This window comes from Aquila chrysaetos, chromosome 8 (assembly GCF_900496995.4).
Source record: "Aquila chrysaetos chrysaetos chromosome 8, bAquChr1.4, whole genome shotgun sequence".
Classification (NCBI taxonomy): domain Eukaryota; kingdom Metazoa; phylum Chordata; class Aves; order Accipitriformes; family Accipitridae; genus Aquila; species Aquila chrysaetos.
This window is the reverse complement of record NC_044011.1, coordinates 45,971,263-46,115,441: the sequence shown is the minus strand read 5'-3', so window position 1 is coordinate 46,115,441 and position 144,179 is coordinate 45,971,263.

The following is a 144,179-nucleotide window of genomic DNA, read 5'->3' as shown; positions in this document are numbered from 1 at the left end:
GCCCGGCTCTCCCAGCTCTTGGCCAGAGACCATCCCCGAGGGGCTGCTTTTGGGACCCTAGTGCTTTGGGTTGGATTAAAGCCTCCCAAAAGGCAACCAGTTTTTATCCATAAACATCAAGAGGTGGAGCATTTCCTATTTGGCTTGATAATTTATTTGCAGGGTTAATCATCCTCCCTATTAGAAATATCTGATAGGAATTTGTCTGGCACTAACATCCTGCAGCAGCAGTTTGCTTCCTTTTCCCTGCCCAGTATTTTCTCCCTCTGAAGCTGCTTATATGTTGTTACAGCTTCCTTTTTTCTGGCTCCTCAAGTGATTTTCCTCCAGCATCTGCAATTTTACAAGGCTCTTCCTTGTCCTCCCAGATCCCCATCACGAGACCGGTCAGAGCCACATCACACCTTAGGATATATCTCAAAGCACCTAAATGGTATGCCCAAACCCCAGGGCCCTTCTGCAGGATTCTTTTGCCACTCCGAGGTGGAAAAATGCTTTCCAGTTCCCTGCGTAAAATAAACACAAGTTGCTGCTCTGTCCTCAAGCAACGGTTTGGGATGCTTACAGCCCCAGCGCTTCTGCCTCCCTCCCTCACCCATCTTCGCTTTCCATGACACGGTGACAGACCCGGCGTATGAAGAGATTAGCCCGGTGTCCGTGCCTCGGAGGAACGGCGCTTTCTTTTTATCTCTGGGAAGCAGGCGGGCTGGACGTGAGCCCTGCAGGGATTTATCGGGGTGCCCTGGTTCTGCCTCTTCCTCTTGCACCAGCTCCTTTGCACCCACAGAGCATCAGACCCAGCGAGAGGGGTGTAAAAGAGGGGTGTAAAGGGCATTTTTGTTTTGCAAAGGGCAATCCCATGGCAATTTTGCAGTGAAATATCTTGGAGACAGCACCAACCACGTCGTCTCCTTTGTCCTCTCCTGGTCGCTGCTTTGGAAATCTGTAGCCATGCTTTGCCTTTTCAGAAAGGCGCAGAAACCCTCTGGCCTTTGCAGCTCACGCCGCTACGATTGCGGGGCTGTTTGCAGCCGCAGCGCAGCTCAAAGCAAAGCAAAATCCCTGGGAGTGGTGCAGAAGGAAAGGAATGTTTGGAAAGGGATGGGGATGTGAAAATGCAAATGGTCCCTATGAGATGTTGGCCTGGGAGATGTTGCGCAAGGCTACTGAACCTTGGTATGATGATAAGGAGATGATTAAGACCCTTAAATGCTCTCAGTGGTGTTTTGACTCTTCCTTTGCCTCCCTGGCTGCCAGGGACGTATGATATATATAGGTATGGTATAGTTATGGTATATATACCAATACCATACATAACCCTCTTTACCTGATGGATGAACTTGCAGGTCATCTGCAACATCCAATTTCTTATCCTCTGCCCTGGGACATGAGATGCCTTTTTGGTGAGCCCCCCCTGGGGCTTTCTCCCGCTTTTTGGTATTCCCAGCACCTGTAGGCACTGGGGTTCTTCTCCTTCTCTCTGCTATTGCATTGGGATGAAATGGGGAAGGATGGTCCATTTTTATGCGTTCTTGCCATTTCTGCAGGCTGGTGCAGATAGCACAGCAGCTGCGGGGTCTGGGAATGTGTCCAGGGGAGCCGGGTTATCCCCATTTTAAATACAGGAAAACTGAGAAAGGCAGAGATTAAGACAGTGCAAAGCTTGTATTTGTAGATGTTTGACTGCATCTCAAGGTCTGTTTTCCAGCAAGAACAGGTGGCTCTGAGCGCTCAGTAAATCAGGGCCTGTAAATGTTCTCAGAGAGGCACTTAAAAATCGCTTGGTGCTTTTAAAGATCATGTCCACTGCTGCATGGCTGCAACCACCTTGAAACGATGCTGTGTTGCCCAACATCCCACGCAGCGACCTGATGTGGGAGCCCGGTCCTTCCCCAGGAGGTCCCAATGCTCTTCACAAAGGAGAGCAGAACAATTAACTCCAGTTTGCAAATGGGGAAACCGAGGCACGGTGTACATTAGCCCTGAATTCACATCAGTTGGCCTTGTTTCCCTCCGGCTTGGGCTTTGGTTGGAGATGCAGTCCAAATGGTGGGCTGTCTCCAGATACTTGCAGGTGTTGAGCCATGACTTGGCTTGGCAAGGCTGTAATGTGCCAGTCCTGTGGCTAATGTGAAGGGACATGTATTTTCTGGCTGCTTTGGGGGTCTTCGGGGAAAAAAATGACTTTTTCCCTAAGTTTTCATAGACTCATAGAATTGTTTAGGTTGGAAAAGACCTTTAAGATCGAGTCCAACCAACAACCCAACACTACCATGCCCACTAAACCCACTAAACCATGTCCTGAAGAGCCACATGTATGTGTTTTTTGAACACCTCCAGGGATGGTGACTCCACCACTTCCCTGGGCAGCCTGTTCCAATGCCTGGCAACCCTTTCAGTAAAGAAATTTTTTCAAATATCCAGTCTAAACCTCCCCTGGTGCAACTTGAGGCCATTTCTTCTTGTTCCATTTTCATGAGCATCCCTCCCGTCCAGGGAGGATGGAGTGGTGCAGGCTCCCCAGACAAGCAGTCCTGCACATGAATATCAATAGCGCTTCCCATTTTTTTTTCATTCCCTGCCTCTTACTTCCCCATCTCCACATTTAGGAGAAGCTCCCACCTCCTTGGCAGGGAAAGAAGATGCTGAACGTTTGCAGGGTGCAACACAGGTACAGTATTTCACAGCCGGTTGCTTTGTAATGGGATTCTTTTATTGAAAGTTGTTTCCCTGGATCCGGCTCTGATTAGCAGATGCAAATCCTGCCCTGCATGCTGATGGATCCCCTCTGCTCCCAGAGCAAAGCCACCGAGACGACAGCGGTCGAGCAATTCAGCACCCACTTGGACACCTCGACCCATGCTCTGTACGACCCCGGGGCTGATCCAGCCCATCAGTCCTGAAAAAGTCCTGTTCAGAGAGAGCAGGATGCGGCCATGGGTGCTTAGGCAAAGGATGAGGGGCTGGCAGGTTGAATTAATGCTGGGAGAGCAGATGCACACTTAAACAAACCATCCGCTTGCAAGAAGAAAACAATGACTTAGTACTTTCTAATTACCATCCCAAAGTCAAGCAATTACTCCTTATTCACACGTGATTACTAAGAATAGCTTAAAATGAATAAACATTTTAAAAAAAAGCTACTTAGTAAATTTTCATTAGCCAACACAGTGAGTAAGATATTTATACTCCCGCACAGCCCCCATAAATAAAGACAAGACATTACTCAGTAAATGAGTGAATTAGTATTGTGCTTAATTGCTAGAAATTATTATCAGGTTACTACAATTACTATAAATTACCAGCAGGATCAACCCTTTTTATTATTAAAAAAAAAAAAAAAAGAGAAATCTTATCAATATGCCTTATGCAGTTAGAAATAATTTGGGGGGCAAGGGGCTGTTCCTCAGTGGAATTAATTTATGAGACAAGGAGAGGAGAAGGGAAAGGTTAAATCGTGCTGGGCAGCCCGTGCTTTACTTCTGATGCCGTGGCCGTGCGGCTGGGTGCAGTGGCCAGCGGACACCTGGGGCAGGGCTGGGGAGTTTTGGGGTGGCAATTGGCAGGGATGGAAGGGACGGAAGTGCAAAAACGCATGAAAGCACTGCAGCGGCACCGAGGATTCAAGAACGTGATTTCAGCATTCTGCATCTCCCTTGTGCACACTCTTCATCATCCACGGCCACCCAAGGACACGAGGTGATGGGTGTCACCTCCAGCAGTGCTGATCCTGGCCAGCATCTGATTCCATGAGCTCGCACTCTCCCGTGCTCTGCTGTCATTACCACCCTCACCATTTTCCTATGGCGTTCATTGCCTGTGGCTCCGGTACCCAAACTGAATTCTCCCTCTGTTACCTGCCCTTCAGCATCGTTTTCTGCAAGGTGGGTTTCCATAGCAAGGGAAAACGGGTTGGGATACAGGGGAAAATGGCAAAAGACACAGGACGGAGATTTTTCGCTGTGCCAGAGACCAAAAAGAAGACGGATTTAAGCAGGATTTTGGACTTTGTCAGTGTTGGAGCTTGGAGGCTTTTCAAGGTGGCCGTGCTGCTGGTGTTAGTTCATCTCCTGCACCTCTGGGGTTTAGGACACTGGAAATAAGCTGGGGAAGGTGTTGCATGAGTTCTGGAGCTGCCTGCAGACAACCTGAGACCCAAAGACGGGTCTGCGCACCTAAAACCTGTCTGCTTCTTCCAGCTAGATCAGTTGGTCTAATAAAAGATTTTATCTGTCCCTATAAAGTCTTTCCTCTCCCAGCCTTAGACCCAGCACAGCTGTGGCTTTCCTAGAGCAGACACGGCTGGGTATTTCACTTTGGGCAACACTTCTACAAAATTGGGTGCTGTAAATCCTTCTCGTTTCCCCTTGTGTGCAACGGGGGATAATGAGCAGGACGTGTGAAGTCTTGATCAGCTGCTGCTGGTGCAGCACACCAGTGTTTTCAGATGAAAAGCGATGAGGGGAAAAAAAAGTGGTTATTAGAGCAGAAGCGCATTAGAAAAAAAAGTCTGAATTTCCGTTACGCCCCTGGAGCTCGACACTGCTGCAAGCCGTGGTATTTCCATTATTGCTCTGCTTATTATTACATGTTTTGATTTCAGATACCCCACCTACGAGAGGCTCAGATCCCAGGGTGCTAATCTGGGGGCTGGGCGGAGATGTGGATCACTTGCCCGATGACACTAATTCGGGTCTCGGGGGCATCTCACCCCACACTAGTCTGAGCGGTGTCTGCGGGCAGGTGTCAGGAGCCGATGACTTTGTACAACTCTGCTGTCAGCTCCCCATCACTCAGGAAAAGAGACTTTTGCATCGGATCAGAGACACCCTGCAGGTGTTTATGGGTTTATATTAATAAGGAGTAGATAGAGCGATGCTGCAAAGTTTTTTGGGGGGGAGAATAGGGACCTGTTTTTTTAGCCTTTTGGGCTCATGTGCACACCCAGAAACAGGCAGATCATCTGCAAACATCTGCAGATGTGTCAGCTCATGGTGATGCAGCTCGATATGGACCCTGCTGCCCCCTCGAAGGACAGGCACGGGGCTGGCAATGTCGTGGGAAATCGGGTCTAAGCAGACAAAGTTGACAGTCTGCTTTTGAAAATAATAAGGGAGATTTAAAAGCAAAAAGAAATGCAGAAATACCCGGTGATTTGGCTTCTGCCCTTTGCAAGCTCAGCGGCTTTGCAGCATCCCGGTGTCAGCCTTGCATGCTCATCCTCGCCACCGTGCAATGGAGAAACTTATTGCCCTACGGGAAGGGGTCTACACCTCCTCCTTCTTGTGCTTCTCCCACCTTCTTCCTGCCCTTGTCCCTCACCTTTCTGTAAAAACACAGGCCAGGGTCCTGCTCCTTCAATCCCATAAGCGTGCAGGATCCGCTGTTAAATGGAAATAGCACGAGACCCCACAGCCTGAAGCTCTCTGCCTTCTTGGATCTCAGCACTGGGTGCAGACTTGATGCTTATGCACCTAAAACAAGCTGAAATGATGCAGAGCTGGGAAATGACCAGGGAAGGTAAAATGGGAAGGTAAAATGGGAACATTGCAGGTGAGAAAGGGGAGGAACGGGATTTGAAGAGCTGCTCCCCCAAAATCCACCTGGTGTATCGAGGCTTAAATCCATGCTGCCCCGTTGCTAAATCCTCCGCCGCGCTGGCATTGCGCTGACCCTGCCTTGTTGGAAGAGCAGCTGGTGGCTTGGCAGGGAAAATACTATATCTGGGCTGTAGATCCTGGCCCCACTGACACCGCTTCATCCGTGTAGTCTACTTGGCCTATATAGGGATTATATATGCATCCCCGGGATGAGACATTGCTAAAGAGGAGAGGAAGATGGATAGGGTGAAGGAGCAGGCTCTCTCCCCCAATTCCTAAACATGAGTCAGCAGGATCCCTGTTTTCAAAGCTGGCTGCTCTCAGAAAGGCATTTGCATTTCAGAGAGATCCTGCTTTGCTCTCCCACTGACAGTGTTTAGCTTTTGTTTAAAAGCAGGGCTCCTCCACAGCGCTGCAAAAGGGGCCGAGCAGAGGAGACAAGAGGCAGGAGCCTCTGGGTTTGATCATTTCTTCCTTTGACTCTGCCAGCCTCTTTCAAAACCCAAGGCTCATAAAAAAACCCCCAAAACCAAAGGCTAAGCAGGGGGAGGCGGCTAGGACTTGCACACACGCGTGCACACACCAACGTGTTCAAAGGCAAATTTGAGAGAATCCATCCACCTGGGTTTAGGCACTTCCATCAGCCTGGGGTTGGGGTTAATCACCCCAAAAGGCTCATCCTAATGTCTCTGCTGGAGGAGACCTCAGAGAGAGAGCACCTGCGGAGAGGTGCCTTATAAATCCCTTGTGCTTTTGAGCAGGAGGACGCTCCGCAGCTCTGTGCTAAAATCCATTGCCTTCCCATGCTATGCTGCGCTCCCCTTGCCTTGCACCCCAAAACTCCCCGGTCCCCCCGGCACGGCTGTGGCCATGGCAGTGGCTGCATAACATCCCCACTCACATTGCAGCTCTTGCGTTTCTATTCCCTCTTCTTGCACATTTACCTTGGCCGACAGAAAGTGCCTGGTGCTGCCATCAACTTATTTTTTCCTTATAAACTATTCCAACTCCATTGGCTCCATTTCCAACCAGCGGCGAATATTGCCCAGATGACTCACGTAATGTGGAGCTCCTCATGAATCACCCCGTCTGTGCAACTCGGGTGTTTTGTACATTTGCAGCCAACAAATTTCAGCCTCCCGGGTGTTTGCAAATTGCTCATTTGCTCCAGCGTGCCCAGCTTGGTGCGTGGTCTCCCGAAACATCGTGTGCTTCATGCTTGGAGACTCATATGCTGAAGCTGTAACGCAGCTGGAACACGTGGCCACGATGGAGAAGACACGATGGCCCGAGAGATATCCCTGCCATATCCCCTTTAATCCACCATCTCCAATAAGAAACCATTGCTTTTTCCGCAGAAGAATGAAAAATAGGTGAATCAAGGCACGAAGAACAAAGTTTGAGGTTTCCATTTGGAATATTGCAGATGAGTAATGATTGAATTGTGTAATGATACAGAAACTGGGGAAAATCTGGGGAGTTTTGAGATCTTGGGGATCCAAATAAACCTCTGTAGGAAATAACATCGCTGTAAGAGGAGCAGCAAAGCCAGTGCCCTGCGCTGGTTCGTGAGCATTGTTTTGCCTTGCTCATGACAGTAGGATTTTGCCTTTTTCTTTCCTTTCCTAAAGGTCACAGAATAGCAAGTCATAATATATTTTCATGAAGACAAGATTTAAGGCTGCAGGAAAGTTTCCAAATCGGAGCAATCTGAGGACACTGCGTAGGTCTGGGATGAGGTTTGCTATTGCAGAGAGGTTGCTGTTGGGAATTTTGGTTTATATACTGGGAGGTCTAACCTGGGAGCTCAGGATGGGAAGTTTGAAATCTAGAGACCCCAACAGAAGTTTTTCAAGTAGATCTGGTTCCCAGAAAATGCTCTATATGTGTTCTGGAAAGCAAACTAGCCCCCCAAAATAGCAGTTTAGGCTTGTTTGCAACTTCTCACTATATAAAATGAACAACTTCCGAATTGAATGTTTGTGTTTTCCTTTGGTTTGTATTTCTTTTCAGATAAAAACTCAGCTCTCTGATGTTTTCTTCCCTTACTCCATTGCTTCTTAAAGAAAAAGCATGAAAAATAAAAATATAAGAGAAAAGATGCCCCCACCACCTTGAAGAAAATCTGTAAAACACTAAAACTGGATTATTTTTCCCCAAGACATTGTCGCAAAAAGTCTCTTGGACAGCGAGATGCTTTTTTTTTCCTCACTCCTTATCCCAGTTTCACCGAAACAATTCCCAGCCCTTCATTTTCAGATGACCACGGCCTGAAGTTGCTCCTGGCATTAACATTCACTGCAAAGCCAGCCCTGAAATCAAACACTGCTGCTCTGCTCCGTTATCTTTTTTCTCCTCTCTGCATTCATCGCGTTGCTGTAAATCAATCCTATCAGCTCCTGAGTAAATAGAATCGCTTCAAAACATTCAAATAACCCTACAAGCACCTTGTTTTTTTTCTTCCAAAAAGAAATAAAATCAGAACCAATAAGGGAATGAATAAGTAAATACAAAAAAAGTATGTAGTCTGGGGATTTTTTTTCATGCTTGCTGGCTTTCTCCTCATCCAGGTGTTGGGTGGCTTAACAGATTTCCCACATTTTGCTGGCCCACAGACAGGGTTTGCTGGGCGTTTGCTTCCAGTGGGTGGAAATAGCGGGTGGAAATACGAGCGGGTGGAATATGCGACCCAAAGGTCCGGTGGGACCCATTGCATCTGCACAGTGCCATCAGGGAAGGTTTGCTCCCCAAGAGTTTTGGGGTAAAATGCTCATTTGCAAATCCGCATTTATATTTGCAAATCTCACGGCATCTCGCAGCTCAGCTCGTGTTGCCCCTGGGCTGCAGTGGTGAGACAAAACCTCAAACCCATCCCGGGGTCTTTGGCTTTAAACCCAGCCTTGCTGGAAAAGATGCTGAAGTTCAAGGACCCTTTGAAGTTGACCGCGTCGAGCCTCTTCTTTGCAAAAGGAGCTTGCAGCCCCCCAATGCCAACCCCGGGGTATCCCCATCCTCTTTCCATGCAGCAAGTTAATGGGGTTTTAGCACCAGCGGTGCAAGCCCTGAGATTCGGGGTGATGGTGGAAGAAGCATCACAGCACGAGGAGTCAGGAAATAAATAGATTACAAAAATCTAAAGCCTTATAGCTGAGTACTGCTAATAACACTATATTGTGGCAACAGCAGAGGCACAGGAAAGGCTCGGTGTATTTATAGAAGTAACTAACCCTCGGATCCAGGTGCCACGTTTTGACTCCGTACCACCTTCTCCGCTGGATTTTGTTTCTGCCTGAGGATTATTTTGGAAAGAGTTATTATTATCCCTGATTTATCGCTCTGCACTAGGGGGAACTCTTACTTTCCGCCGAGACAATTACCGAACCCTCACGGAGAGCCACTTCAAGGAATCGCAGCCTCTGCTCCGCTGCTGATTGCAGACAGACGGGGTGATGTTGCTTTACCAAGAGGATGGTTGATTAGGTATCAAGCTTCATCTCCCCGTTACCTGCAGATGGTAATTTTGTCTGTACTAAATGGGCAATTTAAAGCCTCTTAATTATTTAAACAGTAGCTTGTGATTTGTTTTGGTGGAGTTTTCTTTTTTTTTATCCCTTTCTGGGAAGTTTGAACTTCCTTTTCCTTCTGTTTGCTGTTATGAAAAGAAGTCATACATGCACACGTGTGCGTGTGTCTTGCTGCTCCTCTCTGTTTTGCTCTCCTCTAGCTCTCTCTGTATCCTTTACATCACTCATTGCCTCCTCCTACCCCACCTTCCCAGGCTGATACAGGCGTATCGAGAATATAATCAGAATAAAGTCAATTAAGGACAGGATTAGACTGAGAGGAGGTTAATAGGACTGTGACAGCAAGACATTTATTCACAAGTCTTTCCCTTCCACCCTTCACTGTCCAAGCCTATTTTCCCCAGGCCCATCAAAAACGAGCTGCATGCTAATGTTTCACCAAGCGTGCTGTGATCTGTGCAAGGAAAGCCTTTCTGAAAAATTAAAAAAACATCCCCAGAAAGGGGTATCTGGACCCAACAGTCCCTCGTGACAAAATTGCCCCCATCCTGCTACGTGCTAGTTGGTAACCCCCTGGGAAATAAGGGTTTGTGCTCTGTGAAAACATGAGTTTCAGCTCTTTGCTCTTCATTTTGCATTGCCTTCTGCCCTTCCTCTCTGAAAAAGTTTCAGAAGAAGCCAAAAAAATCATCATTTCGAGGTCCAGCACACATGGCAAACCCTCCAGGGTGAGCAGCAGCTGCCCCATTTTTGAGTGGTGGATGGCATGGCACCAGGAGCACGCTTGCACCTCGAATGAGCGGGGCTGGAAATGTTAACCCCCTGCCGCAAGCCGAGCGGAGGGTTTTATTTCTGAGTGATTTTGCCACACGGTTGCTTAGAGATGACCATTCGATGGCCAGAAGTGCTCTCGCAAGCTTTGCATCCCCGCCATGATTGTGCCATGAGGACCTCTCCTCCACGAGTGGCTTCTCCATGCTCTTCAACCACTTCTGGGGCAGCCAAGCAGGACACATTTGTGGCTGCCGAAAGCACACGTTGTTTCCTCTCCCTGGAAGAAGACTGAAACGCCAGCAAAAAAACAAGGAGTATTTGGAGGTCGAGAGCAGCTGAGGGTTTGCGGAGTTATTGTTGCAGTTGTTTGCACGGATAATGAGCCCACCTGAAAGTATGAATAAACCCTGATTTATACAAAAGCTGAGAATAGTTGGAAGCGGAGTGGAGGGGAGTGTCTGCGCAAATTCCAGTCTATTTTTATTGTTTCTACGGCAATTTTCCCAGCTTGCTGTGGTGGCAACTGAATTGAGAGTCAATGGTATCGGCTATCTCCTCCAGCTGGGCACATCTGTAAATCCCATGGGGGATGGGCTGCTTTTTTTGCCTGGCCAGGCAGGTGTCCCAGCGCTCAGTGCCATCGTGATGGGCGTGGGACAAGCCATGAAAATAAAAGGGTGGTGCCAAAATCCCAAAGATTGCAAAGAAGCGATATAGCCAGTGTGCAGCCTGGGAGATGTCCCAACCCTACCAGGAATTATCTATTTTTTGGGGAGAGGGATATTTGGACAACAACACTCTTAACAGTCCTGAACAATTTTGGATCATCTGGCTCCTGCTTTTGGCATCTCTGGGTTTAATCATCCACGTTTTTTTTTTGGATCCTTGGGCTCTTGATATATATTCCTCTGTGGGTCTGTCGGAGGGACCAGATCTGGCCTTAGGGATCACAAGCAATGGCAGAAAAATTGGAGAATGTACATACAAAACTATTCTGAATAAAGTACTCCTATGAATACTCCTAAAAAAATAATCCTCCTGCCATGATTGCATCTGCACCTATGCATTTAATACTGGAATGGATCATTTCCCCCAGTTTTGTCTAATCTTTTGCTTTCACCCCATCTATAATTTGGATTTCCACAAAATCCTTTGGAAATGAGTTCCACAGTTGAACCAATTATTTTCTTTAAACCTGCTCCTTGCTGTTTTTATCCAGTGCCACTTCAATCTTAAGTCACTTGCAGAAACGAGGATTTCCATTTTGCCCTCTCTGCGCCATCCACGTTTTGTAAACCTCCATCAAATCCTCCTTTGGCCGCCTCTTTTCCAAGGTAAGAAACCCGAGTTATTTAATCTCCTCTGGTATGAAAGCCTTTGTACCTTTTCTAGTTGTACCCATGAGGAATGGATTTCATTAAGCAATAAAAGCTCATTTGTCTGGTTTAGCTTAATTCGCTTTCTGAGACACAAGAAGGCAAGTACCCTGGTGGGGTGAGAGCCACAATAACTCCTCCTTAGTTGCCCTGAATTCCCTCATTTTATACAAAAAGTCTGTTTTATAGGGTTGGTATCCCAAGCACCTGGGACTGTGTGCCTAATTTTTGTGGAGGAGCAACAAATTCCGAAGATTTGATGATCCCACACGTTTTTTGGGTGGACTTTGCTGCACGTCCCATGTCGACCGGGATGGGAAGCAAGACCTAAAGCAATCTCTGGTTCTGGATGTGGGGATGTTAACTGAACTCAGAAAAGCTTGGCTGAAAGGAGATAAGAATTAAAGCAATCATTCCGGGAGGTGCAGAGGCTGGGGGAACCACTCTACAAACACACACATTATTTTCGGTGCAGCGACTGAAGAGCATTTCATCTCATTTCTGTGCTCATGTTCATGGTTGGGAGAAAGATGCCCACAGAGAGCAAACGCTGCAAAAAACCCGCAGCCACTTTTCTGAAAGCTTTTGAGGACTTATTTTTTGGAAAAAATAATCCCATTATTTTCACATTTCTTTCGTCCTTCGTGTAGGTGTGCTCAAAACAACCTCAAAATGATGATGACCTTTGCTGGGTTTCAGGGATGGACTCCTACCACCTCCACGCTGGGAAAAGAGCAACAAAATCCATCAAATCTCCCTTCAAAACTTCACAAAGTCTCAATTCATTTGTCCCCCTCATCTTCCCAGGAGCCGACTAATCCTCCTGCAGCCAAGAGCTCGCTGCTGGCTTCACCTCTCGGGGGAGAGACTCACTCTCTCCCAGACCTTTTGTGAGAAGTGGCACCGTTATCCAATTTCCTCCTAATTGCACTAACAAGGATGAATTAGGACTTTCATCAACAGGGGCGAGCGATCGGTTTGGAGTCAGCCATGGGCGACGGAGCCAGAGATTAAACAAAACTATCATGTTAATGTCTAATAATACAACAGCAAGTGGAAATTAAGCACAAGACAAATATGCTGTGCCGGCGACATTGGAGAGTTTGTTCTTTAAACACAACGTTATTTTAAAGGCAATGCTATTATTAGGGCCATCTAACTTAATTTCGTAGGCATAATAGAAAAGTAAATGTGCCGCAGTTGCACTTTATGTGCAATTTCAAAAACAAACCCAAACTGGGGGAGAATGCCGCATGTTACTGAAATAGCCACTCCAGCTAAATTCCTCTCTGATATACGTTAATTATCTCCAGCAGGGAACGGACGATTTCATTTGGAGCCGCGGCAGTCGGCTGGATGCTCCCCGCGATGGGAGCGAACCCCACGACGTGCCGAAAAAACGTGAAAGCGGCCGCGGGTTCCCCACCATCGCACTGCAAAATCCAGAGGGCTATTTTAACCTCTGGTTTGCCATCGCCTTGATATGAGGTGAGTGGATTTGTTCCTTGGTATAGACCCACATTTATCATATGGATGCTCATTAAATGCATCACTGATAATTTTCTTACAGTAGCAGGTTTATTGGGTGGGTCTGGCATATTTTTTCCTGCTTTGTCCAACGGGAAAATATTTCCATTTGGGGTGATGGGGTTTGTCCCCCCAAAAATGCCCAAGCAAAGCTTTCCTTGAGTGTGTTAGCATAAGCAGTGGGAGACAGCCCTGATAACCGCCCCTTTGCTTGTGCAATGCTATCTCGGGATTGATCTGAGCGTAAAGCGATGCAATCCAATTCCGCTGCATGCATTTTGTTTTTTCCAGCGGTGATATCATTTTTCCCTTTTATTAAGTTGCATAAAAACTGTGTCTTAGTGCTCGAACATCTTGTCCTGCACTTAAGGGAACGTTTTAGATGAGCAGCAGCGTTGAAAGCCCTCTTTATTAATATCCAGCTCTTCTCTGGGACATTACCCTCTATTTTATGACAAACGGGGAGGTAGAGCAGGTTGTAATGGTCATGCGGTGGTACTCAGATCTCACGCTTTTTGGTTTATCTCCTTTTTGGCGCATGTCACCTCCCCTGGACCCCAAGGACAGGGTCACAGTGGTGTAAGTCTGGCATCAAGGTGGGCTTTTGGCTGGCGATGCTCAAGAAGGTGCCGATTTGTGCCTCCATGAGCATCAGGAGAGCAGGACATCGCACTGCGGCTCATGAGTGCTTCTAAAAAATCACACCAGGAGCCACCTCCTCCCTGGCCCCTTCCTGAGCCAGCTCACGAGGGTCTCACAAAGCCTAAAATAGCAAAGGAGGAAGGTTGCAAAGCGCTTCCCGTCCCATTCTTTATGTCTCATCGACGCTGAAGTGCTTTCTCCCCAGGCCAGTGCATTCAGCGCATATTAAACACAATATGAAATTCCGTCTCAGAAAACCCCAGAGATGGCTCTATCGACTGTCCTTTAAATAGAATTAAAATTGACCCGAGACAGATCTGCAAGCCTATTGAATTACACAGTCCACCACTGAGCTCAGGCTGGCCTGGCAGGAAGAAATAAAGCAGCCTGGAGCAGAAATGAGGTGGACATGATGACATTACATTGGGAACCCCTCAAGATGGACTTGCACAAATATGTGGCGTCAACCAGGCAGGGAATAAAATATTGACCCCTGCGGTGTGGGTTGCATGAATTTTTGGGTGCAATGAGTGAAGGGCAAGACGAGGCACGATGCATCATGGCAAGGTGATGACATGAAGAAACATGCAGAGCCTGTTCATCCCCCTGTTCCTCCTCCCCAGCATCATACTTTGAGCTCCGCTCTAAAATAATTAATGTGGCATGAAGAGAAAAAAACCAGGAGCTAATCTGCTGTGGTTTTCAGAAACCTGTCCCCCCCGCCCTCGGCCTTGTTGTAGGAGATGGGGAATGCATGGGATTGCTTAGTAATGCTTTTCAACTTTTGACTGGCATATATGCATATTGTGTCTGTGCATCCAGCTGCCTATCTATAGGCCATCTAATGGGCTCCGGTGGGAGCCTGGCCCACGGTCCGCAAATCAGCAAACCTGGAAACTCATCAGCTCTTCAGGCAACAGTGGCATTTTAAAAGACCTTTATCATGAGTGGAATTAACAGGAAACATCCCTCTGGAACCTGTTAGCTATTTTATTCAGACCCCCATGGACAAAAAAAAAAAAATAATATGCATTTATTTTGTTTGAAAAAAAATTGTCTTTAGGGCATTTGTACTATTCAAGGCTGTGCGATGCCAGGGGACAACGGAAGGCGTTTTAGCAACTTTTCTTGCTGGTTGAGGCCGAAGATATATAGGTCGCTTGGTAGGGTAAAAATGAATCACTCTCCTTGCTGGGGTATCCCTGCCTTGGGAAGCAATATCGCATCTGCAAGAAGGTTCCGGTGATCCAGGTGGTTTGGGGCTGGATGCCCTGGCAGGGAAGCACAAGGGGAGCACTGGGATATATATAAGATATCACATCTTGGCAACCCAGCTGGAATATTTTCTTACCCTTCTCTCTTTGGTGCAAACCTTTGCACGCGACGTTATCTCCTTGGTCTCCAAATGGGAGAAAATGACGGTATGGCTTGAGAGCGCACCCCTGATTTATACCTGTGTGCGAGCCCAGCTCAACCCAGCCCCAGCCGCGGCTATTATTAGCTGACAGATTTTAAAGAAAAACTATATAAATCTCCCCTTGTGCCATAAATACATTTCTGCCTTGGGAGACCACGAAGAAGCTCATTATACCACATCCTGAGAGAGAGGCATGTGTCATCTGCAGTGACAAGCCATGCATCCTCAAGTTACCTCGCCGGCCGGGCCTGGGGAGCATTTGCTGAAGTTAAAGGGAGTTTGATGCTTGCTCAGGGCAGAGGAAGAGAAGATACTCTATTTTGGCAAGGCAGGAGCCCAGGAAACAGAATTCCTGGGTTTCATTCCCTCTGCCTGGCCCCAGCAGGGAAATATAAATTATAAATTAGAGGAAAAAGAAGTGTGGGAGGTTGGATTTGAGGGCTGCTGCCAGCTGTTTTGTTAGGTGGGTCATTTTTCTGCAGGTCGGTTTGTTCCCAGGGCTTTTCTGCAGGTGAATGCAATGCTCATACCAGAAAAAGAAAAGGAGAAAATAAAAAGAGGGGGAGGTTTATCCCTGAATGTGGGTCCAGCACAGTGTCTGATGATGCTCCACGGACCTGGGACCAGAAGCCAACCCTGAGGAATTTCATACATCTCTGGTGCAATTGCCTTTTTCTTTTTCTCATGGATGGCAACAGCTGGATGAAAAGGAGTTATTCAGCCCAATCATTCCAGCTAGACCACCGTTCCTGATGCAGGTCTTCCATTTCAAACCAACCCCAAACCTCCACAAAGTTTTCCAGTGTGCTTTTTCACTACCAAAGGCTTTAAAACCTCCCCTTCCCCTATAGATACAAGGTGCAGCTATAGATCTCTATTAGCATGCAACAGAGAGCAGCACTCTCTGTAGTACAAACCAGTTCTCCAGATTGAGAATTTGCCAAGTGTTGGATAAGCTGTAATAAAGTCTCTTGTTGTAAGAGCACCCCACTGACACAGGCTCTGATCTAAAAGGAGTGGGAGCAGAATTAAATTCCCTCGGCTGAAGCCTGTCCATTATTCTTGGGCATTGGATTGCAGGAGCTGAAAAAAGCCACTCTGGAAGCAATAAAGTGCTCGCTACGCAGAGCCCTGAAGTGTCGCGTGTGTTTGGCGTTGGGAGAAATCACAGAAGGCAGCTTCAAAATCACAGCAGCTGCAGCTACGCGGCGCTTGCAAGAGGGTTTTTTTCTGGGGGGAAAGACACAATCCTGGGAAAAAGGATGGGAGCTGGAGAGCAGGGAGGGAGCGCTGAGCTTGGCTGCACGTTGCCTAAAGCCCACCCAATGCGGAGATCTGCTGAGCAGCATCAGTCCCGCAGTGCCTGGGCTCAGGCAAGTCACTTCAGGCCACGTTTTTAATATAGTTTGAAGCCAAAAGGTTCAGCCAGGTGCCTTGTGGGATTTGCAATAACGTCTAAGTGCTGCAAGTCCTTGAAATCCTGCAAAATGGGTGAGGAATGAGCTGAAGTCGAGGGAGCAGAGTGGCATACACCTGGTGCACACAGAGCTCGGGTGTTGCATTGCTTACCCAGGGGAGAACCAAAACAGATTTGCTCCAAAATACCCTGGAGTTTCTAGCTTTTCATACCAAAAAGCCTGAAAAGATGCTTTTCAGCCTGAAAAGCATTTCATTTCATCCTCCAAATCTTGTCCATCCACCTATCAGCCCCATCTCCCATCCCTGCTGCCAAGGGAAGAGTCTTACTTCTTCGGCACTGGCCGAATGGCTTTATTAAGATGCATCTTCTATCGATGCCCTTTCCTTTTCGTCCTGTGCCATTCCCCTGATCTTTGTGTCAGCTGCAAACTTTATCAGGGGTGACGTGATGTTTTCTTCCAGGTCATTGATAAAAATGTCAAATAGCAGCAAGCCAGCCCTTGCAGGCAGCGGGGAGCTGAGAAGACCCCGTTGCTTCCCACTTCAAGAGGTGCCTTTTGAAACTTGTCAACCAGCCAGTTTTTAATCCATCTAATTTCTGCCACGGTGATTTCCTACCTTCCCAGTTTCTTAATCAAGATGTCACACAGGACCCAACCTTGCGGGAGCCCAAGTACATTATGCTGACAACGTCACCTTTATCAGCCCAAATTTATAACCTCATCAAAAAAAGATATCAACTTAGTTGGGCAAGATTTATTTTCCATAAATCCTTGTTGATTGGCATCCTTTATGTTATTCCCTTTAATTCCTTATTAAACAAGTCCCGTACCAGACATCCCATTATTTTGCCCAAAATCAATGTCAAGCCGACAAGGCTGTAATTACACAGGTCATCTTGTTTATCCTTCCTACATATTGGCACAACGTTTGTTTTCTTTCGGCTTTCTGGATCTCTCCCAGTGCTCAAGGGTTTATTGGAGATCAGTATCGCAGGCTGACCTATATCTGACTGGGTGGCACACGCAGGGATTGGATTATTATGCATCCCATATGGAGATCTCATTATTAATCAAAATTCAAAGATATTTCAACTCTACCCTTATGGGGTTTGAACCAATTTCTTACAAGCAGTGGAGAAAATGGGCAGAAAACAGCTAAAACCAAAAAACACGCTCATCACCTATGCACAAACACCCCAAAAGCCACTGGTGCTCTGAAATCCCAAGGGGTTTGACATAAAGTCGTGTATGTGTATATGGATGCGCACAGTGAGGAATTTCTATAAATGTTTTTATTTTCACTGCAACCCTGGTTTTCTGGCCCAGGAATATTTAGCTCGTGCCTGGGCGAGCGCTTGCTACTTATGCTGACGGGGCTTTCATGTTGCAATCTTTATTTCTCATTTGGGTTATAGACACTTTCCAGCATCCACTGCCTTTGAACCTATAAATTAAAACTTCCACGTACCCTATCATCGCTCCCAGTTCAGCAGAGGACAGAATATCTATCTGGGCATGTTTTTTCTTGCCGCTACCTCAGGTGAAAGCTGTGCTATCAGCTCAACACCTAACGCTGTTTGGACAGGAGTGTCAAAGGCAAAGGAAGGCATTTTTCATCAAAGCTGCTAGATTTCTCGGCCAATTTTAAGCGGATGGCGGCTCAGCCAGTGCATCCTGTTTCGGCCCTGCTCCTTTGCCCTGGGGATTTTCAAAGGAGCCTCCAGCTCTGATCTACACGCCGAGCATCCCTGCCCTTTCGGAGAAGCTCCTTCTGCTGCGCTCAACAACAGAAAGCGGCTCAGCCCGTGCAGAGAAAAGCGATACAGGGAAAGGGGGAGGTATGAAAGGCTTAAAAAAAAAATTCCCAGGGAGCAAGGATTGGAGCCGAGCTGGTGCTGCACACGTGTGACTGCAAAATAATTAGGAAGGAGGATTGCATTTTTATATTTTTTGTTATTAGGATGTTTTTCACCCAGGGCCCCATTGCACCTGCCTGATGCCGGGAGGTTTTTTCCTCTTTTTTTGTGCTGATGTTGGGATTTACCTCTCTTTTCTCCTCCTGAAATTCAGCTTCCCCCACTCTGTTACCCCAGGATGTAGGAATGATTTTTACTCGGGGTGGGAGGGAAACTGAGGCAAAGAGGGTGAGCCACGGTGAATGCAGCAGAGAGGGAGCACTTTTTGGCTGTATTGCAACCTACTGCTGCTCCCCTGGGGCTGAGCAACCTGAGGTTCAGGGTTACTTCTCTTCCCAAACCTGCCCCAAATTGCTAAAACCCTCCAAGACTGACGAGGTTAACAACTCCATGGGTTCTTGGGGAATCTACTGAATTTTGAGCCACTCGTTGGCCAAGGCCAACGTCCTCTCCTGCCACCAAACCAGCTGGAATCATGACCTGGTTGCTCACCCATCCCTGGCAGCCCCAGGGAAGCCGCAGTTGAGGCTGGCCAGGTATAAAAAGGCTCCCCGGTGTCACCAGCCTTGCAGGATATGGCTTTTCCCAATCCCTCCACCTTGTTTGAGGAGTTTCACGTCTGCAAGCGTCATGCTGGATGCTTGTGTCTCCAGCTCCAGGCCTTCACGAGGATATGACAAGCCAGAACACATTGCAGAAGGAGTTCAAAATTATCTATCGCCAACATCCACTTAATCCATCGTGAGGAGAAGCGAAAAGCTCTCCAGGCCTGCAGGAGCTCTGAACAAGCCGGCGTTTCTTATGCTGAGCCTGTGTTCCCACTTGTCAGTTTGATTTCTCAATGCTTTACAATCTCTGGTATTCTCAGTGAGGATACGGCGTCACGTCCATCACCCGTTATCACTAGGTCCCCGTGTTTCCCTTTCTTCTCTCTCAGCCTCTTTGCAATCTTGAACCAATGAAAAAAAAAAGGAAAAAAAAAAAAAAAAAAAAGAAAAAGGAAAAGAAGAAGAAGCAGCAGCAGCTTTTCAGTTCCTTATCCGCTGCAGCCTGGATTACATCCAGGCCTCTTGCTATGATCCTTCAAGTTCCTGCTAAACATGCCCTGCATCTCCCGATAACATTAAATCTGCATCTCTGTTGGGTTTATCAGCGCTTCTGAGGACAAGCGGGGCTGGTGCGTGAGGAAGGAGCAGCATTGCAACAGGTTATGGTGTGCGAGGAGACAGGGTGGACGAGCACAGGTACCCTCCTGGCTCTGAGTTTCTCCCAGTTGAGTCTAGGTATGGGTGAGACTAAATGAAGCAGGACCACCACAGGACACCCGCACTCTGGGTTGAGTTACCCAGAAGGTGATGAATTTGCAGGGCCAGCGAGGCCCCCAGGCTGCACAAGGCTGAAGCAGTGCAGGTCAGAGTTTCTAGGGGTAAATAATTTGATTTTTCTATCCCATTACTCAGGATGCGATTAAGAAACCAGTATCCCATTGTAGCACTGCAGCCGCTGGTAAGTGAGGATTGTTGGTGCAATGAAATGAAAGTCCACAGTCATGCAGGAAGTTAATGAAGAGAAAGAGAGTCTTATTTTGGACTCATTGCAGTCAACAATGATGTCCAATTAAGAGAAATCCACTGCATATCCCCAGCAGTGATTTAAGAATAACAGATGTAGGTTTCAAGTCATCTTGGGCTCAAAAGGAAGTGGAGTTTTAACTCTTTTAGTGCACATTCTGCTTCATGAGGGCAAGGCATGACTTGAAATCAGCTTCCATGAGTACTGACAAAGAGTGTCCCCAGGCCATGTTGGCAAACCCTGGCCTGTTGGCCGCTGGGGCTGTTGGCCATCGGGGCTGTTGGCCATCGGTGCTTTTGGCTTTTGGGGTTGTTGACCATTGGGGCTGATGACCATGGGGGCCGTTGGCGTAGACTGTTGGCCATAGGCATCTTTGCCCTAACCTGGTTTCTACGGGACCAGTGGAACTGTGGCTAAAACCCATTAGGGTTCAGAGTCCTTTATGAGCCTCATAACTGATGTAAAGAAAGGCTGAGTTTCCCTTTTCTTATTTCGTGAAGTCACCATGGAGGTGTGGGGGAATTAAGATGCCTGGACTTTAACACGGATGATTTCTAAGGCGCATCTGAATTGAGCATTCACAAGACTTATGGCTTGTTTTGGTCATAACCCCAGTCCAGCCGGTCTTGTGCACTGATGTTATTGATACAGCCAGTAATTACATTTTCACATAGGCATTTTTTCTGTGTGTCTACACTGTGTTTATTACAGACTTTCAATTATTCATTTTTTTTCCCGTTTCTTGTCATCTCTTCTTCTTTGCCTATTTTTTTTTCCTCCTTGTCTTATTTTTCATCTGTCCTTTGGCTTTTTCTCCACCTCTAATTCCTGTGTTTCCAGGCCATGTCTCTGACCTCGACAAGGAGCCTGAAGACCAGACCTTGTCCCCATCCCCAGGTGACTTTGACTGGGAGTGGGATATCTCCTCCCCGTTCAATTTTCTCCCACCCTTTGCCCCAGCTGATTTTTCTGCACCGCTGAGCTCCTGCCACAAACCTCCCTGGTGCCTTTTCTGTTACAGAATGAGAAATAAAAATGTGGTGCCGTTGTTGCTGCTCATCTATCTGCCGTGCCTAGGTGAATAATGCAAGGAAACATGTATGTATTTATACAGCAAATGGGAAAATACATTTCTTAAGATGAATGAGGTTGTTTTCAGCCTTGATGCACCCAATAAAATAACCTGGTATCAAGAGGGAGGTTTATTTTGAAGTCTGGACGTGTCATAATATCAGCTCCCAACCAGGACTTCAAATTACATAAATCAGAGAAAGGAAGAGAGGGGAAAGGCCGGGAGAGCAGCGAGCGCAGGGGGAACATGGGCATATAAAAAGCCTGGCACGAGGAAGCAGGTGTTGGATGTGCAAACACAAGGACACACCAGTGGGACCTGCTGGATGGATACGTGAGCTAAGCTGAGCTTTGACACCAGCTTTTGTGCCTCCTCTGTCTTTTGGCTCGTGCATTTTCCTCTCTGCGCTTGGCTCCGGAGCAAATTCCCTGGGAAAATCTTTGGGGGTCTGGGAAACCGCAGTATTGGGCAGCCTTGATGCTGCCTAGGGGGGACACACCAACCATGAGCTTGTCCCCAAGCCCCTGCGGACAGCAAGCCCTACCTCAGGGGACCCTGCTGTCCCCATCTAGATCAACTTCAAATCCACTTTCAAAATCCCATGAATTTCCATGCTTCCTCTACAAAAAACATTGGCTTTATAATACCTCTCCCCCAATAAAAGAGAGCTGCCAAGTTTTCGTGAGTTGGTGTGGAGATTTCTGCTTTCCTGGTGGAAATTTGGGGGTGTGTTTGGCATGGCACATGCTCTTCCCAGCTGAAAACTCAGTTTCTTGCCAAAGCAAAGTGGGGGAGATGTGGGAAAAAAAGCATGTAACAAGCTGTAGGCTTTATGTCACAGCTTTGCCTGGCACGAAGGAAAAAAAATAATCCCATGCTGCCTTCCTACAGCCTGGGGAGAGCTTCCTTGCTCGCAGTGAAACACAGAAGTGTAAAGCATGTTGTGATCTCAATTTAGGATTACCGCTGTTATTTATCTGTGTGGTGTCATCTAGATAAGGAGCAAGAGAGGAGCCTGAGGGTGAAAATACTGCTGGTCTTCAGGAGTCACAGGGCTGAAGAGATGTCCCACCGCAGCACTTGCTCGTGGTCTAGCACTGGTCCCTCCGTGGAGGATTTAGTGGCTTTGGGGGGAATTTAGCAACTGGGTTTTTTCTTGGGAAGAAGCTGTAGAAAGAAATATTTCTGCTAAAACTCTTTGACAAAAAGGGTTTGCTCCATCTGCAGGGTTGAACCCTGCTCCAGAGAAGGCAGCTCCAGCCTAAGCAAATTTTCCTGAAAAAAATGGGGCTTTTTTTTGGAAATGAAGAGCTTCTGATCTTTTGGAGACACAGCTCCCGGTGCAAAAATACCTGCTCCCCGTATCGTATTCCTCCCCCAAATCTTGCATTTTGGGGGAGGCATTGCTAAAGCTGAGCAGGAGCAGCTTCCTAAAGCCCAAAGCGCCTGGGGACGTGGCTGCAGAAACCCCTTTAGGAGAAGCGGAAAAGTCAGGGTCACCCAACAAATTTGTCTACCCCACTCTGGCTTTGGCTTTGTCACTGTAGCTGTATTTGTTGCTCGCAGCAGTTCCGTCTTGCAGGGGATGTCTCACTTACTGGGAAGGCTTCATTCCCAATAATTTTCAGATGTTGCTGCCCTTGTGATTTATTCCCGCTTCAGTTTAGATCTCACTTTTCCCAATTTTACCTTTGTCTCCAGGAAACCTCGTCTATTTTAGTGCAACTGCCTCTCTCTCTCTGGCTCACCCGCTCCCTGTAGCCCAAACTTGTCTTCTTTTCATATTTATTTCAGTATTTGTCTTTTTCTCCCCGCGCAGGATGTATTCTCAGGATTTATCTCCTCTGTTTCCATGATCTGTCTCGGAGTCCAATGACTTTGTTTTTCCTTCTTCAGCCTTTTCCTTGGGTAATATTTAGCAGTGGCATTTGCTGAGGTCTGAGGGATGGCGAAAGGGAGAGGAAAGGAGGGGTGGAAGAGGGGTGGTGGGGAGATATAGATGGGGAGAGCATTTTTGGAGCCTTGCCCTTATTTCGGCGCATGATGCCCAGGGAGAAGCAGTTGGTTGGGCACAATATTGTCCAGTGTTTAATTCACATATCCATGGCTCCTCTTGGTGCTATGGAGATATTATACCCTGAAAAAGGAGCGTTTTGAGTTGCTTCAAAACCTCTTTAGCACCGTCTGTTTCTCACTGTGCTGGGAAGGTGCAGCTCTTGGTACAGCGTGGGTTCTTCAACCCCTGCAAATGGCGGGGGAGAAACATCCCCTTGCTTCAGTTTCCCCTTTCATAGGGAAAAATAATAGTGTTAATGCCCACATTGCACAGGGAATTGAAACTTTTTTCCAGCAGAGGACTTAATTCAACAGTAAAAAAAAAAAGAGAAGCTTTTCTGAAAAAAAAAAAAAAATCCTTGATTTTCCATAAGAAAACCTAAATAGTAAATGAATTAAATTTTGGGGGTTCTTTTCTAGTTTGGGATAGTGAAAAGAGAAAAAAAATCAAACAAGCAGTTTCAACAAGTTCTGGTTGAAAAGATGAATTTTCCTCCTCTGTCTATGGCCCCGGGTGATTTTGAGTGGAGACCTATCAGCTTTGGGTTGTGATCAAAAGTTTCAATAACTGACAATGAAGGAGCATGAAGCCCTGGGGGAGAGCATGTGTGTGGGAAAAGCTTCTCGGGGTTACTTGCTTCCAGCAATTTGGGTTATTTTATTAATCTGGGCACTCTGGGGAGCAGCATCCACATGATTCCTGCTGCTTCCCACCCTCCGTTGCCCAACCAGCAAGGCCAAGCCCATCAGCCATTACCTGGCCACTGTGATGTGAGGTATGGTGCAATTTCCAAAAAAAGTGCTTTTTCCCCCTTCCCTGGCAAGCACACAGAGGACTGGGAGGGAAAGCGATACAGGGTGAAAACAAAATTATCTCTGCACTTCATATGTCCTGCCAAAAGTCTTGTGCACTGGGGAAGGGTAATGCTTCATGCCACTTGTTTCCCATCAGCATCTCTTGCTTTCTATGCAATGCTATTCAAAACTGCCCTCTGGGTATATCTTGACAGACTCCCCATTCCCTCAACCCAAAATGCATCCTCCACCCATCTTCTGGCATTTCCCAAATATTTCTAACTATTTGCAGGATTGCTAATGTGCTTAATTTGGAGCATGGATAAATCTGGGCTAGGTCAGAGGCAAGTGGAGGGCTCTTGCGTTAAGGCATCTTCTTTTTTCCTCCACAGAGGGTCTCCCCAGCATTAGTGGCAAGCCTGAAATTGCAAATCCCTGTACACCCCTCGCACCTAGTAAGAGCCCAACGCTTCCCTTGCAGCAGTCCCCAACCGTCCCAGCTCCCTGTTGATGTCTCCCAACCCCTGAGGGGCTTTTCTCAAGGCTTCCCTTTCATTTTCATCCTTAAGCTTTGCGCCTTCATTAAATTAAAACTCAGCTTGTCTCTATTTCCATAGAGATTGAGATTGCGGATGACCAATTGCATTCAGTCTTCCATGTTTTCACCTTCAGGACAGAAGGAAATCTCTTCCTCAAATACTGATGTCCCTACGTATTTACCCATCGGCTTGGGATTTCCAGCATTTCTCCAGCCTGGCTGGAGCAGCCGTTTCTCTTTCCAGTGAGCTGCTGACAACCAGGATCCCCAGCAAAGGCTCTGTTTTGGATTCACACCAGGAACATCTTCCAGGGAAGTGATGATTTAAACTTTTAAATGAAAACTAACTACCCAAAGCCTTCCAGCGCCGCAGCATCGCTTTCCTCTGGCGTGGCAACCTCGCAGCACATCCCTTTTCTGCGGCAGAAGGGAACTGAAAAAAAAAGGTATCGGAGGCCTCCTTTATCAAAGCACTTGAAAGAAGCTGATGTGCAGACACTGCACACTCAATTTATTGCTACAACAAAGACAGGTGATAGTAATGAAATGGCAGTTTGGGGAAACACAAGGGGCTATTTACGGGCATGCTGCTACCTGTGCTGTGGGGGTCTCTCCCCTTCCTACTTATTACAGGGAAGGCAAACGAGAAGGTAAGGAGAGCTTTTAATTTGGCAGAGAGCAGGAATAGGTCTGGCAGAGGAAATGTGGGAAAAAGGTGGATTTCTCCAGGTCTCAGGAATTTATTGAGCATCATGAGACGACAGGGAGTGACTTCTTCCAAAGGCTGAAGAGCAGATGGAGCTTGGAGAATTGATAGGTGGCTTTCCAGGCTCCGAGGATGATTTTTGCCTCATCCATGACCATTTTCTGGTGGATTGCAAGGGGTTTGAAATGACAAGGTTCTCCAGCCACACAGGCTGATGTTCTGCTCCTTGGGCATGTCCCACCAATGAAGCAGCGGTGCTCCTGGAGTCAACGCTGCCTGTCTACAGGGGCTTCTGAGGAGTCGGTAACTATTATTCTGGCTGTCCTCCCTCTGAGCCGCTCCTTGTTGAGCAGCAATTCAATTACGGCTACTGAGAGCAGTTATCATCATAATCAGTCACTCATGCAACCAGCGGCGCCTGCACAGACGTGCTTCTTCAGCAGAGGAGACACAGAGACCTTGTGCAAACCTCAGGCCACCCATCTGAGACGAGCCTCCATGCGGTTTTTGGCTTATGAAGCTCAGTCTGTGCTTTTTGGCCTTAGGGAATTAGCCACCGAAAGGGTTCAGCCCCTTGTAAAGCCCAAGTACCTCCAAGCATCCTCACGCACCATCATTTATTTCCCCTCTCCTCTAGCAGAACAGGACTTCTCTTCCAAACCTTCCCTCTGATGCATGAGAGTAGGTGAGGAGAACATCTCATCCCTCTTCGTCGGTGTCTTCTTCGGGAGCAAACCCAGCTCAGACGTGGGATTTATTGGGCAGAGAGCATATGCCTGTGTTTCAGTCGCATATGATACACGAGATGTTTTTACGGATCTAATTGTCACATATGTTTGTTGTGAATCTGTAATGAGGGGCCAGAGCAGATGGCAAAGGCGGGCTGCCAGTCACGCTTCCACAATACTGTATTTCTCTCAGGAGGAGGAGGTGGGATGGGATTGGACCAATATAGCAAAGGATGAAAACCCCACAGGTCAGTTTTTTGGGTTGGGAAACCTTTTTCTCCCTTGTGCAATAGCCCTTCACCTATGACAGGCAATCAAATTTAAAAAAAAAAAACCCAAACCTGATACTTAAAGCTGATGGTTTCTCCACCTGACACCAGTGTGGAACCCTGATTTTCAATACAAATCCGGGATGCAAAGACTATATCCCATCCCGCATCCAAAATCATCCCCATCAAAGCAGCACGTGGGAGGTTCAGTGCTCAGATTCGTAGCCAGCTTGGGGGGAAAGTGGGGAAAATCTGCTCCCGAAGGACATGGCTGAGTCTTCATTGCCTCCCTGAGCTAAATTTAATTTACCGTGCTACCTGAACTTTATGTGAGCGTCACGCTGGTGCGATGCTATAAATACGGCTGAGAAGACACTTCTATTATAAGTCACCAATTTCTGAGACTTGGAACCAGAATTGGGCAAATTAAAAAAGGAAAAAAGAAAAAAAAAAAGAGAGAGGAGAAGGAGAGATCTCAGAGGTTTGTAAAGATTTAGTTATCCCTGCTTGGGAGATCATCCTGGGGATGGCTCGGGAAAAATGCTGACCCGAGGAGGAGCCTGGAGAAGGCACTTGCATGCACGAACAACAGCAAACCCAGCAGCAGAGCAGAAAGCGTATTGAGCCGCCACGTTTTGAAGTTAATTAGCACTGGGCAGATCATTAGCTACAGCGGCCCTTTTAATTAGAGCTGCAGGGCTCCCTTTCACTCTGGATTGGCACTGTAATGTTGTCCTCACGCCGGCAAGGCTTTTGCGGGCTGCAGTTCCTCCTGGGCAGCTCCTGCCATTGCATTGTTTCCGTGATCGAAAGGTTTGTTAGCATCCTTATTTCTGCTTCCCTGAACAGTTTAGGATGCAGAGACCTTTCCCTTGGTCTTGCAACTAAATGCAGCTCCAGAGGACAAATTCAGAGCATCAAACCGCTTTTACAATTAAGCTTAAGGCGGCTTGGCTTTGCTTTGACCTCGTTCAGGCTCCGTCTGGGCTCTCCCATAAGCGAAATGGCCCCTTAATTGCTCAAACAAAGGCAGGAATAATTAATAACCATTTTAGCAAATTGCTTCCTTGAAATGCTATGAGAAAACCCCCTCAAATCAAGTAAGGAGCCTTCCTCCAGCTTTAGGGAGTCACTGCTTCTGGGTTCAGCTATTTCTCGGCCACCTTGTATGCCCCTTGCATCCCTGGGTCTCCAATGCAATTCTCTTCGACCTCTCCTTAAAGACTGATCTCTCTTACTGAGCAATTACTTTTTCAGTTCCCTTGGGTGGTTGCTTAGGACCAGTTTTACCACTGTTGAAGGGGAAAAAAATGGGAAAGGATGAGGCTGTTCTTGGCTCATGATGGGAATATGGTGGTGAATTTATTTTATTAAAATTTGATAAGAGAAGGGTTTCTTTCCTCCTTTCTGCCTCACCTTGAAAGCACAGTCTCCCTCCATCACGTGTGACCTTGGAAGTGGTTATTGGGCTGGACAAGAAAAACCTCCCATTTTCTTGCAATGTCATCCATTACTCAGCTGAACACACACACGACAGGAGAAGATGAACACAGAAAAAAAAAAAAAAAAAAAAAAAAAGAAGCAGCCTCAAAGAGAGCACAAATTAAAATGACTGAGATCAGATAACGAGGAAATACAGTTAAATCGTTTCCTTCCTTTCTTCCTCTGGTCTGGCCCTGGGGGAAATCCATCTAATTAACCATTCTGGGCCACTCAATGCTATTTTTCTGCAGGTTTGGGGGTGAGTGAGGATGGAGCTGGAGATGCTGAAACTTTTTTTCCCTCCTCTCTTCTCTTTCCCCATCCATTCCTTGACCTCTGCAGTTATCTCCAGACTTATCAGCAACACAAGATGGCTTTTTTCACATCAGTAAGCACCATCCAAAATATAACAATCAGAAAGAATAAGAGAAAAATAAATCAATGCCCACAAACAATGGGAAGAAAAAAAACATATAAAGACAAGTTTTGATGAGTACAATTTATTCATAATAAAGCCCCAAACAACAAAATCTGTGAGTCTTTCCAGCATTAGTTAATTATTTTTCCCTTGGGGGAATATGCTCCCATCCTGAACCAAAGATGGTTTATTTTGGCCTCTTGCTTTCTTTTTTTTTGCTGCCTTCTCCTGTTTTAAATGAGCTTTCATTTTAATAAATGAGATGATCGTTTTCTTTGCTTGGGGTGCTGAGCCCATGTTGAGGCCACCGTGGGGGGCAGGACACCCCTGGGTGCCTGGGGGTAAGATCCTGCCTCCAAGAACAGCAAAACCTCCATCTGCCCATCCATCCGTGCAGATGTAACAAATGTTCCTCTTTGGCAGTAGGATGATTTGGCCAAGACCTGACCCAGTGCTTGGTAAGGTGTGATGCGACCTGGATCAGGTCTTTTTACCCAATTTGCCTCATTTTTAAGGATGGAAAGAGATGGAGGTTGGCTGGGCATAGAGGCATACATGGAGCCTGCATCTGCTTTTGGCTCAGCCCCTTGCCCACTGCAGAATGTCTGAGGATGAATTTGCTGGAAGCAATAATTAAAAATAATATTAAAATAATAATAATAAAAATGTATTCCTTTATTTCTCCAGGCCAAAGAGGAAGGGAGGAGGGATGCTTTGGGTAAGAGCAGCTACTGTTCATCACTCAGTTAAAATGGCAGGAGTTTGGCTTGCTGGGAAGGACCACAGATACCCCTGTGTGCTGTTTGGCACATCAGAGCCGAAATAACTCCATCCTCTCCCCAGCATGGCTACCACCCTCACCCAGCACCCCGTCCTCCAGCCGCCTCTCTTCCCTCCTCCGTTTGAAGCTGCATCGGGTCTGGAGTTCAGCTTACTCCAACCGCTAGATGTATTATTCATTTCTACTCTTTAATGATGTGATAAAGTTGCTGGAAATAGGGAAAGGCTCATTAAACTGCCATTTGAATATAGAGCACAACTAAATTTTAAGGGAGAGGGAACCTCTGCCAGTCCAGCATCTTGTCCCCTCCCTTCCCCATAGCCTGGAAAGAGCCCCAAAATCGGTGTCGTTGATGAGTTTTTTGCTGCCAGGTGGTTGGTAGGAAGGAATGTGATGGCCGGACATCCTCAAGGATCCACCGCAGCTCCGGCGTCTGCAGGGTTCGGGTCTGGTGTGGGGGTCTTTCTCTCCTCTCTGGTTAAAAGTGCCAAAATCAAAGGAGCAGCAAAGCACTGGAGTTCGCTTCAGCTTTTCTGCTGGAGGCAACGGCATCTATAAAAGATGATCTGGGTCCTTTTGGTCCTTTGCATTTCCCAAAAAAGCCCTCGGAGCCTCAGTTGCTGCACTGCCAGAGCCGAGCTGAGATGGGCTACGGCTACTGGAGGACAAGGGGGTGGCCAAGCTCGGCAGGGTACGGCCAACCCTACATTGCCCACCCAAAGCCATCGGCATAAAGCTGCCCCTTGGTGGGCTGCAAAAGCCTGGTCATGCTGTGATGGAGTCTTTGAACATGAGACATTAACTACAGTGGGGGTTGTTTAGGGTTTATCCAGCCCCAATAATGGAAAACTTCCCCTTGCTCCCAGCCATCGCCCTTTTCTTTATATTTTTTTCTCTCCTCCGCGTTCTCCCGTACCGTGAAGGGATCTTGCTCAGCTCTGTTGATCAGAGGTTGGCTTTGATCTTCCCCAGAGAACTTGGCTTGGTGGAGATGCTCAGCAGCCCTCGGAAAATAATTGCACCTCTCTGTAGACGAGGGGAGAGCTGCCTGCCATCTCCTCCCCGTGCCTGGTGGGGCCGGGTTTAACACGTGGGCTGGGATGCTGAGGAAGGATGCTCGCCCGCCGCCTGACCCCTCTGCCTGCCCGTGGTTAATCAGACACCACGCATGGGCGGGTATAATCCTGTTGTGGTGCATAGATGTCTTAGTGAAGCGTACGGGAAAAACTCATTTGCTGATAAGGCCGCAGGTGCTGAAAATGTCTTTTCTCCAAAAGAAATTGGCGTTTCACCCAAAAAGGTGGTACCAGGTGGCCCCTGGCTGTTGGTGGCCCCTGGCAGCAGGCTGGGCTCTGGGTGAGCAGTGTGATGGGGATGCTCAGAGCAGCAGCAACCCGAAGATGCGGAGATTCAGCAACTCTGCCGTCATTTTGCCTGCAAATGTCCCCAGGTCCGTGTCTGGTGCTTCGTTAGGGCGCAGGATTATTTTGCAGGGGGCGATTGGCCCATTCACCTTTTGATTAACAGCTCTTGTCCTCACCCTGTAGCTGGACTTTGGGATGCAGATTGCTGTAGGAATTAGGAAAGAAAGAATAAAATTCAGTGGCCTCATGGCAGGAGGATGAATTTTTCAAGGCTGTGAATCCCGAAGCTTTAACAGCCCTGTGATGGTCAAGTGTGGGCTGGGAAACCCAACACCCACTGCACCCTCGATTTAGTTATTGTGGTTCTTCACCAACCCTCAGTTTGCTCTTGCTGGGCTTCTTCATGCCAGTTTGGGATTTGGAGACCTACTGACCTACTGCACCTCAGTATTCTTAAACCTAACAGGGCCCTGCGGGGAGAAAGCTCGTTAAGAGTCCTGCTGTGCTGACCATCCCCAGCTAATTACATGCTGCCTCCTTAAATTTCCCTTGGCTTGTTTCTATTGGAGACGGGATTTGTCTCCGGTTAAGTCTGTCATTGCATTTCAATTCTCATCTCTGCATACACTGGGGTTCGTGTAGCAGTTTACATTTATTTTATATTTTTTTTCCTCTTTTTTTTTTCAAGTGCTTTGAGAGAAAAGTGTCATGGAAATATGGTGTCATTGTTATGATGATGAGGGGACTATTTGTGATGTGCCAGCACCCTTCTCACTGGTATTGAACCACTTGGGAACATCTCGACATCCCCCAGGTGGCATTTTGCTTCCACAAAGCCAACCACTTATGCTAATATATATACATAGAAAGTGCTGTGTGTGTGTGTGCGTGTGTGCGTGCGTGCGTGTGTGGATACATATATCATGTGGGCGTGATTGGAAAGCAAATTCTATAAATAAATCCCATTATCTTATTACACTGTAATTTTCTATCATTATCTGCAGTGTGGATCAGATGCATCTGCGGGCTGCGATGAGAGCAAGGGGCTGGGAAGTGGCAAACTTTACTGTCTAGCAGAGGGCTCCAAGGGTGGAGGAGTTGGGCAGGGCTTGGAAATATCTGCAGTCCTCCTCTGCTTTGCAGAGGATGCGAGTCCCGGCCGCCGTAGCACAGCCCCCCCAAATCCAGTGCGATAAACCCCAGTATTCTGCCTTCGCTGATCCTCACCAAGCCTGGACCAACTGCTGCGACACTGGAGCAGCATGCACTGTTTTGCTGGTGGCTTGTTTTAATGGTTAATCGTTCATGCTGATGGAAAAAAAAAATTTAAAAAAAAAAAAAAGCCAGTGCCTAATTTTTAATTTGAATGGATTTGGCTTCTGCTTCTAGCTTTTGCTTCTTGTCTTGCCTTTGGCTGATGGATTAAAGAGGTTTTGCCGTTCCCGGTGTTTTCTCCCTGAGAAGGTGCTTGTGTGCTGTAATCAAGTCATTCTCATTCTTCTTCTTGATAACATAAAGAGGTGAAGCTCTTTAAGTCTCCCACTGTAAGGCATTTTCCCTGGCCCTTGGGTTATTTCTGGGCCTTTCTTTGCACTCCTGCCAATTTTTCAGCATTCCTTCTTTTTACCAGGTGCATCCCCTGGGACTGATGGGAGCAGCTCAGTAGTGTCACCAAAACCCACTGCTCTAAAACTGCCTCTCCAGCCCACGAGATTCTTTCCACGCAGCCCTGGGCACTGAGATTGAAAATGAGTCGTTTTTATGATGCCAAAACCCTACTTTTTCTGAGCAATCTGCCTCGGAGCTGCCTATGACCCCCAAAGAGGTTTGGGACTCTGACTTGGAGTCAACAGTCGGCAGAAAGATCAAAAAAAGCTGCACTAGAAAGGCTCAGCCTCATTTAAAAACCAACAACAAGCTTTGGGATTTTGATTTTAAACATTTTTGAATAATCCTATTAGCTAGAAGAGGAAACAGGACTCCTTAGATGACAGATTTATAATTTTTCCCCTTAATTCCAGGTCTGCAGCCGATTAAACACGGCAGATGAGACAGATCCTCTTCACAATGTCTATCGTGAATATGGTATTTTATAGGAGTGTATGGGAGGTGGGTTTCTGCCACTCGCTCACCTGGGATGAATATGAGAGTAAGTTCCCGTGCACTCTGCACTGGGCTGATGCTTTGACCAGGTACCAATAACCCGTGAAAAGAGAAAATGGCTTTTTCTATAACCAGAGAGATGCTGAGATCATGGGTCTTGGGATGCAGATCCTGGGATCCTCGACTTGGGTGTCACTTGGATCATTATTCCACTGACTTAATAATAGTTTGGAGCTGTAGCCACATGGGAAATTTGCACCAGAGACTTCTTTGGCTGCTTTTAGGTATTAAATTAGTGAAAATATGTCGGACGTTCGGCACAAAATGAACTTTTGAGGATGAGAGATGAAACAGCGTGATGGCGTTAGAAACATTTTGTATTCAGAAGATCAAGGTTTTGTTCCACGACTCCTGAAAATGAACATTTGAACAGTAGCAAATGCTTTGCCTCGAATGGCTGAAGTTCAGTCCCAGGTCAATGGCTACATTTTCTCTCCATGAAGTGGTCATTAATTTCAAGCTTATGGTTTATTGCTGGAAAGAACTAAAAAAAAAAAAAGGAGTGTGCCATCCGTTGGGCTGGAGCACGTGCTGGTTCCTTGTATGGTTAAGCAGCTTGCTCCTGGCAAGCTGCAAGTCTGAACATCCACTTTCTGAGGTCTAGAAAAGCTATTCCACGTCAGCCTAAAAGATTTTTTTATGGCTACCACCACGTTTATCACATTTGGACTCTGATGATGGAAGTGCCTGGTTTTACAGATGAAGGGATACAAACAAAATAGTCCCAGTAAAACTGTTTAAAGCACTCTTAAATATGCTTAAAATACTTCCCTGCTGCTGCACGCGTGGCCTTTAAGCTCCCAGCAAGGATATTGGTGTTGCTGGAAAGCTTGTTTGTGGCTTCAGCAGGGTTTTGAGCTGGCTCAGGCGGAGCTCCCAGGAGCATGTGAGATGTAAAAGTCCATCTGACACTCATTTTCCTGACCTCCATGATTCCTATCTGGCAAAATCAACCATTTTTAACACTGAACGACACATAATATAACATAGCCATAGGCAGGTGGAATACGGGAATTACACTGCCTGCCAGTCTCACCGAGGCGACCTCAGAAATGAAGGTGAAACACCATTTCTAAGCTATTTCGAGCAAGTTCAGGGTGCATCGTATAGAGACACAGCCAAAGAGGCACTCGATGCATTGTCTCATCCACAAGACATTTTTCTCCCTAAAAGCTGGGACCTGTGGTTGGGGTGGGAGAGAACACTGGTGCCATATTACTCAACCCTTTGGGTTTTCTGAACCATATTAATCTGGTGGTGGTAGCCCAAATGCCTGGATATTACAAAAACCTTTTGGTTTTTCATTTTCCTGTGGTCCTCACAAGCAGCTGTGGGTCTGCAGAGCCGCGAAGAGGCACCACCATCCAGAGGCAGCAAGTTGGGCTTCTTCGGGGTGAAATCTCCCAGAAAATAGAGAAGAAAGCCAGCAATTTATCTATGGTGACCTGATGAATGGCCACAAAACCGGCGACTCCTCTCTTCCCACTGCTGCCGGTGGGGTGATGAGTGGCAATGATGCTCCTTAGCATCAATCACCTGCCCTGTCCCTTCATGTTGCCAATGGCTCTGTACCACGCCAGGTAGAAAAGGTTTCCAAATTTGGCAGAGCCCTTAGCTGTTATCGGAAAGCAGGTCATAAATTAAAACCTCTTTTTTTTTCCCTCTGGAAAAAAGTCTGGATAATAACAATCTATCCCAAGCCATCGGTCCCCCCAGCATCTCCAAGGGAAATAAGTCGGGGAACGGTGATGTCTTATAACACGGGATGCAATGCTGTATCAGGCTTTGGCTGTGAATTTTTACAACAGACCCAAACTCCTCCTGATTTCCCTCAATCCCAATCCCCGATCACCAGTCGCCACTCAGGAATCTTCTCTGGTGAAGCTCAAAGAGGGAAAAAGCCACAAAAACAACCCACAACCTGGAATATTTGTTCTTTCAGTGATGGAGCTGCAAAAGATGCAGTGTCAGAAGATCCTACACACTGCAAGTTGTTACCTGGATGTATTGATTTAAAGTACCTGTCGGTCTTGATTTTTAAAAGTGTGGTTGATTGCTGGCAGGTTTATAGAATTATGGGTTTAATTGGATGCCTGTATTTTACTGGATATAAGTGAAATTTATGGCTGTAGTATCTGCTGTGAGAAAAACATCCTTCTGCCATCCTCCCCTCCACTGGCGAGCAGAGGGAGAGGCAACCGGTGGGCTTGGGGCAGGAAAATAAAGACAAAATCCATCTTAAAATGGCTACCAGGGAGTTAAAATGTCATTATTAAGCTTGCAGAGCCAGGCAATCCAAAATTAAGAGTTGCAGGAATTGAGACTACCTGTGAGTTAAAGACAAGGCAGTCGTTAATTGCCTGATTGCATATTATTTTCAGAAGGGCTGATCTGCATATGCCAAATTTGCATAATGCAAATGCTATGGCTGGTTTTGTGAGAATTGTGACGGGACCCAAACCGGGTGAAATGTTGGGGCTGGATGCGGTTGAGTTGTGTCCTTCCAGGGGACCCTCTGAGTGTCTTCCCCGCTGTGCAGCTGGGTGGTAGCAAAGCCAATTAGTGCCAGGAACTGATTAAACCAGAGAAAGCACGGAACAAACCAGGAGAGCGATGGAAAGGGTTGGTAACAAACCTCATTGTCCTTGCAGGGCATATCCTTGCCTTCCAATTCAGCCTCACTCCATCAACTTTTCTATGCTTTCCTGGCTCGCAGCAAATTCTGCAAGGTCTCCTCTGGGACCCCGGGAAAAATCCGTCCCCACTGGGCCGTGTCAGCTCTTTGCAGTAGTTTCTACCGTGCTGCAGCTTTTCTTACCCCAAACTGTTCCAGTTCCATCCTTTGCGGAGCACCTGAGCCAGGATTTTTCAAAAGTAGGTGGTTGGAACCCCCTCGTGTTTAAGGCTTTCTCTGCACCACTGTGCCACGGGGCAGCCGGACCCCAGCCTTGAGCTAAAATGAGGATATTTCCATTGCAATCTCCCAAGATGCTTGTTCCGGGGGCCGAAGCAGACCCACGGAGCCAACAGCATCATTTTCCAAGCTCTTAGTGACCAGACAAATCTTCAAAGAGCCACTGAATGAGACATATCCCCCCCCCCCGCCCCGTTCACAGCCTGGCCCCCCCTCCGGCGCAGCTCTGACATCCCCTGCCTTTCATCCCACATGAAGAACATCTCTCTTCCCGAAACACTCCAGGGGGGTCCTCTTTTCTTTCACACACCCCCCACCTGTTTCAACTCTTTTTATAACGCTTAATTTCTTATTGCCTTCCCCCCCTTGCCTTGCCCAGGGCACTGCTCCAGCCGTGCAAGTATGGTGTGTCCCCCTCCCACGCCACCGAGTCCTTCCCCAAAAAGACTTTGCCGACCTCCAAGGAGAGTTTGCAGCGCTGAGCCGGACTGCTTTCCTTGCAGGCTTCTTGCTTTTTCCCAGGTGCTATTTTTCTTGCTCACTTTTTGATGGAAAGTCTTTTCCTGATGGATAGTGCTAAGTCAATCCTTCCCTAATTCCTGCTGTCTTCAGCAGGGGAGAGGAAAAAAAAAAACCCTGTTTTCCTTTCGCTCTTCCATCACCTGAGTTTCCAATCATTCATGTCAGGATTTCTCCCCTCACCAGGATCTTTAACGAGCTCACCCAATAAAGACAAACCCGTCTCTCCTGAACAGATGCAAGCTGCAGATTTTTTCCATTGTTTTCTTTGTTTTTTCCAGAGAAGTCACCAGAACCCAACAAGAGCTTTTCCTCCATGGGAGCAGCCCTGCAAATCCCTGTTCATCCCCACCCTCCTGCATCATCTATGTGCTGGGCACCCCCATCCCCTGCCCTCCCTGCCCTTGGAGACTCGATCATTACTCCAAAAGATGCAGTTTGGCGGTTGTAAAACCCCAAATGGACCTTAAGAGGGGTGGCAAGAAAATTGCTGGAGCAGCCAAGGTATCATCTCTTGCCTTGGGCACTTTTATCCCAGCGTAGCCTCAAAAGGCTGCAGCACCTGTTGCATGCACATAAGGAGGAGAGGAGCTTTCCATCGCTTTCTGATGGACTCAGGGATGAAGCAAGGAGTAAATGATGGAGAAAACATCTCTGCAAGGGGGGAAACAATATTTAGGGCTGGTAGGACGGCTTTGATTAAGCTCAGCTTTTCTCTGAGATCCCTTATTGCTGGCAAAGGGGTTGTGGGGGCTAGTAGCAAGGCAGGTGGCCACTGGGCAGATGGCTCCCATGGCTCTTTGCTCCCCTTTGAAGCCATAATCTCCAACAGACAGCCTTATTTATTTGTGTTTTAAACACTTTTCCCCCTTCCTCTGGGGATTTGCTTGTCTTTTAAGGAGGGGCCGTAAAAAAATTCACTATATTTAGTGAATTGAAAAGAGTCACAAACCAAATCACTCTCATTCAGCTGCATTTTATATCTTGTGTGGGGGGGTTTTGTAATAATAATTAGTCATAAAATCCGATGGACAAAAGAGATTATTAAATCTAACATGGGCCAAACCACCAGCTGGCAGAAGTTGGCAAAGCTCTGCAGGGAGCTAACCCCCATTCACACCAGATCTGGTTTGCCATCGTTGTTGGGAAGAAAATACGGCAGAGATGGAGCAGGGACACAGCATGAGAAAGGCTGCAGCTCTTCTCTCGCTGGGTGGACACCTATGAGTTTAAAATAGCCTTGAATTAGGTAGATCCCTTCAAACAGCTGCTTGCATGGGAGCTAGCTGACTTTTGAGCTTTGCCATTTGAGCCGATATATTGTTTTAGTGACAAATATGCAGGGAGAGGTGTTGCTATGGGACCCGGGAGAGTTAGATGCAACCCAAAATGTGTCTCCATCCAAATTGGATCCAGCTGCTGCTGCTCCACCGCTGCCCATCAGCTCATCCTGGACCGAATCCAGCCCATCCCGGACCGATGGTGTGCTTTGAAGGCTGCGTTGGTGCAGTGTTCGGGGCGATTGAAGAGCAATTACAGGGAGAAGTGTGTGAACACAGTCGCACACACACACACAGGCTCATTAAACAGAAGAAAATTCAGAACTGGAGTGCACCAGCTCCCTAATTACTGCATTTTCCAACCAGGGAGGGCTGGGACTTAGCAGCCACCGGGGTCCGTAAAGCTGCAGTTTCTCAATGCTTCGTGAGCATCACGGTCAATATTTAGGTCGCCTTCGGCTTTTGCATCCAGACTGTATTGGTAAACTGGCCTCCTGTTTCTCTGCTATTGATCTCCTCCAAGACAAAGCTGAGAAGTGGAGGATGGATCCTGCTATGAACTGGGCTGATTTGTGCCGGGTGAGACCTTGACCTGCAGCTTCTGCCCTTCTGCTGCGGCAAACACCACGTTGCTTCATGCACCAGTTTTTCTATCCTCGCCTTCTTTGCTCCAAGGAAATGAGGGGGATGGATGAGCATCTGCTGTCCTCTTCCTCCTGAAAATCAGAGTCCCCTCCACCCAGGGCAGCATTTGCAGGATAAAAAGGTCATCAAGGATGTAGAAAGAAGGACAGTAAGGAAGGAATCTATGAATTGGAATGGGATGGGATGGATAACTGCCCCGAGGGATGCTGGAGGAAATCAAGAGGGATTTTCTCACCTCGAGTCCTGCAAACCCTCTTTGAGAGAGCTGTCAAGGATGCTGCGCAGACGTAGCATCGTTCTCTACATGTTTCTCCCACCCTTCGAAATGCTTTTCCAGCAGCGCTTCGCCACTAAGCCCTGCTGCACTTGGGCTCCCCACCCGCTCACTGGCACCCCAAAGGATATGAACTGTGGGCAAGACATACCGTGTGCTCAAATACTACAGAGGCATAACATCAGCACGTGCAAAATGAAGCGAAGAAACGGCTGCAGTTTATTCTTTCGTAAAGGTCAAGTGACAGTAGGTGACACCCAAAGGGTGATCTATGTATCTTTGAATTTATCAGCTGGCAAGAACGATGTCCTGGAGATTATAAATATATATTTATGTCTGTGATATAAACTCAATGTGTAGCAGCAATTAGGATCAAGAGGAGGCTGACAGGATATTTTAAAGCAGGGAGGGGGAACCATATACATGCATAGATTCTCATAGGTATTTATGTGTGTACATTCGTGCTGATCTCCCCAAGATATAACGAATTGATCCCTGTGGTTTAAGAAATGCGATACCCAAATTGTAGACACAAATTTAAGTCTTTTCAATCATCTCCTGTACCTGTCCTCAGCTCAGGGAGGTGGAGGGAGTCTCACTGCCTCCATAAAGTTACAGGAGCTGATATGCTGTGTTGGAGCCTGGCTCCGAGCAGCCTCATCTGTCTCGATGGCAGCAATGAGCCTGCAGGACCTCCGATTTATCCTCATTTTTTGGCAGGCACCGAGCCTGTCTGCATCAGACCATGGGTAATCCCACCTCAGCACGACGGGGACCACAGTCCCCCAGGTGTCCTGGGGCAGGTTGTCCCAAAGATGAACAGGGAAAGAGTCAACTCCCCCCAAATTTGCCCAGCTGACCAATATCATGGCATTAAAACCTTCCATCCCTGTCTTAATGCAGCTTAATGACTTGTTTCCCCTCCTAATTGCTGCTTGGCTAACAGCAGATCCTTCCATCAGGTTATCCAGCGGGATGCCTGGGTGTTTTCCTGCCAGGCTACAATTAATTCAGAAACCACTGCAGTGCATGAATAGTTTAAGCAGTCTTCCCACATCGCATTACCTTGCACTTCTCTTTGCTGAATAACATCTCCCATTTCATCACCCAGGGATCGTACCTTCCCAGGCTGGTTCCTTTGGTTTTCTCTTGAGCCCCTTTTCACTTGAATAACGTAAATATTTGGATCAGGTCAGAAAAGCCAATTACCCCAAAGCTTCTTGTCTTTCTTACATGAAAGATGTTGAGCAACCATCCTTTCCTTGCTTTTTCCAGGTTATTGAGAGAAGTGTAAGTGCTGGTTGGTGGGTGCCAAATTCCGGTGACCCTACAGGACCCTATAGATCATTATTCCAAAGGGAATTCAGCTTTGTAAGTGAAGCTCAAAGCCTGAAATAGGGAGAGGTGATGTTGCCTGAAGGCATGGGGAGGTTGGGGTGCTGCTATTGCAAGCTGGACAGCTTCATTCAGAGCAACTGGAGGCCAGGTTCCTCCTTAAAGGTCAAAATCCCCCCAACCCCAAGCCCTCCTGTGCCCAATGCAAAGTTTTCCAGGTTGCTCAAATGAAGGGGTTGTTTTAAAAATGAGAGAGGGTGTTGCTATAATTATGGTGATGCTGCTGTTCTTGATTCGCTGCACTGTGTGACACTTCAAGACTTGTTTCAGGATGTCTATGCTGCTCCTATAACTGCCTGTTGACATTAAATGCAGGTAGCACTGTGGTCCTTCAGGCACCTCCCAGTCAGCGTATTCATCTTCATCTCTCCTGGAGAGGAGGCACATGGTCCCACGTCTGGGGTTTGGGGGATGCAGGTCTCACTTATGGATGAGACCGCTGCTCAGTGGTCCATGGGGGAATGGCGGCAACCAAGAGATGGGTCTAGAAAATCAAATAAACGCAAGGGCTGGAGCTTCAGCAGAGTCCCCAACTCCTGACCAACATGGGGTGAAGTGGGTAGCATCATCAGTGCCGCGTCAAAGCCGCTTCACCCCTGCTGTGGCTTGGTTAAGCAAAGGAGAAAGAGCAAACCATTGGAAAATCTCGGCTGCATCCACCAATCCATCCAGCCTGGGCCCTCCCACCCGCATTTCCACCCTGCTCAGCTCTCTCCATCCCCAATCCCAAAGGCATTGAGTGATGAATGTGAGTTTAGGCACCTTCATCTATGCTCCTAAGTGTTTTAAGTGATGATTTGCCAGCGGACCAGGAGTAGGACCTGACTCACTCATGCTGTTAAAACAACTCTCTCAAAGCACCAAGTTGCGCACACAAAAGCAATCCGCAGCAGGCATCGTGGGAGCTGTCTGCCAGAGCGTCTGGAAGCTCTTACTAATCAAAGCAACATTGATTACACAGAGTTTTGCAAAGGTTTCTTTGCAGGAATGATGCAGGAAGACTTTCAAAGGGGCAGACTGTCAGTCAGCATGTGGGGGATGTTATATTGAGGCCAGAGATCCTGCAATATTTTCCTAGATTATAGATTAATGTGCTTCTAATTAATTTTGATGCTGTGTAATATGATAAAGTTGTGTCTTTTTTGTGATGCTGGGCTAGCTCATAATCCAATCTTTAATTATTATCTCTTGCTTTTAAAAAAAAGAAAAAAGCTATTACGTTATAATGCCGGTTGGGCAGCGGCTGTCAGGAAGCCGAGGCCTTTATACATTGATGGAGGCAGTAAATTTAAAGTCTTTCTTTTCATTTAATGAGCTGGATTGTCTGAAGTATCTGACTGGCAAGAGGTTTGAAACTATAAAACCTCACTGAGGCTGATCACAGCTTTCCGATACCTGGGGAGCGGACACCAAGGGGATGAGGATGGGGAGAGGTGGTGGCCGTGCCCTCGTTGAGCTCTGCCAGTAAAGCACCATGGATGGAAAGCCAGGGCTCAGAAAGAGCCACAAAAAATAATTCAAGGGCTGGCAAAAAAATGCTTTAAAGTGCTCCATCTGCTTAATTTATTAAAAAGGAGACAGAGAGGTGACTTGATTACCATGTCTAAGTAGCTTCACAGGGAGAAAATACCAGATCCTAAAGGGCTCTTTAAGCCCTCAGAGAAAGGCAGAATGGGAACAAATAGTTTGAAGGCAGAGACAGACCAAAGTTAAGTGAGAAACTGCGTTTTTTTCCAAAATATAGAGGTTGTGAAACCATCAGGGATCTCTGAGGCTCTTGACGTCTTTGGAGCAAGAAGTGGTGTATCTCGAGGGGACACACGCCAGTACCCAACCCGCGATGCCGAGAGCTGAAGCTTGTGTCGGGTCCCCCTGGGATTTGGGGTGCAAGAGCTCATCTTTGGAAAATAAGCCTGAGGACCCCAAAAGCATCGCTCAGACACTTTCCAAAATGATGCGACTAGTGTTTTTCCCATTCCAGCAATCTTTGTGGCCGGGGGATATTTGTCTTCATTTACTACTAAAGGCATCAGCAATCCTTTCACTTTGTTTTCTCACTGCAAACAAACAAACAAACAAACAAAAGCGTTTGCTCCTTGGGAAACTTTTTAACAGTCATGAGCTGTCCAAGAGCCGCTTCAGATGGTGGCTGAATAGTCTATCACTCTCTTTCAACTCTAGGTGGTCTTCTGGGTATGCATTTGTTTGCTTTTGTTTTGCTCTCAAATAAAGTTGTAGCTTTGTTCTTGCCTTTCCAAATGCCCTTAGTATTCTCGGTGAAAAGCCTGGAAATAATGCTGCCAGCTTCTGCAAGCCTGATGGGAGCGGACACTGATCAGACATGCGATTCCCCAGCATTTTTTATTTACCAACAACAGGCTCTTATCTCCAGTTATGCCCAGCTCTGGAAAAACTCCCCTTCACCCTGCCGTTCCCCTCCCTGCCCTGAGTCAGAGCTGTGATTTGTGTAACTGGCTCCGCCGTAATCTCTTGCCTTGATCAGAGCTTCATCCCAGTTAGCTCCCACCCGGCTGAATTTTTGACTTGATAAATTGGATGGGGATTTCTATGGGATCTCAGGGCCTTCCAGGCTGCTCGTTGCTTGGCTGAACTTTGTCAAACACGAGCTGCCGCGTGATCGGCAAGGGAGATTTAGATGCGGCGAGACGGAGGGAGCTGGAAAGGCATAACGCTGCTCTGGTCCCAGGTTTTGTACAGGGGCAGTGGGATGGGGAGACATCAGGGCTCCTTAAACAGAAAAAAAAGACTTCTCTGACCTTCACTTCTTTACTTACATCTCTGCCAGGAGCTGCTTTTGGAAACCCGACGCCAGGTTTGATGGACCGTGGGGCTGATCTGATAGTGTTGCTCGGATGCTCTTACGTTGCTGAGTTATGGATGTGCTGCTAATGGTACAGCCTCGCCTCCCTATAAAAGGGCTCCATCTAAATTCTAATCTTTATCTCTTCTATATAGCGTACATGTACTTATGTGCATCTGTTATATCTAAATATTTATTTGTAACATACCAGCAAAGGTCCTTTACCTCTCTATTTACTCTGCTTTGAAGTATTGATCTATAATTACCCATGAGTATCTTGCCTGTAAACATTTCCCTGCGTATGTACTTATAAATACCACTTACCTCTAAATATCACCCTGCATTTTCACCTGTAAATATTACTTGCCAGGAAAGAGCCATGGCAAACTTCTTAAATCAGAGAAATGAGGACTCTCGCTCCGGAACATTTTGTGCAAGGTGGAGCAGAGCCGTGAAGCTCTGGTCCAAGCACAGCGCAGAGAGGTTGGGCTGCCTGGCAAAAATTGTAGACCCATTTTGTGGTTTCCATCTGTCCCCTTAAGAGGCAGAAGCCGCTGCTAATTTTTTCCGTGGTTGACCTTAAACTTCAGTTCTGTCATTCAGCATGTCATCAGGTGTAATTAGGAAGCCCAGCAATATTCAAACCCTATTGATAATGGTATTAATATCCAGCAGCTTTTATCCTACAAAACAACATGGGCTTTAGAAACCAGACATGTGTGTATGTATATTAAAGTTGTATGCAGCTGAGATGGCATCCCTGAAAAACAGGGTCCTGAGGGTAGAAGAAAGCATGTTGTATGTGCTATGGAAGGAAATTACTGGCTGAGAGCACCAGATAAAGCCTCAAAAGCTGCCAGACACTGGGGCATCCTTAATAATGACCTAGAGGGTGCGCAGAAGCTATAACTCCTATTTTCACCCGAAGAGGTGCATCACCATGAGCGTATTTACTACTAAAACCCTACTTTTCATCACCAGATGGTAGCCTTTTCCCAAGAGTTGGCCAGTGCCAAATGCTTTGAGGAAGACATGAGATGCTGGATGAGATGAACGACCTTGAGAAAGGGTGCTGGTATCAGAGGGTGCTGAGTGAGGCCAGCCACAGCTTATTTGTCAGCACCTTGCTCCAGCATCTGAGGTGGTTTGGATGTGAAATTCGGAATTTGCCATTTGGAAAGATATTTAGCTCTGGAAATTAAAAATATTTGGGAAGGTGGAATCTTGTCTTCTTTCCTGTAGGCATGATGGCTTCACTTCTGCCCAAGTCCATGGGGAGATTTGCCTTAAGTGCGTCTCTGAGGGCATGAAGACACCTTCTTCATCAGGCTCATGATGTCCACCCTCAGGAGTGAAGCTGGCCTCTCTTTAAGGCAATTCAAGCAAAAAGGAATCAGTCTGGAGGCACAGAGCTGGATTTCAGGCATGCACCAGACTGCCCAGCCATGACTCATGTTCTGGGAGCCCACACCCGATATATTATGGAAAAAGCCTCTTCTTTAACCAAACTTAGGTCTTCTGCTTCGAAAAAGCATGGAGGTATATCTCGTGCAAACAGCTCTTCTCCAGAAAAATGAGATGCATCCCTCCTGCAATGCTGGTGTCTAAAATGGACACTCTTACCTCACCCTTTGGATTGCTCCATGCCTTGATGCTCTGGTTTCTGAACTGAAAAAAAAAAAAAGGGAAAAAAAAAAAGGAAAAAAATCAAAAGTGTGAGTTTCCATGGAGACAACTGTTCTGTTCTAAAATCTGAGGGCAGGCAAGCTCTGTATTTTGTGTTTTGATGCAAATGCTTGGGTCTAACTTTAGGGGAAGGGTTGCCTGAGGCTGGCACTTTGGAGCAGAGCTGTTTGGAGGGGAGATTTTTTTGGTGTGGGGGTGTGTTTTGTAGGATTGTGGGGGTTTCAGTCGAAAAGGGGGAAGAAAACCTTCTTCAGTCCTCTACAAAGAGATTTTCCAAAGGAAAAAAAAAAAGCCACATAGGGATGATGAAATCATCTGAGGCTTAACTAGCCTCTCAACATGTCTATAATGGAAGATCCAGCCTCTACCTAATATCTCCCTTTGCCAACAGGGAGAAGACAAGTGTCCTCTCCCAGTCATGAAGCTCTTGAGAAGTTAGAGATGACTTGACACAGCCAGGGGCACTGAGATGAAGGTAGTGGTGAAGAAAAAGGACCTTGGGCCACAGCATGCTTTTGCTTTCCACACATCTGCTCTTTAGGCAGAAATTTCACAAGCTCGGTAATGATGTGTTGGGTTCTTCACAGTGGCTCATGAGCTCTTGATACATTGGGGCCTAATTGATTAGCTTTTCATGGTCTTGATTGCAGCAGCTTTAAGGAATTGCAGGGAGTGAGGAGCAGAAGGTGACAGGAAACGTTAGCACTTCATTTGGAGAGCCGGGCTAATGATTTGTGTGCGGGCAAAAAATTAGAATTAATTCTCAGGGAAGAAATCCCGCTTTGACGAAAGTGAGATATCAAATCTGCTAATGACATGTCAAACCAGGTGGCGAGGAGCTGCTGCCCAAGGCTTAACCCCTTGCAGGATTTAAAGCAGCATGGGTTTGAGATACGATGCCAATGCTTGAAGCTCCTTCCAGAACATCTCCTTAGGGCTTTCTAAGGCCCAAGGTTCAGGAAGCATGGACAGATTGCCACCAAAAATCAGTGGAGGAGTGAAACACCAGCAGAGCCATGGACCACTTCAATAATTTAATTTTTTTTTTAAGATGATCTGTTATTGAATAGAGAAACAGCGAAGAGAGAAGGTGGAGGGAGTATTTGGCAGGTCAGCTGGATGGAGAAAGCCTTTCTTGGTTCATCAAGAGGTGGACAATGACAGCAAGAGGGCTGCACACTCCGCTGCTGTACATCTCCGGTACGTACTAACCCACTGTGACAGCCGGGTATGTAAAGGTATATCCCCAAAGTATGGGGCTGTTGCTTTTTCCCCAGCATATTTGTTGCTTCTTGCTGGAAATCCAGGTGTCCTCGAAGCCATCCCTGATGCAGAGGGAAAGGGCTCCTGCAAAAAGGGGCTTTGAACAGCCCTTTTATCTGGGGATCTCTTCCCTCCCCTCCATGGGGAAAACTCTGAACGGGAAGATTTACTCGTGGCACCAATTGTGAGCGGAGACTGGAGGAAGACAGCTCTTCTAAACTACCCCTACGGTGGGAATATGAATGCTTTGTTTCAATAACATTTAACAGCGATTGCCTCGGCAACCTCTGGCCTGCTGTGATTAAATATTAATATTCTTCTAGTCTGTGCTCTTGCTCTGTTTTTTTCCTCTGGTTTCTAAATGAAGCTGCCCAGTCTTGGCCTTCCTTTGGAGCACAGGGATGGAGTACGGATGAAGCACAGGAAGAAATGCTGGGTTTGACCACCCCAAATACAGCTCAAAGCTTTGCTCTGAGCCTTGAAAAAAACCAAAAAAAAACCTGAGCCAGGCTACAAAGTTGCTGAACTCAGGGGAATTTAATAACACTCAAGCCAAAGCGATTAAATGCCAGGTCCTAATTCTATAAGTGCCTCGTTGATGGTTTCACTGGGTGCCTTGCGGCACAATATAACTAATCTGCTAACGGGCCAGGAGCGTTATCACACGTCCGCCTGGTAGAAACAGGGATGCTGAAATGAATTGCTGTGATTTTTTAACGGTGATGGAGAGGATGAGGGAAGAAGGCGACAGGTTGGTAGCTGGTTTGTTGTGTGCTGTGGTTACTGGGGGTCAGGTTGCCTTTCAGGTACCTGATGCAGGGAGAGGGGATGTGGGGCTGGAAGTAGGGTGCTCCCAGGGGAGGAGGAGGTGGAGGAAGGCAGAGGGAGAACTGAGTCTGGCTGATGCAGGGCTGTGCTCCCACTTCTTTTCTACTGGATGGTTTCAGGTTTTGGCTTTTGGATGAAAATAAGCCCTATTTCCCCTAAAATTTCATACACAAGTTACACAGAAAAGAGATTCCACTTAAGAAAGGCTTTTTGCTCTGGACAGTGCAATGTTGCTGTGACTCAGCATCACCCCCTTTTCAGAGAGATTTTGATTTCTTGAGAAAACTCTGGATTTGTTGGGTTCGGAGATGCCTCAGGGTTTTGCTTGCTCCTTTCGGTCCATGGGCTCAGGCAGCATCAGGAACCAGCTCCCGAAACAGAGAGCCCAGTATGGTCCACAGCCACCAGCAACATCTCTTGCTCCCGCCGCGCTGGTGCCCGCTTCCCTGCTGTTCCTTCTCTCTGCCTCCACAGTGGATGATTTGCTCGACCTTTAGATGGGAGATCTTCAAAAATCAGCCAGGCTGATCAGGAATTTAATGCTGATTGAGGAGGTAATGTGGCTCTCCCTGACGCACCCCGGCAGGCTGGGGGCAGTTCGACGCTCCCAACGTCAATGGCTTTCAAATGAACTTCACAGCTGTGGCCCTGTTTAATCCAAGGGGATCATTTATTTTAGTTTTAAGGGACTGAAGTGTGTGAACGCCAGTGTCTCGCTGCTGCAGTGGCTGAAAAACCTGAGCTATTTGGCAGCTGTGCATTGGCTAAGGTGCTCCATCCCAGAGAAGCCTGCATCCAAGGGATGGAAGAAGCTTCTCTTGGCTGCTCTGGGTACCATATCCCGTATTTCCCCACCTTCCAGCATCCCTACATCTCTGCTTTATAGAGATTAACCAAATCTAATAGCGGAGTGAGAGCAAGACCTGCAATTCCTTAGGGGAAATTGGGGCATGCAAGCAAATTTTCTCATGGAAAGCCATGGCTGAATCTCTAGGAGGCAGCTAATCCTTTTAAAACAGGCTCGGGGCACTTTGCAAAAGAAGTAGCATACTGAAAAGGTGCAAGGATGAGGTGCCTTTGGTATAAAAGGCTCTGCTGCTTCCAGCCCCACTTTGCAGGAGGAGGTGGCCAGTCCCTGTAAGTCTGGGATCTCCTCTGGAAAGTACCAGCTCTTAGAACTGGTTGGCAACAACCATGTTGTTCTAGCTCCAAAAAATAAAAAAGTCGGAAAAAAAAAAAAAAAAAAGGACAACAAAATATATCCAACCCCAAACAAACATGTCAATTAGTATAATCAGCTCTAATGAGGAAAGGGAAGCCAAATTCAACACTTTGCATTGCTCTTTGGGTCGGCTCATCACAGGCAACCCCAGCTCCTCTGCCCCGCACGTGTTGGGGGGCAGTCGGGGCATCACAGGAAAATGTGGCCCCACCATCTCCGATGGGTTTGGGGGTCAATTATGGTGTCTGTTTTCCTTCTGTACGTCACCCCGTTTATGGGAAGGCGCTGGAGGGTAAGTCCCTGACTTGTAGTGTTCAATCAGATACAAAAGGCGATGATTTATAATTTGCCATTATTGTGCTGCTTCGCGGCGCTCTGTCATTGCAAGCCAGCCCTGGCAATTGGGCCTTTGGACCAGAAGAAAGAATTGCTTTTCCTTCCATTTGCCAAATAAATAATAATAATAATAATAATAATAATAACAACAACAACAACAACAACAACAACAACAACAACAACAACAACAACAATAATGGCAATAATAAAATCCATCCATCTCCCCCGCTCCCCTCCCATGCGCGTTGTGGCAAGCCCAACTTTCAGCATTGGTTTATTTATCGGGTGGATTCAGGCTGGTTGACTTTAACGCAAGCTGTCACCAAACAAATATCCCTGCGGCACACCGGGTATTAAAACCATCTTTCATGGATTCAAATCTTGCAAGAGGGGCCATCAGAGAAGCGAGGACCAGGACTAGAGGCTCAGCGTTACTTTTTCCCCCTCTCCAATGAATTACTATGGACTTAGCATCCTCATTTGGTCCCCAAACCCCGGCTGGGGATATCAGGGCTAAGCCAAGCCCTGGACCAGAGGGAATGGATGCTGCGGCCGCCTTCGCAGCAGAAAAATCCATCACAATTAACTGCTCTCCTTTGCACACCCCGGGACGTAAGGGCTTTTTTTCATTTATTAGTGGTGCTGAGTCAGTTATTACGGGCTGGGCAATAATTACTGTGTCGGCGCGAGGTAATGGATGCTGGCTGGGGATCATCAGCTACCTGGGTGTTGGCAGCAGGTCTGCAAAGGTAGCTCAATCCACCCTGGGACTTGCTGCTTCTTTTTGTCTTTCTTTTCTGGGCATCTGGGATGAGGAGAGGGGGAAAGGAGGGATATCTGCTGGCAAAATGGCATGACACACAGATTAAAACCTCATGGCAGGACTTGAGGGGGGGGTCCTAGCTGTGTGTACCCCATCTGGGAGGCAGAAAAGCAGGATGAATGAGGAGGACAAGCTGCTATCCCAGGGGCCAGAATACGGTGAGTATTTGTGATTCACGGCCTGGCCCTGGGTACATCCTTTTGCCCTTTGGACGCCCCCAAATCACATCGGTGAAGGTCTGCTCTGGGCAAGAAATTGGCCTATATAACAGAACTGGGGGCTGAAGGCAAATGCTACATCTCAAAGCACTCAACCCCAGCCAAAAGTCCCTTCCCCTGTTTATTTTGGCAGGACCTACATTTACCACCAGAGGCACTGCCATCCTAAAGAACATCCCAAGCGCTTCCAGAGTCCAGACACCTCGGAGTCAGGTTCCCTGTGAATAATGAGCTTGAAAACAAACCAAAACAAATCTTCTCTCTTAAAACAAAACAAAACAAAACAAAACACTAGAAAAGTTGTCCCTCCTGACCCTCCGCTGCAGATTTTATTTTATTTTTTTTAATTTTTTATTTCTCTCTCTTTTCATTCCCCCTGGAGAAATGATTTGAGGGACGGCTGCTGTCTCTCCTGCTGCTCCGCTGCTCCTGCAAACAGCCAGACAGCTATCACACAGCTCCTTTAATGACCCAGCAACACATAGAGCGAATAAACCTAATGGGGAACAGCGGTACCGACTTCCCGGCTGATATCGTCCTCCTGAATGGAGCCTGGCTGATGTTTCTCTATAGATCCAGCTGCCTGGGGGAGCGATGGCCAGAAGCCATCGGCACAGGCAAAGCTGCTTATTTATTATGGGAGATGAATATATGCACTTCTGTGCCTGGTCCCTGTGTGGTCCCTATGGGGACGTTAGAGGTGATGGGTGTTTTGAGGCTGGAGGGTGCTGAGCTCTGCAGCGGAGCGAGGAGCGGAGAAGGAGGTTCAGTGCAGACCGTGAGGGAGATGCACGTCAAGTTATTTGGGATCCTGGTGGGACTCTGCTGCAAGCAGGGTTTAATCAGAGCCTGGCAAACAGTTTTCCTAAGGGTTGGTGGGACAAGCTGCGGGGAAAAGGGCCAGAACAGTGTCGTTTCAAAGAGAGTGGGCAAAACGTAATCATATACTAGAAGGACTAATCCCGGATTATCATCAGGGGTTGGAAGGGATAAACCATATCTAAGCACACAGCTTTCATCCCACAGGGCTTTGCAGAGCAATCGCACACGGCCCTGCTGAATTGCAGCCGCCTCTGGAGTGCAGAGACCGCAAGTGAGAGTGGGGGGGGACCACTGCCAAGGACATGGGTGGAAAGCTTGACTTCAGCTGGAGACCCTCACCGGGGGGAAACACCTTTCTCTGGGGTTCTGTGCCCGTCCATCACAATCTCAGGTCCTTTGCATTTTTTGGGTACCCCGCTGGCAAGTGAATCTACCCCGGTCTCATGGCCGGCTTCGGGGTGGACGTCGCTTTCCTCTTCCTAGTTTTTCCTCCTTATCTTTTTGGCTTCTCTCCTGAAGTACAAATTGACCTCTCAGAATTTTCTCCTTTAATGCCCTTGTTCTAAAATGTTAATAACTGGTCAGTGACAGGCTGATTAAGCCTTCCTTCCTCCCTTATTTAGATTGGTGTCACTGCACCAGCTCTAACGGAGCCGTAAAGAACATTAACACCCGCTCAGCACTGACAGGGCAAACTATTCCCTGGGAATTGATAAGGGCTTTTTCTGGAAACGAATTTGGCGCTGGCAAAACAAACAGACGCCTTGAGCTCCATCCGTCTCCCTTCCTTTAATAACTTTCATTTGTTTGGCGCTATCTCCAGCGCCGATTAATGTAACAAATGCTTTTTGTCCCAGCAGGGGCTTTTGCAGGAGCTTCAAGTGGGAGGGCTCAACTTCTCTCCCCTCCTCTTTACCTCTCAGCTTGCGGGTGATGTTGTTTTCCCTCCGTAGTACTGAGCAGGGTCTAAGTGGCCCAAACTCTGTGCTAATGCCCCCAAATAACCTACTTTTCTCATAGCATTGTGTCTGGATCTATATGTATATCTATATCTATATATCTATGCCTATATCATTATCTATATATAGATATATCCTCTATCTTTATCTTTTTCTTTATCTTCATCTTTATCTTCATCTTTATCTTTACCTATACCTATAGTTACACCTAGTCCTGTCTATAGCTATATCCGTATCCACATCCACATTCATATTCACATCAATAACATCTATATCAATAGCCATATTCATATTCATCTAGATTGATATCAATATCTATATTCTTATCATCTATGTCCATATCCATATCATCCATATCATATCCACACCCATATCATCTATATCTGTATCTGCATCTGTAGCTACCTCCATATCATTCACATCCACAGCCATATAATCTCTATCTATATCCATATAATCTCTATCTATACCTATACCTATATACCTATGCATATCCATAAAATCTATATCTATATCCTTACTCATAGCCATATAATCTATATCCATATAATGTCTATCTATACTTATATATATGCATAGCCATAAAATCTATATCTATATCCTTATCATGCATGTCCATGTCCATATCATCCACATCCATACTATCTGTATCTGTATTTACCTAAACTGAGAAAGGGCTGGGGGGATGCTGTGGGGGAGAGGAGGGAAGTGATTTGCAGGGGGGGGTGTGGGGGAAGCCACCACGCAGGGAAGGACCCAGGCACCCAGCCAGGAGCCCAGCGCTCTGGCCATGAGATTACGCTGCTGAGAAATAGCTGGTCACGGCTGTGATGGGAATGGCAAGAACCAAAGCCGTTAAACCTGGTGTTTTGGAGGAGATACGCCCTGAAACAGAGCAAAATCCTTGCAATTGCTTTTCCCCTGGAAAGCAGATTGCCTCCGCTTGCTCGTTTTGGGCAGCTCAGAAGCTGCTGCCCGGGGAGGTGAGGGCAGAGGCACCCAGCAGGAGATGCCCCGGTCTGGTCTTCATGGGGATCTGTATCTGTTTCTGCATTTCTTGCTCGAATGATGGCTCTGACATTCCGAAAAGGCTTTTTTTCTTTTTCCCCCATGTAGACCGAGAAGGTTTCGTTCTGGAAATGGTGCGGCCAAAATAAACCCAAAGCTCCTACTGAACAACGCTGGGAACGCTAATTCAGGTTCTGCACCCCAGTTTTATCACATTAAGGGGATTTAAACACGCTCACCCACCCTCTGCGGGTGGGACTTTTGCAAAGGGAAGAGGCTGGAGAAGGGATGAAGCTGCCAGGGCTTTCGCCTGGGTGCAAGGATAAGCGTACGAAGCATCGCTCTGATGTTTGAGCATGTCAAAATCCCCTGTCACCCCGACCCCTCGCAGGGCACAGCCTGAGCCTTCCCGAGGACGGGCTTTGAAACACGAAGCTGGTGATTTTAATTACCAGTGGAGAGAAGAGAGGGATTTCTTTTACAGCTGGGTAAGTGCTGCATGGGGCAAGTCAAGAGTTTTTCCTTTTATAGGCTGTATCCCACTGTTCGGATATAATCTCTTATATAGTGAGAAATATGTGTCCCCTGTAAGTACTCGTATACAACTTCACGGTGGCTGCGCCCTGACCCTGGGATTGCTAAATCCTCCCCCTGCAAAGCCCTGGGCTAAATCCAGAGGTGATACCTGCGAGGTTTATTCCTGCTAACCGGGTTGCAACACCACTGCAGTGTTATAAAACACGCATGCCCCTCGCCAAGCAATGCAAAAAACCTGGAAGAATGAGAAAGTGCAAATGGGAGAGGATAAAGTTGATGCTACAGCAGGTGGAAAAAAGGAGATATATATATATATGTATACATGTTTTTTCAAGATTGAGGAAGAATAAGCCTTAGGCTTCGGTCAGCTGTCACTAGTCTGCGATAAGGATGGGGGAGTTTAAATCCCATTTAGACACAATCCTCGGGGAAGTGCTGGAGTGGGGAAGGCGGCGGGAGGCAGCACGGATCCGGAGGGTGGAAATCTCTCCTCTGAGCAGGGATCAAACCCATCCAGGAGTGCCTCTGGTTCTCCAGCGAGAAGACAGTAGGTGCTTGATCTCTCTCCACCACTTCTGAACCACTTTTTTTTTTTTTGCGGTGAAAGGGCTTTTCTAAGCCTTTGCTGATGCTTTCGTGCTCAGTCGTGTATAGAAACAAATGTGAAATCGAGGCCAGAGCGGAGGGACAGCTTCAAGCTTGTTTGGATTTTGCTATATGTCATGAGGCATCCAACTCCTTCCCTGTTGCTTTATTAAAATGGTATAAAATAAAATCCATCCTCCCATCTTCTCTCTCTAGAGCTGACTGCCTTTTGGAGCAGCAAGAAGGTGGGGGCTGCTAGCCCAGGCAGCACTGGCTTCTCTGCCAAGCAAAGCATCAGGGGAATGGGACAAAATACACTAGAAAAAACCATTATACAAAATAAAGCCTTGAATCTTCACCTGCAAATGAAGAAAACATCATTTTCTGGTGCAAATGAATAATTAAAGGAGGGTTGCAAGTGTGCAACGCGCACTGCCGTCTCCCTATCATCAGCCTCTACAAAAACATCTTATTGTTCCAAACGGATAGATTTTGAGACAAAAAAAAATCCTAGGAGAAGGTGCAAGTGCAGTTTCGAGCCCACAGCTTTGCCTGTCTCTACGAGGAGTCCAATTACTAGAGACAGCGACTCGGTATCGACCCTGGCACGGAGCAGTGCAGGGACCTGGGGCTGCTCTGCTCCCCAGGGCCATTTATCCATGGCAGGGAAAACCCAAGGCTTTTATTAGAAGATATGGGCAAGAGGAACTAAATCTCAAGGAAAACCCAAATCAATTAAAAGATGTGGGGCTTTTGTCAACTGAAGGCAAATTTTCACTTCTCGATGCCCCAACCAACATGCCAAATGGGGCATACGGGCCATACCCTGTCAGATAGGTGTAGAGCTTTATTCAGGACAAATTTTGCAAGCCATTAAAATATGGGTTTTGCACAATTATGACTCCAAATGGTTTTTGACCAAGTTTAGGAGTAACCTAAGGAGCTGCCTTCCCGCTCCATCCTTGCTGGCCCTACCTGCCCTGTGCTCCTTATCAATTTTGTGTTGGTAACCAGTGAAACTCCTTGACCCAAGGTCTGGTTGCTGCAGACATCAGGCATAACTGACCTCAAATATCTAGAAATAAAAGAATAAATATCATTGGCTAAATAACCTATATGAGAAAGCTCCAGATCTTTCTAGTTCAGATCTAAGTGGAAGAAACCTTTCCTACACATTTCTTTTTTCTCCTGCAGAGATTCTTGCCTTTTCCTTCAGCACCTTCTGGTACAAATAACTCATACCAGGTAGCGGGAGATGGGATCTGGATTTGATTACTGATCTGATTTAGTCTGTCAACCGGGGTGTCTCTCTGCAGAGATTGCAAGTGTTTCATGGACAATTTGCAATGAAGGGGAGAAGCTTAAGGAATGATTTATTCCATAACAATAGCAATGATAATAACTGAAGGGCTGGATGTGGGTAGCATCCAGCACACGGAATGCCGGTTCCACCGGGCTCTGCAAGTTGCTGTAACACAAGCGATAGCAGCAGACGTGATTCAAAAGGGAGGAATCTGAATTTCAGATTCCTCCAGCGTCTTCTCCTTGGTGTAAAGGAAGAATATGGAGGTCAGAGCTCTTCCGTGCTGATTTAGGCTAGTAATTAGGGTGATTTCTGTTGGGAAATCAGAGTTAGATCCATTTCAGCCCCTGCCGAGTCACTTAACTGCTCCCTACGCAGTCCCTGTAGTGAGGAGGACCCTGTCTCACCTTGCAAGGATCATTCCATGAGGCTGGAGGCTGCTCAGGCTTCAGTGAAATGACAAAGGTGAAAAGATAGTAAATAGGCTGTGCACCAAAGCGGGCATCACCTCGCTGTGCATCCGTCATAGGAATAGGCTGCAATCAGCTGTTAAGAGTTGCCGTGTCAAAAAAAAATCTTGTCCTTCCTCCACCTGTACTTTAGCTCGCTTTTTTATTCAGGGAAGGATGTGTCTCACCTGAGAAGTCCTTAAGATGCCACAGACAAACTCTTCTCTGATTAAGTGCTAAGGGAAGCTCCTAAGAGGGTTGTTCGATGTCGCCGGGAGAGGCAATGAATCAGCAAGAACGTCTCATCCCATTGCTCCGTCGGCGCGGAGTGGCGGGAGCAGGGATGGTGGGGACAGGCTGCTTTGGTGTCCCCAGCCCCAGAGCAGGTGTCCGGAGTCACCAAGGGGCCGTGCCAGTGCCAGGAGCTGTGGAGGGGACATTGGCTGGGAGGGGAGCGGGCACCCTCCGTGGGAGGAGGTGTCCTCGTTACTGTCATCAGTAGGGTCAGAGTGACCTCGCCAATAGTTTCTGAAGATCCTGGGGAGTCTTGACAGCCCCATCTCTGAAATCCTCATGACATCGACACATCCTTGTCACCTCATCTGAACACATTCCAGCCCCAGATATTAATTTGGTACAGCCTCATTACCCACTCCATAGAAGATTAACATCTTTGTGTGCATTACAGCCAAATCACTCTTTCCTCCCCCTCTTTTTTGCACTAATTAATACCATCCCCAGGTATTTACACTACAGATGGGTCTATCTCCTTTTCACCACTGTGGTTCCTAGAAACCTTTTCATCCCTGACGGCAGGAGACAGAGCCTCTGCAGCTACCAGTGCACCCAGATTTATTTCACTACGCTCAAAACACTGTGTCCTCTTTTGGAGCAATGGAGCACAAAATTCAGGAAGATTATTGCAGCGAAACCTGCTGTCTGCTGGGCATGTCTTTGCAATGTCATTTCTCGTTGAGTGAAGTCCAGAAGAGTTCCTTGACCTTGACCATCTCCTGCTCATCTGCTCCTCCTCGGAGACCTCTGCTCAGAGGGAAATGGGGAAAGCCCCTTTGCTCTAATACCGACGTGATGGGGCAAGTATCTTCTTTCTTCCACGGATGCTGTGCCTTGGTTTGCAAACTGACCCTTGCCTCGGAAAGGAATTTAAACATTTCCACTCTTAAGTGAAGGACAGCCATTGCCCAACGCGGTGTCAAGGAGATTTAAGTCAACCCCAAACCATCTTGACCCACTTCACTCCCTGTAGTCAAGGAGATTTTTTCTCTTTGGAAGAAAAGAAATGGCACTGGAGGGCCTGATTCTCATTTACACTTGAGCTGCTCTGAACATAAAAGGGCTCTGGGAGCTGCGTTTGCAGCCCTCGCCGCGCAGCCTGGAAAGGCTGGTGTGTAAATGAGAATCCAGCCCTTCAGCTAACGAGATGCCTGAAGCTTAATTCATAATGGGCACTGAGCTGTCGCATCCTCTCTCCCCTAACGCCTCGGGTGCCAGCGGCTGGGGCAGGGTGATCCCAAAGGACCCAGGTGAGACCCATAAATAGCGCAAGGTGACCCATTATGCTATTTAACACCACAATAGTCAAGAAAGAAGAGGCGTGAGCACAAACCCACGCCACAAAAGCCCCTCCCGGTGACCTGCCTACCCCACTGCAACTCCCACACCGCCAGGCAGTGCTGAGCATCGCCCCGTGCTACCTCCAAATGCCCCATTGCTATACCAGTGGCACCCAGTTTGCAACACTCTTTTTGCACTGCAAGACTCTTGCCCGCACTGGGAGGGCTTCTTCAGTGCATTTCTCATGAAATCCAGGGAATTACACTGACAGCAAAGTGGCTTTGACCAACTGAGGAGGAGAGAAATGTCCCCCAGACCCTTTCTGCCTGCAGCATTCTATTAAGCTCCGGGATTTGGGTGTGCGCATGCACAAACCTGCCTTTCCACGCACCTAGAAATGGAGATTTATGGAGACCCACAAGTTTCTTGAGCCAGGCTTATCTTTCCACAGGCACATCCAAATGCAAAGGGATATGAATATGACGTTGGAAGGAATGCACCCAGCTGTGGGTATAGACATTCATCTGGGGCATAAAGACATTTGAGGGATGCGCAGTTTATAGGAATGCATATATAGTGATGAGGATGTGCAAGATGGACCATATCTATATATATTTATATCAGCGACAGATAGAAGTAAACACACGTTGCCTTTGTGTTATATAAAGCCAGCAGAACATCCTCCGAATTTATCTCAATAAACGAAGCGCCACGCACCCATATTTATATTTATAGCATTGTAGAGGAGTGTGCATTCCCACCTCAGCCCCATCCTTCCCCGGGCTGGAAGCTGCCTGGAGGCACCTGAAACCTCTCCTGGGCATTTTGGGAACCCAAGATGGGTTTCTCATGGGGCTGCATTGCTCACCACCGGTTGATAGATGTATTTACTGATCAGAGAATTAGGAGTTAGAAATAAGGTGTGATTATGGGCGAAATTATGGCCTTAAGTCAATACACTGCAAAGGTGGGGTTTTTGATCAGTTTGTGCATCTGCTGGAAATGATGTTTGAGGAGGACCAGAGCAGTGTGAATTCAGGATTATGTTAATGAGATGAATAATTGCAGGTTAAAAAAGAATTAAAGAGCAGAAAACCTTTGAAAAATGCTGAGATGTTTCATCCTGGTATCTCTGAAGTAAAAGGCTTTGTTTCAGAAGTGCCAAAACATTTTGCTGCGATATTTTCAAAAGCTCCTAAGAAGCTTTTTTTTCCTCCCTTTTCCTTTTCTTTAAAAGGCAAACCAGAAGTTTAATTAATTGACAAAACCAAACCAAAATGCTTGCTTTCACCGATTGCAAGAGGAAATTGCCACTTTGGGTGAAGCCAGGATGGGTTTTGCCTCTTTGCTTGCAACGATGCTGATTTTCTCTTGCAGCATTCCCAGCCGGCACCTCGCTCCGAACCTGCCAGGCACAACTCCTGCTGCTCCAGCCGCAGCCTCAGCTGCAAATCCTTCAGCTGGTCCTTGTCTCAATATGAATAATATATTTTTCTCGCTACATGGCGGAAAAAAAAAAAAAAAAAGCAGTGCAAGATTTATTTTCCAAAAAGACGCATACTCTCTTTTGTCTCTGTCTGAATAGCGATCGTTACATTAACAAAAGATATTTAAATGCCCCCTTGTACATAGCAACCATGATCTTATTTTTCTGTTTAATTGTCCCACCTGTATTTAAAGCCAGTGACTGGGCTGTTATTGGGATATGGTGTTGAGTGAGTGACTGTCACAGGGAATAAATCTGCCCCTGAAGCCGAGAAAGAAGGGGAAAGCAGGGCTGAAAGGATGTTTTTTACCTCTCTGCTGGCATATTTGAAGCCAGCCTGAATAAAAACACAGCCCTGCACAGATCCTGGCTAATTCCACTCCAGGAGAATAAAGTGGAGCCAGGGACAAGCTCCATGGCTGGGAGAGGTAATTATTCTGACATGCCACCTTAATTACACCGTAATCTGCGGCTGAAGGAGGAAAGGGCCCTTACGGCCGCTTCTCTACAAACTGACTTTGTGGAGCTCTCTGCGAGATGCATACGGCTCTTCCCTGCTCCGGTCCCAGTTTGGGCTTGTTAGCTCCTCCTGTCTTTCTCTTGCTCTTCTGAAAGTCTTTGCATGTCTGTAAAATAGGCAAGGGACCCTGGAGTCCCCAGTGTGTATTATTTCCATGTTTCATGCAATTAATTGCATTGCAACTTTGTTTTTTTCCTAAGCTTTCTCCCTTCCCAGAGCTGAAACACCCCCAAAAAGCAGCTGAGCTCCCCCAGCTCACGGCAGGCAAAAACCTGCCTTGCTTTCCCTAATGCAAGGAAAAAAACAAACCCAAACCCAATAAAAAAAAACCAACAACCCAACACTTTTTCTCGGAAGGAAATAAAACCGCTTTCTGTATCTTTATATATCATAAAGGTGCAGGGAAGGGCACAAACACCATTTTTATTTTTTAGGTTTGCAATTCACATTTAACCTGGAGCCATCTGTTTCGCTAGCAGCTTGGCAGTTAGAAGGGGCCCGAGATGTTCAGCTGCAGACGTGTCTCTCTGTCGAGCTCACTCAATTTTCCAGCCGCTTTAAGGCAGGCGGCTCCTGCTGATGCTTGATGAGCCCGTGGAGCTCCTGGACGTGAATATTCCCCCCCTTAGATGCTATCAGCCCCAAAATGCCTCTCCCAGCATGTGGCCCCTGGGAGCAACCAGCTGTGAGCCTCCGGTCATCGCTCACCAGTCTTGATACCCACAGAGTCCCCACATTTTGGATTTACTTGGGTTTATGGTTGCTTAAGGAGGTTTGAGCCCCTCTAAGAGCTCCCCTGGGGCCAAGGTGCTTGCACCTCCTTCTGGTGGAGAGTCTCTAGTGTCTAGTAAGGGTTGGGCTTGCAATGCAGCCTTCCTCTCCACACAGGCACTGTAGGATCTTCTCCATTTCTTTCTTAATGAAATATATTTTTGAGACTGATATGTGTCTTTTGAAATCAGGTTGGAATTGGTCACCAGGTCTAAAAGCCCTGAAAGGAAAGGTATGTGCCACGAGATGGCACATCTCCTTTCCCACCCAGGAGCATTGTGATGTGCAGAGGTTTTATTATAGGCAGCTGCTTAGTGGCCAAAATGCCCCATAATGAGACATCCTGTGCCCTCCCTCACCTCCATCACCCACTAATGAGGTCAGTGGTGCTTCCCTACGCTTCGCTGAGGTAGGAAGCCACCACCACGATTTCATCCCCTTCCAATACAACGCTGCTCTCGACAGCTCCATATATTTTTTAGCCATGGAGAGCGGGAATCCCAATTTCCCAAAGGCTTTGGCCACCTCCGTGACAGCTGTGCAGTGGCTTTGACCATGACACAACACATGAAGGTGCATGTAGAGAGGAGGAGACCTGGACAGGTCCCTAAAATCAGGACAGGAGGGCAGACGCATCCCTGGCCCATGCATACCCGTGAGCTGCCTCCTTACAGCCGCCTTTATTCATCGCGTGCCGGCAGTGTATTTGGCACAGCACAAAGCAGAGGAAGACGTGGTCCCCGCCGTTAATGGGCATCACTCGTTATTAACTAATAACAAATGGATTAGTCAGCATCTGGGAAACAACTGAGCACGCAGGGAAGGGGAGGGCTGGGAAGTGACCCTGGCAGTGGCTCTGCCTCTCCCGGCTCCATATACAGGGCTGAGACTGATATTTTATTTATCCAAAGGCAAGCAGTGCCAAAAGGACACAGAGCTGATGGGGGAGCCCAGGGGGGTTTATTTTCATTTTAATGTCCATTAATGTCCATTAATGGAGCATCATCTTTAGCCCCTCGCTCCTTCTCCTCACTGCAAGAATCCATGCCCATTCTTTCTGCTGCAGATATAAACCCGGGCTCGGGATCATTTCCAAGCAGTGAAAGTCTTTAGCGACCCTTAATTAAAGGGCATTTGGGGAGAAAGGGCTGACAAGAGGTGACAGGAGGAGTGGGTTACTCTGCTGCCTGGATGTGACCTTATTATGCTGCTCCGGCAGCTGCAGGTTGTTACCGCCGTGATTAACGCTGGGGAGGTTTTCTCATCCGCTGGATGCCCTTTAATTGGGGTGACGGGTAAACTGGCAGAAAGCAGAGTGAGGCAGGGGACTTTTGTCTTAGCTAGCAGAGAAAAACGGGCTCCATTTCCAGCATGGGGCCGAGAGTGATTCCCTGGCATGTGTCCGACCCGAAATCCCAGCACTTGCATCCTGGGAGCCTGGACCAGAAGTTTTTGAACATGAAGCATCACTTGGTGGTGGGTTGGTTATTTTTTCAGGTTGAGAAATGCAACATCAGTGTTGACAAATATTTCACAAGAACAGCTTGATGCTGATGATTTTCTTTCTGCCTATATATATATTGTCCATTACACACAGCTATTTCTCTCCACACTGTATGTATTTTGTTCTCAAGATGTTACGGTCCACCTAGGTCTTTGGTGCCAAAGGGTTTGGGGGAGTTTCTTTTTCTCCCCCATTTTTTTTTGTTCCTAATTTCTCAGCTTGCTCTCCTGCAGCTATCTTGGAAAAACCCTTATGGAGATATATATGTGCTACCCCCATATGGCTCCTATAGCGATCAAGAAATGCTCTTTCTCCCTGTAGCTGCAGCAATAAATGTTATTATATATTGGGTGTTGTATTGTCCCACTTGATAGAGCCACGATGGAAATACAAAGTGAGGTGAGAGCCATAGTGCAGGTGGTGGGACCCCTGCACGTGGGGGACATTGAGTGGGGGGTTTGGGGGTGACTTAAGCCACCCTCTCATGAAGATTCAGAGCACTTGGGGAGCGGAAACCTTCAGCCGCATCATTCTCCATCTGTGGTTTTAATCCGTATTATGGGTTGACAGGCAAAGACTTCTCATTCTAGTAAAGCAAAACCATGTTTTCAGTTATGGGTGTTCACCTAAAAGCCACCCCTGGAAGCAGGGTGACTTTGCTTCTCTTCCCTCCTGGCCTCTTCCCTCACCCTGGGGGTGCTGGGACAGATCCTGCCTGTTCCGACCCCCGCAGTGCCTGGCCCATCCAAGGCCCTTCCAGCTAGTCATTGCGTGGTCGCTGAGGAAGCCCTAGCGTGTCATAGGGTCAGATGGAGGAACCAAACCCAACGTATCTCGTGTTACATGGCCCTTCCTACGGGGAGGCTACAAACCCCTTGTGTTGTCCACCTCATGGGCGGTGGAGTCTGGGATCAAGGGCTTGGGGCAGCTCTCTGCCTGCTGAACCTGGCTGTGCCCACCACGATAGGGGCAAAATGCAAGCACCAGGGGGGAGATGCAAGAACCAGGGCGGAGATGCAAGTATCAAGCGTGAGATGCAAGCACCAGGGTCAAGATACAAGCACTAGGGTCAAGATACAAGCACCAGGGGGGAGATGCAAGCACCAGGGTCAAGATACAAGCACTAGGGTCAAGATACAAGCACCAGGGGGGAGATGCAAGCACCAGGGTGGAGATGGAAGCACCAGGAGCAAGATGCAAATGTCAGGAGTGAGATGCAAGCACCATGGGTGAGATGCAAGCACCAGGAGCTTTCCACCTCCTTGGAGAAGCGCAGCTCCAAGCCTGCCTGCCCTTTTAAAGGTCATACAGAAAAGCTGTGCTGGAGCAAAGGCTTGGCCCCATCTCTGGAGGTGTGCACTGATGCTTTACCCATCACACCAGCCTCCTCCCTCGACTTGGCTTGGGGCTGCAGCCACATCACGTGGCTGAGACAGAGAGAAGTCTGGGCTCCAGGCGATTCAGAGAAGAGGCAGAGAGATAAAAACATCTCTTGCTTTCCTTCACAAGTCACTGAAATCTGTGCGCGTTGAATGCTTTGATATGGTAGGAGCAATATCAAACACATCCTGGATCTGCTGGAGTATGTTCAGCAAAAAAAGGGGAAAAAAAAGGAAGTAGAGGTGAAAATCCCTGGGAAAAGAAAGCAAAGAGCAGCTGAGATTAATATATTAAAAATACAGAAATAAACTTTGTCCTTCAGCACCCTGGCTTGGATTAAGGGATGTTGAAAATTATATATATGTGCTCAGGGGGTTTAAATGACTGCTGGATTTACTGAAGCAAAGTGCATCTCTGCATCTCTGTAACTGTAAGTCCAATACATGTGCCGGAATGCAGATTGCTACTGGCTCTCTGGAACCCTTCCCAAAGGTGAAACATTGACACTTGGAGGGCAGGAGATGCTCAGAAAAATGCCAGATCAATTGCATCGCATCCCTATTTTTTGTTTAATGCTAAAAAAGAAGGGAGGGGAATGGCAACGGATAAAACTGTCGCATGCAGAGCCCAATCTGACAGTGCTAAAGAGATTATTGAAGCCTCAGGAATTCGGTTATGGCTGGAATTGGCCAAATAAATCATTGCAAACCAGTTATTTGATGATTTTTGCCTTTTTATTTGGTTTATGAATTGCTCATGATGGCACCGGGATTTTTACAAACCTTTATGCAAAAAAATTCTGCGTTAACTGCGGGATTCGTTTCGCGTAACGAGACATTTAAAAGTTCGGTGGGTAATCTAAACAAGACATTTAGGCTTTCTTTTTTGCACAGGGGGACCTTTTCCTAGTTCTTTAACAAAGGCTTGAACTGATATATTTGTATCGATTTTCTTGTTCCTGAAAAACAGATTTTCGATAAAAACCTCTTTTACTTGTAAGCCATAAAAAAAAAAAAAGAAAGCAACCAAAATCCTGCAGGTGAAAATGTTATGAAATGTCAAGAAAAACAACTTTCCGTCATGTTTCTGATACTTTTTGACATGTTTCTTTCTTGCTAAGAAGCAGGAAAAGGCAGTTTGGGGATCAAAACCATCCTATCTCTTTCTATTCAGTGTTTCATGTGGATTTTGGTGTAGAGCTCTGTGCTATCCCTCCTGCTCCATTGTCAGAGGGATGAATCCTATTGTATCCAGCTGAAATGTGCTCTATCATGACATGCAATTTGCTCCCCAGGAGGATGCTACGCATCAAGGAAATGTACCCCAACAGGAGGATGGTAGGAGCATCCCAGGGCTGGTAGGAGCCACACGACATCTACAGCTACCAACCCCGGAGGAAAAACAATTATTGCAAATTTTTTGCAATTATTTTGCAAAAAACTCGGAGCTGGTTGCCTTCTTTAAGGTGGGATGAAGATGCAACATTCCCCAAAACTCCTCTGCTCTTCCTCCCCGGCTACGTTGGGTGTCTGCAACCTTGCTGTCCTCCCACTCTTTTGCCTTTTCCCAGTGGAAAATTGCTTTTTCCCACTAGAAAATTTCAATTTCAATAAAACCATCATTTTTGGCAGGTCAGCAAGTGGAGAAGAAGGTGGCCGGTGGCACCTAGGGTGCTCATCTGCTCCCGCGAGAGCTCTCCCGGGAGGAAAAACTCAGGAAAAGCCACCGCCGCCAGCTGCATCCCAGCCTCTCCTGAACAGAGACATAGACTCTGCAGGTCTAATTAAGGAGTGTTATTATTTCTCTGTGACGAGCAGGTTGGGAAGAGAACTGTGCCGATCTGTCCTTTTTCACGTCAAAGAATGGTATTGAATGCTTTTATTTGGGCTAGCTTGATTTTCTGGTTTTAGCCATGGTGGAAGCTGCGGGGCTGGGATGCTCCTCACTTTGGTGGGTGTTAGGAATTAAGTGGAAAAGGGAAAATCATCAAATATCAGTCTGGTCCTGGGCTGCCGTGGTTAGGCATTACCTCTTCCATCCAGGAAATGCAACCAGGATTTCTTTTTCTCAATTGCAAACATACTTTCCAAATGACAAACATCCTTTGCAGGTCGATGGATAGCCGGAGGCTTTGCCGGAGCTGGCTGAGGACCAACCCACCTGCTGGCAGAGGGTCGGGCAGGGCCAGGGGGGTGAATTTGCTCCTAAGTCCCTGCCTCCATCTCTGCTTCGGAAAAATATTTCTATATTTTCATTAAGGGTGGCCTCGCTGCCAGCCTGGGAGTTGGGCTGAAAAGCTCGTTAGCAGGAGGAAAGGGAGAGCAGTAAGAGCAGGACTGATTTCCCACCCCTTGGGTGAAATTAGGCACACAGAGGTAGATGCAAAAAGCATTTAAAGGTCTGAAAATGCAGATATATCCCTAACCATGGGAAAAAGATCATTTGGACCCTGCAGATTGAAGCCTTGGGGGTCTTCTCCCCCAACACAAGCCGAGTGTTCCTACAGTGGAGGAAGAGTGGGGGCATAACGAAGAAGTTATTAAAACAAATGCCACTGCAGTCCCTTGGGAGGGGACCGCCAGCTCCTCTTCGCCGCGGCGTGGGTTTGAATAATCTGGCTGCTTAGCTCGCCGCCGGCTTGAAAAGGAAACCTTTGGCAGGCGGTCACCCTCCAGCGAGCCCGGGATGGGGTCGCTGGGGCTGCACCGCACTTTCTGAATTGAAGCAGTGGACTGTGAAATAGGAATTACTGACAGCTCTTAAGTATATCAAGAGAACAGCCCTATTCCTTAATACAGAGCCACTAATAGACATCTAAAGACCTATAAACCAGACAATTCCTCTATATCATCCTAGTTAAATCAATGTAGTTATATTACCCTCATCATTTTCCCTTTAACGTTTATTACATTTTGCCACTGTAATTTATTTTTTCATATCCATCAGCCGATTAAAGACTTTATTCTGAAGATACACACATCCTTGTGACCTACTTGAAGCTGACCTAAACTGTTAAGTAAAAGCAATTTGGTGGAGGTGGTTAGGGGGGTTTTTGCACTCCTTCTCTCCCTGGGTTTTTGATCCCTTCGCCGGCACTGGGAGCACTGGAGATGGGAATGTCGGACTATCCCGACATCAGAATAGAGCTTGTAAAGTCTTTAGCAATTTTTATTCTATTTTTAAATGAGTCCTCATCGTGCCTGGATGCCCAAAATATGTTCAAGCATGTGGCTTTGCTTTTGCAAGCTACACAAGGAGGGCTGCGAGGCCATTGGAGCACCTCTTTGCTCCAAAAGGTGCCCCCCAGTTGAGCCATCACCTCTCCACCATCGATAGAGGGTTTGCAATAGGAGGAAGGAGCAGATCTGGAGTGCCATCTATTGATAGCGTCCCTACAAGGTGGAGGAAAGCATCCGGAGGTGGGCAGGATCCAACCCGTTCCCTCCCAGCTGCCCGGTTCAGGCCAGTCTAGCCGTCCTCTGCTTTGGCTGTGCCTGCATCTGCTGCCTCCTGAGCCATTCCCATCTTTGGCCAAGCTTTTTCTTTTTATTCATTCCTCTGCCTGAATTATTTAAACATCCCCCACTTAGACGTTTATGTGTCCAGAGCCACTCCTCTTCCTTTATTTCCAAAGAGCATCATCTCTCACTGTTTGGGCCCATGTGCACCAACACTCCCATTTTATTAGTTTTGTTGGCTTTTTTCCTCTGTATTTTTTCAGAGGCATTATGGCACTGGTACATTATTATGGTACCATTATTATGGTACAAGGTTCTCCTAGTTTGCAGATGAAGCCCAATAAGGAGAAGTAGGGCAGTGAGATGCGGAGTCACAGGTCCTGGGTGTGTGTTGCTGAGCATGAGGAAATGGGGGTAATAAAATTGCTGGAGGCCAAAAATGCCTGAAAATGAGAAGAACATGCCACAATTTTGCAAAGGAATAAACCCCATGGGAGGCAAGGATGGGGAAACCCAGAGCTTTTAGACCTGGGGCTGTTGGATGTAGCTTTCCACAGGGAAACAGTGGAGTTTGGACATAGCAAGACCATTTGCTCTGGGCTTTTTAATTTTATTCGTTATTTATGATGGATTTTTAAATACTTTTTTTTTATTGCTGTAAATAAAGGGCAACTGCTTCAACCTCTTCCCTCAGCTTCACCCTCCGAAAAACGCAGCTGAGAGCACCAGCTGCTGTGCAAACTCGGACCTCACAGGATAAAGAGCGTTACTGAGCAAGAGAAGGTGGATTATGTCCATATATCTGCATCAGGAAGAAAAAACCACACAAGCTGCTGGCACACAATCACCCAGAGATCGGAACGAGGCAGTTTAACTCCCCTATCTCCTTCCCACACGGCTCAGGGCACCTTCACCTCGATAAAACCATCCCCAGCTACCCCCAGCATTGCAGCCTCCTATAGCTGAATATTTTCCAGCACAAGCACTTGTACTCTCCCAGATCTTTTCTTCTGCCCTGGGGAGTTTCTCCATCAGCTCATGGTCATTATCACAACGAGACCCCGAGCTCCGATCCTTGGCATTTAGCAGGGAGAGAATGGCTGCTTAGAGGGTGCTTTGCTCCAGGAAATTATTTTTTTTCTTAATTATTTCCATTTTGTTTAGCTCAGTGATGCTGGGATGCTCTTTGTGCCTCATTGACAGGCCGTCAAGGGAAATGACTCTTTGCCTATTCGAGCTTTGCAAAAATGATGCCCTGGATGCCAGCAGATCCAGCCTTCAACCTTATTTTTTAATATATGATTATATTTACGCTCCCACAGTTGTTGGAGAGCCCACGAGGACACAGGGACCTTTGTGGAGGTTATACACGGGGATGCTGCTCTGCTTTGCACCAAAATACTAATTTTTAACCCCCAAATGGGCCAAATAACCAATCTTTTGTGGCAAAGTAAGCAAAGTTTTCCCTACGGACCGTAACTGGGAGTTAGTTACCTTGGGAACTAGATTAATCTCTTCCCTTGTACATACTTAATACAGCCCATCACAGGGAGGGCACTTTTAATAACCAATTGATGGAGAATTGCAAGGGATAAATTATGCATTCTGGGCCTGGCAGTGAGTTATGGACTTCTCCCTCCTGCTCCGGCGCACGAGGACCCGGCACTGAGATGCTCCCGTGCCCTTTAAAGTCTAACATCCATTAAGGTTGGCATTTTTGCTGGCAAAAAGGGCTTTTTTTCGGCTTTCCCAGAGCAAATCCCTGCCTCCTTTGGAAGTACCCAGGCTAGTGTTGGCTCCAAAGTGCAAATAGACACAAGAAAATGTGGTGAGGATGAGGAGGGCGAGGAAAGTGATATTTATATTTAACATCTATAAAATATACATAGCGGTCTTGCAATGAATATAAGGAGGGGTCCTCCCCCCTGACGCTGTAATCTCAGCAAAAAGCTTTCAATCTGGCTTGGAAATGACATTTTTTAAAATTCATCCAGTTTAAAATATTAATCTCGCATGTTATTAATAACATGGGGAAGAAATATATATTTTAAGTGAAGGCTTTTATCATCTGACTATCACTTTAATTCGTGGTTTGTCCTTTTCAAGAAGACATCCATTCTCTGGACATCGTTAGAAGATGAAAACTTAAATCGCACTCACTGTTAAATTTTTCATCTGAGCCTGATTCTCTTTTTAATATCCTATTTTTATAAAATAATAATATGTCCAGCTTAAAGGCCTGTTAAAAACAAGTATAATATAGATTTTAAATCCAATCTCATCTACTCTCATCTTAATTTGCAGCTTGTTTCAAGGTACTTGTGTGCCGCGATGCCAGGCGAGTTATCCGGGATGTTTGTCACGTCCCGGGGATTTACAGCCTTGCAGGGATGCTCAGTCCCTATCGCCGAGAGGACGATGCCAGGCTTTGCATGAGATGGGACCAAATTGCCCTGGATTTGGGAGTTTCCACGGGTTTTTAAGTGTTTCAGGGGTTATTCTCTGTTCCCAAGCCGCCTTCTGCCAACCTGTTTAACCAGCTGGTGAACTGGGCTTGCTCCCTGCCCTTGGAGCTGCTTCTCATGGTGGCCAGATACCAGTTTTAATCCCCAACTGGCCACAATTTTTGAGTATGCTACAGGGTAGAGGAATACCCCGACTTGATATTAATTTTTTAGGGAGATGCTTCCTTCCAGCATGCCTCAGACAAACCCGGTGCAGGGCTGTGTAGCTGGGATGGCATTAATCTCTCTGCTTTCCTGGGACGCTCAGCGCCGATGAGACACATCACCTCTGGAAATTCAGCTGAAGGATCAGGTGAGGGAAATGTTAAACCAAAGTAATAAAAAAAATAATAGAGCGGCACTTTCCCCTTGACTTATCTGCCTTGGCAGAAGTCCGATCCCGCTGTTCGGGAAGCATTTTCCATCTCCCCAGCGATCCCGAGGGATGCTGCCAGCCTAGGCTGGCATCAATTTTCCTCTCCCCTCTTCCCAATTTGCTCCCAAAGGTGCCGCCCTCTCTCCCGCGCTTTATTAATCGCCGTTACGGATAACGCACACCGCGCTGAACCTGCTCCCACGGATCCAGCTGCAAGGGGGTGGGCCCCCGCCATGCAAACGAAACAATAATTTTTAATTAAACTCATAGCAACGGGGTCTTTATCGCCAGCATCAGGCAAGCAGAGCCTTGCGCTCGTGGGCTCCCTCCTGCCTGCAAATATCAGCTTTGCCAAGAAAAAGCTTTATCGGATATGGGGCTCTCATCTGCCCAGGGATGCTGGTGGGAAAATGCTTTCCCTATATACCCACATACCTTCTTCTATATGTCCCTGCTGCCCTATGGGCAATGCGCAAGCAAAGGCTATAATATTTGCAGGCGTAGGAAATTATAGCGGGAGCTGGCATCACCCCAGCATCAGGAGTCTCCGGCTTTTAATTAAGTAAGTTTAGAGCAAAATTGGCAGGGGCTTATCTATAGCGTGCACTTCCCTGCTGCTAACACATTGCAACCCCCCGTCCCGCCCCACCGCTGCAAACTGGAGGGGAAAAGGAGCTGGAGATGACAGTGGGGACACAGCTCGGAGGGACATCTGACAGTGCTCCTCACCCAGATGGGCTTGCTGCCTCTTATTTATTGATAAAAGCTCAAAAGCAGGGAGGCTTGGGCTTTATTTCCCCCTTCTTTAAAAAAAAAAAAAAAAAAAAAAAGAAATCGCATTCAAGGCTGTTTCTTTTTTCTTTTTTTTTTTTTTTTTCCAGCTGCCCCAATTATCCCATTTGTTCAAAGCAAAATCTTGCAATTCGAGGCATTTTATTTATTCTGCCCAAGCCGTGTTTACAACGCCGCATCGGAGCAGTGGGGTTGAGTTAAGCGGTGTTGGTGGTTGGGAGGGGGGGAAGAGCATCTTGTTGGGAAAAAATTAAAAGGAGAAAATTAAAAAGAGCAATTTTAAAAATGCAGACATCAAAGGCATCATTTATATTTCAAATCATGGGGAAATAACTTTATAATGAGGAATCATAACGGGGAAACTGAAGACTCCGGCGTTATTACATCTCCAGCTTCAAAACCCTCCCATTGTTCTAGCTGAGAGAGAAAAAAACCAAAAACCGAACAAGTCAGTAAATTAGAAGCAAGAGGGGAAAAGTGGAATAAACTATTAATCATTAAAGGAGCAGATCCATGGTGGAAAGGTACCCCCTTGAAAATAGGGGCGTTGGGCTCCAAGCCTCCTGCTCCCCTCTGCTTTTTCACCTGGGCGTTATATGATTTTATTTATTTTATTTTAAGCATGTCCAACACAAGGTGATGTTGGTCCCCCCGGGAAGCTCCTGAGCATCGCCCGCAGCCCCCAAACCCAAACCGTCTCTTTTTGGGTAAGAAGGAAGGGTTTTATCCCAGGGATGTTGCCCTGCTCATCGCAATTTGGGTGTTAAAAAGCACCTTCTGTTATTCTGAGGATTAATTAGTTAATGTCTGTAAAGCATGATATAGCTTGCCAACTAGTATTAATATTGTCCCATTCAAAAGAGCAAGCTTTGCTTATGATTAATTATTATTATTACAACCGCTCTGGCAGCAGCAGGGGAAAAAAAAAAAAAAAATCCAAGGGGTTTATTTGGAAATTAAATGCCCAGTTTCCCCTCCGGAGCATTTTGGGAAAAAAGGGATTGTGGTATTTGCAACGCCCGAGGAAGCAGCTACAGGAAGATAAGAGCTTTTTGGGAAGAAGGGGCTGCGGAGATGCTGTACCCAGGGAGGCTTTGCAGGGATGCGGCTTGGCAGGAGGAGCAGGTAACTCTGCCGACCGCACGTGCTGAGACGAGCATCACCCGGGGAGCCGGGAGCATCCCCCCAGTCCCGGCTGACCATCGGTCATCACAGGCAATCGTGCGTACGGTCCTGCTGAGCTCCGCTGATTGCTTCTGTCCCGTGGATCGATGCCGCCGTGACCGCTGTGGGAGCTGCAAAGGGCCCGATCCAGCGCTGGGACATAGCAGAGAACGGACAGAGCTCGTTTCTCCCTCCGTCTATTGCCAAGGCTTAAGGGATTTGGGAACTCTGCCTCAATTTAGTCTAAGTCCTCTTGTTCTTTTTAATTGGGCTCATGCATCTAAACCCCTTTGGCAAATCTCAGCTTTAATCTCCCTGCGCCCCGGTTCATCATCTGTTCAATTATTAACATCTCTAATTACTATTAAACATGTCTCTCCTCCCAACTTGCCAGCTGTCTTCTCAGCTTCAGAGATGGGAGAGGGTGATTTCAAAGAGCCCAATGCCTTTTTGTAGAGCACCTAGCGCTGGATGCATCCCCAGGGATTTCTGTATCCTTTGGGAGCTGCCAGAGCCCGGCATGGGACTCAGGGCGCCTTCATCCCATCCGAAGGCAGGTGCCGATGTGGGAGAGTAAGTAGTTTGAAGAGCTGAAAGGGATGGTAAAACCAGATGGGCAATCACCAAGCCCCAAAAATGGGAGGGATGCAGCTCTGTGCATCACCTCCTGGATGCTCATCCACATCCAAAGCCACCCTGTGCTTGCTATGGGACCTTTCCTTCCTGTGCCTCAGTTTCCCCCCAAAAGTGGAGCTCGTCATGCTCAACCTGCAAAACCCACTTCTGAAAGAAAGCTCCATAATGTTACCTAATAGAAGCAAAACTTTCCTATGAATCTTCCCCTTCATTTCAGATTTTGGCCGGTAATGATGACAGATCAACACCGCTCTGCCTGTGTGCATTCAAGCACTTTTATTTCTCTATCAGCATCGCAAACTCAGGTGGAAAACTTGCCCTCCTCCTCTCCTCTGCACCAGCCTCTTCCAGATAGTTTGTCACGAAGAAGCAGGCGGATATATTTTCCCCTGGTTTGCGTCCATTAGTATATCCCGCAGCCGAGGAATGTGTTTGTTATGCAGAATTGCTTGTGCCGCTCTCCTGGGAACAACATTTGGTTGGTAGATAAATCCTTACCTAGGCTGCTCCGTGTCAGCTCCTTACAGAAGTCGAGCATTAGTATTCTGCCCTACCACCGGATGATTTATGTCACTAAGCAACACAGCATGAACTGCAATTTTTACAATCAAATATACAATTTACGCTACATTTTTGGGTGCATATTTTAGCAGACGAGCTTCCAGTCGCTTGCTGGCAGTGCTCAAGTTGCCGAGGAGTTTGGAAAGCCCCAGTCGGTGCTGCAGACTCTGCATAGGGGTGAGTTAAAACTCACTTCTGGACTTGATGAATCTCTGAAGTCAATGTGCACCAATCCGATACTGCAATGAAGGAAACTCCTTTCCCTGGGTTTTTCACCCCAAATCCTCCGTCTGCTTCTCATTTCCCTGCCTCAGTTTCCCCCTTGCATCCCTGATGCGCGTGTCTAGGGATGCGCTGGGAGAGGAGCCACTCAACACCGTCGCACTGCCGGCATCTCCTTAGGCTCAGAATTCCTCCTCGCAGCCGATGGCAGGTATACGAGGGATCGACACTTACTGGGAACTGCAGCAATGAATTTTTCATACAAGCAAGGAAATTTGAGACCCGGTTTGGTTGTTTTATTAAACATACAAGCAGGCATCCTTCAGGGAAGACATTGTGGGCAATTATGGAGCTGTGATTGGCGTGGTGGATAACAGAGCTGTACAGATGTTAATACCTAATTTGCTGCAGAGCTTTGCCCTGGGGAGGTCTAACTAGAAAAAGAGGCAATTTGTTTCGGTTCAAAACCTCGGGAGAAGTCCACCCCGGTGGAAAGGGGAGAAGAGTTTAGATAACTCAATTAAGCATCATGTGTTTTAACCCAGAGGTGCAGGGAGGTGTCCAGACCCAGCACCAAAAGGCAGAGGGGATAGGGAAAGCCACCTGTATCCCAGTTTTCTTCTAAAAGGGATGCGCAGTGACTTGGGCTTCAAATACAGGCTGCTATTTCATGCGAATCTGTAATAATTTTTCTAATTTCCAATTACAAAAATTTCATTTTAATTTAAGGGAAGGATTACAGAGGCAGAAGATGAGAAAGAGCAATCTTGGCCACTAATTAAAATTAAATACTTCTCCTCTGAAAAAGCTTTGCCTTTATGTAAAAAGCAAATGGTTACACTGTGTTCAGTGCAAATATTCACAAACGACAGCATTGCTCTGCGGGGCGAGGGGCTGTCACGGCCAGAAAAGGTGTTTTTTAAGCTAAAATGAGGCAAGATCTTGTTGACAGCATCCTGAAAACCAAAAAAATCCCACTCCCCAGAAGAAAACATGAGGTCAAAACTTGCCCAGAGCCACAGCACTTAAAGGGAGGAGGAAATCTGGATTTGGTGCTATAGATACTTTTCAGAGTGACTTAGAGATGCAGGGGTTGGTGTATGACCGCTAAGAACATCGCTGCAGGATTCGGGCTCTTTTCCCAAATCCCTGCATCCCTGGAAGGGTGATGATGGTCGAGGAGGCAGGAATTAATGGTGGCTACGCTGCCTGATACCACCCCATGAAAGCAAGAGGTGATAAGAGAGAAAAAAGGAGGAGGAGCCACCCCAAAGCCTGCAGCAATGCCAGGGTGTTCTGGACATAAAGCTGAAGCCACTCTTCTCCAGCTGGGAACATATAATAGTCCATATATCCATCTCCCTGTCCGTAGCGATGTAAAAATGGACTCCTGGCTGACTCTATATGAATGTATGACTACACTCAGCAGCACTTTCAGGGACTACATGATGTGCATAATAGCAATTCATTGCCACTTTCCCCTTTTACTCCTGCAAAAAGTTCAGACCAGCGTTTCTTACGGCTCATTTCCAGCTCTCCAGTTTTCACTTTAATCAACTTCAGGTGGGAAAAGCCCTGAGCTGAAGCACTGCTGGTTCTTGGGGTCTAAGTAATGTGAAAATTGGTGGGTTTTGCCTTAAACCCCTTGATCCCAGAGTCATATAGGAGTCCCAGCTTTTATTAAAAAGCAGGGTTGGTGTCTTCATCAGGAATAAGCTTGGAAATGAGAACCACAAAAGGGGTGGAAAGAACAAGGTGAATAAAAACCATCCACCAAAGTAGGTAGAGATATGTAAGGACTTCTTAAAACAGCTTCGTGATTCAAGAAGCCAGCCTATGAATCACTCCTGACATCTCCCAGACAGCTTGAACTTCTGTTTATGCCACACACAGAAAAGAAATGTGTGGGGAAAAGCAGGTCAGCACACAGGGCTGCCTGTTGGAATAACTCAAGTGTACACCATTTGTAGTGGTCTTTTAGTTTTAGTGGGGTTTTTCCCCCTTTTGGGAGAATTTAAGAGACTTGCACGCCTCCTGACGTGTAAAAATCCATAGGGAATTGCTTCCTTCCCTGGGCTGCTCCAGGGCTGGCCATCCCTTACACTGATTTTTGCTCCCCTAGATTTTCAAGAGCCATCAGCTCCCCTTCTTCATCTCCATTTCTGCCAGGGATGAAGCATGGCAAGCCGTCAGCTCCATTGACAGCTGTCAATCTTGTCCATCACCAAAGAAAGGCTCTTGGAGAATTAACTCTACCAGTATTTATTGAATTCCCAGCTGAAGCCTGGCTCGCTTGAGAGCACAAATGCAGATTGCCATCACTCCATCGCCCGGGAGTCTCGCGCAATTTGTTTCCCATTATGGCCCTGCTGAAGTCTGAAGGCATCAGCGTGGACTATTTTCACTGCCGGGTGCTGACATGGCATATTGAGGAGTAATGAGACTATTTTGGGATATAGTTCTGGTAAACGCTGCTAATGCTGTTCCCCGTCGGAGACAGGCTTGTCCCCGGTGCTGCCATGCTGGATGTCCTATGCTCAGATCATGGTTGATGGAAATCCTTCTTTTTTCTTTTTTCTTTTTTTTAAATCCGATGTGTATTTTTTTTATTCCTATATATATTCTGATTTACCTGAGTTCATTGGCCCAGGGCATCAAACCCAAAGCTGCTTGTGCGGGATGCTATGGGACCTGGGTGCTGAACAAACGAAGCACCGCCATACTCCTCCCTGACTCAGCATCTTCACCGTGTGCTGTTTGCCACATGTCAACTCCCGGGTGTCACCAAATGCTCATCTGTGTCAACCTGGGGAGAAAGTCCGTTAAATCCTCCCATGTAGAGGGATAGGAAGCGTCCTCCTAAAGCTGCAAATAATTTGGGGCCCCGACTCCTCTTTCTATCGTGGCAGAGAGGGGACATGGCTGTGCCCTGAGGATTTGAAGCTGTGCTTTTCAAGCTTTATTGCTGAAAAAGAATATTTTTTCTGTTTTTCTCCCCCTTTTCCCCCCCATCTCTAAATCAGAGTCCCTGGTAAGAGATTTATCAGCACACAGACCCAGACTTTTATTTATTTACTTTGCTATCGTTACGAAGCTGTCGGTCTCCTTTGTCTGCAAACCCAGTTACACTGCCGTGCAGGTGATACAGCTGTCAATCCACGGGCTAGAAAGTGCCCTTCGGTGGGGAAAAGCAGAGAAACAAAATAAACACCACCTCACTTCAGCAGATTTGGGTCCCAAATCCTTGCCACCCCACTGGCAATATCTAAAGAATAAACACAAATAAAGAAGGAACTGATTTTATTCTTGGAGGCATGAAGAGCTTTGGGAGAAAGCTGGTATTGGCAGCTAAAGTGCTGGAAACTCAATTATTTGGTGAGGAATGATCTCAACACTTGTCCTGAGGGACTTCGCTGTGCCTCATGGAGGAGATGGACATAGCGTATACATGGTATTTTAGGAGCTAGTGGTTAAATTCGGGTGCAAAAAGCCATATCCAGCCCTAATGGAAAAGCTGGTTCCTTGCCATCATATCCTGATGGAGGCTTCAAACGAAGGGTACCATCCCCTCTTCTTCCTCTTCCCACAGCCAGATATCTGTGTGATCAGCCGGGTGTGAGCCTCAGCTCGTTGGGTATGTCCCAGTGATACTGGTTGTGTGGTTTTGGTTTTTTTTTCTCTCCAGAGTGGGAAAAAAAAATGCTGAAACCATGATATTTCACAGAAACATTTTTGTGAGCTTCATATGCTACCTGCCCACGGCCACCTGCTTCCAGATGGCCAGGATATGTTCCCATCTGGGATGGGAAACTGGCTGATTTTGCAGTTTTTTTCTCAGCATACAGGGTGGGAATGGGGTTGGATCCTACCCTCTGCTGCAGAGCCCAACAGCAAAGCGTTCAAATAGTGAAAGAAGAATTAAATGTCTCCTGTGCCCTGAGAAGCTAGAAAAAAAGGAGATTTGGGGCTTTGCACCAAAAGAACCACATCCTCAGCAAGCCCGTCTGTTATTTCTATCACCCAGAGTGGAGTCTTTAATAACTGGAGAGGACAAAAAGCTGGGCTTGTTGTCGGAGGCGTGCAGAGAAAGGCTGATGCTGTATCAATTAAGATAAGAGCGCGGTCTGTAGACAGCTCACAAAACCAAGGAAATGCGTTAACCTCTCATTTCCTTGCTTTTGAGGCATATGATACATACTGTGGTGCCTAACCAGATGTGACACGCACTAGATTATGGCTGCTAATGAATTACCCGATTTTTATTTATTTATTTATTTTCCTTCCTGGACATTAGTAGATCCTAAGAGCTACTAGGATGTGGAATAAAATCTCTGTCGAAGGTTTCTCCCTGGTCAAATCTTTCACGGCGATTAACCTTCCAGTGACAGCAAGTGTGGCTTTGTAACAACTGTCCCCTGAGGGCGGCTCCAGAAATTCACTTCACCCCCATTTTAGAGCAGGATCCCAATGCCTTTATGAGGGAGCTCTGGAAAGCAATTGCTTGTGGACGTGGTGGTAGAGACTTGCCCTGTTCATACCTACAGGTCCTCAGGGCTGCCGTGGCGTGACGCATCCTTCTCCTCTTTATGGGAAAAAGCGAAGGTGTTGATTGAATTCCGTTTTAACAAAATAAATAAATCTTGTTTAAAACGCGAAATGCACCTGCCAGGATGGTTTTCTCCCCAGTAACCCATTTTGGGCTGATAGCACTGCCATGAGTTCAGCTAGTTCAAGCACAAAGTGGAACCTTTCAAAATCAAATCAGAAATAAACCCTTGTCCCAATTTAAGCCCAAGTCCTTCCCAATACTGCTCTGGTCTCTGATGCAGTAAGGAAAAAGGATAGTCCATCTGTTAACCGCTTATCTGTCCAGGAGTCCTCAGCTATGAGCAATGCAAGGAATTTCAATTATTCATGCAGTTATTACGTAGGACAAAATATCTCACCCGTGCAGCATGCTCACGCTTTACAGCCTGGATTTTAATTGGGAAAGGACAGGTTTAGGGGCTGTCGTGCATGTTTGCGAGCACGCCGGGTGGTGCACAGGAGTGCATCAGTGTGACGGCATGATCCGGGAGCAGGCTGCAGGGTTTGAGTCTATTCTGGCCCAACGCTGTTATAAATTTCCCCTGCAGTTAAAACCCTGACCTAAAATGAGCTGAGAAAGTTTAATGCATAATTGAAATAAAATTTCTATTTCCTCTTTGGATTATCTTACAAAATTTTAATTTCACAGAAAAGTCATTACTTCATTTGTTTTGCTAATCCTTCAGATCTGCTCTGTACGGAGGATGATCTGGAACATTATTAGAGTCCCTAATAAGATATCATTTTCTCCTCAAGGCCAGTCAGTAAGGTCTGAACAAACAACGTGAAGCTGCTTGTTCAGCTGTGATTTGGATGCACTGATCTGGAAGCAGAGGCATCCTGAACTCAGCGCTGTGTGTCGCCACCCTTTCTTGTTCCTCATCCTAGCAGGTTTCTTGTGCTGTGTCCCTAAGCTGTGATAGGTGACTTGTGTTTGGGCAGTAAGTGAGCCATGAACCCCCAAAATGTGCCCATAAAAAGCAGTTATTTCAGGCAACGAGGCAGTTCCCCAGGAGGAGAAGCAGTAGGAGATGGTTTGATAGAGTTGTTCAGGGACGCCCCTGAAAGCTCTCTCCATCCTAGAAGCGAATGAAGATCTATTCCTAGCCTTGGCTGTGTCTTGCATCTCCCTCCATCTCCCAACCAACTACCCGGGAGTAGAAAACTTTGTCCTTATTCCAGGGCCAGATAGGAATGTGAGCATGGTGGTGTTGGGTTGGTGGTTGGACTTGATGATCTTAGAGGTCTTTTCCAAACTTAATGATTCTAAATCTTCCCAGGGGCCAGGAAGAACTTCCCAGCTGAGTCCCAGTTGGACTCGATGATCCTTATGGGTCCCTTCCAACTCAAGATATTCTATGATTCTATGATTCTATGAAAGTGCTCCCCGTTGTTGCCATGGGCATCTCCATCGCGGTGGGAAGGGCAGAGGGGACCTCTCCATCCACCCAGCATTCCCATGCTCCTCCATTTCTCCTCCCAGAAAGCCCAACTTTGAACGCAAGCAGAGGGCTGCCAGGAGCAATGGGAAAGGCATCGCCAAACCCGTAAGATAGGTGAAAGCTCAAGCAGAGCCTGCAGGGACGCAGGACAATTTCTGCCCTTGGACACGGTCTGCTGGGGGTTGTGTGGGACCACGGCTCCCACTAGTGGCTTCTCCTAAAAGCAATCGTTTGCCAGATGGCCTGACTGTATCCCTGAATTTTGGGGGTCGCAGGCCTGCTTTCCTCTGCCCTGGGGTGCACAGGGATGCTCTACACTGCTGCATCCCTGCAATAACACAGGAATCCTGTTCCACCACACCAAAAGTTTGCAAACTGCTCCCAAAAAAGGCACTTTTCTGCCATGTTTACAACCTAAGCCATGCCCTAATCCGCCAGGGCAAGATATGACCCTTGCCTTGCCGAGATGCCCCTTACCTGCCTGGGAAAGAGGGACCTAACTAATAAATACCGGATTAAACGATGTCCTGGAAATGATGGGTTTGCAGATACTCCGGCAATATAAAGTGCAATGTTTGCTGAGTTACTCTCTCAGATGGCTCTCTTCCCAAAGGTATTAATAAAACGCACTGTGAGGGAGACCTGGGGAGCTTCGACTACCCCTTAAAGGTTAAGCTGGCAGCTGGTTATAAGAGGAATAAGCAGAAAACTCGCAGCATTTCATTGATCAGCTTCAAAATAGTTGCTCCTACTTTGTACAGTACATCTCAGATCGTTTAGCCTACAAAATCCACTCAAATCCATCACTTCTTAGGTAATTACTGCTCCATTACGCTGAGTTTACAGTGATCTATTTGCAATCATGAAATGAATTATCCCTTACGAGAGGGAAAAAAAAAAAAGTTTGGGAGAGGGGGGAGGGAAGTGAATAAAGACCAGAAAATAAAATCAATTCACGACTCCATTAACACACAACCACAAGCCTCCTCACCACAGTCCATCTAGGGTACATTGTACCTAGGTGGTAAGGCTCATGGGTGGCCAACAGAGAAACAAAAGAACAATTACAGAAGAGAATTAAAATCACCTTTTGAAATGAAAGTTCTCAAGATGACTTCCTGCAAAGATTTAATAAGGCGCATATTGACTGCCGATGCAATAATTGATTATTAAATCACTATAAATATGCATATGTACAAAGCTGCAGTCCAATTTCCCCACTGTAATAAGTATTTTTCTCGCCATTTATTTAATACACTCCTGCCCACGTGAATTTAAATGATGTATCTTCAGAAGCCTTGATGCAAAACAGAGCCTCAGTAACACAGCCATCCATCAGACACTAAGTTGCTGCTAATAATCTTCCCGTGGGGGAAATTGCAGGCAAATAGTTATGAATTTAGCGATAGGGAGCCTCAATCTTCTTTTTTTTAAGGAGCAGAGGTGATAAGGAGTGCAAGGAGAAGGGACAGAGCAGGGCAAGGATGGAGGGGACCAGGGAAACTTTCTTGATACAACTAAGGTTGAAATGCATCCCGAAAGCACGTTTTCCACATTTTCCTTTGGTTTTCCAGGCCAATCAGTGGCAAAGTCATTGTGGTTCCCCTTTCCTTGCCTCTCTCTGGAGGGAGGATTTGGGGAGGAGGAGCAGAGAGGGGAAGGGCAGCCCATGGCAGAGCCCAACCGGCTGCAGGAGACGAGCAAAGAGCCTTCAAATAGCCCAAGCTAACTCACAGCCGGTAATTGGTTCGCTCAAGCCCCAAAAGTGCAGAGATTGCAAGCAAAAGAGAGCAGCCGGGGGGCGGGGGAAGGCTCAAAGGACAATGAGGATAATAAAAAATGTAAATAATAAAAAATTCCCTTTCCCCTTTAAAGTCCTCCCCAAGAGTTTTAATGAACAGAGGTGCTGGCCTATGGCTTGGAAATGCTGTTTTCATGCAGCATCTTGGCTTTTCAAATGGGTTAAAACCTTCGTGGTTTTGCCACAAAGCCAAAGGGGGGTCTTTGCACGGCCGGGGTGGGTGGATAGACAATGGCGCCTGAGATCTTTCCCGTCTCTCATTCACGTGCTTCTGCGTAGGGTTTAATGCCATTATCTTCCTCCTTTAGCCGAGATAAAAATTTAACGAGGACAAAATAAGCCCTGAATGAGGATATTTTCAAGGCTGTTTGAAGGTCTCTAATGAGAACAGGAAACGATGCATAATTAAACATACAGCAAACACATGGTGAGCTGCTAAAGCAGGGGAGGGAGGAGGTTTGCCACCGGCCGAGCCCCAAGCCGTACCCTGCCCGTGCCACCCAGCCGGCTGCTTTCCACTCCCCCATGTTCGCCCATCCTAAAAAATGAGCAATTTTTTTTAAGTTAAAAAAAAAAAAAAAAAAAAATCCTGCATTTTCAAAGAGGGAAACTGAGGCACAGAGGACTGAAACGATGCTTCCAGAGTCACTGATGTCCATCAGGCCCTTGGAATCTTGGCCAAGGAGTGCTGTGCTTTGAAACACCCACTTTGGGCCCAATGAAGCAAAACCCAAGCAGATCATCCCTCAGCATCATGAGGATGCAGCCTGGGGGTGTTAGGGATGTTTCGCCTTCTCTTCTCTCTCTTTATGAATATCTCTTGCTGGGGAGCAGCAAAGGTTATTTGTGAAAGATCGCCGGCGTCCCATGATTACGGAGCGATAGCTCCAAAGTGTACTTTATTGGGATTTTTTTTCTTTTAAAGGTATTTCTCAGGATTATCTCACCTCCATCCCAGCTGTCGGGGCTCAGCACCCACGCATGGAGTAAATCACAGCTCTGGTGTCACTTTCTGAAAGGATAATAGTTTTCGCTCTCGGGATATTTATTCCTTTTCACTCTCATTTGACAGACAAATCGCATCATCCCAGGATTTCCCCCACAAACTTTTGAGCAGCTAACATGCCCCCAGGGATTTATTTCACTATCAAACAGTTTTATCTTTTGGGGGGGGATGCAGAATTTTGGGCGTGCCTGCTGTTTTTTTGTTAACAGGCTGAGATTCATCACAGGGATTTACATTCCCTGGATTGGCTTTAGTTACACGTTCAACAAAGATGGGGCCGTGATGGGGATGGAGCCATGATGGGAGAGCACATGTCTCACCAGTGCAGTTTCCCAGGCTGTAAAATGAAGCTGGAGATGACTTTCCACCTTAGATGGTCCACTGAAAGCCAATGGCATCGGTGACCTCCAGGAGAGGACTATGTCTGTAACTGCAAAGAGCCTGTTTTGCCTCTGAAAACCCAGAAATTAAGCCTTTTGGGACTGTCTTATGAAAAGGCCTGTGCAAAATGAAGGATTTCTGGAATATTATGTAAAATCATGACACGCCAGTCAGCATACGTTGGCTTGGCTGTGCTGGCCCTTTGTGGCTGGACATCTCTGTTTTCACCTAAATACAAGGGATGCTTTGGAGACAATGCCATTTGCTGTGCTATAAAGAGCAGGACGCTTTCTGGTGGTAGAAAAGCAAAATAATGGCTCTGAGATGTTTTACAGACCTTAATAACTTCAGGCTCACAACAAGTCTGCAAGAAATAGGAACTGTAATTGTCCCCATTTTAAGGTAGAAGAAGAATGGATACACATGCATTAAATGACTGGCTAAGTACAACCTTATCAGGAACCGTGGTAGGCTCTCCGTTACTTGATGTTTTAGTATCAAGACTGGATCTATTTCTATCAATCATACTCCAGCACTGGCAGGAAGAAGTGACTGGGGATAAAAACAGGCTCTTCTCCTTTCTCCCTCCTCCCCTTTCTTCAGAAACATGTTTTTTCCACTGAAAAATGAGAAAAGTTCACTTTTCTTCAAGCAGCTCCAGCCAGACATTATGAGATTGGTCTCAATTTTCTCAGGGACATACCCAGGGAAGGAGACATGGGCCAGAATTGCAGACACGAAGCTCCAAACCCTCCACTAAAGACTTTGTGAGAATAATCTTGGGATATTGCAGGCACCTTTGGCTTGATGGGAAACCAATAGTCCTGCTCAGATCTTCAGGCATGCATTGGGTTCCTCCAAACATTTTGGGAAAGAGGCAGATCTGTCCTTATTTCCCCAATGTGCCTCCTCCCTGCTGTCCTGAGCGTCGCTGAGCACCTATCCTCCCCGTCTGAACCCAAAAGATAAGGAAAAAAGGGGTTTGGGGATTTAGTCGTTTAAATGTAGGTGTTTCTGTAGGGTTTCAGGGAGATGTTGAAGTGCTGGAGGAGAACGGAGCTTGGAAGCTCATCTGCGATGCAAATACCACTATATTCATGCACTGCTAGAAATGCCTGCTCCATCCATACGACATACAGATCAATTTGCATCTTCTGCCACTCAAAGGTGCTGATCAAGTTTATCCACTGTCTGTGGGAGGGAAAAAGGGGAATACACTAAAACTGTTACTGGGAGAACAAGCTGCTCTCTCTGCCCTTATCCACCAGGAATGCAAACCATTTCCCCTTTTATTCCCCCTGGAAAAAGATGTCCTTTCCACACATGGGCATCTCAGACCACAGGATTAGAGGGAGCTGTACCAGCAAAATGAAGCATGAGGCAAACAAGTCGTTCTTTTCCCGAATTGTTTAGCATGGAGTAGGGGGCTGGGAGAAATTATAGCCAGGCACATAAATCACGGCATTAATTACGTATTCAACCAATGTTGCCAGGGTTTTCTGTTTGCAAATTGCCTGCAAACAGACTGAAGAAGTCCCCGCCATATTCCTCGTTTGAAAATATTTGCAAATTTCTTCATGGTCTGAGGATCAATTCAAGTCAAAAATATGATTATGGAATCTACAATTCACAGTCGCACAATTCCTGCTGACCCAGCCGTGGCCTTTTGATGTTTCTGCACCATAAATATGCAACCAGGAAGTCAGAAAGTCACAGTTTTAAGGCCAGAAGGAAACAAAATCCTCTAGTTTGACGTCCAAAAGGTTTTCCTCTGTTGACTGCTGCTCTGAGTCTAATAAACTACCCACAAAACCCAACTTTTAGGAAAACTCAGGGCCTTGATTCAGCACCTTGAAGTAGTGAAGACTTCAGTTAGCTGAGCCAGGGCTTAATTACCCTTGCTGTTTAATTTGTATCTGAACATTTCTAATTTACATTCAGCTCTTGTCACGCCTTTGCTAAAGATCCCCTGGCTCTCTGAAGCTTCTCCCAGCGCGGCTGCCGATAGACCAACAATTATTGCAGCTGCCTTGCCCACCGTTTCAAGTGCAGCACTTGGATTTTGCAAAGCTGGGACCCTTCATTTGCAATTTGGGCTGCGGCCGGTTATAAACCAAGCCAAGCTTGGATTCAAAGCAACGGGGCACGTCTGCTAAAACCTAACCAGCCCAATGCAAACTGGGAATTTTGCAATCAAGGAGAGGTTTTGAAATGCTTCCAGTGGGTAAGATTTGAAGGAAAAGTTTGTTTTCGGGGAGACTTTATGCTAGCGAAGCTCAACTGGCTCTGTTCAAGGTGAGTGAACACAAAAGGGTCAAGCTGAAGCTGTCTTTCGAATTAGAATAAATTATCCTCTTTCATATGCCTCCTTAATGGCTCTCTTCTGCCATGATCCAGACCGAATACCTCAATGCGACCACATGCAGCTAGGAGGTGAGCTGAGACTTCTCCTAATGATCAGCTTATTACATCTATGAATTATGCACACAGCTAGTTTATGCAAAACAAGCCTGTTATTATTATTAAAATCCTGACAACAGCTAAGCAGCTGGTGTCTCACTGTCTATCATGCCTTGACTCCTGTTTAACATGCTGACCAATATTGCCTCCTTGCTACTTTTTGCTCTTCCATCTGTCTGCGTGTATCTACTTATTGTGGTTTTTGGGTTTTTTTTTTTGTCTCTGGCACCTTTTGTTATGAGCTTGTCCAATATCTTGCAGAAGATGGCCATGTCCCACAACTGGGGCTCCAAATGGGGGAAAAATATGCATTAAAACTTCTTGTAGACTTCAGATTTAAGGCAATTCAAGATCTTTGTTAAGCTCACAGTGCAAAAATGCTGCGCGCTCCACAAACTTGTATATCTGGTCTTTACACCGATGAATTTGCAGTCCACGTTCTTCTAGGTTTCTGTTGGCTTATTGCATCCAGCTTTTGCATCTTGCCTGGGAGACACTAGCCACACTCAAAGCTGATATAATGCCTGCGCTGTGCTCTTCCAGCTCTTAGCATGAGGCCCAAATCTTGCAGAAACTTCTACATGCTGGTGTTTTCCAAATATTATTAAATATGAATATTCAAGGGAATTTGTTTTCCACTGTTTGCTTGGCTACACTTAGTGTACACTCAGTGTTTAAATGAGAGCAGAAAGTGTGCAAGATAGGGAAAGAGGAAAAGAAGGGGGAGGGAGGCAAACATAGCTGGTCCTTTGCGGAACTTGTTTGTTCAAAGCTTGGAGCTTCTTCCTCTCAACTTCTCACAGGGTTACATATGAGGAGCTCACTCAGGAATCTATGGGTGGACCATACATAGAGGGGGCCTCTGACACTTTGGTAACCATGTGTTTCATTTATCTGTCACCTTTGTTTACTCTCATTTGTATACTTAACTAATTTGACTTGACACAATAAGGGCATGACCATGAGAAGCAAAAGACATTGCTTAAATATTTCATATAATGCTTAAAAAAAAAAAGCTTGAGAGAGTAAAGTACTGGGTCCTTCGTCCTGCTCATTTTTATTAGGAAGAAAGGAGTTTGGGGGAAAATAGCCATCATTATATCAGATTATGCATGAATGCATAATAAAACTCCTAAAGATATGTGAAATATCAGTGCATTCACTAATGGGAATTGATTCAGAATTTTATTCATTTTTAACAAGATTTAATGACGTTTCCTTGTATGTTTCTCCCCGTGGTTCATTATTCCATTAAGTGCCATTTAATCTGGGTGATGTGTGTAGAAGATAACAGCTTGCGATGGCTTTTGTTTAACAAACTCCTCACCGGCTCTCCCGCAGGCTGAGGAGAAGTGACACGTCCCATCCCGGCACGGTGGCCACCGAGGCTGCCTTCACTAGAGTCGCATGAAAGATAGATGGGATCAGCTGAGAGTCAACTGGTTTTGGCAGATGCGCTCCTCGCTGATGGATTTGGAGCGGGATTAACAATTTAAAGCACAGCCCCTGCGTTTAGCATCTTCGGCTCTCATTAGCAGCATGCACTCATGAAACATCTGCTAAAAATTTAGCTATTAAAAACACAGCAATCTGGATTGAGAGATTTCCCATTGTATTTTGGGTTGTTCCCCTATTTTCTCTTTGGGGTACTTTGCAACCCTTGTTGTGGGCTCCTATGACTCCTGGTCATCTCCCAGTGCTTGCCCTTGATCAAGAGCTATCCGCAGCCACCACCAGCCCGCCTGCCGGGTTAGGTCTGGCCTCAAGTCATCCCATTTGCCAACTAATCAAATTTAGTCTTTGAAGGAGTTTGGCTCGTTCTGAACCAAATTGCTTTGCCGGTTAGAATCTTTCCTTTGTCTCCCAGTCTAAATTTAGCTGTTGTTCAATGATGGCCTTTAACTTCAGCCATTATTCCCTCCCCTCGTGTTTTCTTCTCTGACATATTTATAGAGAGTGGCCAGGTCCCCGCTCAGTCTTTGCTTAGGTAGGCTGAAGAAGCCCTGCTCTGCTCCTTCCCTCTCCTGAGACTGCTCTTCCTTTTCAAGGTCAATGAAGTTGCTCGTTTTAGCAGCTGTTCCAGGGCCACTTCAGCCTTTTTCAATAGCGGTTATTAAAAGTGTACAGCAGGTTTCAGAGGCAATCTCACCTGGGTCTAGCACGTTAACAAGAATACCTCCTCATCTCGGCTAGAAATATCACTCACTCAGGGTATACCTGGAAGAAAATAGTTTAAGCACTTGAGGGCGGCAAGTGGATTTTCTGTCTTTTTCTGGCTATACCATACCATGGCCACTCAAAACTTGAGTTGTACCCAAGGGATGCTGGCCCACCAGACAGATTCCTACCTCACCCGGCACTTAGGATGAACAGATACCAGGGTCCAAGCTGTCTCCTCAGTTCAGCTTCCCCAAGCCATGCTTAATTTGCCCACTTCACCTCCCTATAGACCCCCCCCGCAACCATAGACCTTGCACAAACCTGCCCAGAAAGCTGCTACCGGGCCTGACGGTTCCCAGTGGCGCCAGAATAAAACTAGAAGGGACGGCCGCCCGTCGTGCATCTGATACGAATTCAGCAGAATGCAGGCCATTTAAATGCAAAAGTTAATTGGAAATGCTGAATGACTGTAGCCATGGGGGTGCTAGAAAACCTGCCATCAAATTGCTTTAGGTGAGTCGACCCCAGCCACGCGGTCCTGTGGCAGAGCCAGCAGTTGACGGCGGTCTAGGCCACATTAGGCTGTGTGCCACCACCACCCACTCACTGAAACTTAAAAGCAATATTTAAGGGCACTTTTTCCCTATGGAGATTCCTGGCTCCACGTTACGCTACAGCTGGTGACATATATCTGCAACCTCAGCTCACCCCAACCAAAAATGACCTGACACATCCCCATGCCGGCAGGTGCTTGCTTTGCATTGCGGTGAGCTGCTGGAATAAGAGAAAAATCAATATAATGCAAAATAAAGGCCTTCAAAAAAAAAAAAAAAAGCTAGCATGATTCACTTTATTTTAAAGCCTTTGCCCACACCCCTTCTGTCTAACCTGCTGGCACGCGTGAGCCAGAGAGCAGCGCTGGATCCCGTCCAGTAATTACAGTGATCAAGAGAATTGAAATGTTTTGCAAAGCTTGCTTGGCTTTTATAGGTGAGCTGCAGAACAAGACAACTTGGAAGTCTCCTTGCCTTTAACAAAGATGCCATTTCATTATTCAAATGAGCAGGTACCATATAGCGGTGATTACACAGCTGGTATCTGCTTTTCTTTGCGATTTGAACTCTTTAGGGGATTTTGCTGTCTGATACCAAGGGAAAATGGGAATAACGGGGCAGGTGATTGCTCCTCAAGTGGGCTACGCTTGGTGGATGAGATGTTCCCCTCCCAAATGATTTCACATCTCATACTATAGGTATTCAGGCTGCACTGAGAGCTGGGATCTCCCTCCAGAACTCTCAAAAATGCCTTGCGGGAGGTCGGTAGTGCTAAGCAAATGGGGAAACTGAGGCAGGGAGCAGCAAATCCTATTGGGAGCTGACCCGACCAAGAGATTGGATAAGGGACAGTCAGATACATCAGTCCGGGCTGGCAAGGTCTGTCTGCAAGGACCAGAAGGATGGTACCAGTGTTGGGGGATCTGTGGCTCTGTGCCTGCCCTCACATCTATTGAGGAGCATCAAGCCAGCAACAAGAAAAAAAGGAAAAAAAAAAAGAAAAAGAAATGTTATTTAGAGGAAAAAGCATTAAAAAAGAATCACTTCTTCTCCTTAAGTAACGACAGCGGAGTCTGAATCCTGCTCATCATTTCAAACTGCTGACTCATTTACCACTTGAAATGAATTGAGGGCTGTTAAAGGTTTTATAGAAGATTTCATTAAATATGTATTGAGCCGGCTTAAGATGGAAATTGTTATAAAAGCTGGCATCAGCTCAAAGAGCCAAATGTTTCAGTTTATTACAGAGATATTTTACTCCTGCCTCTGGCCTGCGCCCCGTTTTGGCCGCCGAAAAGCCAAAATAAAGCGGCATGGGAAGCAGAGCTGTCACGGCTCCTGCCGTACACCCAGCGTGGCCCTTTGCCCTGCAGGGATTTTGCGGGTCCAAACTGAAGGGCTGATGCCCACCATATCAGCCAGGATGGGGTCAGAGATGCAGGTGAGCCCCGCTGTGTTGCTCCAGCAGGAATGGGGAGAGCCAAACCGTACGTGTGATCTTGGAGGTGGCATGAAGAATATGACAGACATCCTTTAAACCATATTTCTGGACAAACCCTATACTCAAGTGTTACATATTACACCAGCTCTGAGCATCACCCTGAGGTTTGGGATCACTCATAAGCTTATGGATGGGTTGGGGCACAGGGCAGTGCCCAGCTCTCAATTTTAGTTTCTGCTTTGCAGACTTTTGGCTGAAACAGCAAGGACCTAAGCTGCAGATGCCTTCACCCTTTGCTGGACCCAACCCACGCTCGCTGCTCCCAGCTCTTCGGCTAAAGGCAGCTGAACGGTGGTGTGTGAATGAACTGGTTTGTCAAGATCAGGGCAACATTAATGTTCCCCCAGGCTAAGCAGAGATGTGTTTTCACTATAACATGATCTCAACAATTAAAACAACTGTACCTGCATTTATCATATTGATGGGATGAAACATGCTTGGTTGCACCGAGGCATTTTGTGAGTGCATTATTCATGGGGTCTAATACATCACAAAACTATTTTCATCTCACTTTATAAATGTATATGGGAAGAGAGGGGCTGTTGGAAGAAGAGGAGAAATGCCTGCTGAGGCATCCCTAACACAACTGGCAGCCTGCATGCCAGCAATATGGTGTCTGTCCATCTGCCAGTGATGGAGAGGCCGTGGCATTTATCAGATCCAGAATGTTTTATTTAATTTTAAAGTGGGAAATTCAGCAAGACAGAAATCTTCTGGCCCCATAGTCCCACATTAGCACAAAGCCTTAAACTTGAGCCATATGCAAACCACTGTGTAGCACTTGACCTCAAAGGTTACGGGACACTTGGCTTAGACAGAGCTATAGGCAAAGTGACTGTTTAATGATGAGAGTGAAGGTCCCTCTGACAGATCCCCAGAGTGCCTGAGCCTTGAAATGCCACACTTGGAAATGCATCAAGAAAGCAACATACTGATTTCCTTCTCGCATCTGCTTGCTTATCTCCTAAAAACCCCAGGGAGAATGGGGAAAAAAAAAAAAACCACACACATGGAGAGGTGAGAAAGAAGCTAGGAGAGGATTCCCTGCTGGAAAAAAACAGGCAATGTCACATCCAGGCAGCAGGCAGGTGTGACAGCCTCCTCTTTAAGGAGAAGACGGTGTGGTAAGTAGGTGCCAGCCGGGGCCCGGGGCGATGCACGTAACCCATATGTTTCATGCTGGATGTCTGCAGAGGACTGATGTGACTCCAGACTGGCCTAAACACCTCTCTTCCACATCCCACCTCCTGCTTAAGACCCAATTACTGAAGCTCCAGCTCTTTAATTCCCAACTTGCATCCCTATTTTTGGCTGGTAACAAGAGATGCCCAGGCTCTTAGCAAACTGGTCGCGCTCACCGACAACGATTGCAAAGCCAGTGTTGGCTCATCAGCAGCTCTAAATGAACCCATTGCCCCTAAAAATGAACCAAATCAGGCAGATTTATGCTGGAAAGGAGGACAGGGTGCAAGCTCCCCCGAAATATTTGTTTTCTCCCCACAGGCAATGACCCATGCTACGGGGCTGGGTTCATTACTGGCAGCACCTGACAATTAAGGATTCTTGTGGCTGCTTTGCTTGGATCGAGACAATTGTTTTTAAAAAGAGGAACAAAGTAAGTTACTTCACCTTTGCTGAACCTGATTGCTTTACAGGGGAAAGAGGCAAGCTGAGCTGTTTGAGTTTCCATTCACTGGACTCTTTTGATTTTTCTTGGACATCTACCTGGAACTTTAAACATACTTTCTCCTCTTCCTATAATCCAGTTAATGCAACAAAACACGAGAAACCTTCAGCTTCTATTATAGGAGAAAAAACCTTCAACTTGTCATGAGAAAAGAAAAATGCACCTTTTCCCAGAAAGGTACAAGAATTTACAAGCAACGCACTCAAAGATCCCACAAAACGTAGCAGCAGCTCCCTGAATGAGGAGAGCAGGGTTCGAGGGCGGTTGCTGGGCTTTTTTGGAGCAAAACACTCAAATGTCAGCCACTTTGGATAAAGAAAAGGATAATTTTGGCTGCTCCTTTCGCTTTCCTCATTCATAAAGTAGGAACGAGGATGGGAGATGAGATTTGTTGCTGTCTGTTTGCTGTGCCCTCCTCAGTGACCAGAGCATTTGCCAGGTGACACCCTCAGATCCTCTCCACGTGTGCTCCTCTCTGACCTTCAAGGATGGACCTGGGGGCAGACGGGGACACCTGCATCCTTTGATGCTCATCCCACCTCTGCGTGTCCCCAGCGCCCCGCCGGGAACATCCCTACTGGCATCTGCAGTGACAGATGCTGTGATCACCAAAGGGGTTTCCAGGTTGCTGAAAGGTGTTAGCAATCCATGCCAGGCTTCGGTAAGATCTGTTATGTCTTCAACAGCAGCGGGACAAGGTCTTTGGCAGCTGTCAAATGTACAGCAGCATCACGGGGCTGCAGCAGGAGGAAGGTATAGGGACCATCAAGAAATGCAAGGCAGGAGAAGGGCAGAGCTGAGAGCCAAGGGGGGCACAGGCCTTGCATGATAGGAAGGATGAATGTCCCGTGAGTCACTCATATCTTTGAGACTGCACAGAGACCCTCAGACCTTTCCTTAGAAATCCCTTTAAAACCCAAGCACCAGAGCGAGCATGTGGTGTCTCATAACACGTCTTCACCATGAAAGCCATTAGGCTTTTCTCATGCCGATTCGGGAGGGAGTACAAAGCGCCATGGCAGCAGCCAGCTTGTGAGATCTAACAAAATGTGGCACTAAAAAGCATTTGCGTTAATACCTTCCCATTTCATCTGATTAATGCCGGGACGGCAGCAGGCTGCTCTGCCCCCAGCTTCAACGATGGCTCATTACAGATGCTGGAGCCCGATGTGGCCGGGGCTGTATCCGACCCCTTCTGCCCTCTGGCAATGCTCAAGCCAGGAACATACTGCCGGCGGGGAAAAAAACTGGCAAGGACCCAGAGAGGCCATAACATTTCTGATCCGACTCATTCTTTCTTTGCAGCCTCGTCTTTCTTCGCATTTCGTACTCAAGCCCAGCAGCTCTCCTTGGAAATGGGCAGAAGAGAGAAAATTTAGGCAGAAAGCATTTTTTTTTTTGCTCTATTTTGCACAGGCCCAAATGACATGAAGGGCTCAGGCATAAAAGCAAGTTTCAGCAGATCGTGGTACCCCCCATCAGCCAATCTGGCTGAGCTGGCAGGTCTGCTTTTAGCTCAGCTTTAATTTCTAGGAAACCAGGCTTGTTATTTTCTATATTGTTCTTGTGCCTCTTTAAAGCTGCCCTCTCTCATTGACGAAGGAGAATAAACCAAGTCATTCTTCCTTTTTTTTTTTCTTAGATCCTGGTCTTTATTTATAGCCACAGCCTGGAGCAGGAATGAGCAATCTCCTGCTCGGGGCTGTCCCTGCTCACTTCCTTTAACCTCATCCGACATGGGTCAGCTTACAAAGCTTTTCTCATGGCAGCAGCTCTTCTCTGGAGCCCTTCCAGTCTCCCAAGAGACACTTTCTTTTCATTTCGTGGCAAATAAGCTTTGGTTTTGCAAAACCGAACAAACCCAGCCAGCTAGAGGCGAATGAGAGGGCGAATCCTCATTTGCTCCAGAGCTCAGAGGTTTCTTTCCATCCTGCTGGGTCACGCAGAAATACCGAGGGAAATTCAAGAATTTTCGAATTCAATTGGGTTCCCTTTCTGAATGGCAAAGGGATGCTTGGTCAGGCTCCTTATTTCTTTCTGGGAAGTGCCCAGTGCTGGGTGACCCTAAGACTAGGCAGAGGATTGCAAGATTAGGTTTATTTGCTTTGTAAGGTTTTCAGAATGAGGTAGGTGTTCCCAGGCCTTTTTTTCTGCAACTGTTAGACCTAAAAATGGATTGCCTTCTTAACAAAAGCTGAGCAGATGAGATTTTGCCCTAGCCACATGCCTGGGGGAGACAGGGCATTGCGGAACAGCCTAAATCTCCCAGGACCGGCAAAGCCATATCTTGAGACCCAACCGTTACCCATCCAGCGGTTTGGGACTCCTTCATAATGAAGATTAAACACCTATGAAGTTTTAGTGATGTCTTATAATTTCCTCCAGGGCACATTAGGAAGAGAGTACCAGCACAGCTCAGCTTTGATGAGCAAACAGTTACCTGGGGAGGCCGTCGACTCTCCATCTAAGAATAGTTTAGACAAGCAGCTGTCAGGAATAGTTTAGGTGGATTTGATGGCTTGGGCACAAGAGCTCAGACTACGAGACATTCCCAGCTCCCTACCAGCTTGTACGGCTTACCCAGGGGCACCCCAAGAAGTGGGGTCTGGCGTACACCTATGCAAATAAAAACAGCAAAGCAGCTACTCCTTTAAAAACACATGGTGGACATCTAGGTTGAGTATTATGTTGGGTACAAGCCCAAAAGATCATGCACAAGGTGTTGACTTTTTGGGGTGTTAGGAAGGATATGGCATGATGATGCCCCCAGGAGCAGTCGCGTTTAGAGAAATCCTGCCCATGGCTGCCAGTACCTGCTTGGGGATAGAAGGCTGCTGGATAAAAAGCAGCAAGTAAATGAAGTACATGGAAATTAATCTGAGAAAATCCAGTTTGTGGCTTATTAGCCAATTGGTATGCAAAAGCAAGAGGCTGTTTTTTAAAGCACATTTAGCCCTGCGAGTAGATTTTTTATTTATTTCCTTGAAGGTGCCAGAACGTGCCACCGAGGAAACTCCGCAAATATTCCCCAATAACTTGCCAAAATGGCTCGACCTTGGCCAGGAGCCCCCCAGGGGCAAGGGAGAAGCTCCATCCCTCTGGCCAAGTGTTCCTGGCAGGCTGCTAAAATGCCAGAGACACCAATTAATGCCAATTGCCTTATTTACTTCCTCGGCGGACTCTGATTTGGATTGATCCACGGGCTCAATTTTGCTGTTGGGGAGAGTATTTCTCATTTTAAGACATAAATCTCTCCCTTAGTTATCAATGCAAAGATTTGTACAGTTAATAGGTGCTGGCAGTATCTGTAATTCCACATGCTGAGGCCAGGCGGCTATCTCAGGGCTAGCGAATGGCCTCCTCTATGAGAAAAAAAAATCTTATTTGATTAGAAAATGCAACACCAACAACATTTCTCTAGTTTATTGCAAGGATGAATTGAAGTCTTAGCCCTATTAAGCTGATAACAAAACCGGCTTCAGCGGGCCCAGGGTTTGCATGGAAATGTCTGCAGAAATAGCCCTTGATGGTTTGGGATCTTGGTTTTTTACAGGTGGGGAAGCCAAGGCCTCTGGGGATGAGCAAATTGAGCCCGTGGGAGAATAAATAGTCTCAGACCTGCCAAATTCTCCCTGGTGCAAATGAAAGGAGGCTTGAATACCACAGTGGGAATTGGCCTCCATGCCTCAATGCTGTTATGTGAGAGGGCTTTTAGGTTCAGGTCTTCAAGGCACCTCTTCTTCCACATCTCAAATCCTTTCTCCCCCCAGCATCCAGCCCCACCAGTGAGCAAATGCAGCTCCAATGGTCTTCCCCAAGGCTGCTCCCAAAATCCAGCTTCATCGTGTCTACAGTGCGAGGAGGCAGCAGCCAGCTTGCCAACTCCTTCTGCTTTCAAGAGCACTTGGAAACCGCTGCGGCTCGGGGAGGAAAGCTCATTTGGCAGGTGCAGGCAGACAGCAAAACAACTGCTGTCCATCTGCTCCTTTGCTCAGGCTTGTATTTCTAATTGTGTCTTCAGGACGCAGGCAATGCTCGGAGCCCCGCTAGACACAGATAATTTAAATAAAAGTTGTCACCTCTGTGGCTTCCTTCTCTGGTCCATCAGGGATCTTGCAAGATTTTCCCCCTCGGTCTTGCTTGTGGTGGTGTGCAGGATGTCCATCTGTCTGCTGGCTTCCCACCTAATTTGGGAACCAATTTGGACAATTTCAGACAAAATCTGGTAATGGTCTTGAAGGTCCTTCACGTAGTGTGGCAGATCCCCTGCCTGTGATGCTGCCATGGGGATCCCACCAACATAAATACCACTAGGGAGCAGAAAATGATGAAATTTTGGTGCCCTTTGGAGCCACATCTCCGAATCTCTGATGCAAAGTGCTGCATTTCATAGCAGCAAACTGAAGGGAACAAAATCCACTGGGAAAACATCCCTGGTCTGGTTTTCTCAATGCTGCAAAGCGGTGGCTGGTGGCAAAGATGTCCCAGCAAGAACCGAACGGGCCAGGAGAAGTCTTCCTAATTCCCTCCCTGACAACCTGAAGATGACGTGAAGGAAGGTCGATGTGTGCAGATCCCCTGCATTGCCTAGGAGGGTAATGAAAACCATTTCAAATAGGAACCATCTTCCTTTTTTACACTGAAAGAGGCAAAAATACACATCCATTAGAAGAAGAGTGGTGTGGGCACCTTATCATTAGGGAATGCATGATCAAGCCCGGTGTGGAAGGGAGATTAAATACATCAAATTCACCAAAACCTGTTGCCGCAGATGCAAATTTCACAGGTACAGGAATAAATCCCCAGCAGTGATGTGACTGGCAGGTTGCATTTGTCCGATAGCATTCTTCAAAACACCCAAAACTAAGATTCCTCCCCCTGGTCCATGGAACAGAGTGGGGTTTCGGCAGGTTGGGTCCCCACTGAGGGTGATACCCAAATCCTGGCCACCCCAGAGCATCATGCCCAAAAACACATGCAGGGGGACAAGGACACAGGACAGTCATTTTCTTTCCTGTCATGTAGGCTGTTGCTTTGATTTGAGTTTCGAAAACCCACCATAAGGCAACTGGGAGGAAAAAAAGAAAGCAAACATTTCCGATAAGCCGGGTTCAAAGGAGAAGCATGAAATTTGGATGAATATGGAGCCAAACTAGCCCAGTCTCAGCTCAAAAATAGAAAATGAATGCAATATAGATTTCATTTAGATTTAAGGAGTTGTTTAGTGCGCATATTAGAAAACACTGTGGTTATTAATTCTTTTCCTTTTGGGGTTTTTTTTCTGTTTGTTTGGGTATTTTTTGAAGCATGCACTTTCAAAGTCAATTTAATCCTGGGGGAAGGTGTTGGCTTGACAGGTTTTAAGCTCAAATTTCTTCATTTACATGCAGAGATAGCACTAGATTGGGAAGGGTAAACTTTCCATCTGGTCTAAGAGGCATGGGTTTGGAATATGAGGAAAGAAAAGCACATCTGTAGGTCTGCAAATTCTAGTAGGGCTGTAAGCCATGGATGCACAAACATCACCGAATTCACAATATTTGGAGTTTTCCTAAAATAAAACAGCATCTGGGTTCAGGTGAATGGGAATAAATCTCCTGTATGATTTTTTATTTTTATTTTCTGAAAATTTTCTGACTCACATATGCAAAACTGAGTCTGAAACGAGATTGAATTATGATATAGGGACCAAAAAGGTGCCTCTCGTGCCTGTCATGACGAGTTTTTACATCACTCAGGCTGGGCAACGCTCCTTTGTGCTTATGACGGGGCAACGTGTCTGCTCCAGGAGTTGGATGTAGACCAGCACATCTCATTTCACCTCATGTAGGTCACCGAACGGGCAGCAGATGGACATGTCGTGGAGATGGACTCTAATTCCATCATCACTTAAATCCAGACACACCTGTACCATGTGTGAGGGGATGCTGTGGCTCTAGTGGTGAGCTGGGCAAGAGGCGTGCAAAATAAACTCCTTCTTCCATTAATATTTAAAGTTTTCTAGAGCTTCGAGTGGGATTCACTTAGGACTGATCCAAGTTATTTCAGCAAATTGGGAAAAAAAGGGTGACTAAACTGTGGGTTTTTTAGAATTAATTATAGAATAAAAAATGTATTTCAGAAGTTGCCAAGATTAAATATCTCTAAATAATTACTTTCAGCCTCCTCCCCTCTACCCCCCAATAGCAAAAGCAAGCTGAATGCAGATGATGTTTGGAGATTTGTCTGAACTCCTATCTTCTCCCCTATCTCCTACTTTTTGGGGTCCGTGAAGGGCATTCCCACCTTCTCTACACCTGGAGGAGAGCAAACAGGGATTCAGCAGCAGCACTGAGCAGGGACCTGGCCTCCTGCTATAGCCGTATTGAACAAACTCCAGAAAAGAGTTTCAGAGACAGACCCTGCAAAGCAGAAATCCCCTTCAAAGGCCTTTTCGCTGAATTTTGACTGCACGCTGGCCTTCTGCTGGCCTCTTGCGCAAGCAGAGGCCATTAAGCTCGGAGTTGCCTTTGGGTTTTAAAAGAGGAAAGAAAGGCCAAAGACGTATTCCTTGCTTCCCCCACTCTCCCCTCCTTCCCGTTGATCTCCTTAGCCTCTGCAGGTTGCACAGTAAGGAGAGCTTTGGTTATAAATAAATACAAATCCCCCTGGGTGCGCATCGCCAACAGTTTCAGTGCAGCGAAGCTCCCAAAGTTCAGAGTTTAATGCAAAAGTCTAAAACGACCACAATTTATTCTAAATTGCTTCGCTTGATCCTGCGACCTCAGAGAATTATCGCCGGAGGAGACCTGGATCAGTAGCCGGGAGCGGTGAGGAAGCAGGCGAGAGCGATGATGGGAGACGGCTCTTTCGCTGACGGAGGTGCCTGCTTGGAAGGACAAGGTTGAAGCAATATTTGGGATTTAAAAGAGCCTTGAGAGGCATCTCCCTTTGGAGAGCACCGGGATTTGAAGCTCATGTGAGCAATCAACATCAAGCATCCCGCAGGAGCCTGGCAGGGAATCAGCAGTGATTTGGCTCCCGCGGCCGCGCTCGCCCCATCACCGGCTTTGCCGGGCAGATGGGTGCCAGGGGGTATGGGTGAATTTGGATTTAACTCCCTGGCTCCCTGCCGAGGGTGCTTTGCAGTTGAACTCTCGCCTTGCTGCTGCAGGGCACCAGAGTGGCAAAGCAGCTGCCTCCAGCACCGGGAATAGCTGTAAGTGTTCGACGAATTCACAGCTCAGTTGAAGACCTTGAGGAGGTTTTGTGAGCATTGCCTGGGCTAAAAATAAAAAAAAAAAATAAAGTTGACTGGAAGTCATTGGAGGCAGAGCAGACCGGCTTCTGTCTGATGCATGCTGGCACGCTTGCACCCACCGAAATGGCCTTGCGCCAAGTTACACTGCTGATAACCCATGCCACGATGCTGCGAGCAGGGTCATGGTTTTTTTTCTCATGCCTTTCATTTTACTCTGGGTTCTTGCTAATTGAGTTCTGGAGGGGGTAAAGTTTGCTTTGACCTCAGCTGTGTCTCCAAGGAGAAATCCTGCCTCTGCCTGGGGTGGCCTCTGTGATCTGTGCCTGGTCCCTTTGCCTGCACTCAGGGCAGCCCTTTCCCTTCTGCTAAATAATCCAGACGGATTCAAGAACCTCAAACCCTTCCAGGAGCAATATTCAGGTTTCCTACATGTGCTGGGGAAGGCTGGAAATCACAGCTTCTTTGAGGCTGAAGCAATTCAGAGAAAAGCACTGATTTCACCAAGTTCCCAAAACCCTTCTGGGTCAATACTAGAAAATGAGATACTCAAATGAAAGCTGTGAACGTGTCTGTGCTGAACCTACAAGTTCTGGCTTTGTGACAAGGGATTGAAAACAGGAGTCACATGTTTTTGAGAAACCTGACTCCCATTCTTGGTCTTTTCTCATAACAAACCCTTCCTTTCTCTGCCTTCTCTAATTATATTGATGGGACAACGGTCCTTGCTGCCAAGAACTGCGGGAACTGGGTGGGGACCAAGCACCACATCCCTCTGGTCCCCATGACATGCTGGGGTCTGCTCAGGGATAGGTGAGATTCCACGAGATGAAATCAGACCTTTCAAGGAGCCAGATGACTGAAATCCTGGTTATTTCAGATGGGATTTAAGGGAGATAAACCCTCCTCTTTTTCTACAGTCACCAATGTGGGTGACATTCCCAGCTGGCACCTGTGAGCTTTGCTTCCGCTAATTGTGCTGCACTCACGTGAAGTCATTATTCAATCCATTTTAGGGAGCAAAAGAATACAAATGAGGTAATTACCAGCTCCTCTTACCTTCCCAAACCCTCTGCAACCCGCCTGCAGTAATACCCTGGTGCAGGAGAGCACTGGAATGACGGACAGGAATCGAGCGGGTAAAGGTGATCTAGCTCATGAAAAGTGGGGAAGAGAGACTGGGGGTTAGTTAGCACCCAATTTCATTGAGTCCTTCCTCCCACCAGCATCTCCACTAACGTTAGATGTCCAAGAGCGGGTTGCCTAAGCCTAACATACTCACTTAACTTATTTCCAGAGCCAAAGAGGAGCAGTACCGTACTGGGGGCATTGCTTTCCCTGTCTAAAAGTCATGTTGCCCTTCTGTTACCTAGATGAACGCCATCCTCAAGGCATCCAAAAAATAGACAGCCATAAGTTGCAATGGCCAAGGGCTGACCTTTCTTTGGAGGAGAAGCACCAACTTATCTCTGTAAGAAAGAGCTTCCAGCCACTGGCTGACCCTGAAGCATGGCAAAGCAAATCCCACTCTTTAGCAAAATCCTCCCTCGCACCTTACCAACCTCTTGCACCTTGAGAAAGCAACGAGAGCCCTTCAGATCCCTCCCCAAAGCATCAAAAATCCTGCTCTGAATTTCTTGCTTTTCCCCCCACGTCTTGGCACCGATCAAGACCTTGGATCTTTACGAGGAGGCAGATGCTGATACCATTACCCCGAGCCGTATCTCGCTCAATGGGAAGCCCATCATGACTCCAGTGCTATTCCTCATGGTATCCAATGCTCCCCATCAGCGTGGAAATCACTGCCTGGCCCGCGTTTAGCACAGAAGGATGCACAAATAAACTGACTTTTTCTCTGCTGGAGCTGAGCTTTTTTCCTGCAGTAAGGCTTCCTCAAGCACACATCCTGGGGTACTTAAGGTAGTGCCGATGGAGGGGAGGATATTAGACCGAGTCACCTGTGGGCCTCTATCTAATTAGACTTAAATGAAGCTGTTTGATAAGGGAATGTATTTCCCCAGCTTTAGGAATAAGGGCTATGGAGAATAACAACAGATGCAGAATAACACCCTGTCTCAGACCAGCAAAGATTAGTGTTATGGCTAAATTATATCCTGGCCCAGTAATAGGGTTATTTCTGTTCCCAGCACAGTGTTTAGATGAGGAAATCAACAGCAGGAAGTGTATCTTAATTTGCTAATAACAGGAAAGCGAGTAGCGGCTCAACCAATCTCAGTGACATTGGTGGGGTTCGGCAGGATTTGGGCAGATGAGAAAGCACAGCCGTTGGGTAGCAGATGGCATTTCCAAGTCTACCATCAAAATGCAAAGTTAGTTAATGAATTTCTGACACGGAGCAGCACGGCATGAACGGCTCGGGCTGAAAGCGAGCAGAAAAAACGTGAATAAAGGGAATCGGGAGGGACCGAGGGCTGCTCATGCCTGTGCCAAAGCATCCAAACGCAGGACCGGGATGCAGCGAGGAAGAAGGTACCGTCAAGGGCAAACCTGATGGCTGCTCGTTCCAAACGCAATTCACTTTATTACCCATTCGCTCAGACAGCGGTTCCCTTATCTGGGGCAAGTGGCTGTCTCAGATGGGTGATAACAGGAGCTTTTTAGAACTGTGCAAAGAATAATTCTCCATTTGCCAGCTGACCTGGAATATCAAGGGACGGGGGAAAAAAAAGATTATTGATCTAAAATAGCCCTCTTTTGGTCTATTTTATAACAGTTGGAAGGAGAGAAAAAAAAATAAAATTCACGTGTTCCCAGTTCAATGAATGGCAAGGGGGTACTATTTATTATCCTGATTCATTCTTTTCTAAATGAGTGAAGGTGTTTTGCAAATGAGACACCTTCCCCAAAAAGGTTTTAAAAACATAAAGGAAGTTCTGGCTTTTTCCAGCTGATGAATATTTGTTTTAGGTAACTCTCAGCACTTTCTTTTAGAGGGCAGGGAAAATTTCAATGGACCTTTTTCCAAATGTCTCTTGTTGGAGTCCAGTATTTAAAGAGTTCATTTCCAGTTTCCCCTTTCAAACTTCAGTTCATTTCATTTAACAGAGAACAAAGGAAGAGACTGACATGTTATTCAGTTTATGTAACAGTCTGAAGACATTACAATGATTGCATTATGTGCATCGGAGTATCCTTATCATACAAACTCCCACACGCAGGCAGGAACAGAACAAATTCCTCACTTGGTCCTTAACACTGCTTGTCATAACAAGGATGGTTAATTAAGATGACCTTTTTCACTTTAAAGGAAAAACCCATCTTCTCCCAAAGGAGAAGATCCCATCTCTTATAAATTTGTTTTTAAAGAAATGAAAAGAAACCCAAAATACACTAATGAATTAAGCCAACAAAGAAAATTTAAGAGCCCTCATTTTCCTCCCCACTCTGAGGGCCAGAGGAAAACAAGTGTGAAAAGAAAATCTGTGGTAAATAGAGCATCTCCACACTAAACAAAAAGGGAAATATCAAGTGTGGTCTCAAGTCCAACAGCCTTAGCCATAATCATACAGTTTCCACAAGCAAGAAGCCTTGACAGAGACCTTCAGAAAGTGTGATCCCAGCTTTAATGAAGGGCTGGAAAAAAGGAGCTGAGAGCAGCCTGATCAATAAAACACAGGCTCATCCAGAAGCCTTCAAAATGTATGCTAAAAAAGAGCAAACAAGCCAGTAAAAAAGGCCCTGGAGAATGACATACAAACTGTAGCCTACAGACCATCTCACTCCAACCAAGAAGCCTTAAACAGAGATGAGGAGGGAAAGAAAGGGGAATTTTTTAGCAGTGTTCAATCATCCCTGACTCCGGGATCTTTCCCAACCATCCCCACTTCACAGCATCACCCTCTCGATTCCGTATTTCCAAGGAATAAAGCTGATGTTCAAAGCTGCTGGCTCCAGGGCTGGGTTGGAAGAGCAGCAATATTCACCACCTCTCTGGGGAGGCTTTACACCAGTCACTTCATTAGACATGGGCCGAGCGCAGTTATCGCATTTCTAAGACACAGGAGTTTATCTTTCTTTTATGTTTAATCTCTTTTTCGACTCCCACGACTTGAAAACATTTCCTACAGGAGGCTTTATTCTGCAAAGAAAGTTCCTCAATGTCAAAACCGGAGGAGGTTCAGGCTGTCGTGAGTTACTCCATCTGAGCATCGTGTCAGATGAGACGCCTGGAAGATGTCTGGAGAGCAAACAAGGAGCAAGGACACCCCGAGTATCTCCATCCATTTTCCATTCATCTCCGTGAAGGGAGCTGTGGGGGACGGTGGCCCCTGCGAGCCCACGTGTGCGATTTCAAGCAGCACTTGGAGCCGCTGCTCCCATCCCAGGTGGCTGAATGCTTTATTTAACGCATTTCTAAATATACCTTGCCCAGCCATCGTCTGGCAGCGTATCTGCTGTAAGACCATGGGTAAGTTATATAAAATTCTCACCTTGGTTTCTCTCCCAGCTTGAGCAGAGCCAGTGCAGCCACTGTTGTCCTCCAGCTCTTAGCTGAACTCATAAAAGCAAATAAAAAACATTGAGAGTGAGACCCAGACATTTTTTTTTCATCCAGACAGTAGATTTACTAGGAAATGCCCCCGTGGGTAGACCCAAAACCCAACTCATTCTGAATGCAAGCCACCACTGAAGCCTTATAGACAAAAACAACGTGAGGAAGACATCAACTGCTTCAAAATGGTTTATTTTTAACACCATTAAAATGTAGCTTCTGGCTTTTTGGTTTGCAGTGCTATTATTTCACTTCAGAATAGATGAAAATGGGATGGGAGAAGGAGCAGAGGAAGAATTTTAAAAAGACTCACCCCTTCCACCCCAAATTAACTGGGGATTCAGGAAGAGACATTATCTTTTTGTTCTTGCCTGGGTCGAACCATTTTTTTCTCCAGAAAATGAACCCCAGACTCTGTCACCCTCTTACCCTTGGTAAGAGTGGTAAAGCACTGTTGTACCTTATCGGGTCCTTTCACGAAGAACGGCTGAGAAACTCTACTCACAACATGGCTGTTGGTAGTTCACACTTCCATTTTGTGCGACGTGTCTCGAATGCACATGCTATACACATGCAGAAGGCTATAAATGGAATAAACTGCTTGGATCCTTTCTTATATTGTCATAAATCTCTTACCTTCATCATCCCCATAACAACCACAACCATATAATCAGATGCCCAGGAAACTAATCCTTCTGTTCTGGGAAATATAGACACTTCAGTGTATGCAAAACCTTGACCAAAGGATCTCATTTGAAAAGATGCTGACGTTCACATCCTCTCTAAGCATACGTGTGCGGACACTTCATATTGGTAGCAATTGTCAAAGCAGAGCACAAGAACCTCACTGGATCTGCATGTATACGTTTTGCCTTCCTTTTTTTTTCTGATTAAAGGAGATGAAGGCATCTAGAAAAAGTAATCCTGCAAATACAGTTGTGTTCTCCAGAAAAGAGGCATTTCTAACGCTGACTTGCCTTAATGCTGGCAGTGCTGAGGTCAAGCACAGGAGCTTGATCCCATCTCAAACCCCACTTTTCAGTTTCCTTTACATCCAGGTGGGCTTAGGAGGTGCATGAACCATTGAAATATGGCCCCAATGTGAAAATCGCTCATGTGACAGCTTGAACCCAATTTTAAGAAGGTGCTGGCTTCATTAAATTCCAGTTTAGTATTTCAGCATGTCTGCTCATTGACCTCCAGCCCAACACTCAACAGGACATCTTGAGGAGCTGCAGAAGACAAGCTGCTTAGGTTCCATGTCCGTAATAGATGTAGGCAGAGACACGTGAGCTTATGTGTGTGCTGACACTAGCAGCGGTTGGCTTTGCAGCCTGTGCCAATCTCGGCCATTAGCAGCATCCAAGTGGGTGAGCTGAAAGTTGGTCCGGCTGCATGGGACACAAGCTCCAGCCTCAGCCGTTGACCGCAGGGAAAACGGGGCACGAAAGGCAACAATTAGTTTACGTAGCACCAGGGGAGAGGGAGGAGAGGATGTGGTAATGTCCACCAAGGAGCCAGGGCAGAGGAAAAAAGTGTGGTGGATTTTAATGCGTCCTGGGAGAGGGATTCAGCACGTAGGAGTCAGCAAGCTTCAAAAGAAAAGGGGGAGGTGAGTTAGTGGCTGCATTCGAGAGTGTGCTGAAATTCAGAGTTTGCTGGTGTTTCTGAGAGTCGAACTGAGCAGGACCCATTTATTATCCCTCCATCATCTCCTCACATTGATGTAGCACTGAGCTGGTACCGAGGGCATACATTACATGAACTTGGACCTCATATGTTCTCCTGTGTTGTCTAACCCCACAGGGCATCCTTACATGAAAAAGTGCTTCCGAGATTCTTCAGAAGAGATCTGGCAAAATTAGTCTTAATTTAGCCTTGGTAATTGCCTTTGGCATCAGTCAGCAAAGAGTGGTTGGGAATGCAGGAGAGAAGATCCTTTATTTTTCATTATTTATTTTCCATGACACAGAACAGTCTTTTTCCTGCAGGGAAGCTGCTCAGCCGAACTCATTGCAATAAATAAACAAAACAAAAAGTTTCTGGGGAACATCCTGATTTGATTAATTTTGCCACAAGGAACTTCTAAGTAGAAAAAAATCAGATCTGCAACCACCAAAGTAATTTTTATTTTTAGCTTGTCATTCATTGCGCTTGTCACAGAGCTCTTCCTACCTTGGCAGCAAGGGATGCTCTTGCACAGAGCAGATGCACCACGGATGTCCTTCGCAGCCATTACTGGACCCCAGAAAATCTCTCCTCCACCTGCACTTAGCAAAGCACTTGTGTATCTTCATACTCCCAAACCCTTGCTGCAATTTTAACATGTTGAAAATAGGGAGGTACTCAAGCAGTCTACCCCAGCAAAGCTTGATTGGGACTGATGGTTGTCAGTAACCAGAGCGGGGGATGAAGATTTCCCCCTCCAGTTCCAATAAGATATTCCTCAGAGGATGACAGCTCTCTATTTTTTAATTTACAGCTTCTCCCTGTTGGGATGCTCATACCTTGGTGCACGTTGTCATTGCTTTAAACCTGCTACTCCTGAGCAAGCTTTTCCACACGTGGGATCTTCTGGGCTGGATATAAACAGCTCCTTGGACCAGCTCTGCCCCAAGCAGGGCTTCTTCTTGTGCTGCCCGCGGGCAGTATCCAGCTTCCTCCACTGCTCGCTGCCTTCAAATCTTGGGGAATTACTTTACAACATCCTCCCCATCTGCTAACCCTCTCCAGACACTCTCCAGTGAGCTCGGGCTGACAGCTGGCTTCGTTGGGTGGTGATTGAAGGGCTCTTTGAGCTGGTACTTGCAACTATAATGGATGCATCTTTCATGTACCACAGTAGGTTGGGAAACAAAAAAGATGAGTCCTACAAGGGAGGAAGGGAGATCTGTGTCTCTCCCGAGCTGCTGATGTCAATGTGGATGGCAAGTCTCAAATCAGGCAGTGCCAGGGGTTAGGTTTGTCCTAAAATACAGAGGAAGGGCCATGTGAAAGCACTAAGAAATATTTAAGATACGTCTAGTCTGGCATTTTTATTTTTCCAGAAAGCAGGCAATACAGAAGTTTTCCAGGGGAAAAAGTATTTTAGACTACCATGAATTCCTTGGGCTAGATAAAGCTGACTGAAGTGCAGTGGAGCTTCAGCCAGCATGGCTTTAGGGAATAAAATAACATCCCTTTGACACCACACCATGCCAAACCTTTGCACTTCACTGCATTACTGCTAGAAAATCATTTAAACTGCATCGGTTTACATTTAAATCACGGTTAGTTTTAAATTGCATTTAAAGTGGCAGGTTGAAACGGCAGCCTTTATTTGAGCCAGCTAAAGCTTCTACCTAAGAGCATCGTGGTGCCGGCGGAGGTGGCACAGCCACCACCACACAGCGGTGCCATCCCCGGGGACTTTGCTACGAGCAGTGCCGGTGTCACTGCCGGGCTGTCCTCACCGCACAAACCCAAACACAGATGAATTGAGGTGACCTACTACAGAGGCAGACCCAGGGGCTTTACCTCACAAAGTTAAAGCTGTGTAAATGCACCAGTATTTTGGCAAAGTAGAGTTTTTTTCACTTATTCTCTCTTCCCCCAACAGCTTACACACACACAATCAGCTGCCACACGGAGAAAAAAAAAAAAAAATGATGGAAATGACAGCAGAGTAACAGAAAAACGAAAACATTTTCACAGCCTTGTCTGCTGGTTTTAAGTGCATTTCACCACAGCTCAAAATTACATTATTTAGTATCAATTATCCTTCGATTGAAGCTCAGAGAGGTGGCAAGGCTAGCGTTTTTATCTCATTAGCATGTCTTGCCTGCTAACCATTTGCTATATTCCCTCCCTTTGATCCTGTCTTTGATTATATTGTGTGACAAAAGCCCATGTAATCTACTATTATTTCCATTAATAGCAAATCTGCCCTCCTCTTTGACAAGCCAATTTATTATCATTGCAGCGTCTTTGTGCATCTCAGCCAGGTTGACACCCTCTTCCCCTCCCTGGCGGTGCAGAATTGGCAGGTGTTGATCCAGCCCGGGTGGCATGGGGACCTTGGGAGTGTCATCAAACAGGGTGCAAAATATTGACACTTTAATGGCAAGCAGAAGAGAATGAGATGATGCAGAGAGGTGATGCAGTTCAAGTAGTTTTGCTCTTTGCTCCCGAAAGATATAATGGATGAAGAAGCGGAAAGAGGTCTTTAAGGAGGTGAGATCCATAGGTGACATATGCACGTGACCAACCATGAGCCCTGGGCAAGCTGCATCTGCCCCTCATCACCCATTCCTGTTGTCCTGTTTGGTGTCCAAACACAAATCTGGATGATAATAAGAAAAACCTATGATCTCCATCCATCTTTCCAAAGTCGCTTTGAGAAATCAAGTTATACATCTAGAAATATCATTCTTACTGGCTTTTTTTTAATGCAGTTTTGCAGCCACAAGCGGGTGCTGAAGCCAGAGTGGGTCTTTACAAGCCCAACTTTGACAAACTAGATCAGGTAGATATTATGAAGCCAGCTTGAATTGCTTTTGCCATTATTTGGCTAACCCTGGGGTGATGGTGAAGTTCTCCTTCAATCTAGGCTTTAAGAGTGATGCTCCCATGGTAAAGACTCAATGACTTTAAATTGGATGTCCCCACACACAGCCACAGCCTCTCACTTTTCCAGGAAGATGAACCAGCCCTGACTGCTTTTCTCCGTCTACTTCAAGTGTAAACACCCATTTCTCTCCTCAAAAGAGATGCACTTAAAATAAACCACTGGTGGTGTGAAAATACCAACTCTGGCACCACAAAAGGATAATCACAGTTCGTAACCTGAACACAGTGCACAGTGTTTATTATTTTTCCGTGCCCTCCTTGTCTAAAAAGGTAGTAGGAAATGAGCCCTGCTTGAAGAACAAAGAGGGTTTTGGTGGGACTCAGTTATCTCTAGCAGCATGGAAAAGAATAAAACCATTAAGAAGGGGGAACCTTATTAACAAGTGGGTTGAATCTCAGCAAAATCTCCTGTTGGAGATCCAAAAGATTCAGGTCCAGGTAATAATGCTGCCTCTCATCCTCCCCTTTCATTAAAAATTCTCCCTCTACCTTGAAATTAAAAGCAAACAAGTGACCCAAGGTACTGAGCTCACCTTTGAGGCACGTTGGGCTCTGTTGCACTACCATTGCAGTGGAGTTTCTTCTAAATTAACTCTGGCTCTCAGTGACCATAGAAAGGGTTTGCAGCTGTGGTTGCCAAGCTGGCCGCATTTTAAGAACCTCATTTGAGGTTTTCTGATCCTAATTTGGAGAAACTGGAGATCCTAATTTGGAGAAAAAAAATCTTGCTAATTTTTTCTTCCACCCAGCAGTAGTGAGTCCCACAGACTGATTGGGCTCAGCAAAGTCTAGATCTGATTTATTTTGTGAGATAAACTAAGTGCAAACATGCTGCCTATTTGCAGTATTTTCTTGTGTTTCAGGGTGACTCCCAGCACTGTTAAATAATTTGAAAAGAGGATTATGAATTACCTCTGAACTGCAAAGTCTAGCTGTAAGGAGCAAACATGGGAAAGAGAACTTAATGCAGGTCAAACCCCTTGTGTCCTGCTCACAATATGGATAGTACCAATTTCCTCTGAGACTCCCACCGAGAAAGGGATGTGCCCGCTGCAAGAGATGCTCCAGGCACATGGGGAAACCTTCATCTGCTGCTTTGCAAATCAGCATGCAGGGATCTTTTTATTCTCTGAACATGGAGGATTAATAAATATTAAAGAATTCAAAGCACAAGAGCTTTTCTAGAGCAAATTGCAGAAGAGTTTCTGTAGGAAAAAAAATTGTCATTCTCCTGAGTTCTAGTTTAGGTAGAATGAAAAAAAAAAAAAAAGAAATAAAGGCGGGGGGAAGCCAAAAAGGAGCTTTTTTGGACTGAGAATTGTCCATATGTGGGTTTTTAGGCCTGTGTGTGTAGACAAGCCCTTTGGAGAGCGGTTGGGCTGCAGCGGTGGTGGAGGTGTTCCTCCCTGAAATCCGCTGCTGGTAGGCAGAAGGTCAGACTACATTATCCCCCAAATCCCCCCGGATTTCAAAATCTATGCATGTTAACTGCTTATTTCTCTCTTGCTTTTATTAATTCATAAATAAATGAATGGAGTGGGTTGATTCTTCTTTTTTTTTTTTTTTATCTTTGAAGTATTTTTGAAGAAAAATAATTGGCAAAGAACCTGTCCCTTTTCCCACCAGCTCTATGGATTCATTTAAGTTTTATAAGTGCTATTTCTATTAGAATAAAGGCTTTATTAAAAATGACTGTAACAACACTCTTCTGTATAGTATACTCATAACCCCTAAATACCACTCTTAATATAAAGAGCATTACCCTTTAAAACACAGAGATGCATTCCCAGGGGGTCTCAAATAGCTAGAAATCACCCAGAAAAGAAAACAGCAAATAACAGACCTTTAGGAATACCCTTGCGTGTCCCTACACTCTGAAAACAACCCTGCGTTTTTTTCTGTAATGGCTCCAGATGGAAGAAGGTGGGTGTTTAAGATGGAAGCAAGAGATATGTCTACAGCCTTAGCTGACCTTCAAGCCAACCATGAAGGTTTTGGATCCTTCCTCAGACCCTGAGCTTTTATTTTTTGAGCAGAGAAGGGAGGAAACATGGTTTAATTGAGAAGATAGGGCTGGATGATGGAGCCCAACCAATGGTTGCTTTGGTCCTGGGTCATTGAGATTTGCTCTTAGCACAGCAGTAAACTAAGTAGACTCTCATGGATCATTTCTCCATGTTTTTGTGCCAAAAAAGCCAGCTTCTGTCTCCCCAGCAAAGTCATGTTGACAGAGGAGAGCCCTCATGTGCCACAGGGCTACCTCCACGTCCTTATTCTTGCAAAATGGTTCTGCTGGAGATTCAGCCTTATCAAAGCCCGTTAATTACTTTGCTCCCTTTCCACGCAACGTCTCAGCTTGGTCAAAAGCTTGGCTGTAAAAATCTGTACGTGGGGGAAAACCAGCACACAGGGAAAACCCTGATTTACATTCACGGAGGAAGCACTTGATAATTATTCCGTTATCTATGCATTATTTTTATCAGCAAGTTATAACTCTTAGGACTATTATCTGGTGTGCTACGAGCATGTAGAGTAGGTGTCTTCACAAACAAGGAGGGAGGCTTAAGTACCCTTTCAGAGCGAATTAAAATGGAAACCCAGGTGAACTGATCAAGTTTTATTATCCTTAGAAGATAGGCTTTCAGGGGGGTTGTAGAAAATTAACTACCCCAGTGCTATACAGAACCTAATTCCCCCCTCAAAAAAATTGCAAAGCTTTCCAAGTTATCCTGAATAATAGATTGTAACTCGCTCAATTGACCAATTTCACCTTTTCCTATGTGAAAACAGGACAGGTTTAGTCCCTTTTCCAAATCTGAAGCTTGTTCATGCTGCAAGGCCACTGCACGACGGGATCTACTGGATCACAGTCATGATTTTCCCATATGGGCTCTAGCAGCAAGCCCAGATTTGCTTTCTTTTTGAGCACATACCATCCTTTAACTGTTGTCTCTGGCCGTTGCTATTCCAGAATAATATTCCCACCTGCACAAAGGGGCTTTGCAAGAGCAGAAAGTGATGAGCAGAGTCCTATGAATAGTAGAGTGACACCAGCAAGAAAGCAAAGGGAAAACATGCACAGAACAAAGAGAAGGCAAAAATCGGAGACCACTTGTCCCCATTTTGGACAACCCAAGAGCTTAGCCATAAAATCCCCTTAAAAAGCAGGAATAGGGTTTTATTTTCTTAGAGGTTTTTTTTGTTGTTGTTGTTCCTAGACAACTCTTGCAAGCAAGAGAAGTTACAGCCAGCCCTCTGTGCTTCGCTGAGCATGCTTCCATCCCAAATCACCCCCAGCCTCACCCGGGAAATGTATCATCTCCAGAGCCGATCACCAGCCACAGGGCAAAACATCAGCGCCTCGGAAATACGCATTTGTGTACCCCCAAGTCACCAGGGGGGAGTTATCGGAGTGAATTGCTGGCAAACAAACCGGGGGGGGGGGGGGGGGGGTGGAAATTAATCAAAGCATCCCATTTTAGCGTGGCTGGGAGCAGTGGGGCTGCCTCAACTCCGCAGAATTGATTAACTACTTATTAAACAAGAGCTGTGGCGACAGCGCTTAAGAAAAAAAAAAAATCAAATTAAGGCAAGCAAAGCTTCAAGCAAAAAAAATGAAAAAAAAATAGGAAAAAATAAAAGGGAAACGCATGTTAATGGAAGCTTCAATCACAAGGCGGCACGAGCCACGGGAGGCTGTTACAGTGACAGCTCACACTTATGGCTGGGAAAATTCTCTTCTAGAGAGCGTGTGTGGGGACAGTGGGACGGGTTTGGGGTGCACGAGGATGGTGGGACAGATCTGGGGCTTGTTTTGACCTCCTGCCTAAAGCTCTGCTCTGGACACATGGTTTTCCTCGCCCACCTCATTGCAATATCCCCAGTGAGGGAGAAAATGTGACTGCAAAGGCAGAGCTGGGGTTTTAGGACCTCTGAATCCTGACTAGGGTTGTTTTCCCGCTTTATAGAAGAGATTAGAAAGCAGCCAAAGTCTCGCCCTCGCTCCGGTGGAGTTCAATGGGCTGAGTTATACGGGCGGGCAGGAGGCTCTATGGATCCCTTATGACACTAAAAACTATTGAAAAGCTTTCTTGCCATGACCCATTTAGATCCTCACGCAGTTTCATTTCCTCTCCCATCTGTCACACCTTTAAAAGCGGAGCTTTTGCATCTCATGTCGTTCAAGTGTTTCCAAGGCAGCCCCAAGTAACTCTCTCCTCCACTTCTCAAAAACATTTCCAGGCTTCCACCCTCTCTTCCCCAACACTAAAAATAGCTGAAGTCGGTTGTAACAGAGTCGCGGGCTGACCTTGAGCATCCCTAACAGGAGCTCAGCCGCATCCACCTATGTGGAAAAGCCGAAATCCCTCCCAAGCCAGGTACTCCAGCTCCAAGCATCTGTGTGCATCCCGAGCTGTTTGCATCTCCAAGTACCCTACACGCAGCTCTCCTCTACAGCTAATTGGCATGACCTTGGGTGTAACTCCTTTTTACTAGCTGTTGACGGGTGTCTGCTATGAAGATGAATTAGTTATTTAGGTAGCAATCAGCTCCCCTGGTTTAGTCAAAATGCATCCATTCCTCTTCAAGCTTATTAAGGGCTGGGATAAACTTTCCAGCTAATGCACGCTGCAAATCCACTACCACTCCGGAGATGTCAAGCACCTAAATAATTTTTGTTATTCACTAATGAAAAAATTCCTTAGGAGGGGGGAAAAAAGAGAAGACGACGGTGCCAATAGCAATTCTGAGCTCCAATTAAGCGGCTTTCGTTGTCTGCCTGTATTTGTCTCCAGCTCTGACTTGCTCTGTTAAGGTCAGCAGCTGGCTGGGTAGGAGTTTGTGCATCGCACCAAGAATTCAGCATCATCCGCTCTCCAAGGACTGGCAAGACCCAGAGGATGCTGAGATACCAAGCGTTGGGTTGGGGAGGAGAGAGCTCCACATGTGCCTGCCCAGTTCCCCTCCCAGTGCTTTTGGGATGCACAAAGGCAAATAAAAGAGCTCAGATTTCCCCCCCCCCCAAGAAAATTTCCTGATGAAGACTCCCCAAAACCTGGAGATAAAGAAGGCCCTGTGTTCACAATGTGTGATTTCACAGCCGGGGATGCCATGATGCTCAGTCCATGTGTGTAATGATTGTGTTGGGTCTCTGCTGCACGGGTCCCCCTTCAAGGAGATAGCTCTTCCCTCAGCCAAAACCCCTTTTCCATCACGATAAATCTCCTGAGAGTCTTCCCATATAATGAGAAGTCTTCCCTGAGATGCACAGTTGGGAAATGAAAGCCCCTCAAGGCTTTGTGTGCTAATCTGATGCTCGAGCAGCCACAGAGGGTGCAACCAAAACCCTCCCTTTTCTGCTCAACCCGGTTTTTCACACTTTCACAACTTGTCACAGGGACAAATAAACAGCAGAGCAATGCTGGAGCCCTCCCCTGGCAGTAGGATGAGCTGCTGATACGGTCGAGATGGACTCCTGATTGCAGGGGAGGGATGACAGGGAGAGTGGGATGCCAAACAGCCCTGTAATCCACCCCGATGCATGCTGTGTGCCTGAACAGACCCTTTACCTGAATGTTTTTACCTGAATTTCTCTGGGTTTGCAGCTGGGATCAAAAAGCACCCTAGGGCAGTTAAACGACTCTTTTTAAGATGCCCAAATTCAGCCTTTCTTCCTTTCCCTTATCAGGATCCCCCTCCCTGAGCACTGTGCATGAATAGCATCTAGAAATTACACCAGGGAGGGGAGATGCACAGGCTGTAGGATGCGTTATTTAATTAGCTTTGGCCTTTAAATGGGCTGAAACCAAGGTGGTATTTATCTGCAAAGTCAGCCCGGCAGAACAAAAGAAAAATAAACCGATAAAAAAGTCATCTATTTCCTACCAAGAGCAGAAGACTTGGAAAAATATCAGTTCCCCCAAAGCCAATTGCAACCCACTGTCATGCCCGAGCCTGCTACCGTGGAGGGAATTTGCTTCCCTTCTTGCCCAGCTGCAGATGCAACGGCTCTAATAAGCTGTAACTTTCCTTTCCATTTGGAAGTAATGAGATATAATCTGTTTAATTCTAGTCTTTGAGCTCTTTTGGCGGCCTTTTTCTATTCCCCTTTTCTGATTTTTTTTTTTTTCTCTTTAAAGGAAAACTCCATCATGAAGCAAAAGATTTTCTAATCACCGGCTCTAATTACAAAGTAGAGTAAATTGCCATAAACTTTTTTCTTTTTTTTTCTCTTTTCTTTTTTTTTTTTTTTTTTTCAAAATTGCCTTAAATATAATGAAGAATAATTAAAAATCAAACAAGCAGCTGCAGACTGGAGTGGCTGGTGGAGGTTAGACTGGGGAGAGATGGGGGGAAGGAGCTAAGGCTTGGAAGGAGCTTTTGTGTAAGACCAGATAGGTAGAAATCTCATCTGGGGGAGCTGAGATGGCGATGCCCATCATCACCATCAAGGCATAGTGGGCTGTTCCTAGGGATTAATTGATCTTTAAGTGGCTATTTGTTGAAGTGCATCAACTTGGCAGGCTGAGAGAGTCCCCAAATCAGTCAGAATTTGCCCCAATCCTCGCAGAAAGCAAGCTGCTGCCAAAAGCAGGAAGACTTTGGTGGAAATCATCCTGATTTCTGTCATCTCAGCAAAGACCTTGGTAACTGGGAGGATGCTGGAGAGCCCTGGGTATCCAGAGCTGGGGGCTGTGGATGGCTGGGAAGAGCTGTGTCTGCACAAGAGCCCTCACTGCAAAACCCAGCCCCCACACGGGAATGGTGAGATCCTGCCGGAAAATATCCCACCGCATCCGACACATACCCCTCACATGCAGGCAAAGCGGTCCAGGAGGATGGGGAGGCTTCATTAGCAACAATCAATGGTTTCCATAGCTACAAATGTAAGCACAGGCTCCATCACATGCTATCTTGAGGAAAGAAAGGGGGGGGAAAAAAAATGTTACCTGTGTCCAGACATGGCAGAGAGGAACACTGAGATTTTAGCTGGGGGAGGAGACAGGTATGTAAGAAAACAGGGATGAATGCAGAACCTGCTGGCAAGTTTTTTTAGTTTATGCCTGATCTATTTACGCTGGACCTGTTGCATCTCTCCATCAGGACTGAAGCATGGCAGCTGTCTGCTCTCAGCCGCTGAGAAATCCCCCAGCGGTTTGGGTGTAAGGTGCTATAAGGGTGATGGATGCCATTTAGGCTGCAGTAGATCTTAACCCTTGGTACACAGCCTCCACAGACTGACTTTCTAGGAGCAATTCAACCTGGAAAAATAAGTCCTGACTTGACTTATCTCTACCGAGCAAAGGAGGAAACTTGAAGGACCGGCTCCTGCAAATTCTTACCCAGAGAATTACATGCTCTACATTGCTCTGAATGCCAGTGAGTTCCTAAAATACAGCAAAATAAAGTTCAAGCTGGGGTTGTATGAGGTTTATTACATGCAGTGATAGTTTCATAGGGTTCATAAATCACCCTATTTCACTGATGTCAAGGTCTTCTTCAGAGCAGGTACGCACCGGCGCTTGTGTCCTTGCAGGCATCCATGCTACCCAGTTAGCTTCCCTCTCCTCTCTCTGTGCTCCTAAAATTCATTTGCTTAGTAAAGTCTGAAAGGGAGTTCAAATAAAATCCAGGTCTGGCCATCCCTTATATAGCACTTCCCACAAACAGGGAGGGGATTTCTTTATATCAGAGCCGCAAAAAGATGGTGAATTAATTGAAGAGCATAAAACCAACAGGCTGTGCCTACACTGGGATGAGATGCTCTGCTGGGAATGTCCCCACCGTGACCGAAGGTTAAATAGCTTTAAAAAAAGACCAGATGCACAAGGTGGCGAGGGGCCAGACAACTTTCATACCTAGCTTTGCTCCAACCCCCCTTAAATTTTTTTGGTCAGAGCCTTCTGACTGTAGGTTTTGACAAATTGGCGTGATGTGACAAAAAATTTTTTAAAAATCCCTCCCAAAATGTTGGTCTGGCATTTAGCCAAGCTGCTCTCATTCTTCATGCTTCATCAGGGAGCTGGCTGAAACCCTAAATAATATCCTACAGGTGTCTTGAGACTCTCGTTGCTCTCTCTGGATAAACCTGCTGAAAATATTTAGTGTGGGTGGTTGAAAGAATGTCTCCTGAAAATCAACAGCAGGTTACACATCTCCCTCCAGATCCCCCCAAACCACATGTCCTGCACCTCAAGGCAATAAAAAAAAAAATTAGATTGAGCAAAATGACTGCTTCAATTTCACTGAAAGCCAGAGGTTTTCAGCAGGTGCTGATCTGTGGTGAGTGGGAGCGGTGATTCCTGCAAAATCTACATTTCCAGAGTTGTTCCCGTGCAGCCTCAGTGCAAAACCCAGTTTTCTCTAGGTTTGGCCGAAAGGTCCTACTCATTTCAGGGAAACTGCTGATTTAATAGATCAGCAGAAGGGCAGCTTTAATGTGAGCTCAACCCTTCTCAGACACCAGAGGATCCACACTCACACACACACCTGTGATGTGGCCGACACCGCAAAATCCCCACCCATGGGAGACCAGGGGCTGTGGTGAATAATTCAGATTTTGGGGGGTCTGGTGACGATTTTGGGGGCAGCTGCACAGTTTCCCTGGGCAAACCCCAACACTCCCCTCCATGCTGGCAGCCAACAGCGTGCTGGAGCCTGATTTGGGACAAATTGCTGAAATTATCTACGTGCCTGGCATGTACCTAAAAATATCAGTGTTGGGCTGGAAAAAGATTTATGCCCCTTTTTTCCCTCACACCTGGTTACATCTCTCCACCTGCCTTGCCCAATCTTATCCTACCCTGCCCTACCCTGCCCTACAAACCTCCCTTTGCAGTGAATTGCACCCTTACCCCCCGCAAAAAACCCCACCAGCCTCACATTGACAGATGGCCAGAGGAGAAAAATATTTAATTTTTCCTTTCCCATGTCCTAAGGAAAGCCCAGGGGCAAGGAAAAGTGAGCATGGAGATGTTTGAGCTCTATCTTTCCTCCAGGGGTGGGAATCATGGGGAATTTGTCATTGGGTTGCACCCAACAAGGTCCCCCCGAGCATCCCTGGGGGTACCACTCCCCCGGGAGCCTCCCGGGCACATCGGAGAGATGCTCACTCAGCTCTGATTAATACAGATGCCATGGGCCGCAGGGAAACATAACATCGCTGTCGATACGGCCCACGATATTAATGAAAGTCATTTGGAAAATAAGGTTTTTAAGCGGTGTGATCCACACCGAGATTTTTCTATACCTAATCACCCACGGAGCTGCTCAGCGCGATGCTGAAGGGAATTCTGCGGCAGTGTAAACAAATAGCATTTGGAGAGCATGATTTCCTTTCATTAATCAATTGACAACTTCAACGTCCTGGGTTGGGGATTTGGGGCTTGGTTTTTAACCCCCTTCTCCATCTTTTCTTCCAAACTCATCAAATTCTGCTTTTCAGATGCAAGACCCACTGCAAAGAGGACTGAAACTTTCCAACCACCAAGTTTTTCTCAAAACTACCAATGCAAATTCATCTCAATATACTCTAAATACAAGTCCCTGAGTCAGGGCTTAAACTCCATTTTTCTAGGACTCAGGGGACACACAATTACATGTCATGAAAGCAGGCTGAGACCGGCCCCTAGCCCTGCCTGCAGAAGAGATCCCTCCTTGCTGCGTCTGCTGTAAAATATTGAGGCTCAGGTGCCTCCGCAATGATTGCGACATTAATTTAATATGCATGTCTATAATTAGATTGATTTTACAGGGAAGAGCAGCAAATTGCATTTGGGGAAGTTATCACATTATTTTATTACACTCCTGATTTTTTTTTTTTTCGGTGCAGGTGAGAAAATAAAAATGAAGATGCACTCAGCAAACCTGGTGTGAACTATGTTTTTAATTGTAGATTAATTATTCAGAGTGACAGACATACCTGGGCCTGAGCTGAAGAGCAAGTAAACAACCTCCGCCTTCCATTCCAGGTTCAATCTGCACTGCGAACTATTATTTAAAATTAGCCGTAAACAAGACCGTCTGTAACACTGAAATTTCCAGTCTCTCAAACTGTATTTTTGCCCCCAAATCAGGATGAGAAAGAATGAAATTGGAGATTCACTAAACTCCAAAAAGCTCCGATTTAGAAACAGGCAGCTACGTGACACGGGGTGTTAAAAATGTGTATTAATATCAAATGGCATAACTCAATCCTGCAGTTAATGGAACATCTGAAGGTTGCTAAAACTCCCTTTTTTTTTTTTATATTATCAGAGCAGAATAAGAAAGTTGAATCCATCTTTCACTCGCAAAATGCCCAAATGGCCCCATCACTATAAATTTGTGCCAAACTCCACTTAAAGATGCAAAATTGTCCCTTTCAAGTGCTTCAGCCAACTTGGCACATCCCCAGCCCAAGCTCTGGTTTCCACCCCTACAGTCAGGACAGAGCCCTTGGTCCTAGTGAAAAAAATCCCATAAATAGGTGAGAAAAGAAGTTGAAGTAAGTTGGGGCAGCCCATGCCGGCATGGAGCAGAGCCGGCATCGACTGTTGTATTTCTTGACCCTCCCCAACGTGCTTGGAGGGGGGACCTTGGATAAACACTCTGCATTTTAAAAACCCTTTTAAAAGTCGAGGGGTTTGGGATCTCGTCAGGGAAAGCGAAACGTGTTGCAAAACTGTTAGGGAGATTTTTGCCTCCCAAGGCTCTTCTCGCAGCTTGCTCCTGCCATCCCGCATCACGGCGGCTGCTCTCCTCCTGCAGATCCCCTTGCTGAGGATCCTCGATGTAGGGCTAATCCGAGCCGACACCATGCATAATTCAACTGAATTTGGGGAGGGAAGGGATGGGAAGGGGCAGGATCAGTCCCGTCCTCTCCATCCCTCCGCCTGCTTGATGCAACCCCATCTCTCGTCTTGCCCCTAATGCGATCGCACCCTTTGCTTCGCGTTAGGCATGCACACGTAATGCCTGGGAGATTAATAATTTGGCCTCCATCGCGTATGCGTGACTCTTTGCAGCCGGGTGTTGAAGGAATTTAAGCATTTGAATGTGTTCTGGGTTTTTTTTTTCTGATTGATGCCGTGGTGGGCAGGGATTTAGACAGACCTTAGAGGGATGCTCTATTCCCCTGTGCCCCCAAATGTCTCTGGGGGTGGGCTTCTTGAGGAACATGGGCAGTATAAAATTATCTATATTTTTGGCATGACATGGAGCAAGTCGTGTTGCACGCTGGTGCGTCAGGGGCAGAAGTGTTTCTTCCTTGTTGGGGGTGTTCCTCAAAAGAAAAACAATAACGGAGACAGAAAATATTATTTCAGGGGATGGAGAAGCCCACAGGGATATTAAGACAGTTTTTTTTTACTTTTTCAAGTTTCAGTTTTACAGAAAAGTCTATAAAATGGTGACATTTTTAACCATTTTTGCTCATTGCTTTGAACTTCCCAGTCTCATCTTCAGAGGCACCAAGGCCCAGAAGGGCCAGAAGATGTAGTTTAATGAGACAAGTTTTAAAGGTCACTCTGTGTAATAAATCTATGCTTTTTAATATTTAAACTTTTAAGGCATTTAAACCTTTAGGCTCCTGGGATTTGCTCCACCAGATCCAACTAGATCCATCAAGCTCAGAAAGCCTCTTGCCTCCGGGAATATCCGATTTCTTATGCTTGAGATGAAGAGGGTCTCTTTATCCAAGTCCATTCATCTGTCATAACTCAGGTACTTTTAAATCCTTTAAATCACTCTGGGATGCTGGATAAGGTATGAGGAAACCATACTTAAGTCGAAGGTTGTGGAGCTCCATCCCTTTCTCTTTGCAAGGCAGCTGAGCAAGGGGATTCGGTCAATAAGAGAAAGGCGATGCCTCCCAAAACTGCACCAAAAATCCCTCTCCCCTAACCTTGGCCAAGCTCCCCCAGCTCGGATTTAGAGGAAGAGGGATGCTGAGGTGGATCAAGGAGAGAGCAGGACACAAAGCTCAGCTGCAAAAGTGATGAGTTTAGAAAATCCGCCTGGTTTAGACCCCTGGGTAGCAGCTCAGAAACACAGGTTGAGATTTACCTTCAAGGTATTTTTGAGTTAGGTTTGCTTAAATATCTCTAAATTATACCCCATCCATTATTTGGATGTCCCCAGCTGAGCTCCCCCCACCGGCGCCGGCTGTGGGCTCCGCTCTAACACAATGTCAAAGCCGATGCTGTTAGCACCCAATTGCTTTTCCATCGCCAAGCATTAAGGATGCTCTCGCTTGGAGGAGGCTAATGCACTAATACACTCTGAATTGCTCAGCTGACTGGCAGTTTTCCTTATTGATATTGCAATAAAAATTAGATATTATTAAATTGAATCATTGCCTCATAATCAGACGCAGGCCAGAGGCACAGAGGATGGTCAAATGGTGAATTTTGGATGGGTTTGCAAATCATGCTTCCAGGAACTCTTTTTTTTAAAGCCAATTTCGAAAAAAAAGTAGTTTTTCTTTCTCAAGATCAAGATGCAGGAGATTTCCAGGGGCTCCCTGGTGCCCAAAAACCCAAGAGGTTTTTGGACTCTCACCTGGGATAGCCGCATGGGAGGGGGGAAGACAGATCCCAAGCCTTACGGGAAAGAGTCACCAAAAACCTACCAAAAAATGATTTTTTTTAAAGAAAGAAAAAAAAAGAAATGCAATGCCTTCCTGAGAGATGGACACAGATCCTGGGGTTGTTAATGGGGGCCTGGAGCAGCAATGTTTGCAGGAGAGGGACAAGAAGAAAGACTCCAAGGGTCAAGAGGGTGGTAGGAAAGACCTTTGCTTTCTATCTTCTAAAAAGCTTCTGTATATAAAAAGAAATTGGCCCTGCTCTTGATTATTCCATCTCAGGCACATTATACAAAGGCTCTTGATGCATTACAGCAGCTTTATATTAATGCTCTTGTGATGGATGCGTTTTGCTGCGTGCAGGATCTGGTCCCCAAACTAACATGAATTCCATTAGGAGGCCAGCTGGGAAATGAGGTCTTTCAAGATTTAAATCCTTAAATAACATTTTTTTTTAATTCGATGCCGGCATTAAGCCATCTATTTGACTTCAATTCAGTGGTGAGCACCAGGCTTGTCTGCCTGGCTAATCTTTTAAGTTATCTGTGTTTGAGGTAGGACTTTATCACTGCTTGTTCATCTTCTCCCGCTCCTGGCTCCGAAGTCAGAATTATTTCCCTGCTTTTGTAATTAAGGCAGCGTCATCGGTCGCCTAGAAACTATGTGCTAAATTATGCTCATGCTTACACCGAGGCAACCTTGAAATACCTCCAGCTGCTGCCGATGCCACAAATGCCACCAAAATCTGCTTTAGGGGGTTGTCCCATCCCTGTCTTCATGCATGTTCTGGGAGGTTGGATTGACCTAGGGATGCTAGATGGCTTTGGGGTAAAAATGCACATTAATGGAGGATTAAAGCCAACTGCTTGAAGGTAATTGCAGAGAAAAAAAAGCAATTTTCTGTCTTACCCCAGTTTTGAGGCAAAAAAGGAGAAAACTGGAAGATGAAAAGTGGTAGCTCTTCCCTTTGGTGGAGGAAAGCATCTTTGAAGAGCCATTCCTCAGGTGGGCAGAGCAGCATCTCGCAGTCGAGCGAATGCTCAGCCTGACCTCATGTTGGCTGGTGTTATCCACTGACCTGGCTGGCACGCTGCAAACAGTTTATAAAGGGCAGGGGGAAAAAAGGGTGAGCATCCCGGAGTGTGGCACTTCTGGTTTCCAAAGGTAAGATTTGAGACCCTGCATATCCAACGGCAATTTAAGCACAAATAATTAATAAGCAAATGAAAGAGAAGCGGCCAAGCAAAACAAAACCTTTTGGTCAGGGTGAAAAAAGGAGTTCTTGTCTTCTTGCAAGAAAGCAATGTTTCCACTGCGGGTCAGTCGCTTTCCTTTCCATTTATTTATTTCATCTCCCAGGTTTGTGTTGCTGCCAGCAGCCTGCAGAACGCATGGTCCAGATGTGCCTCCAACGGGTGGGCAGCAAGAAAAAGAAATGTTTCCAATCTCTAAAAAATTAAAGCAAAAAAAGTGCATGTATATTTTGAGGATTATCATCCTCAGCCTATAGAATTTATTTTGCTTTTTTTTTTCCCCCCAAATCAATAGGGAGGCTCCTAAATACCGAAGGGAAAAGGAGGGACAACCCTATTAGCTTGGGTTTTTTATTTAGTCCCATTTTTGAGGTCTTTTGACCCCTCCCTGCCTGGTGGCGGCTCGTCAGCTGAGATGGTTTCCAGGGGATTCCCAAGCACCGGGATCCATCCACCCCCTTGCTGGAAATGGAGAATGGAACTGTGCTTCCGTGGAGTGAAGGATTTTGGCAGTGAGGTCTGCGGCTCTCTCAAACAGGTGCTGATGCCTGACAAACTCATGATATATGCCAACCCCCCATGGTTTCTTCCAAGCCTGATTGGCACCAAAGGAGAAGGATGGGGCGATCGTACCACCTCCCCCTAAAATAAGGGGGCATTGCACGGAAAGGAGAGCTGGTCCCATCAAGTCATGACCCCAAATGAGCTGGTTTTGATGTCTAGAGCTGCAGCAACCCCAGGGACACCTGGTTTTGCTATTGATCTACTGCATGACCCTCTTCAAGCTCATATCCTTCTTGCTCGTATTACAGCTGTGGGCAACGTGGGCTATTTTCTTCTCCACTTTTTTTTTTCCCCCGGCAAGAAGAGTAAACTCTGCTCCTTTCTCATTTCTTACATATTTTTGAACCTCTCAGATTCACAGGTAGTGCCCTGGGTTTGCTCCCAGTGGAAGTTTTCTGAGCCTGTTGTGTTTGGCACTGGAAGTGTGGCTGCTCCCTGGGAAGCAAGCACATAAGTTGATTTATCGAATGATCAATCTGGATTTGAGCCTAAAGCCTAGGAATAAAAAGTTAGGCTGATTTAAGCTGGGGAGATAAGGCCAGCAGCAAGAGGGGAGAAAGCACCAAAAAAAGGGGATTTTTTTCCAAGGAAAGCACTGAAATAAGCTGGAACCGCGATGCCTTTCAAGACTCGGCACTTAGTTAAATTAAGATCGGCAAGAATAAGCCGCCTAACTTTCAAAACCTGCATTAACCCAATCTCTATTCATGAACGCATTATGTTGAATTAATGTTGTTATAGAATTAGCCTCCTAAGAGGCTTGGAGATGTCACCTCCCATAAGTTGCTATTATTTGTAGCCCTCTTTGTATGGAGAATACACTCACAAGGAGTGGTCCAGATCATCTGATCATCGGGTAACCTACAGAAATTAGGAAACCATACGGGTTGGATATTCTTGTCCTCTTTCTTCTTGTCTTTCAGGCCTAACTTTTCAAATCATTGAAAGGCAGGAAAAAAAATCTTCTGCTCCAGCATCACCTTTGTCTTTCATTTCCATTTCACTCCCATTTCAGTTTTGGAGGCATCCAAAACCGTTTCCCAATTTAATCTGTTTTCCTCTCCACCACCTCAAGTCCTTTCCCCCAGTGTCAGTAGCCAAGGGACCCCCCTGATTTTATTCCATCTTGAGGATGCTCACCAAAGCGGGTGGCTCTCAAAGGAGACACCAGCATGGAGACGGTGGACACCTCCAGGATAACTTGATGGCCGATAACAGCATTTGCAGCTAAACGTGCCGATGACAATAGAATAGTCTAGACTAGACTAGACTAGACTAGAGTACTTCAGTTGGAAATAACCTACAGTGATGATCTAGCCCAATTGCCTAGGACAAGGGCAGGAGGATGTCACGCAGATGGGGTCACTGGGGCAATTCCCTCCTCCACTCGTCCTGTATTGCCCTAACGGGCCTGATCCTGTAGCCCCAGGGAGGGGTTTTTATGGGCAAGTCACTTTGGGAAGTATTCGGTTCAGCTTTTAAGGCTCACCCCACGGGTATGATTGCAGCTTTCCAGCCGCCCCCCCGTCATGCCTTATTGCCCAACTCATTTAAAGGAAATTAAAAACTCAAAAAAAAAAAAAAAAAAAAAGAAACCCAGGACTTAATTGAGTCTTATAATTTTCCAAGTGCAAACGATTTTGACACTGGGCTCTCCATCTCTTTCTGGCAGACGCAGGAGCACTCGTCCTCTGCTTGCTCACCGTGATGGGGACGGATAACCCAACCTCTATATGCTGGCAAAGAAATTTGGGGGGAGCCGAAGCTTAATGGAGATCCATCCAAAAAGACTTAAAAAGCTGGGGGTGACTCGCTCCCCTCCAGTAGCATTTCTTGCTGAAAATGCCTCCGCATGGGGCTTTTGGAGGCTTAGGTTGCTCACGCAGAAAGGGAAGGGAAAGAAAAAGGATAATTTCTTTCAAACTCAATGTTGCAGGTGATTAGTGCACAATATACCCCGGGCAGCTTTAGTATTTAACATGGAGGTGATAGTGAGAATTTATGAGAGCTCATGGACAATAACAGCTTTCCAGAGAGGCTTTGATTAAACATTATGGATCCACATTATGCAAATTTATTGCATGGTTAATATGACTCCAAAAGAACACAGTGGCACTTTAAAAAGCATTTAAAAGAAGAAAAAAAAAGAGCCAAAGACTACAGTGTTTCTCAGTGCTACAGAAAGGTCTCATTTCAGGATGATTCAAGCTGAAGAAGAAGACACAGAGCCATTGATGTGCATTAGGGAGACAGGGAAATACAAGGAAGATCCATGAGTTTAAACAGCATCCTTTAAAGGCAGAAAAATTCCAAACTGTATATTTCACATTTAAATTGATGCTGGCATTAAATCAGTTGCAAACACCTCTTTTCCATCAGTCACTTGCTTTTTTTTTTTTTTTTAATCTGGCCTCTTATCTGGCATAACCGTAATGGTACGAGATGGAAATGTGATGCATTTGCCAAATTCTGCATTCCTCCCAGAAATGTCAGGAGGGGGGGTCGTGGTGTTTGTTTTCCTCCCTTCGACACTTTTGGGTGTCATTTGTCAATGTCTTCTACAAAATAACATGATTTATGCCGGCAGACTGATTGTGTGGCCTTCATTAACTTAGACAGATTTGCTTGTTTTTTAAAACTATGATTATTATAAAGCACATACTTATTTTCCTCTAGAAAACAAGGTTAGCAAGAAGACAGATCCCATCAACGGCTCTTTCTCCATCAAACAGCAAAAGCACAAAAATAACGTGAATCAGAGATGGGGATCGACAACCAACCCTTCTTCAGCTGATGCAGTTCCAACTGGGTATTTCTGGTGTAAAAACCCCATGTTTTGGTCAATGACGGTGAACTAGGAGCTTATGTAGGCAAAGGACCTTAAGTTTTGGGAGGTTTCAGAGCATCACCTCTCTTCCCCCTTGCTCGGAGCAGCGAGGGGCTTAAAGAAACCTTCCCTGGTACAAATCAAAGCTTCTCCCAGCAAGCAGAGATCTTTCTCCTCCCTCCCAGCTCCACCAAGCCTTCCCTTTTAAGCCATGTATACTTTAAAAGACGTAACCCAGATAATAACTGTTGCTTGTACATCATTCAACGATGCCTCCTTTTATTTCTCTGGAGGATACTTACGGCGGCTGCTGCCGCAGTCGTTGCTGGCAAGGGGGCAAATTGGCAACGCGTTGACTGTTTAATGAAAATAGAAATGGAGGATGCGTAACAAGGCTCCTTTAGAGCAGGAGGGAGGATGGCAAGAGAGCGCAGACCCAGTGGGCAGAATCATTAGGCATGGGTGGGCACTCATCCTGGAGGTGGGTGATGATGCTTGGGAGGGGAAAAAAAAATCACCTCCTGGAAGATGCTGATGGGGATTTGGGTGGGGTAGATTAGGCAGCAAGCTCTGTCCCCTGGATTTGGAAGCTATTTGGCAGTGCTGGGGCTGGGGGTGATAAGGGTCTGCACTGCACTGCACTGCACTGCACTGATTTTTTGGGGCAAAAGCGGATGGCTCATGTCTGACCCCTGTTCGCAGCAGAAACCATTTCCAGCCCCTAATCTGGTGGGGCCCCTGATTTCTGCTTCTCCCCACCTACTAGATATGATCCATGGGTTTACTCCGGGATAACTTTAGAGTTTTTGCTCTGTGACTCGGTTTCCCCACATTCCATGATTCTTTCAAGCAGGGTCTAACAAGCCATCTCCCAGCCATCAATAGCAGCACCCCAGCAACTAGACTGTGCTTAAAACCCACTTGCTTAAATAAAACTCAGAAAAGCATTTTCAAAGTGGTCCAACCTGACTGCAAGGTGCAATTATAGGAGCTATAGGAGCAGGGGGATGAGGTGTCCCTGGGGCACCATGGCATCCCCTCTCCATCCCAGGATAACACAGTGAGTGGGGCTCATCCGAAAGCCATAGGTGGGTGAGGAAGGACCCCGCGAGCCCCCGTGGTACGGGATGGTCGGCTGGGTATTGTGCATGAGCTTCTTTGCAAGGGGTATTTAATGAGATGAACTCACTCAAAGCTTGATGAACTGGATTTAATGCATTTTTAATTGTCCGGGGTTGTGTTCTCTTCCGGGGAGAAAGCAAATTGGAGCCTTAAGAATGAGCTAATTGGGGCAGGGCAACATTTTTGTGCTGTCAGAGACGGTTTTCACCAGGACTCAGCCCCAGACAGGAGAGACCAGCGCTGGGTGTGCTGTTTCACAGAGAAAAAAGTGGGAATTAGTTGCTCCCTCCCTCTGCAGGTTTTGAGCATTCAGACAGATTTTCTCCCCCTCTTTTTCTTTTTAAGAGCAATTAAAAATGGGGAGCAGGAGGGTGGGATGCTGGGAACTGCTCATTTTTCAATTTTGCCTCATTTCCCTGAAAAAACAATTAATTTTAGTAACAGTTGCGATTTCATACTAGCTTTAATGCTGAAGTGTGACCACAAGCGCTCATCCTCTTACCTGCTACCAGCTGCCTGCGGGATCAGGCCCTGGAGCCCACACAATCCTGCCGAGAGGGTCCATCTCCTCCCCACCAGCCACCCTGCCCAAGGGACGGGGTGACACAGCATCCCACCGATCCTCTGTCCCCATGCATGGCTACGTGACGCCGTGAAGAAAAGCTTTTAGCTCTATGTCAAAAAACGTTGTCCCTGGGGTTATAAGCATCGCTTGGGTCTGTCCTGCCAGGTCTTGGGCTGAGGTCGCGTGGGATGGCTCCTGTAGGATGCTGATACTTTTTTCTTGCAATACCTTTCATTTCTGTAGCAGCTTTTATCCAATAATCTCAAAAGCACTTTACAAGTAATAATTAATTAAGCTTCATAGACTCTTTGTTCAATTCCAGATTATTAATAAATTATACTTTATTATTTATAAATACATGCCACATAATTTTTCTCTTCTGTTATTACCCTGAACAGTCACTTAGGCGATATTAGCACAGTTTAATTCCAATTTGGCAAGTCTGCTCTTTAACATTTTCAAGGCTGTTCATTTGGAGGGGGCTGTTGAAGAGTTGTAGGAAGAAGAGGGGGTACAAACAGGCAGTGCGAGGGTCTGGTTGTCCTGTCCAGCTCCTTGCTGAAATATTATATATAATTGCACTGCACGTTTTTACCAAAAGGAGTATTATTTATGCCCTTATCCACATCCAGCCAGAATTAGGTGTATTATTTTTCCCCTTGCCTTCATCCCTTGTTAACCCCTATATAATACCTAGGCCACAGGCTTGTCCCCATTTCATTTTACCTCCTCTAAGACTCACCAAAGCTGCTTATCCAAACCAAGAGACCAGAGCCCATTTCTGCTCTATGCCCAAATCCTCTTGACCCCAGCAGCCACCAACTTAGGCTTGAAGCAACCCAAAACCCCCCAGATTTTCTCCCTGAAAGCGGAACAGCTGCCGGGGCAGGATTTCATTTACCAGCCGACCTCATGGGGCGAGAGGCAGACAGAGGGGAAGCAAAACTGAGTTAAGAGAAATAAGCCATTGAGATGGTTTCTCCAAAGCACCATGTCCCTTTGCGCAAGAAAAGCCGGCGAGGGATGTACTTAACGGCATTGAAATGGGAAAAGAGTGAGAGAGTGAGGCTCATCCTGGCTCCTGCAGTAAATAGAGGGGGGAAGGACACTATTAAAGGGCTATAATCTCCGGTGATAGACGCTTGGAAGAAGGGGACAGGAGGGAAAAGCATCCCGGAGAAGCTTATGCATTGAGCTGACCTCCTACAAGCCTGTTGCATCCCTTCTATTACTAGGTTTTCACGTGGGATGGAGGGGTTAAGCTGCTGCTGGTTGAACTCAGCTGCCCCTGGCAGACCATAACCTCTCCACTGACAGCACGAAACTGGCCCATTCCTACTTATTCCTTTGGTTTCAGCCTGTGGTGCTCCCCCGTCTCCTGCTAAGGTCCGGGATGCAGATGGAAAGGGCAGCAATCTGCTCCTTGTCTACCAGTGAAACCCTAAAATATCCATCTAGATACATTAATATGGGCTGCAGGGTGGCACAATTCGCTCCAGGGCTGCTCTGCACCTTCTAGGTAGATCTAGGTAGGGTTATAACCCAATTTTGCTTCAAAAACCACCCTGATACAGCAATGCCAAAGGCACAGCGCATCCTTTGCCACCTCTTGGCATTGGGTAAAGCACGAAAGATGTCCAAGGGAAAGCCACAGCCCAAAATTTCTGCTGGTTTTTGCAAGCCTGAATGCTTCAGAGTGACCAGGAGCACTTCTGCTTGCCTTTTGCTTTGTTCCTCAAGCGTTGGGAGGCAGCTCCAGCCTGGCAGAAGGATGCTACAGCCCCTCTGCTTGCCCTTGGTTGCCCATTCTGCCTTGCAAGGAGCCATTTCAAGGCTGCTGGTTGTATAGCCATCCATTCAACCCTGAGTTCGGGGAGGCAAATGCTCACTTAACTCTTTTGCTAGGGCGTGAGAAGGGTGAAAAAACCTGGGTGAGGTTAGCCCAGTTATCAGTTAGTGATACCCCTACCCTGAGCCCAGTTTCGGGGTAACATGTGCCTGGGCAAGGCAATGAAGCTGTGCACAGATACCCCAGTGCAAACCCTCCACTGTCTCCCACATCCACAGACCCCAGCAGCCACCATCCCCATCGAGTCCCAAACACCCTGAAAAATTCATATATTTCACCCCAGTTCAACAAAAAAAAAGGGGGGAGGGGGGGAATCCACCTTTAACTTCTTCATTTTCCATTTATTCCTGAATTATATGAAGCCTGAAAATAAAGTGGGGAGCAGAGTTTAAAAAAAAAAGACTTGCTTCTCTTTTCTAAACCGAATTACCTTCCTTCTGGAGGAGGCATCACCAACTGCACTCATGTCAGGAGGATGCCAGACACAGCTGCTTCTTTAATACTTCTTTAATTGGCATTTTGGGAATCTAAAGAGGCAGCACGAGGATGTGATGGCACCGCATTGTATGGGGAAACTGAGGCACGAAGGGAAGACAGACTCTGCTTTTGTGTCCTTCTTTGATGGGCTCCCTTTTGCAATGGGAATTTCAAAGCGATGGGAATGTCAAGCCTTTAAACTGCCCGTTATGGCTTTGTGGTTGTATTTCCTGATGATGGGTTTGCTGATCTGAGCCTGAATCCCACCTCCTCCTTGGGAGAAGACAAATCTCCCTGAGATAGCCCCCCTGCCTCCATTTTCCTTACCTATAAAATGAGGATGAAGCCATTCCTTCCTTGAAGCTCCTTCCAAATTAAACCTGCACCCCTCAGGGTTGCCAGGAAGATGCTCCTGAGGTTGGTTTTCCCCTTGGCTGAGCCAGACAGGGTGTTTGAGAAGGATACTGAGAGGGAAGCCAAGTACCGGTTGTCACTTCTCCCTGCTTTGATTCCCTTTTTTCTTTTGTTTTATTTGGGTATAATTAACAGCTTTGCCTAATACAGTATTAATTCATTGTGTCATTGCATTAATTAGCATTAAAGAGGTCCTTATATCACTGTCTGTAGCTGCAAGGAGACCGAATCCAGCAGCAAAGTCAGAGAAATTTTTCCATATTCAGAGTGTGGCACAAAGGCGGAAGAAAAACATCCAGATGAGCTTTTTCCCCCCAAAAAAGCCATTTCCCAGCAGCAATGCAGCAATGCAGCATCCCAGTAGATACCCACTGACAGCAAAATATCTCCAGGAGATGGTTTACTTTCTCCCTGCCAACATTTTTCTTCCCTTTAAGCGATTAAAGACACTGATGCCCTGATGTTGTTAGCACGATGTTACCTAAACCCACCAAAGCTGGTAAATCCACTTAAGACTCTCCATAACTTCCTTGGGGGCTGGAGCAGAAGTAAGATCTTTAGAAAGATCAGCCCTTTTTTGGCATTTTTTGGCAGCATCTCAAAGTATTGCCACAAGGTCTTTTTTCTCCAGGTGACCTCCTGGGAGATGCCCTGAAAGCAGCTTCTTTGACTTTGGGTGGTTTTTTACTCCTTGCCACCTGGCAAGCTCCTGAAAAAAAAGGCAAAACACCCCCAAAATGGGTTAGAAAAAGGGCTAAACTGGAGGTTTTGCAGAAGAATGGGGTGGGAAGTCCTGGGTGGTGTCTGGGTTTCATCAGCATTGGTAAAATTTGGGGACGGCAGAAGTGATGGCAAGTGATGTTGATTGGAGGGCAGTGGGAAGAGTCCCTTTCAACCCAACAGGAACATCTAAAATGGGTCAGATGAACCCAACTCTCCGATTTTCCACAAAAACCCCACCTCATTTAAAGGGACAGGAGCTGAGCCCCATCCCAGGACGATTTTTGAAGGATATTGGGAAACTCCAAACATAGGCACAAAAATGATCTGTGTTCGGTGGGGGACAACTGTCCTTCACCATGGGAGATGCTCAGCCCTGGGGTCTCAGCTTTGGGCTGAAATATTTACGGGCACCAAAAATCCTCCAGTGCTCTTTCATCTCACCCATAAGAACAAATAAATAAATTTGGAATAACTTTTAATATGATTACCTGAACTGACACTGGGAATTTAAGCAGAATAAAATCAATGCAATGCTGAGGCATCTTTCAGCTCTATTGACAGCGCTGGCTGGTGATTTTTCCCCTTGAACTAGCAGAACAAAAACTAAAAGCTGCATTAGTTTTTTTTAATTAAGACTCCGGCATTATCAGGCTTTACAAGACAGAGCCAATGCACAGATGAATTACCATTTAATTAAGCTTTCCAAGAAACTTTTGAAGACTGCAGATTAAATGTGGGCTCTGATTTCTTGCAGGGTTTTTTTTAGGAGAAGTTTTAATTGTTTTCTCTGAGCTTGATAAACAATAATAATAATAATACAAATCATTATCTGCAAGATATAGCTTACTGATTTTCCATTTGCAGAGGATCCTGGATGTATAGCTGTATATATATACACACATATACTATTAAGCAGTGAAAACTGTGGTGTATTTATGCCCCAGATGTGCCCTCGTTGCCCCAGTACGAACTGGCAGCCCAAAAAACTTCAAGGAGTCAAATATGGGGATGAAAGAAGGATTTGAGGAAAAAAAAATCCCTGCATACTGCTTGCATTGAATGTCTTTTCATTGAATTTCACCTGCTTTGCATTGAGATGCAGAAAGGGGACAGAGGAGTTGCCTGGACAGAATTACATTAATTTTCTCGCGGGTATACCGCAGTGTGTGGTAAACCTCGGAGCTATTGAATGGCGAGCAAAGCTCCGCGCAGGCAGCATCTAATATCATCTGTCCCGGGAGGTGATTTCCTGATGTGGGTTTTCGGTTGCCAGGTATTCCCTGCTGGTATTTTCCAGGGGCTTTGATATTAATATGTGTGCTTTGGTGCCAGCCTTAGAGGTTTTTTATTTATTTGTTTAGGCCCAAGTGGGAAAATGACTTTTTTAATCCCGTTACTGGTCAAGTGCAAAGGTATCAGGGTGTCTGCAGAAAGGCAGAGCAGAGAAATGTTAAGGGCACAAGGATCCCTTAGGTTTGTGCTGTTGGGGTGGATGAAGGCTTTTTCCATGGTGGTCCATGTGCCAAGTGCTCCTGAACACCTGGGAAAGCCTTTTCTTGACCTCAACAGCCAGAGTCCACCATCACCCATGAGCAATGATCTTCATTTTAGAGACGAGGATCTGTGCAACACAAAAATGTGGGTTGGGATGGATCACAGGGCTTGTTAACTTATTTCTGCTGCCTCATGGCTACCGGATCTCTACCAGAAAGCCAAGTCCCTGTGTTGTGTTTTGGGGGGAAATAATAACCCCATGGATGTGGGAAGCACAAATGCATCTGTGCAGCACAGCTGAAGGCAACATGCCATGATGCTCGGACACCCGTGTCACCTCGCCATGGCCTTTGGCACCAGCCTGTTGTTTGGAAGGACGGGAGGGGGTTAAATGATATCTTTGGTGAAGGCTATGGGGTTTTTTAAGAAACTGCAAGCCCTGGATTTGCAAACAGCCACTCCTCAAGATGTCCATCCTGACTTGCCCATCGCTATTGTAGCACCCACCCAAAACACGGGCAGCACCCGGCAGCACCCGGCTGCACTGCCACCGCCTGTGCCCACCTAACATCAGATGAGATGGTCCAAACTGCTTCATCTCAAAGGAGTTGCCTTCAAGCAGAGCCCGAATCATGCAAGCGAACCACCCCAAAACCACCCTGAGGGACAACATGGTTCACACCACAGAGTTGTAGGGTCACGACACCGTTTCAGATCCTGTCCCAGCAGCAGAAATCACTCCAGCCAAGGCAAAAGGCTCAGGAGATTTCGAAGATGCTGGCAGGGATGCGCATTGTTTTCGGACATCCATGGGCACATCTCAACATGCCTCCGCAGCAGGAAAAGCCCTGCAGGAGGTTTGTGAGTGTAACCAGGCAGAAAGAAATGCTTAGACACCTGCTAGGAAGAGAGAGGCACTGAAACGGGATGAGATTATAAAGCGAGAGACCTGGTGGGTTGCTGTCTACGAATCAGTGCTCATACACTAATATATGCACTAATTTGCACTTATGCACAGCCCAAAGCCACTCCGTGCCCCCCACCAGCACCTTCCCTGTGTACTCAGCCTATTTTTTGGACAGTTTGGGTTTTTACAGCTCAGCAGAGCGTGGGAAAGCTCAGCCTGGCAGCTCCTGCATCAGCTCCTCAGCCACTGGTAGGGTATAAAAGCAGGGGCTGGAGAGAAGCAGAGACTTTGCAGAGTGCTCCCCAGCTTGCTTGGACTCACTGCATGCCCCATGTCTCAATTTGTTTGATTTCCAACGTCTTCCCTCTTTATGAGCTGCTCCACACCTCGCTTGGGTCCCCGGGAAGAAAAGAAATCCCAGTCCTGCGTCAGATATGCAAGCCTAAGAAATTCTGGGGACCTAGCCCCTAAACTGGATTATTTTTTTTTTTTCTCTTCCCCAAAAAAGAGACAGGTTTGCCCACCAAATCCAAGCTGGAGCATCCACCCAGAGCGGGCACCAATGCTGCAGTTCCAGTGCCATCTCATGGGTACGCTGGGATGCTGCAGCCCTGCACGGTGCGTGGATGGACCGATGCTTTCAGGCCCCATCCAGACCCTCTTGCAGCAGAAGTGCCTGTCTGGAGCAGAGCAGATATGTGACAGTGAGGGGACACCTCTATTTGAAGGTGGTAGTACCAAAGGAGAAGGAGCACACAGTCATTCCAGGACTTTCTGCACCTGGAAAAAAAGGAAAACCATAAAAAATGGGTATTGTGATGGAAATGGCTGATTTTCCCCCAAGATTTGGGGGATTCCAAAAGGGATGGGAGCAGTCTGCTGGTGCACCCCGTCATCGTTGCGAGCATCCACCCATTGCATGTGCTAAAGCAAAATACCCAGGTTGGATTTTTTTTTCCAGTGATAAACTCTTACAGGCAAAAAAAGACGAGAGGGGCTTTAGTTAAAAAACTGTTCAACAAAAATACTTGAATGCTTTTCTTTGCAAAGCCATTGCAGAATTAACGGAGGATGACGTTTGAGCTTGCAGACGTGTCTCTCGGGCTGTGCAGGCAGACCTGGAGATGGCAGTGCAGCCCTTCGGATGAAGAACTTCCATCCCAAGCCCCTCTCCTAGGAGATGCCAGGAGCAAGCCCCCATGGGCAAAACCTTGTTTTCCTGCCAAGCCTTCCCCCCCTATCCCCTGTGGCTCTCAAAATGAAAACTTTGCTGGGTTGTGAGTTTTTTCACGCCTGAAAATAATGCGTTGGGTTTGGGGGGATGAGCTCAATTCGGAGGGGGGGGGAGGTTGAGCTGCTAAAAAGATCCTCAAACTTCTTACCACTGACCTCTACACAACCCCGATGAGGTCAAATGAAGCCATCCCAACTGAGTGTTACGCTGCAAAGTGTCTATACGAATTGCCATAGGAAAGCCATTAATGCCGAAAAACGCCTTTTGGATCTTGTACAACACAGCTATGCTCAGCAAATGATTTAATATAAGAATTTTTTAATCAGGGGCAATGATTCAGCAAAATTTTGGTGGTTTTTTTTTTAATGGATTCTAGCTCTTTTTCATTTCCCTGGGGCAAAGGTTAATTTTCTGAGTTCCCAGACTTTAAAGGTACATCTGAGCCCTCCCCTTGTCCCCCTTGGAAAGCCCTGAAGTGCAGGAGGAATTAAACTATCCAAGGCTTTCCCTAATACCCACATTGCATCCCTGTCCAAACAGACATATTTCAAGACCATCAAATAAAGGCGTGTTTCTCATCGCGCCCTTTTTGTCCCAAAGTGAGATGGGTTGGCATCGATATTCTCCAGGGCATAATTTGCAATTTTAATTTTCTTTCTGGATTTGAAAATGGGGAGACTTTCCAGCATGGTCGTGAGCAGGTGGGAGTTGTTTTCTCCCATGAGAGCATTTCCAGAGCCGTAGGGTAGTGTAGCCCACGGGATGCTGATATTGAGACCTGTTATGGGCTTTCCCAAAGCAGCTGGGATGGGGAAAGAGGAGCACTTGCCATCCAGGCTAGCTACAAGCCATAATCCCTAAATATTAAATGCCTATATTTGTGCACATCCTCATCAAAAACACAACAAGCCCCATCAGCGTGGCTGCTCAGCAATGCAGCCAGACCTCTGTATTGACCTGGAAATAGCTTGAGCTCAGTGCCTCAGTTTCCCCACCTGGAAAATAAGGCTTGGTAATTACAGGTAATGTGATAAACACATGTAGAGGCACACTGAGTCCTCAGTGCAGATTGCCTGCAAGGATAACAGCTAACATTATACAACCATTATAAAAAAATCCCATTTGGGGCTGCTTAGGAGAGGGCTGAGCTCGCTCTGCTTCAGGACTGGAGGGCTCTGAGCTTGCCCTGGGTGCTAATGCATCTTTTTTCTGTTTTTTAAGAAAAAAAGCAGAGGGGAAAAGGGTTAAGAAAATATAAGAAGTTGTCTTTTCTGCTGCTGGCCTCATCAGAGAGGTTTGGGGTTGTTTTACACCAAGAGAAACCCAGCCCCGCTGCTCCCAGCCACAGCCTGTCTACAGCTCCTTTCAGGACTGACACTTTGCATAACCTCTTTTCCTTCCCCATGCGAAAATATGACAAAGTGGGAAAGTTCAGTTGCTTTTCTCTCCAGGAACGGAGAGAAAATGGGATTTTAAGGTGTTTGCAAAGGGATTCCCTCTAACATCAGGCTGAAAGAGCAGAGCGATGACCTCAAAGAAGAGATTCATAACCCAAAGGAAAAACCTTCCTCTGCATCAGTAACCAAGTGTGAGGGACCAGCACCATGTCTTTTTTTCTGACCCCAGCTATAGAAGTCAACCAGTGTCATCTCAAGCTCATGTGAACCATGTACATGCTCCAAAATTGCCTGCACTTGGGGAAATATTACACTGTGGATGGGATGGGGTCCTGCTGTTGCCTTTGGCTCGGCTCCAGCTGGAGCTGCCCAGGGAAACACATCCCTAAAGGTCCCGGACGGTGACCTGCCTCGACCTCCTGTCAAGCAACGTATTATTTATCCCCCACAGTGCTTCTCAAAAGAGATGGCGGGGTGGTGGAAAACAGCCCCTCCACTGAGGTCAGCCCACCAAGGACAAGATTTAATGGCAGTCCTGATGCTAAGCCTCCAGATCCCCCCAATTTCTTCCTCCTCTCCCCACAGCATGGTCCATGAGAGCCTCAGAGCAGACAGCGAGAGCTTCCGAAGAGGACCGCGTTTCAGTTTGTGTCATTTGCTGCCAAGGATTGCATTTTATCTTCTGATCGGCGGGATGTTTGGAAGCAGCAAGGTAACGCTTGGCCACTGGTTGCAGACTCCCTCTGCTCCCTGCTGGCAAAACAGCCACCGCCAGCATCAGGCTTTAGAGCTGGCCGAGAAAATTGATCTGAAGATGAAAAGCAAAAGAGTGAAGTAAAGGAAAATTAAATGAATTTTCTCCAGTCTCTCTCTGGTTGGGCTTATTCTTGGAGCTGGTGTTGTAAGCACAAAGCAGCAGCTAGTGGAGTAGCCAAGAGGGAAAGGTTGCATCCTGCTCTCTCTGAAAGTCATACAAACCCACCCGATGAACCATGCAGTTGCATGTAAGTCCAACCCCATCAGTCAAGAACGTGCTGCTGCTTTTGAGCCATCTGGTTGCCATCAGCCTCTCCAAGGCACCGGACTGCCAGCGCCCCCGGGCTGGAGAAAATCGCTGCAGAGGAGGAGGTAGCCCTGATGCTGCAGCCCTTCAGCTCACTGTCGCACACATCAGCCCTTGAGCCAAGGCAATTTCTTGGCAGCACATCAGCGCTGGTGTCTGCAGCCCCTCAGCTGCCCTTCTTCGCTCTGCGAGGATGATGATGGAGGGGTTTGCTTTATTCATCTGCTATGGGAATTCAGGCAGAGCTGGCTGGGAATAGCCAGGATGCTACAGAAGCAAGAGAAGAGGGCATGGACCCAGCTCCAGCTCCTGGCACGTGGTTTGGGATGAAGTCAGCTCTTACTACATGGTTTGGGATGAAGCCAGATCTTGGTACATGGTTTGGGATGAAGCCAGATCTTGGTACATAGTTTGGGATGAAGCCAGCTCCTCTGGTACATAGTTTGGGATGAAGCCAGTTCTTGGTACATGGTTTGGCAGCAACCAGCACCAGGAGGAGAACGCCGCTCTTCTGCACTGGGAAATGAAAGCTCAGGTCTTGCAGCCAGCTGGCCCCAAACAGCTGGAGAGCCTCTCACCTGCACCACGCCTTCCTCAAAAAGGGATCTGAAAACCACGTGAAAGACTAGGAGAAAGCCAAAAAAGTTCCTAATGTAGCACTTTCTGTTCTCTGCTTTGAAAGCAGAGGGTTCTGCCTTTCTTTGTGAAACCCCAGTGGTGAATGTTCAGCATCAGCCTCAAGTTCCCCATTCCTTGCTTTGAAAGTCATCGTATCACATGTGAATCAATAAATCTCCTGAATTAAAAGACAAGAAGCAAAATCTGGGGAAGCAGAGCGCCTGCCTCTGTTGCCTTCAGCTGCTGGAGCTAGGAAATTACATGCATGGATTTTTTTCCTGGCAAAACCACTGAAGAAAATGCAATTAAAAAATAAAATCTTCTTTGACTTGCAAAATCAGCCCTGTGCTTGGCAAAACAGAGATGTTTGATGAATTCCCTCTCTGCTAAGGTTTACTGGTTGGGGTAAACTTCCTTCTGGCTAATTACTGAAGTCAAATTAACTCGTGCAATGCAGCCCTATATGTGGCCATGTTTAGTCCAGCAAATAAGCCTGGTCTAAACCAAAGGCAGCTCTCATCAGCCTCCATCAAGGGAGTGGCGAGGAGCTCGGTGATGCAACCGGTGCCAATCCACTCGCAGTGTGAATCCGGCACTCCTGGTTCAGACAGGGAACATCAGCATGGAGAGTTCATCAGGGAGAGCAATTCTGCTTTCAATTAACTCCTTAATTCAAATTAAGTTCCCTATATAGAAAAGATTTAACTCTTCATGCATGTTTTTCCTCCCTTTAAATTTGAATATGTTGCATAGCTATTAAGACACAAGTATATACAAATATAGTCACATGCCTATACAATCTCAGCACTCTATGGGACCAAATTGCAATTCAAAGTGATGCAAGCACAGGTGGATGAAAAACGAGTCCTGGCAGAAATACACATTTCATGAATGAAAGAGTTTGTTTTATATTAAGCCATGAGAAATTCCCTGGCTTTGGTTCGCAAATGCCTTTTGCAGTTCCCATTCCTCTGACGTTCTCGATTGCAAACCCCCTCCGCAAAGTCAGCATTTCCATGGGATGCTCAATTACCCTCCCACCTAGGGGAGAGCACTTTGACACTGCTGCATTGCTCAGAAAGGATTTAATCCAGATTTTGTCTGGTTTGGGATCAATCTCCCCCTTTTGCAGTTACACCCAGGTTTCTTTCCAGTGCCCATGGCAGCACAGATGCTCGGTGATCCCGACATCCCTGTGCATCTCCTCTGTGCCCAGGAGCCAAATGCTTTTACGTCTTCTGGCTCTGCTTGGACAGGGGTAAATACTAGACCCAGCACAGTCCCCACTGACAGCCTGACCTGAACTGAACTCCAGCAAGAGCTAAAAATCTCCTTATTCACATCCTTTGGGCTGTATTTTGTTCTGCCTTACACTGGTATAGAGGTTAATCATATCACAGACAGCGGAGGTGCACCTATGCATGACCAGAATAAGGGATTTAGGCTTTAATTAAGGGGCGATGCATAGCAACAGCCTCAAGGAGCCTGTGGGCTTTTCATTCTACTAATTAATTTGGCTGCTTTGGGGCTCTACTGTAAACCCCCGAGATCTGGCCGTAAAAAATACAAGCTGTAAATCAGAGGTCCCATCACCCAGCACCTTCTGCTTTATTTCAAAGCTCTGCTTTGCATCGCGTTGCCCTCCTGCCTTCCCACCGGAGCCGCACAGGGTGTTTGAACTCAGGCCTCTCCAGCTCCAGAAACATTAACGAGCCTCAGTTTTCCTAAAAAGTCTTTTTTTTTTTTTTTTTTTTTTTTTTTTGCAAGACGATATCCCCATGTTACAACCGGCTCTAAGTGGGCAGGGCATGAATTTCCCAAGAGCAACCCCCAGCGCCGAGATTACCTCCACTTTTGCAGGGGAAAGCTGTAAGGACCAGCACTGCTCCTCTCTCCTGCTCCCCCAGGAATGAAAAAGCCATTCAGAAAGGTTTTTTGGGGGGAGGTTTGGTTCATTTTCTGCTCTTTGAAAAGGCAGAAAGGTGGAGTCAAGGCTCTCCTGAGGTGCGCATCTCTGGATGTATGAAACCCTGGATGCAAAAGTATCTCTTTGGTGGGACTTGGGTTGATGTTCAAATGGGTTTAGGGTCTCCAAGGTGCAGGCTGAGATGTCCAAGTATGATTTCCCAGGGTTTTTACTCAGATCTGATGCAGCAAGCAGTTGGATCCAGATGGTGAAAGAGGAAATGTTCAGCACCCTGCTCCTGCCATCACCCGTACACAGTTGTTGAGGGTTTGGAGACACCTCTGCGGACCAGAAACTGCTACAAATCCTCCAGGGATCTGTATCCTCCTTTCCTACATCAGATCCACAAGCTTTGCTCCCCAAAAGCCCTTTTTTTAACTACTCCCATTTGCTCATAGGGGAGGTTTTGCTCCTGATTCCAGTAGCCTCGGCTACATGCGATACGCTTGGAGGAAGAAACAACCCAAATGGGGCTGCAGATGCAGATGGAGAGCTTGGCATTACTTTGGGGGAAAAAAGCCACCTTGGAGTCCTGCATTGAGAAAAACTGAGCTAGAAGGCGCCAAAAAAGACTAAAGACAGGCTTCTACCTAAGGAATGGTGCAGGGCATCAAGGTGGGATGTCAATCCCTTGATTTGTAGGGAAAAGCTCTTGAATTTTCCCTATTTCGCTCTCCTTCGGCTTAGGGCTAAGAGCAACCCCTTACCTTATGAGGACAACTCCATGCCAAGCACCCCACACAAAAACCCACCAGTGAATGAGCATTAATCCCAGCTTAAATAAAGTGTAATTTTCCTGCTTGTTATTTGTAGCATCGTATATGGTAGGACAAAAAACTTAGGGCTATAAAAAAAAAAAAAAAAAGAAGAAATCATATGGAAGCAATTAGCATCAACTTCATTCAAAAAAACATTAAGGTGCTTGTAGCATTAAGGCTCAAGTGATCTGTACTCTGGGACCATAATTCACCGACACTTAATAGCATTTACCCTGCAGATGTGCATTTTATGCAGAAATATCAGCTTACCGCTTTGAAAAATTAACCTATTGAAGGCTGTCAAGCCATGGACACGCTCTGGGGAGTATTAGATGTTGGTTTTTTACCTACAGGCTGGGGAAGAGATGGGTTAATTGGGGAACGGGGGTATTTTAATGTGGAGGCAAGAGGAGGAGGTTGTAGCCTTTGTCTTATGAGAAAGGAAATTTATCTTGTTGTAAAATTCACAGTGATTTGGGCAAGTACTGGAGAAGGCAAAAGTTTTCCAGCCTCAGGAAAGGGGGAAAGGAGGATTTGGAGGGTAGCAGATGCGATGCCTCCCAGGACGTGCTTCTCACATGGCACCTCTGCTTATAGGACACCAGGCACAGCAAAAAGCCATAAATATTAACATGATTTGAAATGGTTTGGTGATTTTAAAGAAAAAAATGCTCCATAAAAATGCAGCTTTGCTGGTTTTGGTCTTTTTCCCCTTCCCCAATGCAGGGCTGCAATAAATGCTGGTCTTTCCTATGGGGCAGGAATTATAATTTCCAATCCGGTTTATAGCATGGAGTGCTGGGCTGCCTCTTTGGAGAAGATGCATTCAGATTTATTCTGCAAGGCCATTATTTGAGGATAAATTATTTCCTGCCATCCAAGGGCGAAAAAGGTGGGGATGCTCCAAGGACTCATCAAGGGCTGCAAGAGCGGTCAAGCCTCAGCTGAGAAATTTTGGATGCTGCCCAAATGGAGATGCAGGATGAAGCCAAAGTGGCTTCGCTGTCCCTCCAACTGCTGGAGTCGATGGTGAGGCAAAAAAATAGGACAGAAAAGGAGTTTTTTAGCTCATCAGCTCAATGATAACGTAACAAAGGATTATTTTTCCACCCTAATTGAACTCCTCCAAGAGAAGAAAGTAACTGCTCCCGTTGCCATCCATGGGGAGACCAGGCATTTTGGGGGAGCGATTAGAGGGGGAACAGCAGGGCCGGACCCTGACCCCTTTGCTGGAGGCCACCGGACGGTGCTCGGCCGTTCTGCTGGTGATGGTGCCAATTGATACCAGGGGCAGATCCAGCCCTTGGCACGCCAAACCCTTGGCATCGGGACATTTTTCCGCTCCACACCCCGACTCTGGGCTTTGGGAATGAAAAGTTTCCAGCACCACTCCCTGCCTGTGCAGAGGGTATCGCAAAGAGAAGAAAAGCTCATAAAATGGGTTGGAGGAGGGTGGGCGGGTTCCTGTGATGTGCCAGTATTAAATTTGGGGGTTGCTTTCTATCCTTTCTTGGAGAAGAGATCCAGGTCCCAGGATTGCAGCAGGACACACAAGTTCCAGCACTGGCTGAAGGCAAGGAGCTCGCCATGCTCTGGGCTTTCCCACCGCCAAACAGGGAAAATGACATTTGCCAGACCCCAGCCTGCACCTGTCTCCTCTTTTTAGGGTGAAACCCTTATTTTTTTTAATATATATATATATCTGTGTAAATGCACTTACTTTACTTGGCACAGCCATGCCATCATCTCAACTGAAGCCAGTAGGAAACAGCCCTATAAATAAACTTGTACCTCCGCCCAAGCGGTCCCTTTCCCTACAGCAGTCCCAAAGCCCTGGCAAACAAAACCATGCTTCACCATCAAGCTTATATTAAACCAAAGGAAATTCTCATCCCTTTGGGTCACCTGGGGCTCATTTGAGGTTTTCTTTTTCTCCCCCCCCCACCCCCAGCCAGCCCTGTCAGGGATGTTTTAGTGAAAATGCAAAGCATCTCCATATTTTTGCTGTAGGTATTTGTTTTCCAGATACAGCTTCAAGCAAAAAGCACAATGCATCTACAACCGTCCCCCCCACCCCGAGTCATCATAAACCTTCAGCATCGTCAGAATCAAAAGGCTTTGCAGGGCAAATAGTTTGCAGGCGGCCCGTGGAGTGTCGGTTCACTTTTCATAGGGGGAAAAAGGGAAATAAAAACAGAAGGGGAAAAACTAGGAAAAATAGGGAAAAAAAATAGAAAGGAAAACATACAAAGAAAAAATTGAAAAAAAAAGAAAAAATAGAAAAAATAGAAAGAAAATATTAAAAAAAAAAAAAAAGAAAGAAAAAAAAAAAGGCCCTCACAACCCCGGCATTGAATTAGAAAAGCAAAACCCAAGGTCTCTCCATTACTGCGTTTCAATTACGGAGGTGAATGCTGCTCTCATGCACCACAGGGACTCAGGGTTATTTATTCAGCCTCGTAGATCACGGGCTTTTCTTAGCGGGAGTTAGGAGTGGGATCTTGTCTTCCCCATCTCTTTGAAGAACAATAAGGTACGAGGGGGAAAAAAAAAGGCTTTTTTTTTTGAAGGGCACGTATTTAATCTTATCAGAGGCAGGCAGGACAATAACAGGAAAGGGTAGGGAGGCCTCACCAGGGGATGCGGAGGGAAGGGCAGAGAGTAACGAGGGGTTAAAAGCAAAATTCAGCCATGGCCCCAGGGACACATCTAATCAGAGGCCTGGCCGCCGGGCTGATATTTAACCTGGCAAAACACCATTCAGAGCCGCACAATGAAAAAGCCGGTTGTGTGCAGACAGGTTAGTAATGAGGAAGGCAGGCGAAAGGAGAAAAGACTGTTTCCCCTTCTCGCCGGCTTGAAAATTCACCTATTTCCAGCAAAAACACGCATTATGCTACGCCGGCTCAAGGGTACGGTGAAAAGGGATGGGTCCAGCGCCTCCCGTGGTCCTTCTCTGCCCAACATATTTGGAAATTGGGATGATGGTTGCCCAAACTGGAGGGGAATAGCTTTTGGCTACCCAATCCATCCTCCCTCTCTGCCGGAGCATGAATAAATCCCTGCCCTCCTTTCCTCAGCCAGGATCTGACCAACGATTTTTCCTGGCAGACTTAGGAAAAACATAAAGGCACTTTTGGACAATGCCAAAGTGTTTGGTTTTTTTTTTCCCGTGGAATGACCCTTTCCTGCTCTGAAACTACACAGAAAAGGGTATTTTGCATCAGCAGCATCTTCTATCGAGAGCCAGTTGCGCCCAGATGCTGAATAATTGATGTGACAAATCTTGCGGCATTTTTCAAAGAGATTATTCAACAGTTTTCTCCCCTTTAATCCGTGTCTTCACCACTGCAAGGACCAGGAACAACCTGAAAAAATCACCAGACAGAGGGCTGAAAATGGAGAAAGAAATGGTCCTTCATAAAAAACTGTGGAAGCCCTTGAGATGGGGAGGTTACAGATGCCAAAGGCACTCGTGCAGCCTGGTCCTTGCATCCCTGCTATGCCCCATTGCCTAACTAAAGGCCTTTGGCTGTGAAGTGTAGCAGTTCTTGGGATTATTTCATGGTTTTACCCTCAAAAAATGAAATTTTGATCTTTCAAAGCTCACTTCTGTATTTAGCACTTAATAAATATATGCCACTGCTTTGCCCCCAGGCACAGGGACGTCTTTACCAGCTGTTTTGTTTGGTTGCTTTAACCAGCAACTGTTGTAACGTTAAATAGAAAGAGCTTCAGAAATCAGATTTTGCATCTCCCTGGCCCCTCTCAAATAGCGGTAGGCCATTAGCTCATCACAATATCTTGCTTTATTGGCGGTATCTTTTAATTATATAGCAATAGGCATCTCATCGGCGGGATCTCAGTGATCCTAGATCAGTGTTTCTTCATGAATATTTTACTGGCATTTTTATTGCACTTGTCAGAAAACTCAGGGAGAGATGGAAAGAAAACAAGTGATTAAAGACTTTGGAAATGAAAGAGGGAAGGCGAGGAGAGAAAAAATATACGTTTATGAAGATAATTAAAAGGAAAGCATCGTAACAAAGACTCCTGGGGCGCAGATGTGCAGGGCAGCAAGCAAAGAGCAACGCAGCGTAAAATGCGCTTCATGTAGAGGAATAAAACCCCATGACTTGGGAGGATTTGGGAACTGAGTTGCTGGCAGCAATTCAGTCCCCAGGGAAGGCTGGCAGGACAGATGTGGGGTCTAGGCAAGCTACTCAGTGGGCAAAAAATAGCCAAAAGGCAGAGGTGTGATGCTCGTGGTCCAAGGAGCACACTCTGCCCAAGACATCATGGGACTGGAGATATTTCACAAATACTTTTCTTAATTATTTAAGCTTGACAAGCAGCACTTAAACCTCAGCCATGCCTGATTCAGAGGAGGGACTTATTCCTCCATTATTTCCAATGTTCGCCCCAAGCTGCTGAATTTTGCAGGGAAAACAGCTTCTCTGCCTCTCCTGGTGAAGCTTTTCTGTTTTGCATCCAATAAATATTCATCGGCCAAGAGAGAAGAGCCAGCAAGAAGGAAAGGCTGGGGCTGCAGCAGGTAAGGAGCTTTGAACCGCGGCTCCAATATCAGCTACTGGTTAAAATAAAGATAATAACAGAGGCTGTCTGCTCCCAATACCTTGCAAATTCCCTGTATGAGACTGTGCAAAAGCTGTGCTCCCCCATTCTCCTATTGATAAAGCAGGACTGTGCTTTCTTCTGGATGCCACAAGGCTAAAATAACTCCATGTCCCTTGGCTCGCAAAGATCTGGGCTGCGTAATTAACCTCGATCCCTTTTCCCCACCTCAGATGCGAGGTCTTGGGAGTCTGCCTTCTTCCGAGGTGATGATCTCCAGGCAATTTTACAGCCTAGAAGGGCAGGGATAAAATGTAGCTTCGTCATCCAAGCCAGGGAGAAAGTGCCATGCCTAATGAAACCTTGTTGATCCGGTCTAGAGCCAAAATGTTTTGCAGGTGCTTGTTGCGGAGAAGAGGACAGATAATGAATAAAACATGTTTGTACTTTAGTCTCCAGTAAATGTGACAAACTCAAATCTTATGGCTGGGGGGGGAATGATATGAAATATGAGTTGGAGCTCATCTGAAAAGCTCGTAACTAATCCAAGATGTTGCGCTGTGTAGTCTCGCTGCTACAGGGTATGGGTCGAGCCAGGTTTCTAAGGGACTGGGGAAATAAAGAGGGGGCTGGAGTTATCTTGAAAAAGACAGCAGGATGTGACCTCTGGCCGCTGATGATATAATTCTGCGCATTAAAGCGAGGGTTGTCTTCGTCCCTTTGCTCAAAGACTGATCTGACCCTGTTGTTTTTGAGCCCAGAGCAGAAGCCAAAAGGGGAAAAAACATTTTAGATGCCAAAGCTTATTACATTAAAATGCACATGTTAAAAAGCCTCCAGAGCGCTTCAGGATTATTAGCACTCTGAGGTCAGCGGTTGCGATGAGCAGCCAACAAATAAAGGATCATTTTAGGAGCAGTGATTCTCCAGTATTTATTCCTCCCTGGGCACCCCAGCACCCCGCTGTTGTACCCCAACTTGTGGCTGCTGAATTGTCTCAAGCTTGGGCTTTCCACCCTTTTTGAGGACAAAGTCATGCTTTTCTATAGGAAATTAACTTTTTTTCCCTACCAGTGCTCGCTGGAGGGTTTAAGGACTAGAGGCTGAACTGAATCCACATGGAAAAATGACCTGGGAATGAGACCAGCCCAGTGGCTTTGGCACTGGGAGTGCACAGGGTGCAATGGGACCATCTGCTCCCTGCCCCACGCACAGCCCATTGAGTTACCCTGGCTTCACTCCAGCCCAAGGAGGAACAGAAATAGCTTAAAATCTGTGCTCTAAACACCTGTATTAGTCAAATAATTCTTTTCTGATCCATTTTCACTATGCCTGAACTTCCTTTTACATCATTACTCTTAATTAGGGATCCAAATATTCCCCCGGAATACACCTACGCTTGGTCTAAATTAAGCGAAGAAAGGGTTAGCTACGTGCTCCAGGTCAGTGCTGAGTTCAGTTTCTGGAGGTCCTCCTCTCTTTCGGTTTTTTTTTCTTCCACAATCTCTGTCTCTCACTTTTTGAACCTGACCCCATCCATACACATTGTCTTTGTGACTGGGAAAAAATAAAAGCAACAATATGTGCCAGCGCAAATTAAAAATACCCTAAAGTAGAAGTTTGGGAGAAAGTGCTGACTGTAACACAAGGGACTGTGTCTCCAGCTGGTTCCAAACAGCACGCTCGTTTATCTTCCAATTAATTAGAATTTTTTGCTAGTCTATATTCAAGAGAATTCTCTCAGTTAGGGACCACGCAGCTGACATCACAAGAAAGCAGAGCACCCCATATCTCAGCTCAGCAAACCACGAGCTGCCATCCAGAAACCGCTCCTGGGCTCAAGCCTAGAGCTCCAGAACAAAATAGTACAAAATCACCAAAAACCGTGATATTCCCAGGTCCTATCTTGCAAAATCCCACAGGTCTGGGAATGCAAAACACAATGTATTGCTTTAGGAACATCCTGAAATGAACCCTCCCTTTTTGCTTTTAATCTTCACTTCATTCTTTGTGGGATGCTCCCTCCACTCCCCAGCCTTCTGCACCTTGTTGATCATCTTGTTTTTAATGTTTAATATTAATGTCTCCTGGGAGCTGGCTCAGAGCATTTCAGCCCTGCAGGATCTCACCCCTGACCTCAGGTATTGCTTTATACAAGCCCAGGTCTCTACTGCAAACTCTTTTCCCTTCATTTCTGTCTACAGGTTCTCTGTATTCTTTAACCCAGATGGCTTTGCCCTGTCAAAAACATTAACTGTCATAACTACTAAAGGCAGCTGCTCAATTGCTTGGGTTTGGATCTGTTCCCCTTTCCAAGAGGAAAGAATGAAAGAGTGCACGGGCTTTCAAATCCACCCTGATTTGCCAAAAATACTTTAGCACCAAACACATGCTTTGCACAGGAGTTCACTATCTGCCAGAGAATCATTTTGGCAAGGTTGGTGGGGTTTTTGTCTTTTTTTTTAAAGAGTTAAAATCCCAGGAAAACTGTAATTCTTTCTACCTCAGAGCACGCTGATTCCTATCCTGAGGTCAGATGTGTGTTAAACTAAATGCATAGATGGTCATGTAAAGCCATAACCTCCCTTTGAAACCTATGTCACCTGGAAAGCATAGAGACAGGGTGTTAGCAGAGCCCACAGAGATGCTTAGGGAGCTGTGCAAGGTTGCTCAGGGGAACAAGGCAGGACAGGCAGAAATTTGCCTGCACAGGTGGATTTTCAGCACCAGCAGAGCCATTTAGGATCTCAGGAGGCAGCTTTGATTGGCAGGTTTGTTCGGATCTACCCTTGCTTCACGGCTGCACCATCACAGGCTGTGGGCAGATGGCTCCGGCATCCATCCATCCATCCATCCATCCATCTCAAAGCCCTTTTCCTTTTAGTTTTCTCAGGT